The sequence below is a fragment of the Haliotis rubra genome, unplaced genomic scaffold, assembly GCF_003918875.1.
Source record: "Haliotis rubra isolate DU_JTF1 unplaced genomic scaffold, ASM391887v1 Scf199, whole genome shotgun sequence".
Classification (NCBI taxonomy): Eukaryota; Metazoa; Mollusca; class Gastropoda; order Lepetellida; family Haliotidae; genus Haliotis; species Haliotis rubra.
The window spans coordinates 150,842-295,020 of NW_025765991.1; the positions used below are offsets into that span (position 1 = coordinate 150,842).

Sequence of the window (144,179 nt, forward strand, 5' to 3'; positions counted from 1 at the left end):
CTGAGCGGGTTAGATGTCTGACTTTGTGTGCTGTCAGTTTGATACCCGGCTCTTGAGAGTGTGGGTTTGATTCCCGGATGGGACTACACCCAACAAACAGGACTAGAATCTGTACATCAATGACAAAGTGTAATCCCAAATATATCATATATAACTGGAAATGAATTTGGTGGTTCTTGCTATTTTAATATTACATATTTCCGGTTATTGGAGTAAGAAACTAGTAAGTTGGAAAGAAACTGTTTCAGTGTTTTCTGTGAAGTTATCGACAATGCACCAAAAGCATCAAGAACAGTTGCTGAACCATATCAGAGAATGCACTGATAACAGCTTCATGAAACTGTAGATTCTGCAGTGAAAGTTTGTCATGGATTGAGTTAGACTGTCTTCTGTTAGTGTCGATCATGTCTCTGTGTGCTTTCAAACCTCAGTGTTTGAGGAAATGCTGAAGAAAGCAGTTTTGTTGTTGATGAAGTGGGCTGGATGTTGAAACTTCTACAGTCACAAACTCATGTCTGCCTTATCTCAGTGAATATATGGCTTCCAGTTCACACGCCAGATACCATCTCCCTGGAGAATGTAATACTTTTCCTGTTTCCTATCTCACAACTATCTTAGAAAAATGAAAAATACAGTTCAACATTGATATCAAGCTTAACAGCACCAGTGCAAATATTTGCCTTAAAAAGGTACATATTCTTTCAATCATATCATAATTTAGTATTTTGTTTTATATTTAGTGCTTTTATTAAAAAATATTTCTTATGTTAAAAAGTAAAAAATCCTAAAATTTCATCTTACTTTACCTTGTGATAAGACATGGAGCAATTACCAAAATGATAACCAAGTATTTCCATCATAAGAAAATTGAATTCAAGATAGCAATAATTCTTTTCTTTACCAGTACATCATGAAGATGATGCTAGGCACAGACAACCAGGAACCAGTCTCTCTAGAAAGAAATGTTTCATGTGTTACTTCTCTATAATAAAATATAGGAGATGATACATCATTACCTGTGAGCACCTTTTGGTAGTCTTGTATACAAACTATTAATGTCATGATAATTATGGATCTGGGTTAATATGAGTGGGTGTGTCTCGTATCAGACAAAATGTACCTTGCATCTTAAAACTATATAAATGCATTCCAAATGTGAAGAAAGTTTCCAAATACGAAAAAAGCCTCGTAAAAAGCCAGCAGATCTTATCTAGCACCTTAATCAGCGAAGGTGAGTGAAAGATTACATGCATCACATAAAGTAAAGATGGTGCGTTATCTACAGATGCGGATGGGGATCAGTTGTGTGGGGGACTTGACTGTATCCAAGGAATGTTTCTGTGCTGTGTACGCAGAATTTCACGTCTTTTCATTTGACTCTTTTAAAGCACAGCAGTGCCGTGTAGACGAGGATCGGCTGGTAGAGATTGGTGGTTTGGGGTTTATACGAGCTGGACCACCGTGGGATGTTTGGGGCTGAAGGTGTCCTTTGGGCATCAGATGTATGTATTAAAGGCCACAAAATGGGGATTGGGTGGGAACAATGGATGCACGCTACATAGCATCCGAGACCACCAGGGAGGATCAAAGCTGAGGACCTTCTGATGTTAGGGATTTGGCCGCAGGTTTTCCAATAACTATTTTTTGTCAAAACTATTGTGTTCATTGTCCTAAAGCTGAAGTAACAAATGCATGTCTTGAGTAGTGACAGGTAGAACATTCTGTCTCTAACAACTTGCTATACCAATATTTCAGTTGAGTGAGTGAGTTAAGCTTTACACCGCTTTTAGCAATATTCCAGCAATATCCCAATGGGGGACACTGTTTGCCCTCAGTCTAGGTCACTCACTTACATTGATCGATACTGTGAGCCTTGATCCACAAAGATAATTACAATTTCCACTTTCTCAGTGATAAATAAGCAGACAGCATCATCAGGGCTAAATAGTTACACAGTTTAAATATGTAAAGGGAGTATGTCATTCCAAGGGGAATAGCGCCCATCCCACTCTGACATATCCGAGCATATTTAATGCCATGCAAGTATTTATACCATGTTCAATCAAAGAGGCAAATATGGAATCTGTTAAAATTCAGAGAGGCTGGCATTAAGGTGAAACTATACAGTGGAGCGTTTGAGGACCAGTCATGCAGTGCCATCTCCCCCCTCCACATCTGCAACCCTCCACCCACCCTACCCACCCACCACATCTCCCCCATCCACACCTCCCCAGTCCACATCTGCGAACACTTTAACCACTAGGCTACCCCACCACCCCGAGAGACAGAGAGAGAGAGAGAGATAGACAAAGAGAGACAGAGAGAGACAAAGAGAGACACAGAGAAAGACACAGAGAGAAAGCGAGAGAGAGTATTACCATTGTTAATCCTTATTGCTTGGGGTTGTATACTCCCTAGATTAACATCTACTCTCTAAAAAATAAACATTTCCAAAAACAGTTCCTAATTTATGTTAATACATTACTATAAAAGGGAGCCCAGACACATTCTGCTGTAATCTAGACTTGCATGGGCTGCATTGGGCTTATTTGTTTCAGGGTCTGTATGACAGACTATATATATGCCCAGAGTTGGGAATGAAAATTTTGAGTGCCCATTGACTTAGTTAATACGAATTCAGAACCATAAACATCTGGGACATTACAAATAGAGGTAGTGTTAATAGATTATTGAATGATATTGAACTGTCACGCAGTGTCAGTTAGTCATAGCATGACAGCTCTATCACTCTCCTACAGAACCTTCAGAAGTTTCAGCAGCCCTCGAGTCCATCCAGGAAGCTTACCAATCTCCATGTCCCCTTCACTGGCCCCATTGTGTGGCTGGTCAGCTGGTGGGTGAGAACTATGTGAGTTACAATGGTGTGTGGTGACTACCGTGAAACAAAAGTTTCTGTCTGGTGTACGTTCGCTCATCATGCCGAAGACCCGGGTTCTATTCCCCACACTGGCACAACTTGTGAAGCCCATTTCTGGTGTCCCTGCAAATGATATTTCTGGAATATTGCTAAAAGCGGCGCAAAACTAAACTCACTCACTCACTCAGTCTAATACTATAACATAGTAACGCTAGTCAGTGAATCAATGTACTTTGAAATGTCATTCCCAACTCCCTGTGGAGTATACACCGTATGCTGTGTATGTGGCACTAGAAGGTTAACAGTCACACTACCATCTTATCATGCCAGTTACCCATCCCCTGTGAACAGAGGCATTATTGAAATAGTCCTATTCCTGATTCTACATTTAACCCATGTTCCAGTATGAGGCCCTTGCACCTTGTCAGACTTGCACCCAGACACCCAGAGATAGTCTGTCTCACAGTCCTTGAACCACATTATTTTCTCTACTGCCTAGCCCTCCCTCAGTGCTAAAGCTCTAAATGAGGATCAAGATTTCTTATCTGACTGGGGCTCCTTTTCAATTTAAAAGGGTTTATTTGTTACTATCAAACTTATATATATTCAGAGACTAATTGTTAGTGTAACCCAGAGGCTTTCCCTGCTGACATTGTTTGTGATGTAGCTATAGGTCCTCCACAGGGTCACATGACTCCACATTACCATCAGTTGATGCCCATACACTCAGATCCCATACATTAATTTCCAAAACTTTTCTTACTTCATTTGAAATACCTTTAAGGTGTATTTCCACCATGGAGGAGGATTTTTCACGAAACACATTTGTATACAAAGAAATAAAAAACATATCTGACTTCCTAGATCATAGAGGAAATGGAGCTATCATGGGTGGCATCTCATCACAAGATTGCCTGTTGCTGGTCCATTTACAATTGTCCAAAAGACCAACAAAGATCCGGGTTAGAATTGGTCTTCAGCACACACACTTGTCATAAGAGGCAACTGATGGGATCGTGTGGTCAGGCTCGATGACTTGGTTGATGTTATATTGTCATCGTATCCCACCTCATGCTGTTGATGCTCATGCTGTTGATGCTCATGCTGTTGATGATGCTCATGCTGTTGATGCTCATGCTGTTAAGCTCATGCTGTTGATGCTCATGCTGTTCATGCTCATGCTGTTCATGCTCATGCTGTTCATGCTCGTGCTGTTCATGCTCATGCTGTTCATGCTCATGCTGTTAAGCTCATGTTGATGATGCTCATGCTGTTGATGATGCTCATGCTGTTATGCTCATGCTGTTGATGCTCATGCTCATGCACTTTTTTGTCAGGTCCAGACACAATTATTGACAGACAGACGTAGTATAGCTGGGTTATTGCTGAGTGTGGCACATTAAACTACAAACAAAACCAAAACATTAATACCAATCACTTTCAAGGTCCTCTTATATTTCCTCTTCTTTTTTCATTGACATGTGCGCAGTTTTGAACTCTGTATACAAGTTGGAAATCTGCAAAATAATAAATATTTGGTCTTATCATGTTTATGGTAGTAAGATTAGTTTAATCATGGAAGCCCAGTGTTGTATACGTGCCATGTTATAAAACATGCAGCGACGGAAGTATGTTTCCGTGGAATCCTTGATAAGAAGTTGATTCAGTTAATGATGCAACAATGAATATACTGTTTAAAGAAAATAGGATTGTTTGTATTAAAGATAATAAAATTTGTTGCCAAGAGACACCCATCATGCAAGATACGGAGCCTGGCTTGTTGCAACAACACAAAAACTACCAACTCTCGATGGCATCATGTAATGTGGAAAGGGGTTAAAACTGCACTTGTTTACCATTAATTGACTCAGTGAGTTACCCAACACCTCAAACACATATCTCAATAACAAAAAAATGAACATTTCTTTAGTTAAAACGCAATATGTTTGAATTCAAACAGTTTCATTCAAGCAAAAACTATATAAGCCAATCCTTATTTGTGTAAGCCAAGTGTGCTTCCTGCAGATAACAGTTTTAAATTTTTCTTTTTTACAACAATATATGAGCTGATTGTAAGCCTATTTGGGCATATACCTGTCACCATGTTGAGTGCCTAGAAGGGGCTAAACTAACCTTAGGCCTTGTTATCTGGGGATCCACTGGAAGTCTGTACTGAGATGATGTTCCCAGAATGCACTGGTTCCTTCATTTGTTACTGACAAACCCTGCGATAACAAAGTATCCGGTTGATTAAAAAGAAGGAATAAAGCTCACAGGTTTAAAAGCAAAAGAGGAACAAGATTTGGTTTAGTCTTTTCCTGGCTGGGAATTGCAGGATCTTGTGTTTAGATATTTTGTTAGGCTGACTGTGTTTTAGTTTTTGAAGTATGAAAAAATAATGGAATTCACTGGAGCTCATGGGGGCGTCTCTGTTTCACCAAGACTGTTATTCTGTGGTTGGTGTTAGTTTCTGTGGTCGGTGTCAGTTACCCATGACTACATCTCCGTCGTGTAAATCAAGATGTGGGGGATCTTATTATGGATTTTCACTTACCTGGAGATGATTTTACTGTTAAGGTGACTGATAGTCATGGTTTGAGTCATTGCCCAGGGCAATGAGCCAGCTGAATGGACAGAACTCATGTAGCAACAAGGCGTTGGTTATGTTTTGTGATGAGAATGGTTTGTGAGGGTTAAGGATAAGGGAAATTATGTTGGTTTGTTTTGTGTCGTTGTTTAACCCTGCACTCAGCAATTTTCAAGCTACCAGATAAGACTGACTGACTGAGTTTAGTTTTACGCCGCTTTTAGCAATATTCCAGCAATATCACGGCGGGGGACACCAGAAATGGGCTTCACACATTATGCCCATGTGGGGAATCGAACCTGGGTCTTCGGCGTGACGAGCCAACGCTTTAACCACTAGGCTACCCCAACGCCCCTATAAGATAAGATAAAATAAGACATTTATTGCATAGCGTTTCATGAAGGAATAGTGGCAATTATTCTATAAACTACAAATATTTACACAGTAGGTACAAGAAATATAGATACATTTCACACATAAATGATGCACATTATAACAATTTTTAGAAATCATGTGGTATAATGACATGGAAATAATATATGAGGAGACTATGGTAAGATATAAAATTCATTGAAAGTTGTAAAGATGGAAATTAATTCAGGACTTCTGTTCGTGAAAATTATTAGGAATTGTTCTTTTTTTGAGAGTGTAGTAAATTCTTGGTCATAATAAAGCATTGTGTGTATAATTGATTCCCTTTCTTCGTTATACTTGGAGATATAGAGATACAGATACATTTCACATATACATGATGTACAGTATAACAATTTCACAAATCATATGTAGTATAATGACAAACAAAATGAGGTATATGACAGCAGTTGTAAATAATCAAATCTGGACCAGACAATCCAGTGATCCACAGCATGAGCATCAGTCTACCCTATTGGGATACAGTGACATGTGTCAACCAAGTCAGCGAGCCTGACCACCCGATCCTGTTAGTCGCTTCTTATGACAAGCATGGGTTGCTGAAGATCAATTCCAACATGGGTAAATTATATTGGAAACATGGCCATCCCAAATAAGAGTGATCTACCATGGCATTTACATTAAACAGATATTTTGTTGTCTTTAATCACACTGGATATGCAAAGGAATTGATTACAGCTACTTGAAGAGGTCAAGGGAAAAGGGATGTGAAATGAGCTTCAGTATCAGCTCCTCCAATTGTCCAACTGCTACTGAGGCAGATTGATATGTTTCATATCAAAGACACTTGAGTGAGTACCGTATATGACCGTCTATAAGACGACCCCATGGATAAGACGACCCCCAAACTTGACCCTTAAAATCAGTCTCAAAATGGTATGTTTCGTGCATAAATCGATCCCCCGCGATGGGGTCCTAATCGCGGCAAACACAGACCACAGACAACTGGCAGTTACCAATAATTATAACTTTGGTCCACATTATTCAAAGAATTCACAGTCATATATATTGTGTCTACTCACGGTATATCAGTAGCACTTAGATCACAATGGGATATATATACCGTAGCACCACAACACTATATGACATTCAGGGTTACCAGGCAGATATATATGTATCTTTTATATGACCTCTTTTGAATGAAGTTTGTTGCTGATGCTGTTGGTATATGTTTAATGAATGCTACTTCCGCTGTTGATGCCGGTGTAATCTGTCGCTGTGCGGAACAGCAGGTAAGGTTGTTGTGTGGCAGCGCTGTTACAGCTTGTTTGATTGACATTCCACGGTTTATCTGCACCTTTTTTGTACTGTACTGAAATTAATGACAGTAACAAATGAGCATCGGTTACCGTCAATCTAAAGGGAAATAGGCGACTTTACAGGGAATTACCCAGATATTTACCATCGCTGTTGCGGTGTGGCCCTGAGACAGGTTGCAGGGAGAATGCTGGAAGTGTTAAAAACTCACTCATCAAATTGTGAAAAACTGACAAAAAATAACAAAAAATATTTCAACATTTATCTCTCAGAAAGCTGATGCTAAAAACAGAGTGTGTGTACAGAGTCTAAATTTAGGGAGTTATCTGGTAGAGGTGGGTAGTGGCGGCACCGAAGTGTGGCTGAAGGTCAGGAATGAGGCAAAAACTGTGAAGGACCTGGAATTACTGAACACCGGTGCATGTTGTGATGAATCAGAGGAGGACGCCAAAGGGGGGTTAGTAGTGCCGCCAAGCACACCAGCGAGTCTGTGAGGGAACGCTTCACATAGATGATCAGCGATCTGTGTTTTGATTCCGGTGTTGGTGTATGTGTTCAGGAAATAAGACTGTGTCATTACTCTGGATCAGGTGAATCAGGAAGGGTTATGAGCCGAGTCAAGGTTCCACCGTCTGCTTGTAGCTGGTGAAAGCAGTAAGTCTGTGTTTATTTTTCCTGTCACAGTTATGATCTGCATGTTTTGATATGATAGCAAGCTGTCTCATGTGGAGGCGGGTTTGTCAAACTTCACAAAAATAGCTCTGGTTTCTTTTAAGATGTATTCAGTTTGTTAGTTTAATGAGTTTCAGAATATTTGTATGAAAGGTCAGGAATTTTAATCCAAACCTGATTTGGGGAAGATTTTAGAGCACTTTATTTGTTCATTTGTTTAGATTAAGCATCCAGTAAATTGATCAATGTCATATAGAGTTGACAATTGTTTTCTTGTTTAACATTGAAACAAATTTCAAGGAAATGTTAAATAAAACTCAAGGAATTATTTAGAAATATTATTGGTAAATCAAATATATTCATTTATTGAAGTGTCAAATTAAAAGAATTTCCAGAAACCAAAAATGGATTGAGTTTTGAGAACTTTATCATGGTTTTCAAAAAATATGTTTCAATTCTGTTCAGTAACTTTAGGAAAGTAGCATCTCATCTTCAATTGAAATACAGACTAATTAGCAGACTATGATCAGTTTGAGTCAGACTTTGAAAATTAATTTCACATTTTGATGCAAGTTACAAAATATGACATACTACACAAAATACCAGATGATTCATAACAGATTCTTTTCTTCCCTCTCTGTTTAACAAATCCCGTCACCTCCTATTTTCAATAGCCGTGATTGCTCAAGAATGTCACCATGTCCTACAAGGCCGAACCAGACTGTCACTCCAAGTTTCTTCTCGCATATTTTGTTGTAATTAATTCCCGCCAATGTTAAACACAATGGATGACTCATTCCCATCATGTGCAAGGTAGGAAGTCGTGACATCATTCCAGCTAATTACTCGATTGTTATTGGCACATTTGGGGACTGTGATAATAAGGTTACCTCTCGAGGAGACGCTACGGGTGATTATTGCCTGAATTATTGATAAATGCTATGGGCTAACTTTTCTTATTTGATAATAGCTGGGTCCTTTTTTGACAGATAATGCTGTGTGGTTGAATTGGTGATTATTTTCTCCTAAATATTCTTTGATGAATAAGTAACATTTTGTGGGGAATTGAAGAGTTGGTGATGGAATAATGACTTTAATTTTTCTATGAACACCTGGTGTCATCACTGATTTTCAGTGTTTTAATATTCACCACTATTTAGCCTTTAGTATCCAGTGGAGTGTTCCAGCTGATAATCTGGCTTTGAATATTTTAACTTAGATAGTCGGTATGTTTTATTATAACCACTGCCTGGATAAAATTCATCAACAGCTCATTTGTATCAAAACTTCTAGGACTAATGTCACAGTTGTGAGGAATATAGTTCAGAGCATAGATGTTAAACCACTCACTCACTCACTCACTCACTCACTCACTCACTCTCACTCACTCACTCACTCACTCACTCACTAACTCACTCACTCACTTACTCACACAATCCTATCATCAAACTCAAAGCAGTTACAGTCAATATGGTCATTATTATAATCAAAGTTAGTCTTTATCAAATACTAATTATGACAATATATGATCAGTTGCAGCAAATGCTGATGTTAAGGCGTTAATTTCTCTCACCAAACAGGCATGTTTAGTTCCCAACATAGGTGCAATATATGGAGCACATTTATCATGATATTGAAAATATTTGTGGAAGTTGCAGAAAGCTGCAACTCACTAACTGATAAAGAATGACAAGTTCAAGTGGATGCTCCAGTCTATATATTTGGTTGTCAGTATTGTCAGGGTTTCAGTCTAATCTAATGTTACTGGACAAGAGCAAGAGAGTCCAGACCTGGCCCTCGTTTCACAAAGCTCTCGTAAGCCTAAGATCTCGTAACTTTTCTTGTAGCATTCGTACCTCCTATGTTACAGTTTTGGAAGTTCGAATGCTACGAGAAAAGTTACGAGATCTTAGGTGAAACCAGGCCCTGGACTAGAATTTCTGACTGACATAGATGCAGATCAAACAAGTTCTGATGATATGTAGTTTCTCTGACAGTAAATAACACAGCTGTGTAGTTTATAGCCGTTAACTTCCAGACAATGAGGTATACAAGTCATATAGCATGGCTTCATCAAAGTGAAAAATGGTGAAGGATTGTAAAACTTTGAAATGTTTGTAAATCTTCAGAAATTGTTCCCGAGCATTACTGCTTTCTTCCACTTTCTATTACTTGCAAGTTTTGACTTCCTGAAGTCTTTGAAAAACCTTTCGACACCTCTGAGTCTTGTCATACATTAGGTGTTCATGTGACGTGGAGACATTTCACTATCCGTTTCCTGTCCACATGTGTGATAACTGCTATAACAATGTCTGAAATGGTGACTCATTTCTTCAAGTAAACAGATCCTTCTTTAATTGGCCTTCTAGAAGTTGAGGAGATGAAGAATTGGGACAATTTTGTGGGTATACAACTTCTTTATTATGACTGACTGACTGAGTTTGGTTTTACGCCGCTTTTAGCAATATTCCAGCAACATCACGGCGGGGGACACCTGAAATGGGCTTCACACATTGTACCCATGTGGGGATTCGAACCCGGGTCTTCGTCGTGACGAGCAAACGCTTTAACCACTAGGCTACCCCACCGCCCCTCTTTATTATGTATAGGTGACGTTTCAACATAGATTCTAATGTCGTTGTCAAGCAAGTGGTAAATCTATGTCGATATGTCACCTATACAAAATAAGGAAGTTGTATATCCATAGAATTATTCTCATTCTTTAAGCAGATCTTGTGGGCAGAAGGGTAGACTAACGCTTAGTCTCTGAATATATATAATTTTGACAGAAACAGATAATTCCTTGAAAGTTGAAAAGGAGCACCAAAGAGTTGGTACTCTTAAAACCTGAGAAAATCTTGACTTGCTTCATTTAGGGCTTTAGCAATTTTAGAAAGGACAGAGTTAAAGGGAAAATAATGTGGTTAAGGGTCTCAGAAACAGACTTGGTGAAAGGGCTGTTATGTTTTGTGCAAGCTTGCATATTATTTTATACTATGAAGTAATTCAAAACACTTAAAGTGTCTGAATATTTCAACCCTATGGCAATTCCTTTAGACATCACAGGACCAGTGTTTCAGATTATGTTTCAGAAATGTAAATTTCCATGTAACTAATAAGAGTAGAAAAGTATTGCCTTCTTTCCGAACATGTGGTCACTCTTAAGAAATATACCTAATTAGCTGTGGACAAATGTGAAAAATATCAAAACTTAATCTACTTTAAAAAGAACATTTGAAGAATTATTCAATCTTATCTTTTGTTGAAGAAGTGTTTTCGGAAGATGCAGGATAAGCGGTGACTGGTTTTGTAGGGTTTCTGTCAGGTTCTTGCTGCCTATCAATCATAGCGTGTTTTTAAAGTGCTGCTGAACGTGTTAAACAGTATCGTTTTCTCCTTAATCTTCTGCCTCCCCAAACCAGCGGGAAAATTTTACCGTACCTGTCGAGAAAAAGTTGTCGTTAAGATGAAGAAGCTATCAAGTATGAGTTTCACATCATAAACTTCATGGTCCTTCCGTCCAATCAGCTGAAGGTTTAAAATGCGTGTTATGTAGGCTTACATAAGGTTTATGATTTCGTACGGACAATTGTTTTTTATAATATTGCGCGGTGTGGTAAATCAGTGTGTAACTTCTTTAGATTCTGGACAAGCTCAAGTTTCTCCACTCTTTCAACAGCTAACAGCACTCAGGGTTATTATTTTTATAATGTTCGGTGTCTATGTCGCAGTTTGTTGTTGTTGGTGGAGAACATGTTTGTTTGAAGTTTTTGTTAATAATGTCTGAAAACAACATGTTTACACAGTCATGCTTGTGGAAGATTCTGGTGACAAGGCTTAGATATCTTGTGGCTTTCTTCAGCCTCAGTTGGGGTCTTATCTCATTTACTTTGTTTATGTTTTATCATGTTGAGTTTAATGTTTGTGAAAGTTGCAATCAAATTCTAATTTGAAGGAGTCCTTATGTCTTGGATTTTTTACCTATAGCTCTGTCTCAGATTAAACAGGAGATGGGCTGATTCTTTGTATGTTCTAGTGAATTTACTATTTAGGTTTGACCTTCACCATGTCCTCTGTCAACCCAGGACCTGCTCTAGATCTAGATTTAGATCTAGATCGCTCGCTCACTCACTCACTCACTCACTCACTCACTCACTCACTCACTCACTCACTCACTCACTCACTCACTCACTCACTCACTCACCCACCCACTCACTCACTGCACAATAACCCACCCACCAACTTGCTCGCTCAGCACCACTCACTCACTCACTCACTCACTCACTCACTCACTCACTCGCACAATAACCCACCCACCAACTTGCTCGCTCACTCACTCACTCACTCACTCACTCACTCACTCACTCACTCACTCACTCACTCCCTCACTCACTCACTCACTCACTCACTCACTCACTCACCTGAAGTAGGCCCACAGCACCAGACTCAATCTTCCTTTGATAAAATAGATGCAGCCATGTGGGTGTACACTGTAAAGAGTTTTTACGACCTAAGCAGTTGAGATATTTGATGGGCCATGTTATTTATCTTCATGGAATAGTTCCTTTAATTGTTTTACGATGAGGCTGTTTATTGAGTTGCCAGTCATAGGCAGGAGTACGTCTTTTAACCCAAACATCATAATTGTTTAAATGGAAGTTTATTCATGTGTCCAGTGAGACCGTTATTTGGAGGAATATTGTTGTTTGTACTGTGTTATGGTTGAATCAAAATATAAACTCTTGTTGATTACTCTAATTAATCTGTCATGCCAGATTAACTGCAGCCATATGAAACAATTGTGTCCTTTATTTTTTTGGGTAGTATATTATTGAACAAGACGCAGTCATAACATTATATTGATACATAGATAAGAAAGGAATTACTTTGTAATGTAGTATTGCTCCAATATGACATCTTCATTTTTAGGAAAAATAGGAACCCTTATGTTAGCATCATGCAAAAAAACGTGTGGTCAAATTCCAGTGATAATTTGTGTGTACATTAAGACAACACTATATAACACAGCCCACATTCTTGTCACGGCAGTATGTTTTTAAAACAAACACAAAAAAGCAGATTTCTGCAGTTTTTAGTGACAAGTGCAGGTGGTATGTGAAGATTTATCAAGGGGGCATATTTGGGACTAATTTCTTGTCAGAAGCTGGAGTTGTTCCGACATGGATACTGGTGCTTGTATGCCTGGTGGGAATACCCCCACTTCCTGTACCCTGTGTGGAGCTTGCATGTTGTAGATCCATCACTGAGGAGGAAGTGCTACATGCAGGTAAAGGGCCGGTAATGAAGAGAGCTCCAGATGGGGGAAATATATCCCTGGGTTGTCCAGGATTTGCATGCTAGGACACACCAGGAAACGGGAAATGTTGGGAAACTATTCTAACACTTTCTGAAATAATGAATTTCCAAAGAAATCAACGCTTAAAAAAACTAAAGGTTTTGCAAAATGTGTAGTGACTGATCAAAAAGGGTCAATATAAGGGTAATGCTATTTTTGAGGGCATTATCATTTGCAGAAGCCCGAGGTCTTCCATTAACTGCCTGACGAAGGAGGGCAGTTGAAAAAGACCGAGGGCTTCTGCAAATGATAATGCCCTCAAAAATAGCATTACCGTTATTATTGCTAAAATACATGGAATTTGTGTTGAAAAGAAAAAGGAAACAATGAAGGAATTTGACTGTAAGTTTACCCAAATCAACTTCTGATGGGGTTGACTGCCCGAATGCAATTACGTCATCAAACAATTCAAGTGACGTCACAACAGAAAGTGACGATATTCGACCTTGGCCTTTGACAAGACCATAGCCTGCAACTTGTCAAACTATGTCAGTGTTCGGTTTTGGTCCATCAACAGCCTTAATAGGGCAATTGTTAAGGTTAGCACCAACAAGAAAGCCAATAATACCGCTATTTAAGGCGGGAATTCGGGTTGCTTTGACTTGTTTGACCCAGAATATATGCCCCGCCGTGATGTTGCTGGAATATTGCTAAAAGCGGCGTAAAACCAAACTCAGTCAGTCTGTCAGAATATATGCCAGTCGAAGCCAATTAATGTCGAATGAAACGTAAGCCCACACACCCACTATGACGTCACTTGACAACAGAACTGATAGTGGCCCGTGGTTAAGGTTGAGCGGTCCAATATCATATGCAGTGGCCCGCAAATTTCTGATAATGGGAGGGCCGTTTCATGATAATTCCATGTATTTTAGCTATCAGATTGCCTAATTCTTTAATATGATGATTGTTATCATGTGAGGTTAAATAAGGTAAGGACCAGAAGATTCTTTCATTTTACTATGGCATGGAAAAATAACCAGTCATGCTTAACTTTTTGTGAGAAGTATATATCTGATGATACTTGCAGAGAAGAGAATACATTTGCAAGAGATAAACTTGTATTGTAGGTAGGTTGCGGAGTTGCACGCTGTTGTTAACAGACCTCCTCTATCAGTCGTCATTGATTTCACACTGTCAGGGGACTGACTTACATACAGCTTGTTTGAGGTTCAACTTTACTTAAAACTAGGAATGGTTATCCTATAATTTATGTTCTATCAAAACCTGGTGTAGACATAGTCAGTTGGGGTACATGCTTCTGAAATATAATTTAAACAGGGTAGGTTCACTAAAAAGCAGTTAATCTCAGCTTAATCTAAATTCTCACAATTTCCGAAAAATACATGCATTTGAATTGATTAAAGAAAAATGTAAATTTAGTTATTCATGTATGATAATATTAAGTCACATTACCAAGACAGATCATACAAAATGTTACAAATTTTGCAAGTGTCGACATTAGATATACCCAACAACAAATGTGGCCTCTCTACTCATGACCAGGTGTTTAATCATGCGGTTCTAGGTGAGAGTTTATTGCTTGAGTGTGATAGTATTTAGCCCCTCCATTAAGTGCCCCCAGCCTACAGTGTGGTACTGATACAGTGTGGGGGAGCCAGAGGCGGACACACCATCGGTTATCAAGCAGCACCACATGATGGGGATTCACAGCTATAGATAACGGAATAATGACTTTCATCACAAGCTGAAGATTGAGGAGGCTCAAACAGATGTTACATTATAACCTAACAGGATTGTGTGTGTGTGTGTGTGTGTGTGTGTGTGTGTGTGTGTGTGTGTGTGTGTGTGTGTGTGTGTGTGTGTGTGTGTGTGTGTGTGTGTGTGTGTGTGTGTGTGTGTGTGTGTGCGCGCGTGCCCTGTGGCACCTAAACATCTGTGTAAGTGTCCTTTGGCACAAATAAAACATCTGTGTGAGTGGCCTGTGGCACACCTAAACATTTGTGTGAGTGGCCTGTTGACCTGTTACACCTAAACATCTGTGTGAAGTCTGTGTGATCTGTGTGAGTGGCCTGTGGCACACCTAAACACCTGTGGCACACCTAAACATCTGTGTGAGTGGCCTGTGGCTGTGGCACACCTAAACATCTGTGTGAGTTGCCCTGTGGGCACACCCTGGCACACCTAAACATCTGTATGAGTTGCCCTGTGGCACACCTAAACATCTGTGTGAGTGGCCTGTGGCACACCTAAACATCTGTGTGAGCCTGTGGCACACCTAAACATCTGTGCCCTGTGGCACACCTAAACATCTGTGTGAGTGGCCTGTGGCACACCTAAACATCTGTGTGAGTGGCCTGTGGCACACCTAAACATCTGTGTGAGTTGCCCTGTGGCACACTTAAACATCTGTGTGAGTGGCCTGTGGCACACCTAAACATCTGTGTGAGTGCGTGTGGTACACACCTAAACATCTGTGTGGAGTTGCCCTGTGGCACACCTAAACATCTGTGTGAGTGCCCTGTGGCACTAAACATCTAAACATCTGTGTGAGTTGCCCTGTGGCACACCTAAACATCTGTGTGAGTGGCCTAAACATCTGTGGCACACCTAAACATCTGTGTGTGCCCTGTGGCACCCTGTGTGACACCTGTGGCACACCTAAACATCTGTGAGTGCCCTGTGGCACACCTAAACATCTGTGTGAGTGGCCTGTGGCACACTTAAACATCTGTGTGAGTGGCCTGTGGCACACCTAAACATCTGTGTGAGTGGCCTGTGGCACACCTAAACATCTGTGTGAGTGGCCTGTGGCACACCTAAACATCTGTGTGAGTGCCCTGTGGCACACCTAAACATCTGTGTGAGTGCCCTGTGGCACACCTAAACATCTGTGTGAGTGCCCTGTGGCACACCTAAACATCTGTGTGAGTGTGGTGGCACTGTGGCACACCTAAACATCCGTGTGAGTTGCCCATCTGTGTGTGAGTGCCCTGTGGCACACCTAAAACATCTGTGTAAACATCTGCCCTGCACACACATATGTCATCTGTGTAAACATCTGTGTGAGTTGCCCTGTGGCACACCTAAACATCTGTGTGAGTGGCCTGTGTGTGAGTGCCCACCTAAACATCTGTGTGAGTGGCCTGTGGCACACCTAAACATCTGTGTGAGTGGCCTGTGGCACACCTAAACATCTGTGTGAGTGGCTGTGTGGCCTGTGGCACCTAAACATCTGTGTGATCACCTAAACATCTGTGTGAGTGCCCTGGCGCACCTAAACATCTGTGTGAGTGGCCACACACCTAAACATCTGTGTGAGGTAAACATCTGTGGCACACCTAAACATCTGTGTGAGTGGCCTGTGGCACACCTAAACATCTGTGTGAGTTGCCCTGTGGCATCTGTGTGAGTTGCTTAAACATCATGTGTGAGTGGCCTGTGGCACACCTAAACATCTGTGTGAGTGCCCTGTGGCACACCTAAACATCTGTGTGAGTTGCCCTGTGGCACACCTAAACATCTGTGTGAGTTGCCCTGTGGCACACCTAAACATCTGTGTGAGTGGCCTGTGGCACACCTAAACATCTGTGTGAGTGGCCTGTGGCACACCTAAACATGAGTGGCCTGTGGCACCTAAACATCTGTGTGTGTGGCACACCTAAACATCTGTGTGTGCCCTGTGGCACACCTAAACATCTGTGTGAGTTGCCTGTGGCACCTAAACCTGTGAGTGGCCTGTGGCACACTTAAACATCTGTGTGGGTAGCTTGTGGCACAGCTAAATATCTTTTATGGGTGTCCTGTGGCACACCTAAACACTTGCATGAGTGCCTGTTGTCACATCTAAAATCTGTGTAAGTGCATTAGTGCACACCTATTCATCTGTGTGAGTGGCCTTTTGCACATTGAACACAAGATTTCTATGTCTGCTACTTCCTGTTGCACAGTGTAGTGTTCGGCCGTCAGTGCTTGAATCTGTCATGACCTCAAAGGTCTAATCAAGATGAACACAGTAGTTCAAGCAGGAAGGTTAATTGGTAAGCTTTAATCAAGCAGGAAGAAATTGGTAGATTTGGTCAATTTGGAATGAATTCACTAACATCTGGTTATCACAAGGCAAAACATTTTAAGATCAACGTAGATTAAATACAAATCTTTCGACAGAAATCTGGTGAAATAGGTCATCTGTACTGAAATTTAGTCAGTATATCTGAAAATATTTAAATGGATACAATTCCAGAACAATTCTTAATTTCTTAGAATTGATGCAAATCATTCTAGTTTTGATTCAGACTGATTCTAAATTTCTTGTCTTCAGTCAGAGAAACAGACTAAGTGTTTTCAGACTAATACACTGGGATCTGGATATTTCAACAGTATCCTGAACACTCCGCTGTGTGTGTCATGCATGCTTATCATCTAGTTGACAGAGGCTCTTTCACTCATCTGCTCAGCCACTGAACCACTGAATACTTATCACTCACTCACTCACTCACTCACTCACTCACTCACTCACTCACTCACTCACTCACTCACTCACTCACTCACTCACTCACTCACTCACTCACTCACTCACAAACATGAGTCTTGGTCTGTTAACTCAAAGACCCCACGTAGTAGAACCTTGTTTTATATCTGTTAGTAGAAGACATTCCTTGTTTTGTAATTAAGCTTGACCGTGTTCAAATAAATGTCAGAGATATCATTAGCTCGTAGATGCCTGACTCTTATTTCAAAGCCTATTCACAGATCTAGCCCTTAACAGAGGAAATACAGGGATAGTCATACTATAGGCCTCCGACACCTGTAATAGTATACATACAGACTGGTCTTAGTAGGGGCTTAGGGGTAGTCTAGTCATTAAAGCGTTCTCTCGTCACACCGGAGACTCAGGTTTGATTCTGCTCATGGGTACAATGTGTGAAACCCATTTCTGGTGTCCCCCGCCGTGATGTTGCTGGAATATTGCTAAAAGCAGCGTAAAACCAAACTCAGTCAGTCAGTCAGTCTGGTGTGCCCTGCTGTGATATTGCTGGAATATTGCTAAAGACGGCATAAAACTTAAGTCTCTCATCACTCGCTTCTTAGCATGTGCAAGCAGTAAATATATATGTGATGTATGTATCTTCATTGTATTTCTAGGAAGCAGGTTATCAGTGATAACAATATGCATATCAGTCATTTGATATCAGTTGTCTAGCGTTCCTGTAATGATGAAACCCCCATGTAGTGCAGTGATATTCAGGTTGTTCCGCTTTGTGGCATGTTATGATAAATATGACAAAATGTCAGCTGTATTTATCTCACTGACCTTTAACTTACACCCCCCAGAGGATGTAAACCCATTTATACCATGGCCGGTGTTGAGAGAAAGTTCAGCATAGGGAGAGTGTCAAAACAGTTCAATGATATTTAGTGTCATTGGCACCTATCACATTTATGTTTGTGGTCAGCACCTTCAGTCAGTGTTAGTGAAGCTGTGTTTGAATACACTTACTTAGACTGATAACATTTTACAGTATGTCTTCTATGGGTTAATACAGTTAATTCACCAGCTGTAAAACTTATGAGACAGCCCCTTGTGTAGTCATTTTGTTTTTTGTTTGCCAAAATAAACAGTGTTAGTTTTTGAGAAGAACATATGTTTTATTTGCAGCTAAGTGTTACATTTGGGTGTTTTTATGTAAGGGGAGATGTATTTGACATTTTGCCAGTCGTGTTAAATAATTAATTGCTGAAGCAAATCTGTCCTATTGGAGGTAACAGGGACGAGGAGGCAGTCAGTTGGAGTTTTATAGTGCAGTATGGATCAAATTTCAAGCAAATGTTGTGTATTCATTAATACTGAGGCCAAACTAATTTAACTGCTTGTTCTACAGATCTACCTGTCAGTTTTTCACCTGTAACAGGAAATAATCCTATTAAATGTCTGTTTAACATTTACAGTTATGCTGACATTTTTATTGCAGCACCATGGAACTATTTTAAGCTTAAAACATTTATGAAGCTCAATCGAAGAATATGAAATGCTTTCCAAATTGATTTTGCGTAGTATTTATTACATTTGTGAACAATTTTGAACAAAATCGCTGTTTAATCTTTTGTGACACTGACATTTTTACCAAGAAACATTGGTGCATTAAAACGTTAAATCACTTGATCTACAATGCACAGCTGACACACCAATGAATATATAGATGTCCTGCATGAGTCGCTGTAGACTAAGGCTTAGTCTCTGAATATATATAATTTTGATAGTAACAAACAAGCCCATTTAAATTGAAAAGGAGCCCTAGGGAGACCAGAGATTCAGAACCTGAGGAAATCTAGACTTGCCTTATTTAGGGCTTTAGCACTACAGGGAAGGCTAGGCTGTAGGGAAAATAATGTGGTTCAGGGACTGTGAGACAGACTAGAGTGGCTGAAAAACTGTTCTGTCAATACTCTAGACTTGCACAAGTCTCTGAGGTAATAAAATGATAATTTCTAAAAGAAACATTAATAAAAAGAACACATTGTCCCACTTCCAGACTGGTGTCTGCTTATCTAGACTTGCTTCTTTAAGGTTAGAATTGGTATACAATGTAAATCCATGGGTTTAGCATTCAGCCTTGGAGCAAGGCTATCCCTACCCTCTGGCAATAAAAAGTGGTCCCTGAGAACAGCAACTGGGTTGCCTCCCCTTGATCCAGGCCGAGCAGTCAATCACACAATACAGACCCAGTCCAGGAACAGATGAGAGGAGAATGGCCTGCTGATGGCTGCGGTCAATTAGAGGCTTATCATGCAGCAGTGTTAAACAAATCTCACACTTCCGGACTGAACTGATAAAATCACTGCCCTTTTGTTTCTGGAGATCCGTAAAGTATCTGGTGAATGACCCGTTAACTTGATTCCTCTTGTATGTGGCTGTGTTGCCATTACAGTAGATGATAGTTAGTAGTGGTGGGTAGTAGTGGTGGTGGTAGTAGCAGTAGTAGTAGTAGTAATAGTAGGGGTGGTGGTAGTGGTAGTAGTAGTAGTGGTAGTAGTAGTAGTAGTGGTAGTAGTAGTAGTGGTGGTGGTGGTGGTAGTGGTAGTAGTAGTAGTGGTGGTGTTTAGTAGTAGTAGTAGTAGTAGTTGTAGAAGGAGTGAGTGAGTTTAGTTTTAAGCCACACTCAGCAATATTTCAGCTATATGGCAGTGGTCTGTAAATAATCGAGTCTAGACCAGACAGTCCAGTGATCAACAGCATGAGCATCGATCTGCATAATTGGGATACAATGACATGTGTCAACCAAGTCAGCGAGCCTGACCACCCGATCCCGTTAGCCGCCTCTTATGACAAGCATGGGTTGCTGAAGATCAATTCTAACCCAGGTTTTCATGAGTAGTAGTAGTGAGTGAGTGAGTTAGTTGAGTTTTAAACCACACTCAGCAATATTCCAGCTATATGGTGGCAAGTAGTAGTAGTAGTGGTAGTGGTAGTAGTAGTAGTTGTAGTAGTAGTAGTGGTAGTAGTAGTAGTAGTTGTTTTAGTAGTAGTAGTAGTAGTAGCAGCAGTAGTAGTAGTAGTTGTAGTAGTAGTTGTTGTAGTGAGTGAGTAGTAGTAGTTAGTAGCCACACTCAGCAATATTTCAGCCATATATGGCAGCAGTCTGTAAATAATCGAAGTCTAGACCAGACAGTCCAGTGATCAACAGCATGAGCAGTCGATCTGCAGTAATTGGGATACAATGACATGTGTCAACCAAGTCAGTAGCCTGACCAGTAGTAGTAGCAGTTTTATGACAAGCATGGGTTGCTGAAGATCAATTCTAACACAGGTCTTCATGAGTAGTAGTAGTGAGTGAGTGAGTTAGTTGAGTTTTAAACCACACTCAGCAATATTCCAGCTATATGGTGGCTAGTAGTAGTAGTAGTGGTAGTGGTAGTGGTAGTAGTAGTTGTAGTAGTAGTAGTGGTAGTGGTAGTAGTAGTAGTAGTTGTTTTAGTAGTAGTAGTAGTAGTAGTAGTAGTAGTAGTAGTAGTAGTAGTAGTAGTAGTTGTAGTAGTAGTAGTAGTTGTAGTAGTAGTGGTATGGTTAAGAATTCACCGTCTAAGTCATGTAGTTGTGAAAGGAAAGCAATAAATTAGAATTGTTTTTAATAAATTTTAATTTCAACCTCATAACAGTCTACTATCAGCCATCTTCAGATAACTTTATTAGACATAATGCACATTTTAATGCTGCACAATAAACAATAAGTAGAGGGCACGGAAATGAGAAGCAATCATGTTGTGATGCTTTAAGTATGTTATACATAAATTTCTGTCATTTTGACTCGCTTAAGCACTTAAAGAAGTACTTGTATCAGCCCGAAGCCATTAGAGTGAAGAGTTTCGGAACTCCTCACAAGTGCTCAGCAGTAAATCTGACGAATACCTCAGCATGACTTGAGATGACAGCATCCTGGTCTATGCCTTTGAAATGTAATTATGACAAATATTTTAATTATTTCAAACCAGTCACATGACTGTCAGTGGGTCAGTAGATTATGCGTTAGTTTGAATACAGCTGCACAGGTTTCATTCCTCTCAAGACTGTCATTTATTGGCCTAGTTTTGATGACACTTAGGGCCTGTTCGATTATTGCGAAACTGGTTTTGGTTTTTGACACTAGTTTCTACTGTTATTAACGAGTGTCTAGTTTCGGATTCATGGTTTCAAAGTGAAACTAGTTTCTAGTTTTATAAACGAGTGGATGGTTTCACCATCCGGTTTCAAAATGGATACCAGAAAAATGTCTCAGCTACTGTATATGTGGAACGAATTGGATGACAGCATATGTTTTTCATTTTATCAGTGAATTAACAAATAATAAAGAGATGAGATGCTTTTGGAGGTAAATATTTGCGTATATGTAATTATACTGTTACAAGTAATTATATATATACAAGTTACATAAAATAGTTATGTTCAATAGACTGGGGTTTTAAATAATATTTTCCTAGTTCTCAGTTGATTTTTATCATTATTTTGGTTCCAAAAACTGCTGCGGTTTTCCCGAAACCAAAACCGGTTTAGCATAATCGAATAGGCCCTTAGTTTACAAACAAAAATCTTAAATTTAGGTTTGTTGTCAAAGTATAAAAACCAACATTTTTTCTGTTTTTTTATGTCTAAAGAATTGTTAATCAGGTAAAGTAACGATCATGGGTACCCATATTTTCCAAGTTATTTCTTGATCCTTCATCCAGGAAATGTTTCCATCTAACCCACTCAGCCACCGACCTTCCACAAAAATGGAAGTCGGACAACTGGTTGTCTAGATGGTGGCTGAGCAGGTAAGGCGGTTGACTTTGTGTGCTGGCGATTAGGTGCCTGACTCTGAGGGTGTGGGTTTGAATCCCAGATGGGACTCAACCCAACAAAAGTACTAGAATCTGTACTTTACTGGGAAGTGTAATCCCAAATATATCCCAACACGAGCTGAATTCAACGTTCTGGTGATTTCGACGATTGCATTGCTCGTGCTATATCGGGTGAGAACATGTGCGATCGGAGTGCACAAACAGTTTCACTGGTAGGGCGGGTGCCCAGTCGCTGTTGTGAGAAGTTTTATTGACAATGGAAATCGGGAAGTAAAGTTATATAAAAAGCAAACAAACATCAATATTATTTACCCGAGATCGTTAATACCACTTCAGATGCAAAATCAGTTGCCTTTATAACAAAAAATAGCAAGTTTAAAAAATTCAGTAGGGTCAGTCGTCTGCTGGTGACAGGCAATATATAAATAGGAAGCCACGTGATCACAACACTCCCTCGCAGTGCGGAGCAAAAAGTATGGCTCATCGTCGTAAACCCATACAAAATACCCAGATGTTACGAGCGGCCACTGTTTCGTGGTTACGATGTCATCAACGCTATTTTTGTAGGAAACACTTGATATTTTTGTGTGAAATAGATGAATATATCCTTTATCACTCCATGTTAGTAAAATAAAACTTTAAATGATATTACAGATAAAAATTACGTTTTTGTCTTACATCGTCGAAAACCCCTGACACCGGGATACTGTATGTTACTTTTGACCATTTCCCATTTGGCACTGTGTATACATGTATGTTTGGATTGTATCCATGGAAACAATCAAGGCTTCTGAAGTGAATACAGACTTTGCCTGTATTGTTTAAAATATTGTTATGAGTAATAATTTCAGGAAAGGCAGTTGTCAATGAATACAGGAAGTTTTTGTCTCGTCGGTAATACACAGGAAGTACAGAGTTCTGTTGGCGTGCTATTTACACACGTTGTTTCATTGTTGCATAATTAGTTAATGACTCTTGAATTAATATTTGAAAAAGAGCTTGTTTGTTTAGTTAGGGGGTTGTATGACAAGTCGACCATCTGCTACCAGCAGTAGATGATCGTCCCCTGTCCTGTACGATTGTAATGGTAATGAGAGCATGATTAAATGCCTTTCTTTAATCATGTGTGTTTGAAACAACCAAATGCCAAAAGTCATGGGAAACTGTGACAGAATGGTGACAGCGTCAGGCAGTTGTTGGATGAATGGTGTGACACATTCATATGTCTGTCATGAAGTCGCTGTTTCAAACATCCGTCAAACTGTGTCATCTAATTCAGTAACAGAGACTAAACTGTCATAAACTGACCAGTGTGGGAAGTGGACGTGGATATCAAGGCAGTTTTTCAGTGGAGAGATTTCAAGGCATGTTCTTGGGTGGATTGGATTGGATTTTGACTGTGTTTTTAGGTGGTTTTTATGCTCATCTGCTACATACATGGCCACAGCTGCATGATGCCTAGGGACCATGGGATATTCAAACACTTTGCACCAGATACCAATTTTGTCTGTGAGGTTAAACTAACTCTAAAAATTTGATGGTGATGATGTTTTGCTTCAAATTCAAAATTATGCCAGGCCCCATCCCACTTAAATGGTTGATGAGTAAATATTTATGTTAAATTCATCAACATTTACGAGAGCAGGTAACCCATTGGAAATTAGATCTGTGGATATCATGTGTTGATATGGATGAATGAGTTAACTATTAATGTACATTTCCTCCATGTGATCGACAAGCACGTGTTCAGGACATCAGATAGGCTTTAATTACATCAAAATTACTAGGACTGAAAAGGTGATGTTTTCATGTAAATCATTAGATCCTGATGATAATTTTTTGTGTAAATTCACATATTTTTTGGGTGTATCACAGGTGTATATTTATATAGTTTAATGATGTTTGACTTTATCAATATCTGTCAGCTTCAAGTTGTTGATATCAATCAGTGCGAAAATAATGCTGAAAATGCATCTCTTTGGAAGTTTTTGATAAAAAAATTTTATGGCAAGTTGACATTTGTTTGGCGACAGGGACATGTCAGTGCATTGTCGATGTTTGCCTGGTGAATTTTGTTTAGACGTGTGTTTGTCTGCATTGTTGGGAGGGTGACATTGAAATGTACATGTGTGGATGTCGTTTTCAGCATACCTTGGCTCTCAGTCAGATCTTGAGCTGATGTGAAAAAGACAGTATATTACCTGAAGTGTGTGATACAACTTACTTATGTCACCTTGAGAGTATGCACTATGGGGATGTGTGCTACAGATGTTATCACATGGAGTCAGATCAGCTTTGAAATGGACAACCTGTGTGAAATGTTTTAAAGACTTGTTGGAAGCATTGGATGTGATTACAGTGTGGTTGATGTAGTGTGTGGTATTGGCATTAACCTTGACTCCATGGGAAATAAGTACCTTGGAGCCTGTGATGTACCTGATATAGACAGATCACTGTGACACACTGTAGAAATTGACAAGCGTGTGATACTGACCTATATTGACCAGCTATGGCCATGTGCAGGGTGGAAGATTCCTATCAGAATTTACTCAGGTATGTGTTGAAATGTGTTATGTCATACTTTAACAGTGTGCTGGAGTATTCAGTTAATACTCAAGGAAATTTCAGGCAATACTGTACATAACTCTTCCAGCATATCACATGCTAGACTAAAGTTTCTGAAATATTTCAAGTTTGATAGAATGGGAGGCCAATGAAGATGAGAGATTCAGAACCAGACAGAGATCTAGACTTGCTTCATTTAGTGTACATGTGTGGCGGTGGGGTAGCCTAGTGGTTAAAGCGTTGGCTCGTCACGCCAAGACCCGGGTTCGAATCCCCACATGGGTACAATGTGTGAAGCCCATTTCTGGTGTCCCCCGCCGTGATATTGCAGGAATATTGCTAAAAGCGCGTAAAACCAAACTCAGTCAGTCAGTAGTGTATATGTTACAGTCAGATTGTGAAATCAGTCATTTCGTGAAATGACTAAAAATTTCAGTCATGTCATGAAATAACTAAGAGGGTCAGCCATTCAGCTATTCCTACTGCTCGTTCTCATTCTTCCTGGGTTAACCTTGCCATTCTCTCTGTGTGACTTTATGTGCAGTGATATTTCAGTGTTGGACAGGCCATTTATACTGATTTTTTGCACAATCTTTCCCATGTATCCGACTAAGACATGTGTTTCGTGTTTCTGATAGTCGGGGCCTCAAAATGCGTTTTGGCGATTTGTTTCGTGCATCATGAACATTGGCAATCGTTATCAAGAACATTTACATCAAATTTGATGGAAACGTCCAAACCTATTTATATAGCCAATAACGAAATGGCTGATCCTCTTAGTCATTTCACGAAATGACTGAAATTTGTAGTCATTTCATGAAATGACTGATTTTACAATCTGACTGTAACATACATAGTATAGCAGTATGGGCTGGTTGGAGGGGAAAATAATGTGGTTCAGGGACACCCTCCAGTTGGTTCAGCATGCTTGCAGACTTACATGATGAAGTAAATTGAAACCTTTTGGATAATCTATCAATGACATGTTCACTGCATCTGATATCCCCAAAAGGACCCTGTGGTGATGAAAACATTGGGCCATGATGAAAGCATATTAACATCACTGTATGTTTATAATTTTGTCGAAGAGAGGATTGATGTCACCTGATAATGAAAAGTACTAAGATCTTCTAGTACAGAAGGATCTCATCGGACAGCCAGAATGTGTCAGTTGAATAACAGTATTTCATAGTATTTTATTGTGAAGCTTGAATGTGTGATATATGAAATGAATGCTGCAAGGAGCTTTGAATTTGGCTGGTGAAGAGATTTTGTTACTAGTATAATGCTACACTCAAGTACAGTACAACCAGAAATTATTGAGAATTTAAAGATTGTATTTTTTAAATATTTTTCACTCATTACTCACGTATTAAATGTGAATATTAGCAGAACATAACTCCAGATTCAAAGACAGGTGAACAGTTAGTATTTTGTCAAGTCACCATGGGCAGCAATGCAGGCTTCAATGCGGCGGGCATACTACTGATCAAAGAAGTTAGAAAGTCGTGGTCCATGCTGTCCCAATATCGGACCACCTCTTCTTTCATTTCAGCAATATTTGTCAGATTTTTCTTATTGACACTTTCCTTCATAAGTCCCCAAACATTTTCTATTGGATTTAGGTCAGGGCTATAGCTTGGCCAATCTAATAATGTCATATTTTGGGTCCGAAACCAGGCCTGTGAATGCTTTGAACGATGTTTTGTGTCGTTGTCCTGCTGGAAAATCCAAAAATTTCCATAGAACACGTGAGCAGATGGAAGTAAATGTCCCTCGAGAATATCTGTGTACCGCTCACTGTTCATATTCCCTTCAAATACACAGAGGGGCATTGCCCCTAACACAGATATGCCACCCCATACGTTAAATTTCGGACTGTTCTTTGGGCGCTGATACAAAGGTTTTTCAGTTTGTTTGGTCCAGAATTTCAGTGTATTAGGAAACAGCCACACAGAACTTTCATCTGAGAAAATCACATTGTCCCAGTTAAAAATTCTATGCTGTAAGCACCAGTTCAACCTTCGCTCCTTTTGTTCAGGTTTCATGATCGGTGATGGAATTCCTCGACTTTTCTGCCAACCCATTGCATGCAGCTCAGTTCTTATTGTCTCCTTACAGACAGCCACAGTTCCTCTATCAATCCTCTATCAGCCTTAAGTTTCTAAACTCCTTCGTTTGTTTTTAGAAACAAGAATACCAAGCCACCTCCTGTCACCGACATTCAATTTTCTGGGCCTACCTGTGCCTCCCTGGTGCGCAATGCCATATCCATTTGCAATATTTTTCAAAACACGATAAACAGTGGACAAAGGGATGCCTGTTCTACTTGAAATCACTTTAGCTGATCTGATGTCCTTGTTATAATACTCTAAAATCAACTTCCTCTTCTCTAAATCATCCATACTGAGGATCACTGAAAATGTCGTCTGCTAGCAAGTAAACAAAGGGGGATAACGCTTCACAAACTAATGAAAAAGGATTAATGGAGTTGTCTCTCTTGAATGAAACCAAGCACTTGATAGCTGGTCAAGGTTGTTTATACTAGAAATCCAATTTAAACATATTCCTAAAATTCTCAATAATTTCTGGTCATACTATATTCCATCTATGTAACTGCTGTCTGTAAATTCTCCAGTCTGGACCAGACACAAGCTATTGAAAGCATGACCATCGATCCATGCTTGTGGGTCAATGATGACTTGCAACAACATAGGTGACCAAGGCTGTCAGCTACATTGATGTAGTCGTTGTTGCAAGAAGCATAGGTCAGAGGGAACATATCTGCTTACCTTGAACACAAAAGGTTCAGTAGCCTTGATCACAGGGTTCCTGGGGTTTTAACTTCAGTGCACACAGCTATGAGCACATAATGGTTGTCAGGAACTTGGAGTTGTATCCAGTATGTATCATTGACCCATCCAGTCCCCTAAGTGTGTTATTACATGTTACAATTTTCCTGCTGCTCAGTGTGATCTGAAGTGTCCACTGTTGGTGTGTATATGTGTATACATGTGTGTACAGGTGTCTGCATGTGTGTACAGGTGTCTGCATGTGTGTACAGGTGTCTGCATGTGTGTACAGGTGTCTATTTGTGTTTCAGGCTGGTGTTAGAGAGGGAGTCGCGCCACCAGTCCCGAATGGCCCAGAAGCACATTGCCGTGTCCACATGGCTGGAGGCCCTAGGGATGCTGGAGTACCTTGCCACCTTCCACCAGTACGGAGGAGTCGAGGTGAGTTCACACAGTCACTATAAGAGGGTTCTATAAGAGTATTCAGGTTTGGGCTCCAGGGCCTCGTTCCACAAAGCGATCGTAGCGCTACAACGGTTGTAAGTCTATGTTAAAGTATGGGAGTTACGATCATCTTAGCTCTACGACTGTCGTGAGTCTATGGTAAAGTATGGGAGATACGATCATCTTAGCTCTACGACTGTCGTAAGTCTATGTTAAAGTATGGGAGTTACGATCATCTTAGCGCTATGATCGCTTTGTGGAATGGGGCCCTGGTTTGACATGGCTACCAGGATCTTCTGTAAGCTTGGTTGGTGAGATGGCCACTCTATTTAGCTCAAAGTTTGTTCAAGGAATCACGCGGTGGCTCGTCAAGGAATCACAATCTGTCCAGTATGGCAGCTGGGATGCAAGCAACATTTTATTCATTTTAACCTCAGGCCATTGAAGCTGAAAGAAAAGACGTTTTCCCATCGACGAAACACTATTTTCTTCCAGTGGCCAAGTGTTATGTTCAAAATGGCAGCAGATTTTAGGATTTGGGATGCTAACTACTTTGACAACTTGCTTGCCTGTTGCATGAATCCCATTTAGGAAGCCATTGTGGAATGGAGATACTGCTGTCACTGAGCATAAACACTCACTCACTCAACATGAATCCCATTCAGGAAGTCATTGTGGGATGGAGACACTGCTGTTGCTGAACATAAACACCACTCACTCACTCAGCATGAATCCCTGCAAGTAGCTGTAAAATAACACCTTGAGTTAGTCATCACTAACAGTCTCATATCATGAACAATTAAGTACCAAAGCTTCATCAGTAACCCAATGCGGTATACACCCATCAGCATTAAGCTTCAACATCAGCTTCTTGCCTCATCTTACTCAGCTTCCTTGGAAACACCCTGCTAAACACATCACTCGGCAATAACACACAGGTTAGTCGCAGAATGTACTGCTTGTAAAACTATTACCTTGGCAACTGTTTCCACTCTCCATGTCGGCTATTATGTCGGAACAGAGACAGACTGGCTGCCACATTGTCAGATATAGCTGATGGGTACTTTGATTTTGTGAGAACCATGGGATCCTGGGGTAGTGTAGGTATGACCAGTAGGTATAACCTGTAGGTATAACCAGCAGGTATAACCAGTAGGCATAACCAGCAGGTATAACCAGTAGGCATAATCTGTAGGTATAACCAGCAGGTATAACCAGTAGGTATAATCAGTAGGTATAACCAGCAGGTATAACCAGCAGGCATAACCAGCAGGTATAACCAGTAGGTATGACCAGCAGGTATAACCTGTAGGTATAACCAGTAGGCATAATCTGTAGGTATAACCAGCAGGTATAACCAGTATGTATAACTAGCAGGTATAACCAGTAGGCATAACCTGTAGGTATAACCAGGTAATACCAGTAGGTATAACCAGTAGGCATAATCAGTAGGTATAACTAGCAGGTATAACCAGTAGGCATAACCTGTAGGTATAACCAGGTAATACCAGTAGGTATAACCAGCAGGTATAATCAGTAGGTATAACCAGCAGGTATAACCAGTAGGTATAACCAGTAGGCATAACCAGTAACAGCAGGTATAACCAGTAGGCATAACCAGTAGGCATAACCAGCAGGTATAACTAGCAGGTATAACCAGCAGGTATAGCATCGACCTGTTGGCAGCCAGCATTTTTGCAGGATATGATTCTAATATTGTTGCCTCAAACATCATAACTTACTGACACATCACTTGTGATTATTACAACCATACTTGTCTAAGGTGAGCTACAGTGCCTGTGTCTGATGTCTTAATGTTCCTCATTACAGTTGGTTTAGTGTTGATGGTGACCAGATGGATCTTGGCAGCTTTGTGATAACATCCATTACAGGGGGACTGTTCCACATAACTCATATAAATTACATTTACAACTGTCATTTGTTTTGCCCCCTTCCCTCCATCTTTGTCAACTCCCCTGTTCATCACCTGCGCTCTCTCCTCCCATAATAATCTCACCATTGTGGCAAGCTGGCAGCTGATGATATATTCATGTTTTGGCAATATTGTTTATTTTTGTGTAGTGTTTTGTATACAATGAGCAGCGGGAGTGTTTGAGCTGCATGCTGAGTGTTCAGAATGTTTATCACTCCACAAGAACTGTCTCCAATGGCTTCTTGATTGTATCTTTATGACAAGGCCAAAAAATGGCGCTCTGGAACAACTCGGCACAACTTAAGCGGTTTGCTCCGATTCAGAACATATCTAATTGTTACTGCAGGGTGGAGAATGACAACATGGTGTGCTGCGGCCACAGATCAGCAATCTTTCAATTTCGGAACCAGATTAGTGGATGGGAATAACTGCAGTGGGAAACTTGGCAGCATTAGTGGAAGTTTTGTGACAAATGTGCAAAAACGTATTGCATGAATGTAGAGAACCCCCCGAGTCTGAAGGTTGTTGTTGTTCTTGTTGAGCGTCAGTGTCACCATTATGTCTGGGAGGTATGTACAGAAGGTGTTGAACACATTCTCAGTGGCGCCGGTCACCTCCTGAAGTTTATACATACCTAGCCTGGCTCCAAGACTGTCCTCAATTATTTACAATTTCAAGTGTAGATAACAACAACTTTTTATAATTTATTTATATAATTTGGGATTATAATTTAAACTTAATTATTTTCTATGAGACTTGGTTACGTCTAAGACATGTAAAGGCACTTACTGGAGTACAGTCAGGGTTATGTATGTGATTTTAAGCAAAGTGCCAGTGGCAGGCAAATTAGGGGAAAATAGTTATTTTCTTAAGTTCTTATCTCCTTTTGTTCAGAGTTGTTTTAACATTGTATTTTGAATATATATTCAATACAAGGCTTTATAACTGTTTTGAAAATATCTTTGGTCCTGTTATCAGTGAGATACAGGTTCTTTCCACAAAGCTCTTAGTTGATAGTTATATATAACCGTTAGTTATTTGTTTGTTTGTTTGGTGTTTATTTTCTTGTTAACTCCACACTCAGCAATATTCCAGCTATATGGCGGCAGTCTGTAAATAATTGAGTCTGGACCAGACAATCCAGTGATCAACAGCATGAGCATCAATCTACGTAACTGGGATACAATGACATGTAAACCATGTCAGCTTCTCACTACAAGCATGGATTACTAAAGACCAATTCTAACCCGGTCTTCACGTGTGGATTAGTTGTTAGGTTGTCGTTACTTTAGTCAACATAAGTTTGAAAATTGTTATGATAGTTTCATCTCTTGGAACCCATTTCAACAGTTACGATCATGATGATGAGAGCAGGTGGTCACTGTAAAGTGACTGTTCGCCCAGGACTTTATGATGAGTCATGTAATTCCAGAGGATAAGTAAGTGCTTCATCAGCAAAGAATGCATCCATCCAAAACAGGATCGCAGACTGAAGCGCGCTTAGAACCACAAGAAGCATCTTGTATAAACAGTATAAAATTATTAGCCTCATTTTCCTCGAAAACATGTAAGAAAATCATTTGATAAAAGAAGCAATGCAACATTTACATTGATCACAGATTAGATGCCAAACACTGGTGTTGGATTACCTGGCGGCTAGTGACGGAGATGGAAGGGAGGGAGATGTTAATCTTCCCTTGTGTAAACTTGTCTCTCTGGAACCTGCAGATGATGTTGTGAAAACAAATTACTGGGTTATCAGACTCGTGCATTTCACATGTAGATGTCAGCCTTGTATAAACACTGCCACAAACAGGGCTTGTATACCTGCCTACAGCAGGGGCTGCCACGTACATGTTGATGGAGTAAAGGGACAGGTGCAGCTTGTTTTAGGTACAGGATCTCTTCTTGTTGTTAAAAACTGTTTCAAATTTTGAATGATATCTTATGTTCCTAAATACCCCTTTTGTCAGTGATAATTTGACTCTTGGCCTTAAACTGTTGTGATTTTATGAGTGCTTCAAATAATTCATGACAACTAGTTAGCCAAGCTGAGTGGTAGGGATGGGGGTTGTTGTAGGGCTGGAGGGAAGTATCAGGGTACAGGATATGTGTTGTGTCTAGACCACTCTATATCTTCATCTCACATCCAGCATTTACTATGCGACTGGGGCGACCAATAGGAGTGGTGCTGATGTTGGGACACTTAGTACAGTTTTTAAAATGTTCAGGATGATGAAACAAATGTCAATTATTGTCCATGTGTGTGGTCTACTTTTAACTCATATATTGATCTCATTATGAAATAATATGACCTTAAAACTTTTTAAAATAGTTATGATACTGTTGACAAGTATTTGGTATGATATAGGATTGACAAGTTCTGAGGTATTCTGTTGACAAGTACTTGGTATGGTACTAGATATTGAGAAGTACTGAAGCATTCTGTTGACAAGTACTTGGTATGGTACTGGATATTGAGAAGTACTGAAGCATTCTGTTGACAAGTATTTGGCATGGTACTGGATATTTGAAGTACTAAAGCATTCTGTTGACAAGTACTTGGTATGGTACTGGATATTGAAAAGTAGTGAAGTATTCTGTTGACAAGTACTGAAGCATTTGTTGACAAGTACTTGGTATGGTACTGGACTGACAAGTACTGAAGTATTCTGTTGACGGTGCTGGCGAGTGGTATGGTACTTGATATTGACAAGTACTGAAGTATTCTGTTGACAAGCAGTATGGTACTGGTTTGACAAGTAGTGAAGCATTCTGTTGACAAAAACAAGAAACTTTGTCTCTTCAAACAAGCCATTGACCAATTGGTTGGTTATTCATAAAGGGCTGCTGATTCTGATGACTATGGTATTCAAGTGTGGTGTCAAGTTGTTTGTTTACTTTTTGGCTTGTTTGTTTATTGTTTAGTGGCGCAGTCCGCAATGAGCCTGCTATATGTGACAATGGCCTGAAAATAATTATGAGCAACAGTCGACACCATTTGGACACAATGACAAACAGTCAATGAACATAAGTTGCTGAGGAACCTTAACATAGCATGACAAGTATTATATCTTGTCTCTGTCTGCATCGATCTGATATTCCTTGAGGAAGTCTTTGACAGCTCAACATAAAGGATGACAAAATAACAGAATATTCATATTTTTTATCAATCTGAATTTTTTTAAGAATCTGTTTTGCATATTGTATAGACAGCTCAAAAATAATAGACAGAGTGTCTGCATTGATAAAAAGAAAAGTTGCAGACACACATAAAATGTATGAGGGTAATTAAATTAAGTTTTCAAGTCATTGACGACTGGCTTTGATTCAAATGAATTTTCCAAATTGTAAGGAACTGTTCTGGAAGTGTTGGTTTCCTGTGGGGGAGCGGAAGTTGATCTCCATGCTGTGTAAACTATTAAATATTTAATCACCCTCATGTGTGTCAGGCCTTGGTGAACTGTGGGGAGAGGCACCGGTAGATGTGTTTATTAAAGAGCCTGGCAGATGTCATTGATATTGCCCCAGTAGCCTATATACTGAAGGAGCACTGGCCCGGCCACCAGTAGGTGGTGCATTCAACTCATGCATGCTGAGTGTGGTACATGCCCTGAAACTTGATGTATTACAAATGTATAATTTCTTAAGAAGACTTGATGTATTACAAATGTATAATTTCTTAAGAAGACTTGATGTATTACAAATGTATAATTTCTTAAGAAGACTTGATGTATTACAAATGTATAATTTCTTAAGAAGACTTGATGTTTTACAAATGTATAATTTCTTAAGAAGACTTGATGTATTACAAGATGTATAATTTCTTAAGAAGACTTGATGTATTACAAATGTATAATTTCTTAAGAAGACTTAATGTATTACAAATGTATAATTTCTTAAGAAGACTTGATGTATTACAAATGTATAATTTCTTAAGAAGACTTGATGTATTACAAATGTATAATAAGAAGACTTGATGTATTACAAATGTATAATTTCTTAAGAAGACTTGATGTATTACAAATGTATAATTTCTTAAGAAGACTTGATGTATTACAGATGTATAATTTCTTAAGAAGACTTGATGTATTACAAATGTATAATTTCTTAAGAAGACTTGATGTATTACAAATGTATAATTTCTTTTAGACTTGATGTATTACAAATGTATAATTTCTTAAGAAGACTTGATGTATTACAAATGTATAATTTCTTTAGACTTGATGTATTACAAATGTATAATTTCTTTAGACTTGATGTATTACAAATGTATAATTTCTTTAGACTTGTTGTATTACAAATGTTTACAGATACAAATGTATAATTTCTTAAGAAGACTTGATGTGTATTACAAATGTATAATTTCTTAAGAAGACTTGATGTATTTGACTTGATGTATTACAAATGTATAATTTCTTTAGACTTGATGTATTACAAATGTATAATTTCTTTAGACTTGATGTATTACAAATGTATAATTTCTTTAGACTTGATGTATTACAAATGTATAATTTCTTTTAAGAAGACTTGATGTATTACAAATGTATAATTTCTTTAGACTTGATGTATTACAAATGTATAATTTCTTTAGACTTGATGTATTACAAATGTATAATTTCTTTAGACTTGATGTATTACAAATGTATAATTTTTTAAGACCTGACTGATTACAGGCTGTAGTCGTACAGCTGGAATGTTGATGAGTGTTGTGTTCAAGAAACTAATTAGACAAAACACGTTTAGATGGCGGCCTATTTAACAGGATATTTGGATACTTTAGTATCTAAAGTATTAAATTAAATGTTTCATTTCTAAGATGGGATGATAAATAACAGTTTGTTTAAGAAGCACCCCATATGTCAGCCTCACATCCCCTACCTCTATTCTACCCCACCTGTTTTACCCCATTCTACCCATCTTTTCCTACACGAACCTGTAATAACAGAAGCACGCCAACCCCACCCCAATCTCTCATACCCCAGTCTGTACCAACCGTGATCCCTCAGTTCTCATGTACACACCTTCGCCCCTCACTCTGCACACCGACTACTCCTCCCACCTTGCACATGCAGGCAGGCAGGCACTCACCCCTCTAGCCTGGACCCTCACACACCACCTCCCTGTGACACACACGCTCCTGCACGTCCTGGCAAGACTATTACGTAAATCTGTGATATTTTCTAACCACAGATTCCTGTTGTGACATTGTTCTTGAACTCCGTTGTTCCCCTACACACTGGGACATCTGAAGGAGACCTGCATGTACTCACAGGAATTCTGTTCTGCTACTTTTCTCTGTGAATAGTTGGGATGTGAAATCATCAAGAAACAGAAGTAAGTTGTGATGATGCACACGTAGCTGGTGATGTGACCTTCACTGGTCACTGTCCACATACTGGCAGCTGGTGATGTGACCTCACTGGTCACTGTCCACATACTGGCAGCTGGTGATGTGCCCCTCACTGGTCACCGTCCACATACTGGCAGCTGGTGATGTGACCCTCACTGGTCACTGTCCACATACTGGCAGCTGGTGATGTCCCCTCACTGGTCACTGTCCACATACTGGCAGCTGGTGATGTGCCCCTCACTGGTCACTGTCCACATACTGGCAGCTGGTGATGTGCCCCTCACTGGTCACTGTCCACATACTGGCAGCTGGTGATGTGACCCTCACTGGTCACTGTCCACATACTGGCAGCTGGTGATGTGACCCTCACCTGTCACCGTCCACATACTGGCAGCTGGTGATGTGACCCTTACCTGTCACCGTCCACATACTGGCAGCTGGTGATGTGACCCTCACCTGTCCCCGTCCACATACTGGCAGCTGGTGATGTGCCCCTCACTGGTCACCGTCCACATACTGGCAGCTGGTGATGTGCCCCTCACTGGTCTCTGTCCACATACTGGCAGCTGGTGATGTGCCCTCACTGGTCACTGTCCACATATTGGCAGATGGTGATGTGCCCCTCACTGGTCACTGTCCACATACTGGCAGCTGGTGATGTGACCTCACTGGTCCCTGTCCACATACTGGCAGCTGGTGATGTGACCCTCACTGGTCCCCGTCCACATACTGGCAGCTGGTGATGTGTCCCTCACTGGTCCCTGTCCACATACTGGCAGCTGGCGATGCCCCCTCACTGGTCCCTGTCCACATACTGGCAGCTGGTGATGTGATCCTCACTGGTCACTGTCCACATACTGGCAGCTGGCGATGTGACCCTCACTGGTCCCTGTCCACATACTGGCAGCTGGTGATGTGCCCCTCACTGGTCCCTGTCCACATACTGGCAGCTGGTGATGTGCCCTCACTGGTCCCTGTCCACATACTGGCAGCTGGTGATGTGCCCCTCACTGGTCACTGTCCACATACTGGCAGCTGGTGATGTGCCCTCACTGGTCCCTGTCCACATACTGGCAGCTGGTGATGTGACCCTCACTGGTCACTGTCCACATACTGGCAGCTGGTGATGTGACCCTCACTGGTCACTGTCCACATACTGGCAGCTGGTGATGTGCCCCTCACTGGTCCCTGTCCACATACTGGCAGCTGGTGATGTGCCCCTCACTGGTCACCTGTCCACATACTGGCAGCTGGTGATGTGTCCCTCACTGGTCACTGTCCACATACTGGCAGCTGGTGATGTGCCCCTCACTGGTCCCTGTCCACATACTGGCAGCTGGTGATGTGCCCCTCACTGGTCACTGTCCACATACTGGCAGCTGGTGATGTGACCCTCACTGGTCCCTGTCCACATACTGGCAGCTGGTGATGTGACCCTCACTGGTCACTGTCCACATACTGGCAGCTGGTGATGTGACCCTCACTGGTCACTGTCCACATACTGGCAGCTGGTGATGTGACCCTCACTGGTCCCTGTCCACATACTGGCAGCTGGTGATGTGCCCCTCACTGGTCACTGTCCACATACTGGCAGCTGGTGATGTGCCCCTCACTGGTCACTGTCCACATACTGGCAGCTGGTGATGTGCCCCTCACTGGTCCCTGTCCACATACTGGCAGCTGGTGATGTGCCCATCACTGGTCCCTGTCCACATACTGGCAGCTGGTGATGTGACCCTCACTGGTCACCGTCCACATACTGGCAGCTGGTGATGTGACCCTCACTGGTCCCTGTCCACATACTGGCAGCTGGTGATGTGCCCATCACTGGTCCCTGTCCACATACTGGCAGCTGGTGATGTGACCCTCACTGGTCCCTGTCCACATACTGGCAGCTGGTGATGTGCCCCTCACTGGTCACTGTCCACATACTGGCAGCTGGTGATGTGCCCCTCACTGGTCACTGTCCACACATACTGGCAGCTGGTGATGTGCCCTCACTAGTCCCTGTCCACATACTGGCAGCTGGTGATGTGCCCCTCACTGGTCACTGTCCACATACTGGCAGCTGGTGATGTGCCCTCACTGGTCACTGTCCACATACTGGCAGCTGGTGATGTGCCCTCACTAGTCCCTGTCCACATACTGGCAGCTGGTGATGTGCCCCTCACTGGTCCCTGTCCACATACTGGCAGCTGGTGATGTGCCCTCGCTGGTCCCTGTCCACATACTGGCAGCTGGTGATGTGCCCTCACTGGTCCCTGTCCACATACTGGCAGCTGGTGATGTGTTCCCTCACTGGTCCCTGTCCACATACTGGCAGCTGGTGATGTGCCCCTCACTGGTCCCTGTCCACATACTGGCAGCTGGTGATGTGCCCTCACTTGTCACTGTCCACATACTGGCAGCTGGTGATGTGACCTCACTGGTCCCTGTCCACATACTGGCAGCTGGTGATGTGACATTCACTGGTCACTGTCCACATACTGGCAGCTGGTGATGTGCCCCTCACTGGTCCCTGTCCACATACTGGCAGCTGGTGATGTGCCCCTCACATGTCACTGTCCACATACTGGCAGCTGGTGATGTGCCCCTCACTGGTCCCTGTCCACATACTGACAGCTGGTGATGTGCCCCTCACTGGTCCCTGTCCACATACTGGCAGCTGGTGATGTGCCCATCACTGGTCCCTGTCCACATGCTGGCAGCTGGTGATGTGCCCCTCACTTGTCACTGTCCACATACTGGCAGCTGGTGATGTGACCCTCACTTGTCACTGTCCACATACTGGCAGCTGGTGATGTGCCCCTCACTGGTCCCTGTCCACATACTGGCAGCTGGTGATGTGCCCATCACTGGTCCCTGTCCACATACTGGCAGCTGGTGATGTGACCATCACTTGTCACTGTCCACATACTGACAGCTGGTGATGTGCCCCTCACTGGTCCCTGTCCACATACTGGCAGCTGGTGATGTGCCCCTCACTGGTCCCTGTCCACATACTGGCAGCTGGTGATGTGCCCCTCACTGGTCACTGTCCACATACTGGCAGCTGGTGATGTGACCATCACTTGTCACTGTCCACATAACGACAGCTGGTGATGTGCCCCTCACTGGTCACTGTCCACATACTGGCAGCTGGTGATGTGCCCCTCACTGGTCCCTGTCCACATACTGGCAGCTGGTGATGTGCCCTCACTGGTCCCTGTCCACATACTGGCAGCTGGTGATGTGCCCCTCACTGGTCCCTGTCCACATACTGGCAGCTGGTGATGTTCCCCTCACTTGTCACTGTCCACATACTGGCAGCTGGTGATGTGCCCCTCACTGGTCACTGTCCACATACTGGCAGCCACTGTCCACATACTGGCAGCTGGTGATGTGCCCCTCACTGGTCACTGTCCACATACTGGCAGCTGGTGATGTGCCCCTCACTGGTCACTGTCCACATACTGGCAGGTGGTGATGTGCCCTCACTGGTCACTGTCCACATACTGGCAGCTGGTGATGTGCCCCTCACTGGTCACTGTCCACATACTGGCAGCTGGTGATGTGCCCCTCACTGGTCCCTGTCCACATACTGGCAGCTGGTGATGTGACCCTCACTGGTCCCTGTCCACATACTGGCAGCTGGTGATGTGCCCCTCACTGGTCCCTGTCCACATACTGGCAGCTGGTGATGTGCCCCTCACTGGTCACTGTCCACATACTGGCAGCTGGTGATGTGCCCGTCACCTGTCACATATTGGCAGCTGGTGATGTGACCGTCACTTGTCACTTTTCACATATTGACAGCGTGTAATTATCAGTTCAGTTACCATTAAGCAGAAACCTTTGAAAAGTTGGCTTGTGTTCCAAGCCAAAACCCCAAACCCAAGACATGCCAAACAAACCCAACAACAAGACATATTGAATGTTCTCAGTTCATAAATATTACACATGGTCAGGGCTGTTGATCGCAAACAGTGACACTGGCCAAGTGAATATGACATGTTAAGGAGGTCACATGCAGTCATAACACTTGGAGTGATTGGAATGTAAGACAGCAATATCTGTACACAGTGAAGAGCTTATGTTGGAATGCCCTTAACAGTAATCCCATTGTGCCATGTGCATGTTAGACACGAGGACATCATCTCCCTCACATGCTGGGGTACTTCAGCTGCATCCCATAAACTAGACTAAGGCTTAGTCTCTGAATATATATAATTTTGATAGTAACAAACACACCCATTTAAATTGAAAGGAGCCCCAGGGAGACCAGAGATTCAGAACCTGAGGAAATCTAGACTTGCTTTATTTAGGGCTTTAGCACTGCAGAGAGAGCTTAGCAGTGGGGAAAATAATGTGGTTCAGGGACTGTGAGACAGACTACATTGCAGGGAGGGCTAGGTAGTAGGGAAAATAGTGTGGTTCAGGGACTGTGAGACAGACTGCCCATAAACAACCCTACTCACAAACACCAACTGACTGCCATTGCTCCCAAGCTCCCTACATATTCTGATTAATGATTTTAACAATGTCTATTTTATTGTGCTTTTTCATTCCATCAACCAATGATGATGTTTCACAAGCAGTATTAAAGGTCATTTTAAGGGTTTTGAAAATGTTTATCTTTATTGACTTCTAGGCGGTACAGGTTCTATCTTGGCCCTAGGTACTCTGTGAACAGGAACAACAGGCTGATCTCTCCTCCCACCCATTGTGTGTATGTCTACACAACACTTGGATCCTTACATTTATAGTGAAAACAAGTATTTGTCTGATATATATTCCTGGAAAACATCTTACTGACAAGACAGAAATTTCCCTCATAAAGATACTCCTCATGGAGCTGAGAATACTGGTTGTACTACACACAGATCATGGACAGTAATGTTCTCTTTGAACAGACTCATGTGGAGTCTGAGGCTTCCTGTATAAGTGGGCATGGCGGTGTGGTTGTTATTGTTGGTAAGATTGTTAGTGACACTCCTGACTGTAATTATCAAGAACCTTGAAACTATCACATTTTATGGCCGTTATTAGCTTGATGTGGAACAAAGTGAGTCTTCATGGAGTTTTTATGACTCCCATATAGTGGTTGACGTGAGGCAGGATCGGCACAGCGCCAACAGGCACGGAACTACATCGCCAACAGGCACGGGACTGCATGGTGTTGAAACTCACTGGCAATACAGGAAGTGCATATGATGATTACTGGTTCAGGGTTCTGGTATTGTGTCAACATCAACGACCCGTCCTTTAATACATCCACACTCCTCTCAGACGATACATCCACACTCCTCTCAGACGACGGGTCACGCTGACACGAAATGTCGTATACATCAGTGGTGATTAGGACATGTCCTATTTCGTCTTGGAACCCCACTCTGATGTCAGGGTTGATGTTGAAGGATGTGATGTGATGTTGTTTCTGTGTGTTAAGGTCACGCTATGGTGACACACAGGAAGTCACTACTGAGCTGCTTCCTGTGACGATATGGTAGGAAACAGTCAGTTCCGTGTTGTCTTAGATCCTTGTAGATATATTCAACTCTGACACAGTTGTAGGGAAAGATAACAGCAACACAGACCGTGTATTGTTCTCGCATGTTTATAAGGTAAGATACAAAGTGGACATTTAGCAGCATAAGCGCTCAATGTGGTACAAACAGTCTGACACTTCTAACTGCACATGGAGGTCGTATCACTTTCTTATAAACATGACCTTACAATGATGAGGTTCTTCAAATCAGAGGTGTGCTGTCATTATTTGAAACCTGTAATTTATTTATGAGATTCTTAGCATTCGAAATAGCTACTGGCCCACTAGCCAAATGCTACCTGATTGTGAATCGGGCCAGTAATATATTGTTAAAGCTATCCCAACTGGCTAGCTGCAAATCTCAGACAATTTGTTCTTTATATAATGCAGATGAATATGATGAAGTCAATTATTAAGGTGTTAAAAGTCCATCAGCAAATGTTGCATGACATTTTCACAACAATTTTGACCGATGTGCATTTTGGTATTGATATTTTGAAGGGCCAGTGAAGTATGGTGTGGGCTAGCAACACTTTCACTTACCTAGCCCTTTTGGCCAATGACTTTTCAAAATTAATTCATGTACTGGAGATTCTGGAGGTCTCCAAATTAAGCCTTATTTGCTTAATTGCACTCAGTAATACAAACTAAACATTTGTTAAAAAGTATATTTTGTATTTGATTTTATTTTTCAAGTTCATGATGTAATTTACGACAGTGTTTAATCTATCCTAGGTTTTGATTAATGACAAGCTGAAATCATGTCAATGTTTCCTTGCAGTGTTCCTAGTAAGATGGAAGTGCTTGGACTCATAACATCAAACTGCTTCAGTCAGAAAAGGAGAATTATAGGGAAATAGAAACACAATGTTAAACTGAATTACAATTAAAGATAGTATTTTGTCAGTGTATTTGTCATGTAATTCAGAAACCACATGATCAGTAGATCTTTAACTTTATGGAGGAGTATGGTTATCATGTAACTTTGATCTGGTTATGTGGAGAGCTTATTTCCAAGAATGTAAGACAGTGAGAGAGTCAGATACTTGATGTATATTGCATAGTTCCAATGATTATGGCAGACATTTATGGTTTCCAAAGTTCAATGTTTGCCTGATTTTTCTTTCAATTTATTCAGAGGCTGAACATTAGATAACTTGATGATGGATACACAACTTTTTTATTCTCTGAAATGCAGCGTTTTGACATAGATTCTAATGTCATTGTCAAGCAAGTGATATTAGAATCTGTGTTGAAACGTCGCCTTTCACAGAATAAAGAAGTTGTATATTAATAAAATTATCATCATTCTTCATCACCTCAACTTCTACAATGCCCATGAAGGAAGGCATGGTATAACATATATAACAGTTAATTATATATCCTGCCTTACATTAATTTATTCATAATAAATGATAATCATATTTCTGTATGATGTACTAAGATAATGTAATGACATGATAATCCTGTCATTAACCTGTGTTTGCACTTACATTGATGTCTGATTGGTGAGCTCGGGACTGTGAACAGCCTTCATTACCTTATTACCCCACGGCGCTAACCATCTGTCCCTCCTGCTTCCAGGAACTGCTGTACATACAGGAGGCTGAGATACGAGACCTCGGCATCAAGAACAGTGCTCATCGAGCCAAACTTGTCTCCAGTCTGAGAATCCTACGGGACAAGTACCAGAAAGGTTGGTTGCAACACATTGTTATGTGTTATTTCCGTTGTTGTGATTTTGGTGTTGTTTTAGTTTTTAGTCAATGTTTTGTTTGCCATCAAATCCTTTCTGAATTGATTAATGGGTATTAAATCTGGGTTCTGCTACATAAGAATTCTGTACTGTACATGGGTGATATGGGTAGAACAAGCACTTGTTCCAGTTGGTTCAGATGCTGCTGGTAGGCTGCATACCTCTTGGCAGACACCTTACATATCAACATGCTGAAGTCCCTCACATGTGCTCTATTTACGTCATGACTGGTAGTGTGCATCCCTCTTTTTAACCCGTAAAGAGGGACGAGACATCTTACTGAGCTACTACAGGCTGACATAGCCTCAACGGCAAACCAGGATGTTAAGCCTCATTTCAATTCATCTCCTTAGCCAGGGTGCTAAAGTTATATTGCAGTGCTCAGGAATGTATGTCTGATGGACAGGGGTGTCTGTGGGGCAGGGCTGGGCTGGGCTTGTGATGTGGTTGTCTGTGATTTGGGGTGGGTGGCAGGGTGATTGTGATGTGGGGGTGGCTGTGTGTGTGGGGCAGGGCTGGGTTTGTGATGTGGGGTGGCTGGGTGTGATTTGGGGTGGCTGTGGGTGTGTCAGCAGGGCTGGGTTTGTGATGTGGGGGTCACTGTGGATGGGTGTGTGGCAGGACTGGGCTTGTAATGTGGGGTGGGGTGGATTTGGGGTATGTGGCTGGTCTTGTGGTGTGGGGGGTGGTTGTCTGTGATTTGGGGGTGGATGGGTGTTGGGCAGGGCTGGGATTGTGATGTAGGGGGGCTGGGTATGATTTGGGGGTGTGGGTGTGGCAGGGCTGGGTTTGTGATGGTAGGGGTGGGGCAGGGGATTTATGTGGCTGATCTTGTGGTGTGGGTGTGGGTGTGGTTGAGTAGGGTTTGTGTGTGGCTGTTTGTGTGCAGAGTCTCCAAGGTGTGGCTGGTCTTGTGGTGCGGGTGGATGTGTGGTAGATTAGGGTTTGTGTGTGGTGAGAGTCTCCAAGGTATGACTGCAGAACAACTGCCATCTTTATTTCTTGATGTATTGTACATGGAACACTGAATGGATGTGATCAGTGTATTTTCAGAATATTTTGTCTTGACATACTGGAGAAATAAGTGGGCACATTGTAGGGCAGCCATGATTCATGTAAAGACTTTGTATTTGGGGGTTAATTGAGTTACAAATTGAAAAAACAACCACCAAAGTGTCTGAAGACGACATATTTTTTTATTCAAGAGTAATGAACAGAAGGTTTTTTGCTCTCAAGCCAATCAAATTGCTGGAAATTATGTAGCACTTGAAAATGCTGCTTTCCTCGTTGCTCCTTGACTGCAAGCAGCTGTGAAGTGCTTTGTATGCATCAGTTCAAACAGCAGGGAATAAACCGTTTGATCCCACAAGACGCTGGCTGTCGTGGGAGCAGGGGACTCCCTTGACATAGTCTCATGTGATCCACCAGAACATCATATGACCCACTTTACTGTCATGTGACCTACCACACTGTCATGTCACTCATCATACTGTCATGTGACCTACCACACTGTCATGTGACTCACCATACTGTCATGTGACCCACCACACTGTCATGTGACCCACCATACTGTCATGTGACCTACCACACTGTCATGTGACTCACCATACTGTCAAGTGAACCACCACACTGTCATGTGACCTACCATACTGTGACCTACCACACTGTCATGTGACCCACCATACTGTCATGTGACCTACCACACTATCATGTGACCCACCATACTGTCATGTGACCCACTATGCTGGCATTGGACCTGATATATTGTCTTGTGACCCACTCTACCATATTTCCCATTCATGTGCAACTTCAGCAATTTCTTCAGCATGTGACCCGACATGAAATATTACTTGTACCTTCACCAAGGTCTGAAATTCAGCGACCATGAACTCACATTCAAACTCATATATTCCACACGAACATACACCACTTCACCTAGTCTGATTGATTCCTATTACAAAGAAGGAGAAGCCCAATACTGTAGCTGATATGGGATATGAGAACACACTCCATCTTGAAGAGTCTGCGATCACCCAACATACCTGAAGGTTTAACGTAACACGTTCTCTTAATGCTTATACAAACATATCACATGCACTCTCCACCCCAGGCCCTGGAGACCGAGCCACTGGGATTTATTATAATACACTAACGATGGCCTCTGATGTATGACTAAGCCCAGCTGGAGTCTATTATTCAGTTCAGGAGAACATTCTTTCATCATGGAGGTAACACAACCACAAAACATCTGGAGAGGAATGTGAACTCAACACATCTCATATCCAGTTTTCATCTTCATTGATGAGGCTGAAGAAAACGAACAAATTTTTGATTATTATTTTTTCTCATCAGTTAATGGTGAAATCATGTTGAAGATTCTGTTTTTTGCTTTTGGAACAGGAAGCTGCACATCTGTCAAAATATGGAAGCTAGGTTTTCTTAAACTGACACAGAGTTACTGTCGCAAAAAGTGAACTCACTGATCTTGTCTGACCGTAGATCGTCAACTGGAAAGAACTTGTGCCTTAAATATTGATTGAATGATTTAACATATTTTGATAACATTCTATGTGAACGAGTAAAAATATTATGATGATCTGGAAAAATGTTTACATCAACACTGAGCAGACGCTAGATTGTGGCAGCTGTCATTATAGATGTGGAAAAGTCATCCATGGCATTGAATCTTTGACTGCATTGAAATCAAAATATAGTCATATGTTCAAATTGCATTTAGATCAACTCTGATGATGGCAACTGTCTTTATAACACTGGAATGTCATGCATTGAATCATTGACTTGACTTAAAACAATGCGTAGTAACAAGAAATAGTCGAGAATAGTTAGCTACAGTTGAACTAGGCATGAGTGGGTATCAATGTATGTACAGTTGAACTGCAGGCTGATACTAGCCCAGACTGACAGTTGGTTTTGCAGGCTGATGGGTGATAAATGTATATACAGTTGAACTGCAGGCTGATGGGTGATAAATGTATGTACAGTTGAACTGCAGGCTGATGAGTGATAAATGTATATACAGTTGAACTGCAGGCTGATGGGTGATAAATATATGTACAGTTGAACTGCAGGCTGATGGGTGATAAATGTATGTACAGTTGAACTGCAGGCTGATGGGTGAAAAATGTATATACAGTTGAACTGCAGGCTGATGGGTGATAAATGTATGTACAGTTGAACTGCAGGCTGATGGGTGATAAATGTATGTACAGTTGAACTGCAGGCTGATGGGTGATAAATGTATATACAGTTGAACTGCAGGCTGATGGGTGATAAATGTATGTACAGTTGAACTGCAGGCTGATGGGTGATAAATGTGGTTGAATTGGAAATGAAGATCAATTTGAGGTATGAGTATGTTTATACTAAATATCATCTCATTCAAGTTGCAATTGTGAAAACCATGAAAGCACCCCAGCAACATTATTGCAACCAATTTTTTATTAACTATCATATTAGGACAGTAATTAAATAATTACAACAGTAATAATAATTAAATCATTATAAATAATTAAAAACAACTTTGCGTTTGTGTGAATGGTGAGCGAATGGTTTGTCTTGTTTCGGTAAAATTTACACCTGTATCCATGAGATTTCTGCATATATTCTGTCTGAGCAGTTCCTGGTTGGGTAGTCTTTACTGTAACAGGGATTCAGAAATAAAATTTAAATTACAAAAAAAACTTATCATATTAGGCAGAAGCTTGTTGCACAACAAGGAAGGGAGAACCGAGGGGTTGGTATAGAATATGTCTGCAAATATGTCAGTGGGCCTTAGCTCTGGGAGTGAGTGAGTTTAGTTTTACGCTGCACTGATCAATATTCCAGCTATATGGCGGTGGTTTGTAAATAATTGAGTCTGGACTAGACAATCCAGTGATCAACAGCATGAGCATCGATCTGCGCAATTGGGAACCAGTGACATGTGTCAACCAAGTCAGCGAGCCTGACCACCCGACCCCGTTAGTCGCCTCTTACGACAAGCATGGGTTACTGAAGGCTCATTCTAACCCGGACCTTCACGGGTTCTAACCCGGACCTTCACGGGTGCACAACAAGGAAGGAAGAACTAAGAGGTGGTGTAGAATATGTCTGTAAAACTGTCAGTGGGCCTTAGTACTGGGAACACATTCACTTTCACATTGAAAACAAATTTGAATCACACCATGATGCAGTCCCTTTGCTTAAATTATTGGTTGAATCCAACTTTGACTTGACTTTGCCTTATACTCCTGACATAGACTGACTGACTGAGTTTGGTTTTACGCCGCTTTTAGCAATATTCCAGCAACATCACAGCGGGGGACACCAGAAATGGGCTTCACACATTGTGCCCATGTGGGGATTCGAACCCGGGTCTTCGGCGTGACGAGCCAACGCTTTAACCACTAGGCTACCCCACCGCCCCTCCTGACATAGACCATTTCTGGTGTCCCCCGCCGTGATGTTGCTGGAATATTGCGGCTTAAAACCAAAACTCAGTCAGTCAGTCCTGACATAGAACTCAAGGGTAGAGGATACACTGAACTGTTCAAGTTGTTGTTAACTTTTGTGCATCCTATCATCCTCATTATCTTAGTGGCCGCCTCCCTGGTGTAGTGGTTAAAGTGGCCGCCTGGAGTGCGGAAGGTTGCGGGTTCGATCCCCAACCGCGTCATACCAAAAGACGTTAAAATATGGTACTTGTTGGTCCCTGCCTGGCGCTCGGCATTAATGGGTACAACAAGGACTGGTCGGCTTGGAGTCAGTATAATGTGTCTGAGTGGTGTATTCATGCTTCACTGCGGCATGGTATCTCAGTGGTCTAGCACTATAAAACCAGCTTCAGTCTGGGCTAGTACAAGCAGCCGCACATACACATACATACGCATGCACGTCGTCATATGAGCGAAATATTCTCAAGCACGACGTTAAACCCAATTTCACCTCACCTCACCTTTATCTTAGTGCCATTCTGGTATAAAAGTACCCTCAGTCATTCTCTACCTTAGCTTTGTTGTCCAGTTTCACAATGCAATGCTGATACTGTCCAATCAAATTACCCCGGTTGTGCAAGAGGTATTTTGTGGGAAGTTGCTGATAGAAGTGATGAGGATCGTGACCTCTCAGTGAAGCTGTTGCAGGAAGTACTGGTATGTTTAGGTATTCAAATGCTGTCAATCACCTGATTGTGTGATCCAGCATCCTTCCAGCATTAAACAACTAACTGAAAAAAACACAGACATGCTTAGAAACAAACAAAGTTCAAATCTTGCCAAATGTAAGTTCGCAATTGCCACTTTGATTTTGCACCAGACACAGTCAGGGTCACAAAGGTCAAGGTCACGTCCCCAGGGATTGCATATGCTTGTTACAAGCTGCTAGACCTTTTCCCAGAGCTAAGCACCAGCCTACTGCTGCTGACCTCCACATTACCTGGTGCCATGGTCTCCTTCAATGTGTATTGTACTGGACAGCATGTCAGCTAATTGCAACATTGAAACAAAATTGTTCAATGAATCGTAATTCCCCAAGACAAGCACAGAGCTTAGCACATGTTCAATTTGGAAGGGAGCTACAAACTTGCTGCATTAGCATCAATACATGACACAAATTAGTTCCTGATTTTGTTCTTCAAGATTGGACATTTTAACTGTAGCAGGTTTCTAGAGCGTAGGGGGTAGTTCCTGTCAGCTGAAGGCAGGCCTGCTCACATATGCTGGAAGACATGTATGTGAACAGCTCTGTTTTAAGCATTCCAGGTGAAAAGTCAGTGTGGGCGTAAGGCTATCAGCTGAGCTTGTCATGTTGCACAATAGCACGCATACTTCACTGTGGTAGCACCTGGTCTTCCAACACATCTGGCGGCCTTCTACCTCACCGCAGAGGTTCCTGGTGTTAAACCTCACCGCAGAGGTTCCTGGTGTTAAACCTCACCGCAGAGGTTCCTGGTGTTAAACCTCACCGTAGAGGTTCCTGGTGTTAAACCTCACCGCAGAGGTTCCTGGTGTTAAACCTCACCGTAGAGGTTCCTGGTGTTAAACCTCACCGTAGAGGTTCCTGGTGTTAAACCTCACCGTTAAACCTCAGAGAGGTTCCTGGTGTTAAACCCATTGGAGCACCTGGTGTTAAACCTCAGGTTCCTGGTGTTAAACTTCACCTCCCGCAGAGGTTCCTGGTGTTAAACCTCACCGTCACCAGAGGTTCCTGGTGTTAAACCTCACCATAGAGGTTCCTGGTGTTAAACCTCACCGTAGAGGTTCCTGGTGTTAAACCTCACCATAGAGGTTCTTGGTGTTAAACCTCACCGTAGAGGTTCCTGGTGTTAAACCTCACCGTAGAGGTTCCTGGTGTTAAACCTCACCGTAGAGGTTCCTGGTGTTAAACCTCACCATAGAGGTTCCTGGTGTTAAACTCACCATTGACCACGTGATTGTTAAACCTCAGAGGTTCCTGGTGTTAAACCTCACCGTAGAGGTTCCTGGTGTTAAACCTCACCAGAGTGTAAACCTCACCGTGAGAGGTTCCTGGTTAAACCCTTAAAAAACCTCACCATTGAGGTTCCTGGTGTTAAACCTCACCATTGTAGAGGTTCCTGGTGTTAAGTTCCTGGTGTTAAACTCACCATTGAGCACCTGGGTTAAACCTCACCATTGTAGCACCTTCCTGGTGTTAAACTTCACCATTGGAGCACCTGGGTGTGGTGTTAAACCTCACCCACCTGGTGCAGCAGTGTTAAACTTCACCAAGCACCTGGTGTTAAACCTTCACCATTGGAGCACCTGGTGTTAAAACTTCACCTCACCATTGGAGCACCCTGGTGTTAAACCCTTCACCACCATTGAGTTGTTAAACTTCACCATTGGAGCACCTGGTGTTAACCTCACCATTGAGCACCTGGTGCACCTGGTGTTAAACTTCACCATTGGAGCACCTGGTGTTAAACTTCACCATTGGAGCACCTGGTGTTAAACTTCACCATTGGAGCACCTGGTGTTAAACTTCACCATTGGAGCACCTGGTGTTAAACTTCACCATTGGAGCACCTGGTGTTAAACTTCACCATTGGAGCACCTGGTGTTAAACTTCACCATTGGAGCACCTCACCATTAAACGGTGTTCTTCACCATTGTAGCGCATGGAGACGGGTTATAAACCTCACTATTCCAGCACCAGGTGATCTATCTTCTCTGCAGCAGCACCTGGTGGTGTGCCCTGCCAAGAACCTGGCACCATGTGGTCTACCTCTTGTGAAACCTAACACTAGGTGTTCCTTCTTGTTGTGAAAACCAACACCGAATGGTCTACGTAGACATGAAACCCAGCACCAGGTAGTCTCCCGAGTTGTAAAACTCACCACCAGGTGGTCTCTCCACTTGTGAAAACCAGCTCCAGGTTGTCTCCCCACTTGTGAAACCCAGCTCCAGGTGGTCTGCCCACTTGTGAAACCCAACACCAGGTTGTCTCCCCACTTGTGAAACTCAGCTCCAGGTGGTCTGCCCACTTGGAAAACCCAACACCAGGTGGTCTGCCCACTTGGAAAACCTGACACCAGGTGGTCTCCCACTTGTAAAACCCAACACCAGGTGCTCTACCAAGCTGTATAACACAGCACCAGTTGGCCGTCCTACTCTTGCACCCAACCATCCTGGAACACACGATCCACACCCATCCAATTATGGCACAAGAAATTAAAAATGTTATTTCTCACCAATCCACCAGCCAAAAATTTTTAAAAACAGTCACAAGTAATTAGTGGTCTTTTTGTCTGGGTTTTTAATTAGCTCTTTAATGTAAATATTTTAATGAAAGATGTAATAAAAATCACCCAAATCAACTGACTTGCCAGACACATGCAATGAATCAGCATCTGCCAGAGGTACACCATGTGTAAGTTTTCAAGAACACGTTGAAGCACGCCAGCTCTTTATCTCTACATGTTTACAGTATTTCATCAGCAAGATACAGAGCCTTCCCCCACACACAGAGGACAGGGGAGGAGCCTGATACCTGATAACTTTTTCTACCAGCCTGACCTTTTTGTCTAATTTACTTTATAAACACAAAATGGAGAGAAACTGTGCTAGCAGTGGTAGTGCTGCATCCAGGGAATTACTGATTATAACAGACAATCTTGCAGTATAAGCTATCGCTACTGCCAGACTTCCGCTGGCCTCACTTCTATTCTAATTACATATACCTGGTCTAGCACTGGAACCCTCCATACTGACGGTCTCAGCCTGTAGATATCTACAACCACAGAAACAGGTGATGTGTACGTGGTTAAAGGTGCCCAGGCTGGAGTAAATTCTCAGTAGTCTTTGCAGGAGATACTGAGTACTTAGTGCGTGTGCCACATCGGGATTCACGGTCAGAGAAGATCCTCAGTACCTAGTATGTGTCCCACATCGGGATTCACTGTCAGAGAAGATCCTCAGTACCCAGTGTGTCCCACATCGGGATTCATGGTCAGAGAAGATCCTCATTACCTAGTGTGTGTCCCACATCGGGATTCACGGTCAGAGAAGATCCTCAGTACCTAGTGTGTGTCTCACATCGGGATTCACGGTCAGAGAAGATCCTCAGTACCCAGTGTGTCCCACATCGGGATTCACGGTCAGAGAAGATCCTCATTACCTAGTGTGTGTCCCACATCGGGATTCACGGTCAGAGAAGATCCTAGTACCTAATGTGTGTGTTCCACATCGATTCATGTGTGTACATCGGGATTCACGGTCAGAGAAGTGTGTGTCCCACATCGGGATTCACGGTCAGAGAAGATCAGTACCTAATGTGTGTCCCACATCGGGATTCACGGTCAGAGAAGATCCTCAGTACCTGTGTGTCCCACATCGGGATTCACGGTCAGAGAAGATCCTCAGTACCTAGTGTGTGTCTCACATCGGGATTCACGGTCAGAGAAGATCCTCAGTACCTAATGTGTGTCTCACATCGGGATTCACGGTCAGAGAAGGTCAGTGTGTGAAGATCCTCAGAGAAGTACCTAGTGTGTGTCACATCGGGATTCACGGTCAGAGAAGATCCTCATTCACATCGGGATTCACGGTCAGAGAAGATCCTCAGTACCTAGTGTGTGTCCCACATCGGGATTCACGGTCAGAGAAGATCCTCATTACCTAGTGTGTGTCCCACATCGGGATTCACGGTCAGAGAAGATCCTCAGTACCTAGTGTGTGTCTCACATCGGGATTCACGGTCAGAGAAGATCCTCATTACCTAGTGTGTGTCCCACATCGGGATTCATGGTCAGAGAAGATCCTTAGTACCTAATGTGTGTCTCACATCGGGATTCACGGTCAGAGAAGATCTTCAGTACCCAGTGTGTCCCACATCAGGATTCACGGTCAGAGAAGATCCTCATTACCTAGTGTGTGTCCCACATCGGGATTCACGGTCAGAGAAGATCCTCAGTACCTAATGTGTGTCTCACATCGGGATTCACGGTCAGAGAAGATCCTCTTACATCGGGATTCACGGTCAGAGAAGATCCTTAGTACCTAATGTGTGTCTCACATCAGGGATTCACGGTCAGAGAAGATCCTCAGTACCTAATGTGTGTCCATCGGGATTCATGGTCAGGAAGATCTCAGTACCTAGTGTGTGTCATCGGTCATGGTCAGAGAAGATCCTTCAGTACCTAGTGTGTGTCCCACATCGGGATTCACGGTCAGAGAAGATCCTTAGTACCTAATGTGTGTCTCACATCGATTCATGGTCAGAGAAGATCCTCAGTTAGTGTGTGTGTCCCCTCGGGATTCACGGTCAGAGAAGTACCTAAGTGTGTCTACATCGGGATTCATGGTCAGAGAAGATCCTCATTACCTAGTGTGTGTCCCACATCGGGATTCACGGTCAGAGAAGATCCTCAGTACCTAGTGTGTGTCCCACATCGGGATTCACGGTCAGAGAAGATCCTCAGTACCTACATCGGGAGTGTGTCCCACATCGGGATTCACGGTCAGAGAAGATCCTCAGTACCTAGTGTGTGTCCCACATCGGGATTCACGGTCAGAGAAGATCCTCAGTACCTAGTGTGTGTCCCACATCGGGATTCACGGTCAGAGAAGATCCTCAGTACCTAGTGTGTGTCCCACATCGGGATTCACGGTCAGAGAAGATCTTCAGTACCTAGTGTGTCCCACATCGGGATTGACGTTTGGAAGTATGCATATGCCTTTTGTACACATACTGTAATTACCAAATGGACAGGATGTCCTCTCAAAGGTTTGGAGCAGAATACCACCCACTCCAACATGCAGGCTCATACCCTGCAGAACAACAGTATGGTGGTACATTGGATGTAGAACAGAAACTCCTCAATATTTTTTCACATCGTTAGAACAGGGTGCTGTTGTACAAAGCGATCTTAACACTAAGGTGACCGTAACTCCTATACTTGAACATCGACTTAAGGTAGTCTTAGCACTAAGGTGACCGTAACTCCCATATTTTAACATCGACTTAAGGTAGTCTTAGCACTAAGGTGACCGTAACTCCCATACTTTAACATAGACTTAAGGTAGTCTTAGCACTAAGGTGACCGTAACTCCCATACTTTAACATACTTAAGGTAGTCTTAACAGGTGACCGACTTTAACAGGTAAGTCTTAGCACTAAGGTGACCGTGAACTCCCATACTTTAACATTTGACTTAAGGTAGTCTTAGCACTAAGGTGACCGTAACTCCCATACTTTAACATAGACTTAAGGTAGTCTTAGCACTAAGGTGACCGTAACTCCCATACTTTTAACAGGTAGACTTAAGGTAGTCTTAGCACTAAGGTGACCGTAACTCCCATACTTTAACATCGACTTAAGGTAGTCTTAGCACTAAGGTGACCGTAACTCCCATACTTTAACATAGACTTAAGGTAGTCTTAGCACTAAGGTGACCGTAACTCCCATACTTTAACATAGACTTAAGGTAGTCTTAGCACTAAGGTGACCGTAACTCCCATACTTTAACATAGACTTAAGGTAGTCCTTAGCGCTAAGATTGTTTTGTGCAACGCACCCTGGTCTCCAAATCCTCCAACATAATTGTTGACTTGAGGGTAGAATAGGTCTCCTGAATGTCCTCAGTATGTGTGGGTTCAGGGTAGAACCAGTTTCTGGGGAACATGCAGACCCAGACATGCCAGAATCCCACCTGTTAGTTGATTCAGAGTAGAACATCCATTAGACAACGATACACTCTTGAGCTGAACTTTAATCTGTTGGTTTGCTTGTATATCCTGGCTTTCTTTAACAACAAACATGTCAGTGTGACAGTAATCCAGGTTTACTCAGGTGTTTCATTAATTTGTAAATGTTAACCTGTCTAACACAGATGTATTTATTTCCCAACAATTCGCAGTAATCCTGTGTTTGCTGGTGACAAACACTTTGTGTTCTAGTATACAGGGACAGAGAGGGTATATAAGGTTGTACCACAGATGCTGTTTCCCTCAATACTGATTCTAGATACAACAGTGTCTATACTGTTCACCTCAGTACTGATCCTACATTCCTTAATTCTCAGAAATTACAAACTTCAGACATAATATTTTTTTCTGAAAAAAATGAAATTACATCCTATAGATTTAGATACACTAAAAAAAATATTGTTTTATTTTTAAAGTTTTAAATGCTTCTTTTGCCCTATGTACACTTTCCACTAAAATACTTTTCAAATCATAATTTCACTTTTTGTTCAAGTGGAGTTGTGTCTGTTTTTCTTATCCTACAGCAAATATTCCGGTACAGTTTCATAGTATAACATACAGTGATATATACATGCCAAGATACAGCCAAGTCAATTGGTACAATGTCCCTCTGATTCCACCAACCCTTGGGGCATACTTTCAATAACCCCTCTCAGTTCCCCTACTCAATTCACATATAAACCTATTGGCTTGATCTTGCCTTTGTACTATTCCCAGACACAAAGGCCACACCATACACATTGTGGCACTTTAATCAGACATTGTGGCAACTCCACAATAGGCTACTATGCTTTGATAATACGTGTTGCACTTAGCAAAACATTATTGTCTGTTAATAAATTTGCTTACCCTTTATGCATTTTCTAATAATAACATTGTTGGAGTGATCTAGAGAGCCTGGTCCACTCAGTTCCCTCCTGATAAGGCTAGGGTGTGTGTTGTGCCAGCGTTGTGCTGTTGTGCCCTAGCGTTGTAGTGGGGAATACTTCACAGTCTTCCCACTTGTAGGACATCTGTATCCTGTGCAAGTACTGGTCGGTTTCTCTAGCGCCTGGCATCGTAATCAACCTCTCTCCTTCTTTCATTCCAGGCAGGCTACACTGCAGTGTCAGTGGACGAACGTCTCCATCATCTGCGTTGCAACAGCATCTACAGTAAGTTGTTTACCTGCCCTTTAATGAAGTTATACTTTCGTTGGGTATATGATATACATGTCTCTCTTCACATACACAAAAAGTGGGAAATTTGTTACATATTTAGGTTTTTGGACGCATGCTTGAAATGTAGAGTGATGTTTCCAGGGGTTCTTTTATGTGATGATTTATGATGACGTGATGATGTATGTTGATGTTTTATTTGATGCGTTGATTTAAGCAGCAGTGGAATTTGTTTGATCAGAATTATCCCAAAATTGATACCTCGTGTACCAGAAAGTTTCTGACTAAAATTTTTCATTAATATGGAAAGGATTCATTTTATGCTATGGAATACTTTTTAAGATATTTATTTAAGAAATATTACTTAAATAGTTTTAGTTTTAAGTCTTTTTAATTGTACATGTACATCTAGTCTTGTTTTCTTTGGGATAAAGATTTGTTTTCCCTTTCTAACCTTTTTCAAAATTGGAAGTGTTACATTTTACAACTGTGCGGAGGTGTCACAGTTGACCCAGAACTTGCTATGCCTGTCAGGGAAGTTTGAAGAAACAAGGAAATATAGGAACGACAGTCACACTCCAGTGCTAGACTTGTGCGTACACGACAGTTTGTAGACAGTTTGTAAACATGCTCTCCTTGTGAGTAATAATAGTCCTCCCTGCTTCAAACACTTATTACAACTATACGCTCCTTTTTTATTGTTTTGTTCTATTTTTATTTATTTTTAAAAGGAAAGACTAACCTTGGAGGGGCGGTGGGGTAGCCTAGTGGTTAAGGCATTTGCTCGTCATGCCGAAGACTCGGGTTCGATTCCCCACATGCGCACAATGTGTGAAGCCTTTTTGGTGTCCCCTGCCGTGATATTGCTGAAATATAGCTAAAAGCGGCGCAAAACTAAACTCACTCACTCACTCACCTAGGCTTGACTTATCAAAATCAAAATATATTTTTTGGGGTCCATACGCTTTTCCCACATAGGTTGTGTGTCGATCAGTCAGTTTAATAGGAATAAATGATGAATAATAAATATGAAATCTATTGAAGGTACAGAATGAGTAATATTTCAGCAAGACTGACTGACTGAGTTTGGTTTTACGCCGCTTTTAGCAATATTCCAGCAACATCACGGCGGGGGACACTAGAAATGGGCTTCACACATTTTCAGCAAGACAATGTGGAAGTTGTCAGTTAGGACTTTTTCCTCGTTGTGAAGTGTTTAACACTAAATACAGTGCATTTCATCAATCATTATTCATGTCAACAGTTCATATTGCTTTATGATATATGTGTATAATTTTTATATTTTTAGTATCCATCCAAATAAGATAAAATTTGTGATATCCTTTGTTGAGCAAATATCTAAACAAACAAAAATATGTGAGGTGTGTCTCCTTATATGACAAGAAGAGACTGTGAGTGTATACACCCTGACTGCAGGGTAGGTGTTCATGATATCAATCACAGGATTGTCTTGTCCAGAAGAACATTCACTCTCGAGTGCCTGCCTGTCTGTCTGTGTAGTAAGGCGGAGACAGATTGGGTATATTTACCAAGACTTTATCACACCAGGTCTAAACATATCACAGCCATGCCGGAAGCTTCGTCAGGGTCAGGCAGGTCACCACAGAGTGTAATCAGTCCATTCTCAACTCTTAGTTTAAAAACAAAAAACATAACAGCATTTCTGATGTGGCTTAAAGGCTACGGCATTTATTCCATGTTATATACACATGATAATACATACACAAGCCTTGACCGTAATGACACACCAAGGTCTGGTCACTATTGACAGTGTCGGTGTTTACGTAATATATATCCTGTGTGAAACTGGCACATTGTCTGTGAGTAGTTAGGGCTATCGCTGACTGACAGACTGACATGCGTCACAACACTACAGTGAGAGAACTGTGTGATGCTAGTGCACTTTGACCTAGTGTCCTCTAGATGGGGCCAGTAGGATAGCCTATCAGTGCAAGTGTTAGCCTGCCACACTGAAGACCTGGGTTCAATTACCAACATGGCTACAATGTGTGAAGGCCATTTCTGTTGTTCCTCACAATTGGTGGAATATTGCTTAAAGAGACATAACATATAACCTGCCCCTACGCTCTCTGTCTTTGTAACCTGAGAAGATCCGGGTTCGTATTGGTCTTCAGTAACCCATGCTTGTCGTAAGAGACAACTAACAGGATCGGGTGGTCAGACTCGCTGACTTGGTTGACACATGTCATCGGTTCCCAATTGTGTGGATTGATGCTCATGCTGTTGATCACAGGATTATCTGGTCCAGACTCAACCATTTACAGACCGCCGCCATATAGCTGCAATATTGCTGAGTGTGGCGTTGAACAACAACCAACAACTATTAGGTGTAGTCTGAATGTAACCACTTTCCTATTGGCTAGTTGACTTAACAGGATCAACAGAAACAGGACCAGGATGTGGTTTGGCTTAACATGTGTAAACAGATGACAATATCACTGAGCAGACCAACAATGGGTCTCCTGTGTTTGACCAGTTTGGGAAATCAAACTCATGTCTTCGTAATGTCAGAAGTGTTATACTGCTAGGCTACCCTTAACTGTCTAACTGCCCTGAACAGGTCTATGATAGGTGTAACGTTGGATCACACTGCAGGTGCATTGCAGATATTAATAGTTAACATCAAGGCCATGCTTCACTATCAATAGTTAACATCAAGGCACATGCTTCACTATCAATAGTTAACATCAAGCACAGGCTTCACTATCAATAGTTAACATCAAGGACAGGCTTCACTATCAATAGTTAACATCAAGGACAGGCTTCACTATCAATAGTTAACATCAAGGACAGGCTTCACTATCAATAGTTAACATCAAGGACAGGCTTCACTATCAATAGTTAACATCAAGGACAGGCTTCACTATCAATAGTTAACATCAAGGACAGGCTTCACTATCAATAGTTTAACATCAAGTTAACATCCACAGGCTTCACTATCAATAGTTAACATCAAGGACAGGCTTCACTATCAATAGTTAACATCAAGGACAGGCTTCACTATCAATAGTTAACATCAAGGCCATGCTTCACTATCAATAGTTAACATCAAGGACAGGCTTCACTATCAATAGTTAACATCAAGGCCAGGCTTCACTATCTGTTAACATCAGGACAGGTTAACATCAATCAAGGACAGGCTTCACTATCAATAGTTAACATCAAGGACATCAAGGCTTTACTATCAATAGTTAACATCAAGGACAGGCTTCACTATCAATAGTTAACATCAAGGCCATACTTCACTATCAATATCAATAGTTAACATCAAGGACAGGCTTCACTATCAATAGTTAACATCAAGGACAGGCTTCTCTATCAATAGTTAACATCAAGGACAGGCTTCACTATCAATAGTTAACATCAAGGACAGGCTTCACTATCAATAGTTAACATCAAGGACAGGCTTCACTATCAATAGTTAACATCAAGGCCATGCTTCACTATCAATAGTTAACATCAAGGCCATGCTTCACTATCAATAGTTAACATCAAGGCCAGGCTTCACTATCAATAGTTAACATCAAGGACAGGCTTCACTATCAATAGTTAACATCAAGGCCATGCTTCACTATCAATAGTTAACATCAAGGCCATGCTTCACTATCAATAGTTAACATCAAGGACAGGCTTCACTATCAATAGTTAACATCAAGGACATGCTTCACTATCAATATAGTTAACATCAAGGCCATGCTTCACTATCATAGTTAACATCAAGGACAGGCTTCACTATCAATAGTTAACATCAAGGCCAGGCTTCACTATCAATAGTTAACATCAAGGACAGGCTTCACTATCAATAGTTAACATCAAGGACAGTCTTCACTATCAATAGTTAACATCAAGGACAGGCTTCACTATCAATAGTTAACATCAAGGACAGGCTTCACTATCAATAGTTAACATCAAAGTTAACATCAAGGACAGGCTTCACTATCAATAGTTAACATCAAGGACAGGCTTCACTATCAATAGTTAACATCAAGGACAGGCTTCACTATCAATAGTTAACATCAAGGCCAGGCTTCACTATCAATAGTTAACATCAAGGACAGGCTTCACTATCAATAGTTACATGCTTCATCAAGTTAACATCAGGCTTCACTATCAATAGTTAACATCAAGGACAGGCTTCACTATCAATAGTTAATCAATCAAGGACAGTCTTCACTATCAATAGTTAACATCAAGGACAGGCTTCACTATCAATAGTTAACATCAAGGCCAGGCTTCACTATCAATAGTTAACATCAAGGACAGGCTTCACTATCAATAGTTTACATCAAGGACAGGCTTCACTATCAATAGTTAACATCAAGGCCAGGCTTCACTATCAATAGTATGACATTTATACAAAACTGTTCAAGAACATATTTGATATGCAGAATAGCATTGCTAGAACAGACAAGTTGGGATCTGTTTTGAACATGTTAATGCAAACCATGCCTGTAGGCTGTTCGTGTGTAATAACTTTGGAATGTTTGCATTTGTGTAGTTTATGATTCTTACTACCACTGGTCACCATGCACCATTGTTGAGTTATTTGTACCGTATATTACCGTCTATAAGCCGAATTTTGAGGACAAAATATATATAATCAACACTAAGGTTATACGGACCCTCATGAACGTGGTAAGCAGAAGTTGTACGCACATGGAATGGGGTAAAATACGGAGCCATTTAAATTCACACATTTTTACCGATGTTACTGTAAACTAGCAGTCCATGGAAATGAGGCAGTAATCAGTTCGAGATTGTTGAATGGGGTAAAATAAGCAAGCCAGTTTGTTGTTACAATAAATATGATATTTAGAGAAACAAAATATATTATGCATTTTCTGTCAACTACACTTCGTTTCGATCCGTGAGTAGACGCAATATATATGATTGTGAATTCTTTGAATAATGTGGACCAAACTTATAATTATTGGTAACTGTCAGTTGTCTGTGTTTGCGGCAATTAGGACTCCATCGCGGGGGATCGACTTATGCATGAAACATACCATTTTGACACTGATTTTAAGGGTCAAGTTGGGGGTCGTCTTATCCATGGGGTCGTCTTATAGACGGTAATATACGGTAATAACATCATCATTGTTTGTGTCATCATAAATTGATCATCATCTCAACAGTAGGCTCCTTTAATGTAGCATCTCTCAGTTGTTGACGTTTTATGTAGTTTTTCTTTATTTTCCCTTTAAATGTCTATGAGCAATGTACAGAATAACCTACTGGCAACTCTGAATTACGGATAATCTGTTGATTGTGAATGAATGCAATAAGTCCCTCGCCTAAGGCTTGGCATTAATGCCATGGATTCAGTGAGCTCAGATTATCAGTAATTCCTTGTTGGTTATTCTCTGAATGTTCATATTACAAACGTAACATGCCCTTGTTAGTCGCCATTAGCCGAGATTTCTTCAACAGAACTGAATACTCCTTCCTGTATGCATAGAAGACATTCCACTCTTTAAACACAGCATATATTCATCAATAAACCGACCAGCTCAAAACTATCAAGTCAAATTAAATTTGAAAAATGTGCAAATAATATGATATATCTTGTTTTTATCCCCACAAGTTTATTTGTCCCTGGTTGAACACAAAGCTGAAGACAGCATAAATGTAGTCTCCATGTTGACTGAAATATCAGGGAAATCGCTCACTCTGTGATTTATTGCCGAGGAATGTCTGCATGTGTTGGGGCACATGTTCTAGTTCAGCTTTGAGTGTGGTTAGATGTGTCAGATACTTCTACAGTCAACACTCACAGTCAGCTCACAGTCAACTCAGGGGAAAATACCAAAACACTTTTCTTGAATTCCTGTTATCAGCTGATCCCAAACTGTTCTGTTCTGGTTTTCTTCTTCCCCTTCTTGACACTTTCCCCAAACCATATTGATTATGATGGCACACCACCATGAGCTGACGTATTGATTCATGATTAGTTAATAGTAACTAGTGAGTGAGTATTGGTTTTACTCCGCTTTTAGCCTTTCAGCAATATCATGGCGGCGGGGGACGCCAGAAATGGGCTTCACACATTGTACCCATGAGGGGAATCGAACCCAGGTCTTCGGTGTGATGAACCAACACTTTAACCACTAGACTATCCCACCACCCCTATTAATAACTAGTAACATTATCAATTATTAATAACTAATAATATTATCAATTATTTATTTATTTATCATTAAATATTAATAGCTGTGTTTGTTTCATGTCATAAATGTCGTATAGTGTTTGTGTTCACTATATATACTCATGGAAATCAAATAAGGGAACACATGAAAGTACAAGTGTTCCTTTATTCTTTTCCAAGTTTCTACACAAGGTATGTATTCCACTGTGGGTGAAATTCTGGAAATAGATAAAGGAACACTTGTACTTTCATGTGTTCACTTATTTGTTTCCATGAGTATATAATAATTATCATTTGAAAATACAAGAAATATTCTTTAGATATAATAATATCAGTTTAAAATATATAAGATAAGATAAGATAAGATATTTATTGCATAGCATTCCATGAAGAAACAGTGGCAATATTCTATAAGCTACAAATATTTACACCGTAGGTACAAGAAATATAGATACATTTCACACATAAATGATGTACATTATAACAATTTTTTAGAAATCATGTGGTATAATGACATGGAAATAATATATAAGGAGACTATGGTAAGATATAACATTCATTTAAAGTTGTAAAGATGGTGACATATTTTGGAAATTAATTCAGGACTTCTGTTCGTGAAAATTATTAAGAATTGTTCTTTTTTTGAGAGTGTAGTAAATATATAATCATCTATAATGTAATGTTTTAGATGTATTTTCATAACCTTAGAAACTGCATATAAATGTATATAGTAAAACGCCTCATTTGTCAAATAGTGCCATATGATTCCCAGCCATGTTTGTCTAACAACCCCCACACTGAGAGAAACCCCTACTAAAATGTAGGTCTACAGTTTATGGGACAAACATGTAGCGTAATCACAGTTCCTGGTAGGTGACCTAATTGTGCACGTTAACCAGATGATTATACCAACTGTATGAGATACTTCAGTATCACAATCCATCATGTGATAAATTGAAATAGATATCAGAGTGAGAGGGGAGGGGTGAAGAAGGGGGGAGGGGTGGATGTGAGTGTTGATCAGTGGATCTCCAACAGCCAGTTTGTGGCGGTCCATCACTGGATTGTTTACAGAACAATGCTCTTATCTTGTCTAGATAACAGATAACTAAATACTCAACTTTGGTGGGTGTTGATGGAGTCTTTCTTCATTTACCGTAATGTGATTCCTGATAACTAGAATCTTTCAAGTAGAATTTATCTGATACGTGAGTCACAGCCCTAGTTTGTGAGATTTGATTTCACTGCCAAATGATGTAGCTATCAGCAAAGTAGATGGATGCTCTACCAGAAAAACGTTCTGTATCACAAGAAATCTTTACTTAAATGCAGGGTCGGTTGTACGATTCCAATATACCACAAGCATGTGTTAATGAATTAGTTATCTAATAGCGATGACACCAGGTGTTCACAATAAGGTGTTATCCTGCGCAACTGGTGGCACCAGTCACAAACACTGACACTGGTGTTGTAGGTAGTGGTTAGTCTGTCTCACAGTCCCTGAACCATAGTTTTGTCCCTACACCCCAGCCCTCCCTGCTGATGCTAAAGCCCTAAATGAAGCAAGTCTAGATTTCCCCAGGTTCAGGGCATCACTTAGACTAATGCTTAGTCTCTGAATATATATAATTTTGATGGTAACAAACAAGCCCATTTAAATTGAAAAGGAGCCCCAGGGAGACCAGAGATTCAGAACCTGAGGAAATCTAGACTTGCTTTATTTAGGGCTTTAGCACTGCAGAGTGGGCTTGGCAGTAGGGAAAATAATGTGGTTCAGGGACTGTGAGACAGACTAGGAATCTCTGGTCTCCCTGTGGCTCCTTTTTAATTTACATGGGTTTACAGGGATCGAAATACCCCATATATTAGTGTGCCATGGCACGGTAAATACAGAAATGGCAAGACTAAAAAATGTTCTCAGTGCCCTTTAGACACGCCTAATTTTTTAAGAGACATAACTCACATTTAGTCATTTTATCCCCAAAACAATTATTTTTTTCCATATTGAATACTACCATAGATATCTGAACGCTCAAAAACCCATTTCTTTATTTAACAATAAATTTCAAATGATCATCATCATTGTCATTTATTCTAAAAACATGTGGGCATACTCAATTTCTGAAAGGCACACCTAAAATATTTGTCTGGTGCCCTAAGGCACACTTAGAAAAAGAAGTATTTCTATCCCTGGTTTATTTCTTACAATCAAAATTATATATATTCAGAGACTATGCATTAGTCTAAGTAGTGGTTTGGGTCTATATCCTTGCTGCGTTGATATAATAATGATGAAGACTGGAAATATAATATCAGACCATTATAAGCCAATTTCTGTTAATTAGATGTATTTGATGAAAATAAGACCATATTATATACAATTTTAGGTTTTCGTCTAGATATATCTAAAACAGTTGAAAAGATATTTCAAAGTAAAAGTGGTAAAGAAATTAAGCTGAATCATTTTAGATAAACTGAAATCTGATCCTTCATTTAGAGTGGGAGTCAAAGTTCACTCAGTACCATGCCTGATGCACCTGGGGGTGTCTTGATACAGAGATGTATCATACAGGTGTCAAAGATCTTTTTATTCAGATAAGATTGAATTAATGAACAAAGTACCACCCATGTCCACACTCTGAAAGGAGGAATTCTGACATTCAATATTGGCACTAGTATAGAATTATTGGGTACCTTAAACATGAGCATGGGTTAAACTACAGATCAAACTTGTGACTATTTCGCCAAAGGCCTGGAGCAGATGTTAGTAAAAGGTTCTAACTTAGCACTAGTACTGTCCAAGTTCATGTTGAGTGAGTAAGTTTTACGCCGCTTAGCAATATTATGATAATAATAATAGGCCATTTATATAGCGCCTTCCAGCAATATCACAGCAGGGGACACCATAAATGGGTTCACACATTTTGCCCATGTGGGGAATTAAACCTACCCCACCGCCCCTCATGTTGTATCTAATGGTGTTGGTCTGTAGAGCTAGCTTGTACGTCGCTGACTGGACCAATGGAAAGGAAGTTGCTTTAATGCTTTTGTTTACCTGATTGCAGTGTTGAAATACATTTGAAAAATATACAAACTCTTTGAAAACTCCCAGTTTTCAACAAAAGGATTTTTTTTCCCCAAATTGCCTGCCTGATAAATGCTTGTATGTGTTGTGGTTCTCCAAGAGAGATCATCCAACAGCAGTGACATGGAATGATAGAACACCCCAGCCATTGAAGGCAGAACAACACCGAGTGATAAATCACAGACCTGTCACACCCACCAGTGTATGTATGTACAACAATGAAGGATAAAGGCTAATGAACACCAGTGTGCTAATCAGTGTCAGACAACACCAGCATGTGTGACCTCGTTTGATCCTACCAACCAATAGAAGTCTCCACAATGGCCAATGTCTGGCGCCATCCATCACCACGGTGATGAGCTACGGTCTGTCAGCACGTTCTGTGATTCTAGTTCAAGGTGGAAAACATCTCTGACCTGCCTCATTTTACATTTTTCTTCCACCTGGAAACTAATCAGGGTGCTATTGCGCATGTTCCCTGCCAGGATATTCCTGGAATATTGCTTAAAGATGTGAAAATTCATGCTCACTCACTTAGACAATTATTGGACTTGGGCGGGTGGGGTATCCCAGTGGTTAAAGCATTCGCTTGTCACGCCAAAGACCTGCGTTCGATTCCCCACATTGTCCCCATGTGTGTAGCCCATTTCTGGTGCCCTTGCTGGAATATTGCTAAAAGCAGCGTAAAACCCAACTCACTCACTCACTCACTGGACAGTACTATCTTCTACAGAAGATGATTTGGGAGTTTGAATCCCACTGGTGCTTGGTAGAGACTTTGGATTTGAACAAATTTGTGTGTCTCTTCAATCTGATCACTTTTCTGTTGTCAGTTCTAAGCTCACTAACTCACTCACTTACTCACTCACTCACTTGTGTAAATGTTCATATATAAAATAGATCTTCTGTATTCTAAGGACCATGAAAGTTCCTTCTGTGAAGAAATCCCTCCCATTTAAAATACCCTTATTTTCTATTTCCAACCACATAATCAAAAACATGTAAATCCACACACTTTTCAGTTTTCTTGTGCACTCAAAACATTGGCTTACACAAGTAACCGAGACAAATAGGAAACTCTGTGGTAGAGGGAACCATTAACAGATGGTGCCCAAACACAGGTCTGGTCATGAGTCTGTGAGTGGCCACTGGGTCCATTAAGGTCAAGGCTACATGTGGTGTAACTGTGTTTACAATTTGATAAGTCAGTAGTTTGGAATCCTCAGCATCAGACCTAACAGGCCCCACCACCCACAGGTAATCATTGGCTTGTCGTAAACACGTAGATCTTTTTTCAGAAAACACTCTCTTGGGTTTTGTTAGTTTTTAGTTTATCGTGTACAGATCAGTGATATGTTTTCTTTTGTTATATCATATTTCGTGCTAAACAAATGTATTAGTTCTTGTGTGGTGTGACCTTTTCCAGCCACAAAACACTGTCAGAAGTCCAAGTTTGCAAGTTTCAGATAAAAGGTACTAATTAACAGAATCCTAATGATAATTTCAATGTGAATATTTCCAATTTTGACGTTGTGGCTAACCATTTTTTTCCTTCACCCCAGTGTTTGGTGACGGCATCTTACAACATCTGAGGGATAATGTGAAGGATAATATACACTTCACATCGCGATTTCAAAAAGGATTTTACTGCTCCAAGTAGTTTGATCAGGGTTTTATCATTCATGGAGTCAAGAAGTTTTCAAAACGTTTTGTGTTGAATGGACTATGGAAGACAAGGATGTTTCCAAATTTGACTCAAATCACAAAAGATGACCTATACAGTTCCGTATTTGACCTGTACTGTATGTCTCCATGTTTGCTTAGATGAACACTTCCCTTGCCCTTGCATGTATTTATGATGGCACCTCTAGTGGGGCAGGATGCTCTCACCTTTCCATGACACCTGGTATAGTCACTCAGTTGCCCAGATAAGCTGCGTATCCGGGTAAAATATGCATAGAAAATTTCCAATTACGCATTGAAAAATAATTGTTGCGTACCAATTATGCATTTAGAATATTAGATACGAAAAAAGTTTAAAACAAATGCATACAGAATATATTTATAAAACTTGCTTGTGTAATGAAAAAGACATCGATTGCTATCAAGTTGTACTGTTAGTATAGGACAAGTGTTGTACTGTCAGTATAGGATGAGTGATTTTTTATGAAATCATTTCTATTATATTTAAGTTGGTTTTGATTAGGTATGACATAAGGCAGAACATACCTGCTTAGTAAACTTACTCAATGACATAATACTTAGGTGAGTAAAATGACTGAAACACGCACATATTTGAAAGCAGTGGGTGACGGAAAATGAAATACCCACTCAACATTCATAATACCCACTCTAAAAATACAGTGGGTACAGTACCCACATGAGCTAAATCTTATCTGGAGCTCTGGTCACTCATGAAAACGGCTTATGACATAGAGGCTTATGACATAGAGGCTTATGACACAGGCTTATGACATAGAGGCTTATGACATGGCATTTTAGAATTTGGGAGGTACAATACTATGATTACACAATGCCATTTAGAAAGTGGTCAAATGTAACTTGTCATATTTGGGATTACACTTTGTTAGTGAAGTACAGATTCTTGTACTTTTGTTGGGTTGAATGGTCAAATGTCGAGTCCCAGATTGGACTCAACCCACTATTGTAGAGATAATGTATTTTAATGTAAGTTACAGGAAATTGTTTAAATGTAGTGCGCCCGATGAAAACCAATACCTAAAAGGCTTGTGAAATACACAATGCCCTTTTAGAAAGTGGTCAAATGTAACATATGTTATATTTGGGATTACACTTTCTTAGTAAAGTACAGATTCTAGTACTTTTTGGGTTGAGTCCCAACCGGGATTCGAATTAACACTTATCAGAGGGTACACAAATTCCGCAGTCTAGACTATCAGTTGTCCGACTTCCATTTTTGTGGAAGTAGCGGTGGCTGAGCGGGTTAGGCTGCTGACTTTGTGTGCTGGTGATTAGGTGCCAGACTTTGAGGGTGTGGGTTCATAGAATCTGGTGGGACTGGATGGACTCAACCCAAAAGTATAAACTTTACTAACTGAAATTGGTGAAGTGTAATCCCAAATATAACATATGTTACAGGTACAATACTGACAAATTTTTGGATATAAACTTTTATATTTGTGAGTGCAGTATTTCGGTACAGATTCTTCTACCATTGTTGCACTCAGACATAAAAGCTGATTTTATCCATAAATTTGTCACTATTGCTTATGATATAGCTGAATTAGACCATGAAGTTCTTATGAGTTTGGAAGTGGTTATATTTTATGTTTATTACCTACGTCATGGTGACGTGACGTCATGAACAATGCTTTGACATCACGTTTCTTCTGTGACGTTGCCTTCTACTTGCAGCGGCAACGGCTAGCCAGCCTATGTTTGAAAGTAGATTTAGGTTCATGTTCATCAATTTGACGACTTCGGTAATAAACAGAATATTATATCTGTGCCCATAATCAAATCAAATCAAATCAAATCAAATCAAATATTTATTGTGCAAACGTTCCATACAGAAACAGTGACAATATTCTATAAACTACATAAACAAGATATATAATGAATCACATATATATGATGAGCAACAAAACATATAATAATACAGATGTGTATAATAATAATAATGGCCTAGGACAATCAGATCTTCTATATCATACTATGTTGATGACTCGTGCCTAAATATAGGTATATCACTCGCTCTTGTTCAGGAAATACCAACATTTAGGCACTCGTGTGATAAACATAGTATGACATGGGCACTCATATAATATCCTCCATGTCTGTACTGTACTGTCAGCAGTGATATGTGTACCATCAGAGACCATACAATAGATTATATTATATGGTCTCTGGTACCATACAGTAGTGGTAATGACGATAGCTATGGAGCATCTTTGTCATAGAGGTATGACAGCGTATTTGATTCAAAGTCATGATAAAAGCTACCACTATGGTTGCACCGCAAAATCCATGTTTCAACTTTCTCCCAAAACCCACAAATTATTTAACTTAAAATGAAGGAAGTGGAATCAGTCACTAACAGACTTTCATGGGAAACAGGTGTGTGGGCTATCAGACTGGCGGCTGGCTTTAATGGAAGTGACATGTTTCTTGGCGGTTCTCAACAGAAATTGCATGCTCAAATTTTGGCATGGAAACAAAAGTTCCTGTTCCCAGGAATGTCACCCTCTCCTCCACAGACCAGTTCCCCCCAATATCTTGCAGGTTCCTGGTTTCTATCTAATCATGTATGAATCACGATGTGTTAAAATAAACTTTATACTGCAGCAAGAGCAGACGTGCAACAAGGGGGCATCTCAGAGCAGGACGAGGATATGGCCATTTTGGGGGAACACTTGCATTTATGGAAATAACAGAAACATTCAAGTTGTGAAAACTCTGAAACATTGGTATTAAATGTATTGTGCTCAGTGCAATGTTAGGTAATAACCTTATTCCACCAGACAAATACAGGTTGCACCTGCTTCACAATATAGAAATATATATGATGCTTCAGGTTTGATGTAGAACATTATCACAAAGTTATTCATTGCTTGATCAGATCATTTAATCATACTTCATAAAACTATATGACATAAACAGTATCTATCGTTCAACACTCTCCACGTAGTCATCAGTCACTGCTCAAAGTTAGTTCCTCATCATTCTGTTTTCCAGTCGAAGTGTGTGTTCTTTGAGCAGCAAAACATTAACATACACTGGATGCAAGTTGATATTTTGCAGTTTTATTTTCCACTATTGGAAATTCTAATTGTTTAAATCCGTGAAGATACGTCTTAGAATTGGTAATTCAGTGTTGCAGTAAGGGGCGACTAAAGGGATCGGGTGGTCAGGCTCGCTGACTTGGTTGTATCCTAATTGCGTAGATCGATGTTCATGCCATTGATCACTGGATTGTCTGGTCCAGATGTGATTATTTACAAACCGCTGCCATATAGCTGGAATATTGCTGAGTGTGGCGTAAAACTTAACTCACTCACTCACTTTAATTGTTTTAATCAAGCCCAGATTATTCATAAAGTTAGTATAGTGCTGAGTGAGACATTAAACAAAACAAACTAAAACTAAATAACTTACCCATTAAAGAATGTGTGCAGACTCTTTCAGTGTTGTCACAACCCCTAGTGTACAGTACACAACCCTGTGCCCACGAATCCGTTAGCATATGACCAGATGGTGGCCACATGAATACGTGCAAACACCTAGTTGCGGGTACAGCAACGTGCAGTGAACTTGAACAGAGTACTGTGACTATATGTCCCAGTCCACCCAGCTGTGAATGAGTACCTTGTTAGGATGAGAAACCACAATAACTCGGTGCACCTAGTGGCTGCAAGGAGTTGTATACTCCCCAGGGAGTTGAGATTGATAATATGATGTGCCATTGAGATTGACATCCAATGATCGAGGGAAATAATACCAGCGCCTTGAGCATGCACTAGTGGCTGGGATATTGTGCGCTATATAAATATCCTATAATAATGCTTTATTCATGTAGAAATATGGGTAGAATTCTGTCTAAACAGCTCCATTACTTTTGACACAGTCCCCCCATGTCGTGCAACTGCCACAGTGAGCATCAAGTACAATTGGACAACCTAACACAGAATTCCTGTTCTAACACATCTCAGAGTTATCTTCCTGAGTCTATCTCGAGATAAGGATGATGGCATCATGTCCATAGTCACCTGAGAAATTTGTTTATCTGTTACATATACAGAACTCACCTGTTCCGTACAAGACACACGGAACATCAGCTCCGTGTCTGTTTACATGTGCGGAGATATCGCACATACAGAACCGTATGTCTCAGGTTCCGCGGAATCGTGTAGATTTTGGAGTTGCACACATTTCATCTTGTTGATAGAGTGCAGCTAATGCAGTTTGGATTTCTTTAAAAAGTCTGTCAAGGTTAAAGAAAAACTGCTAAATAAGACAGCGGATTTGGGGAGTTTCTCATCATCTGTTTACGTTTGAAGAGAACCAGTTGAAGATGTAGGTTGAGTGTTTACAATTAGTCCAACTTTGTTGCTCTGGCAATGGATAAAAGAGTTAGAAGAGCCTCTAGCAGTTCCTGGTATTCCCTCCTATACAGGAACCACCGTAGGAGTGCCAGAACACAGAGGATGTTGAGTGGCACTCCAGAGTGCCGGCCTGTCTTACATCCAGTTTGATGAAGTATTTTTCTTAGTGTAATTAACACATCAAAGATGGAGGATGTTGCTGGATGTGATGACTGTCGTGGAGATGAGCATCTGGAGTACATTTCTTGGTGTAGTTAGCCGTGGTTTATTGACCTGGAATTACTCCTGTGACTGATGTTCCTGTCAGTGTTATTTGTTCTGTGGTTTATGGCTGTGTCAGGAATGTTGGGATATTGGGTGGCTCTGTGGTGGAAGTGTGCGCCTGTCAGACCTGGTTTGATTCTCATCACATGGGTTTGGTATCGTAAACTGTTCCATGTGAATTTAGCTGGGATATATCTAATTGTGGCATGAGTCACTCACTCACTCATTTAACCATTCATATCTCACACACTCACCCATCCACCAACTCACTCATATCTCACCCAGTGTTCTTTAGAATGTCTTTAAAAAAAACACTTGAACAAGTGGTTGGATTTTTGCACATGGGAAATGGTCAAATGCTATTGACATGTCATATGACATGTTACATAAGCTAAGTCATCATCATGTTGTCTGAAAAAAAAAGTGTGTATCATTCATAAAATCTTTGAAGGTCATTTAGAAGTGGAATGCATAAGAAAAGCAACATTTATGGATGTCAACTTCTTTATTGTGAATAACATGTTTCAGAGTGTATCATCAGGTGAAGGAGCAAGCATACACTCAAAAACGTCATGTTATTCACAATAAAGAAGTTGACGTCCATAAATCTTGCTTTTCTTATGAATCATTCATAATCATGAAAAATCGGCAACAGAGTTTATTTGTTATAATCAGTTGTGTAGCACAGGATTATGTTTATGGGGGTGTTACCAGCTGTTGACTTGGAATCGTGCGTGGGTGGGACACACTGGCAGCGTTCATACTGCGCCCCAGGAAAGTCAACCCTCCTGTTTCACTGCTTCTTGTATCCTTAGTCTGGCTCACAGTCCCTGGAACACAATATTGTCCCTGCCACCCAACCCTGTCTACAAAAAGGTCTAGATGTCCCTGAGCTCACTGGGGGTCCTTTTTAATTTATATGGAGTTATTTGTTTGTAACAGAATTATATATATTTAGATATTTGTATCCTGTGCGTATACCTTTAACATTAGACTGACTTCAGAGTAGTGGGACACTACAAAGTAGGATCCCTGCATTGTCATGGAAACGGTGATTTCTTAATGTGTTGCTGTATGTTGGGAGTACAGGCCCCAACAATGACACCTATCACAAACACATGCAAAGGCTGGTCAATTATTCATCTTAAAAAATACCATTGATTATATGGCATTAGTCAAGATAGGAACTTTATATTTATGTCACTGGTATGTCAAATATTATATTGTCTTACATAATTCTGAAAATGTTTTGTAAGCTTAATTGAGGTCTTGAATGTTACTTTGGTCAAACAACATTTGAGCATGAGTTGTTGAGCAACATGAAACCTCTCACTCACTCACTCACTCACTCACTCACTCACTCACTCACTCACTCACTCACTCACTCACTCTCACTCACTCACTCACTCACTCAGGTATTGTTCTGACAATACAGGGATTGTTCTGACAATATTGTCATCTGTTTCAGGACCAGCCCTCCATCTCCTCTGTCTCACCCCGACTACCACAGCCTTCAGGTGTCGCCAGAGAAGCTCCGACAAGATCTTCAGAGGGAGCTCAATGCAGATCCATCTGAGCTAAAGAGCAGGTCCTGGTACCATGGTAACATCTCCCGGCAGCGAGCTGAAACCCTGGTTACCGAGGATGGTGATTTCCTTGTGAGAGACTGTATATCTCGACCAGGAGACTTTGTGTTAACATGTTGCTGGAAGGCTGTCCCACTCCACTTCATGATAAACGCTTTAGTTGGAGATTCTCTTCTCGGTGCCCTACCAAAGATCTATTATCAATTTGAAGATGAGTCTTTCAATAGTATTCAGGTCCTAATTCATTACTACCAATCCAAAGGTAAGCCCGTGACAAATGCATCATCCGCTGTGCTCAGATCACCCATTGCACGTTCTATGCCTCTGAGTTACTATGACTCCAAGTACGGAGCACTGACAAGCCTTGCTGCTGTGAACATTTACTCATCGAGACAAAGCCCCAGAGGAAGCCCACTATCCACTCCTACAGGTAGCCCTTTTGGAAGCCCTGGAATGAACCGAAAAGGTCCCAAACGAACCGGCAGTCAACCCTTGTTGTCTATGGATGACATGGGGGATGACAGAAGCCGGTCGCCCTCAATGGACCGATGTGACAGCCTACCTATGATCAACACGCCAACAGCAAGCCCTCAGCTGTCCGGTAGGAAAGAGTTCCAGCCTGTTTACCACCAACGGGCAGGGAGTGAACCAGTGCTGACCCCGAATGGTGGCCTGGCTCCTTGTCCACAGAACGGGACTGAGAAGGGAGGGTCTGACAGTGACCTCTCCAAACCACCACCACCCAAACCCAGCCGCATACCTTCAGTGAAATACAAGCAGCGGCCTGTGGTGGAGGTTCGCAACAAGTTTCTGTATGAAGACGACGGCCGGGATTACTCCGACTATTGTCAGGTGAAAGAGAGTCCGAGCTGGCTGACTGATAATCAGAACAATGTGATGAACAGAGTAAAACAACTGAACAGCAGGAGGCTAGACAATGACCCCCATGGGGACAAAGACATTTATGATAATAATTTCAACAATCTTAAAAAAACACTTACAAGCACACCCAATATGAAAAAAGATCCGGCATCAAGAATGAGACTTTTCTCAGACACAAGGTTTTCCGTGATTGATACAAGTGAGCCAGACTCACCTAACGACATTGTGATGGACAACCAAGGTCCAGAGAGCTGTGTTTACGATGTCAAATACCTTAGGCAAAGGAAAATTACAACACCTAAGGTCAAATCTCATATGAGTTACTCAGCGTATGACTTTAAAACAAGTTTATTACAAAGCGATAATAAGCCTCTGGATGCTTCTTCGATGATCTCAGTCAAGACGATTCTGTTGGACGGAAGTCCTAAAGTTATTGCTCAACATATGACCAAAGTGGACTTACAATCGCTCAATATTCTGAAGGAACATGACTTTGGTGTTGGAGTGCAGTCTGGGCTGGAACTGCTGACCTTGCCTCAGGGGAAGCAACTGCGGCAGGACTTGATTGAAAGGTATGTTCTACTTATATGTATCTTTAGCAATATGATTTACAAGACTACATAAGTTTCAAGGTATCTGCTATAAATGAATATTTAGATGACAAGCATAAAGTCTGCCTTGTCAAGACATTATTATTTATGGTGTCATATGATGGAGCTTTTTATTAGGAAAGTACTACATTGGTTTCCAGTTTGCCAAGTTTTGTTTCAATCATTTATTATGTCAAAAATTAAGTTTATATTGTTGTAGATGTCATTGTATGAAGCTGCTGGTGATGGTGTCCACACTGACCTGCGCGACAACGACGGAGCGGGCTCGGATGGCCAACCAGTGGATCCAGATTGCAAGTGAACTCAAGACCACCATGGGGAACTTGTTTGGTTTTGTCAGCGTCATGGATGCCCTGGTGTCACAACAGGTGAGTCTCATGGATTAAACAGATGGCAACTGTCAACTATCATGTTGGACCAAAGTCTTTGAAGACAACAGGGTTGGTTTGTGAGAGCTAAATAGGGTAACAGTAATAGTACATGCAGATCTATTTTCTGCTTACTGTAAAAGTAGACAACCTCAGCATAGTTAATCACTTCCACTTGGTAGTCATGGATACAGGAGGTAACAATGTAACTTTTTGTGTTTTGTCAATGAATTTGTGAAAGAATATCTGTGTATATTTTAAGTCAAACAATACAAATAATAACAAAACGTGTTTAATTCCCTTTCTACACAGTATTCCATAACACAGAACAATAACTGCTGTACTTATCCTTTTAAAAACGTCTTACAGTATGTCGGTATATACTGGTAATACGGAATAGGCCTTAAGATTATGTTGTTCAATAGTTTGACTGAGACTGTTACAGACAAGCCTGATAAACTGTTTAATCTCTTTCAGATTCAAAGGCTAAGGGACATGTGGCTGGTTCTCCGACAGAATCACACAGGAAGCGCATACCTGTTCGACACGAAGCTCAAAACAGCATACAGTGCCCTTAATGATGGGAGCAGTTCTCTCCCCCTTGCAAAATGTGTGTATTCCTCATATAAGCCCGGTGGTACATTTGTTGGAGCGAGACCTGGACTCTGTCATGAGCAATCTTCCATGGGAGAATATGGACAAGGCTCTGTTTGGTACAGAAATATTTCTCGCTCATTTGGACACTGCACGTATCATTGCATCCCAGTTTGCTCTCTACCACATTGTCGGGAGCTCTGTGGTCAGTGAAATGAAAGAAAATAATGAAATGACAGACGTGTTCAAAACTGAAACGCAGTTGAGGTTGTTTTGGGGACTGAAAGGTTGTGGTGTCAATCGTTCCGATCGCCACAGCAAGTTTGATCAACTGTTGACAGTATTGTCCGATCGAGCGGAACCCCCAGGAGATGATGGAACGGCAGTGTAAAGGATTCTGGGAACTTGTGAACTTCGTGCTTGTTGCGTGTAAAGACAGCTTGTGTATTGATGGTGCTAATTGGTGTCATATGATGGAGCTTTTTATTAGGAAAGTACTACATCGGTTTCCAGTTTGCCAAGTTTTGTTTCAATCATTTTATTATGTTAAAAATTAAGTTTATATTATCAGCCCATTTAGTACAGACAGTTATTTTGCTTGTTGCCATGTAGGTTTCGATGTATGTTACAATTCAGTTTGCAAACAATTTGATGCTACGATTCATTTTTTTGTTTAGTGTAACTTTCATCAAAGATGAGAACTAAGAATGCCAGGTTCTGAAGAAGGTTAATGGACTGTTGTGTGCTGCAGCTTTCCTGATTGTGTCACACCATAAGCCACCTACAAGGTGTGAACGCTTGTTATTAAATGGCACAATACTTTACCTATCAAGGTGGTCAGCAAATGATGGAATCTGGACAAGACAATCTAGTTTCGGATGATGTGTACAATGATCTACATGTTCCAAATCACCAAACCTGACCACCCAATCCACATGGTCCAGGAATCCCGACAGCGCTCACCCTCATGGCCAATTTCCTGTTTTTTGTGACACAGCTGAAATATCAGGTAGTTGTATGACACCTCCACGACCCTTGGACCAAGGCAGTTGGGTTTTTAGCACATCAAATTTACTAGTTATTTTAATGAAATTTTAAAGGTTGTATCTCTTCTTGGGCTTCTTTGTATTACATCTCTTGAGTTTCGTGTATTGAAAAAATTTTATTTTGACAAAAATCTCATTGGGAATTTAATAACAACTTATACTGAAGAGTTTTATGTAAGTGCTGTTGACAGCTTCATAGGTTTTCAGACAGTGTCAAAATGTCTTACCAAGAGCTTCCCACTGTTGGATACAGTGTGGGGTTGCAAAGTCCCCATATTTTCCCACATTTGACATTTTAACTGTGGCCTTGGCGAAGTCACCAAGTGGCACATGACAAGGGTATTACTATAATCCATCAACTTTCTAAATCCTGATCCTCCTTCAGTAATAAGAAGTCATTTGGGCAAATTTTATGGAAGCTTTAATTGAATTAAATAATTTTAAGATTTCATCTTATTAGGTATTCAATTATTGGAAGGGTGGCGCAGTCATTTAAAGCTAAGGTTCAAATATTGGTTCGTCACCCAGATTATGGTTCTATGTATATCAACACCATACCTGTGCTCATGAGTTTTGCCACACTGGTACACCATGGAGACATGCATCACTTTTTGTTTTCCCTGCTGGAATACGGCTCAACGCTGTTCAGTAAACCCAGCACGAACTACTCAAAACTCGCCTCTTTTCTTAAGTACAGTAAGTTTTCTGGTGGTTGTATGAAACCATATTCATCAGTCAGTGGTGACTCAGAGGTCGAACGGAGACAATGTCAAGTCAGCGAAGGAAGATTTGTATGATTATTTCAGTTTGAGCATATATTTTTTAGGCATACTCAATTTTGGTGTATGTAGATTATCTGAGTTTCCTCATACAAGCAGAACAAAGATTTGATCATTCCTACAGCATACATCAACGTCCTTCACGATATCTCATTTCTACTTATCAGGTCCTGTGATTATTTACATATTATCCATTCAAATGGCTAGGATTACATCTCTTTTCAACCTTTTTTTTTTTCATTGTCTCAATTGTGTATTGACAAGTTTTACATTATCAGTAATGTATCAGGTTATGAGGGAAATGTCTTGGTATATGGAGGATAAGATAAATTGATCAATTGGCAAGAATACAAACTTTTCATTTTAAAATGTTCTCTTGACCATATAATATAGGAGTTGACATTTTACAGTAACACAAAAAACACCCATATTACCATAAAAGCATAAGGATTTAAATGGTTGTTTAATGAAATGCCAATATGTTATTTACAAATGTGAATAAATAATTCATAATAATTTGTATTATTGTTTTGTTTCGCGTTGACAATGTCAACATTGATAGCATCAAGATCAAATGAAGAAACATGATGTGTAGATTCTACAGCTTCATCAAGTATCTCCTGGCCTCAGTATGCTTTGTTATCCCCCACAACAACGAAGTTGCGGGGAATATAGAAACGAGTTCTGTCCGTCCGTGCGTCCATCACACTTTGTCCGAGGCATATCTCCTAAACTATTCGCGATAGCTTAACCAACCTTGGTACAGATGTCAAACATGATCCCTAGATGTGCCTTTTGGGATATAGACCCAGATATGAATCTTATTTTTTGTGGTTTCCGTGGAAACGTGACTTAACCTGTGACTATGAGGATGTCATCTTCTTGCATTTCCATGGCAACAAGTTAGGCTTCAACTGGATTTGGTGGTAGTGCTCCTTTCTGGAGCAGATCTTAAAAACCTTTCAATACTCTCCTTCCACTTTGCTGTATACATTCCAAAACATTTGACATAATCATAACTAGTAGACATATTCATCAAGAATATTTTGCCGTTGAGGGGGATATTGATGACTTTGTCTTCTTGTTTGTTTAGCATCACATGCAGCATTATTCCAGCTATATTATAGAGGTCTGAAGCAGACAATCCTGTGATTGACATCATCTGTACCGATCCACACTACTGGGGTACGATGACATGGATCAACCAGTTCACCGAGAGAATACATTGTTTAGCTTCCACCTGTACAACATGAGATTGTAAATAGTGTAGACACTAGACACGACAGTGATTGTTATTGTGAGGACGGGTGTGGCTTGTCCCGGTGAAACATGATTAACCAAGGCCCAGAGTGGGACCACCTGATTGATTTGGTCTGACCTTGTTTTGTACCATGGCTATGTACATATTGTAATCAACGGAACAGGCATCCTGGTCATGAAACCCAGTCTGCAGGTTTAGAAGGCAGTAGGTAACATCTCACAATACTAACACGCTTCACTTCAGATGGGTTGACGGGACAGTGGGCTAGCCTTGTGGTTAAAGTGTTTGCTCGTCACGCTGAAGACCCAGGTTCAACTCCCCACATGGGTACAATGTGTGAAGCCCATTTCTGGTGTCCCCCGCCGTGTTATTGCTGGAATATTGCTAAAATCTGCGTAAAACCCAACTCACTCACTCACTCACTCACTCACTCATGGGTTGACAGACACCACATGGATATAGTGGGAATAGCCTTGTGATTTTATGTGGGCTTCAGGCAGCAGATGAGATGTTTATACAACACAAACGCTTTGTCTCTTGTTGAACTTCCTCTCAGCAATATTCTAACTACATGACAGTGGCATGTGAATCATTTAGTCTGGGCCAGATAATCATGTGATCAAGTGACGATCAAACTCCACTCTCCAAGTTTGATCAGTCAATCCATTTGATGACCACCTCCACAGGATGCTGTGGACCCATGCTAGTCCGTGTCCCCTGGGTGATATCACAGACTGATGTATTGACACAAATAGTACATACTTATTGTTATGTTACCTACATCATCATCATGTTTCAGTATAATGATATGTACCATTATGGTGCCATGACTTTGTATACTGTCCCAGGACCAGCTGTTTAAACATCTATGTGAGCGCCTATGAAACAGTTCTACCTCTGCCAGCAGGTTTTCCATGGAAAATATGATTTTACTTGGCCTTTGTTTCGCGTTATGTAATCGTTACTATAACGCGGGTGTCTAATAACGTGGGGGGGTCATCCATGGACCCCAAGACCCGTGTTATGGCGAGGGATGCCTGTATTATGTAATGCATGAATAAAGCCAACAAGAATAGCTTATGGTCATTATTATTCAGATATTTTACACCATCACAAATGTCACCAGTCATATGCTGTTGAGGGAGACATGAATCGTTCTGCAGTGGATGGTTTGAGCTAGTATCTGTATGTCACTCACAGAGGACAATGTCCTAGCGACCACCGAGTCAGGAAGAAACTGGATGACACTATCCTTTCAGTCCTAGAGACAAGTCCTAGAAGACTAGTCTTAAGATTATTTCAGTTGTTTGTTCAGTTTTATTCAGTTCCAGCTTGCAGCAAAACGGTAGAACTCAGAACTTATTCAGAAACATAGTTCTCAAAATCTGTCAGTCAATGAGAAACTTCCTCAGTTGCGTTACACTATTCCTCAGCATACTTTAGTGTCCCAGGCTAGCAGACTAGCTTGAATTTGGAAGGCACACAGATGGAAGTCATCTCACATCCTATCCGGAACTGCAGGGGTAGGTGCAGGTACACTCATGAGAGGGGAGTCCAGCTTCTCGGGCTGGGCTACTGGACTTGGGCTGTATGTGTTGATCTTCTCACTCAGTTGCTGGTACGTTGTCCTCACAGCTTCACTCAGCTGGAAACATACAAACCAATATGTCAAATCTATGGCAACAACATTAGACTATAAAGTTCAACAGGTACTTGTATAACATATCTACCCTTATGTCATCGTTTGGTTGTACAACATCGCATCATTGTTGGGGTGTACAACATCACTTCATTGTTGGGGTGTACAATATTCCCTCATTGTTTGTCAGTACAACATTGTTGGGGTGTACAACGCTACCTCATTGTTGGGGTGTACAACATCACTTCATCGTTGGGGTGTACAATATTCCCTCATTGTTTGGCAGTACAACATTGTTCGGGTGTACAATATTCCCTCATTGTTTGGCAGTACAACATTGTTGGGATGTACAATATTCCCTCACTGTTTGGCAGTACAACATTGTGGGGATGTACAACGCTACCTCATTGTTGGGATGCACTGTTTCCATCAGGTTCTCCAGTCTGGTCTGCGATAGTCGATGATGTATGTGCCACAACAGACGAAGCATGTGACGGAGCACATTCTCCTTCGACAGACCAACCTGCAGAAAACAAACCAAACTAGAATATGTCATGATATACAAGTACAATACACATCACAATACCTCATTAGTGCATTCTTTCTATATGTATATTATATATAAGTTGGTGTTTAACTAAAGGGACTGTTGACCCAACACAGGTCATGGAACAAGATTTATGACGTCATTATTGAGCGTGACGTCATTAGGTTCACAGAAGAAGACAATACTGCTGTGATGTCTTGCTGTGACTGATAATCGTCCATCGTTAAGGAATCAGCGGGCCATTATCATTTGCAGCGGCCTGCTCATTTCTGATAACTAGATAGCAGTTTCATAATTCCATCCATTTTAGCTATAAGACTTTATAAGGACTTTTTAATTTTCAATTGTGCTTAAGTTTAAAAATTTACATACCAGGAGGAAGTCATCAAAGACAGCTGAACAGAACTCCTCGCTCATCGCAAAGTCGTCGACCATGTGTATAAGATGGGAAATGAGTGAGTGAAGGAATATGTCATCGTACGCCCGGTCATTCTCACAGTGTATGAGTGTAGGAAGTATCTGTGTGACGGCGACCCGGTCCTTGTATCGAGCCACGTGGAGGGCGTAGTACATGGCAAACAGGCTGGCGATGGGGCTCAGCTTGATACAGATGGAGTACAGCTCAGACGGAGGCCGAATCCCACACGACCCCTCCTCCAGCTTGGTGCTGACTGCCCGGATCTGATCGTCTACCACCATCCCCACAATACAGGGGATGAACTTGGTGAACAGCTGAGATTCCTGCAACAAACACACACTAATGTGTAACAGCCTACGTTTTGAAAATTATGTCATGGGTAAATTAGAGGCCATTTTCAAAATAAGCTGAATTCCATGAACACTTTGAAATATTTTCTATGCAAAACACTCCATCGACTTCTCCGACTTGTTTGTAGTTTAACACCACATTCTGCAACATTTATGTTGCATGCATTAGCCTGTAAATAATATAGCAAAACCACTGATGATCAACACCATTTGAGCAGCATGACTCAAAATCTGACAGATTCTGACCAATTAATAATTATGTCTGAAACAGACTCAAAATCAGACAGGTAACAGATTCTGACCAATTAATAATTATGTCTGAAACAGACTCAAAATCAGACAGGTAACAGATTCTGACCAATTAATAATTAAGTCTGAAACAGACTTAAAATCAGACAAGTAACAGATTCTGACCAATTAATAATTAAGTCTGAAACAGACTCAAAATCAGACAGGTAACAGATTCTGACCAATTAATAATTAAGTCTGAAACAGACTCAAAATCTGACAGGTAACAGATTCTGACCAATTAATGATTATGTCTGAAACAGACTCAAAATCTGACAGGTAACAGATTCTGACCAATTAATCATTATGTCTGAAACAGAATAAGTAGTGGTCACTATAATGAAGGACTTCCAGTGCAGCTGGACTATATAACCAAATCACCACACATTTAGCCAACTAATACAATAGTTTCTGGTGTCCCGGACTGTGACAGTCCTGAAATATTTATAAATATGGCATGAAACCCTCCTCACTCACTCTAATGAGTGACACGAGAAAGGAAATATTTATTGAGTATCCTGCTCCCTATAAAACAGTTTGGAGTGTCACCTGTTTTGGTTCTCTGAAGACCTGGTTGTCGATCATATTCCAAGCTCCCAGACCGAGTGCGATCATCCGTACAAGCAGCTGCAGATCGTGGTTCTCCTAGAAACACAGAACATCAAACCATTTTCAAAAGATGAGGTGAGGTGACATTGGGTTTAACGACGTGCTTGAGAATATTTCGCTCATATGACGACGTGCATGCGTGTGTATGTGTATGTCCGGCTGCTTGTACTAGCCCAGACTGAAGCTGGTTTTATAGTGCTAGCCCACTGAGATACCATGCCGCAGTGAAGCATGAATACCCCACTCAGACACATTATACTGACTCCGAGCCGACCAGTCCTTGTTGTACCCATTAATGCCAAGCGCCAGGCAGGGACCAACAAGTACCATATTTTCACGTCTTTTGGTATGACGTGGTCGGGGATCGAACCCGCGACCTTCCGCTCTCCGGGTGGACACTCTACCCACTACACCACGGAGGCGGTCTTTTCAAAAGAGATTTCATCACATATCACACTACTGATATATCCATAAATCTGTAATGTTTAGACTATTCTTGCTGGTGGAACCCACAGACATTTTTGTAATATGAAGAATAATATTGGTTTTTAACCCATGATGAAGATGATCATAGATTTCAGGTTCAACTATCAAGTCTGGGGCACCAGGTCCATTCAACGATTCACTGAACATTGAACAATAAACTTCCTACTGACCCGCGGTAGTGTTTCCGAGCTGACACAGTACAGGAGCACCTTCATGGCCGACTGAGCGATGGTGTTGAGGGCGTATGGATCACATAAGATCATGGACAGGTCACTGTTCAATGATAAAACAAAAACTGTAAACATCACATCACAGTTTTAACACCATCACATCCATCACATCAGGTTGTAGAAAAGTCCTAATGTATCATAACAATCTTGTATCAGGTGAATGTCAAAATACTCTCAGTGCTTACTACATGCACAAACTTAGAGCAACAACTAAGTAATGCTTCAATCACTTAAATCAATGTTACATCACAGTGCTTCATCATTGATATGTCATCCACTGGTTATGATGCAGGAGACAAATTACCAAGAATATGCCATATGAACTAATATTTTTTTTCACATTTGTTTGTAGGGTCACAGTGTTCATGAATAGCGTCTGACCCTCTGACAAATCCGGCAGATTCGCCAACAGTCAGACAGAAGTCTACAACCCGCCGGCCCCAGTGTCTGACTGTATATTTCACAATGACTTTGACTGAGGTTGTTTTATGTGACATGTGACACTTGTTTGCTGTTTATAAATCTTATGTTTGTTAATAATTTCAATGTCAATTATAAGAAATATTAAATCTGAAATGTGTGTTTAATTTTATTCCATGGGTCCTGTGCATTTTCAATGGGTCAGACAGACATCTGAAACTTACAGGAACCAATGTCCTGTTACTTTGAAACACCATTTGTGAAAACTGGGGTCACATTTCAAACATTCTTCTTCACTTATCTTTCCTGAAATGTCAGAGTAGTGTAGAACAACTCAGAATGACAGATTATTTCCCCTGGATGTATTCTGTAAATCCTACAACAATGGAATAGGACGTACACCATGTACTCATGTTTAATTTTGTTTTTATCTAATCCGATGTTCCAGTTTCATCTGGTAGAAAGGCATGTGTCTGAAAACAACTCCCCTAAAATTCCAGCTAGTACTAGTGGTAGCATCATTACACACTTATACTAGGAAGAAAGAGAAGGTTAATAAAGAAACCCAAAACCAACCCTGCAGAACTGACTTACCCCAGTACAAATTCTTGCCCCTTCTTTATCCCATCCAAGAAACCCTGCAGCTCTCGGGACCTGTTTGTGTTGACAATCCTCTCCCTAATACAGGCATCCACACACCAGGTGAACTTGTGGCACGGATCCACCGAACAGATCTCATTCACCTCCAGGTCATGAATAGCCATCAACAACTCGGCCCGTAATGTGCAGTAGTGTGTGTTTCGTGTCCTCAAAAACAAGGTCCGTAAAAACTGCAACACCATATCATAAAGTTTCACATTTTTACCAATCATATGGACAAGTTTTTGAACAACCTCTGACTGACGTCTAACTTTGGGCATAGGTAGGAAGAAGGATAATGCACTGTTTTCGTGACTCAATAAAGAGTTCTCTTTTTCAGCAATATACTGCTGCAACAGAGGTGAGACTTCGTCTCCGAAGAGAGCCTGGTTGTCCTGCCATATCTGTCGCTTGACCTCAGTGGCAGCCTCTGTGTACAGCTCCTTGTCGTCCAGGATCTGAGTCAGGTATTCCTCTTTGATCTGAGGCAGATGTTTGAGGATGTTCATCACAACAGGTCTGACAGTCTTCACCTTGATAACAGGAAAACTCTTTACCAAGAGCTCCTCAAGCTTCTTGATCTTGTCCTCCCTGTTACTGTTTGCTAAATCAGATATCCCATTGACAAGTTTCTCACGAAGCTCCTCCAAGATGGATTCATGAAATTCCAGACGTCTGACTCCATGAAGATCCAAGAATGGAAGAGCTGGTCTTAGAGATGGAAGGAGGACACCATTTTCACTCTGAAACTCCTCAATGGCGCCAAGAGGGTCAGAACAGTTGGTCAGTGCCTCTCTCAGAGCCTCGCCACCCGGGATACCTAGAGCATCCAGCCCAGACATCTTTACACGTAAAGCTGAAAACAAAATCACATTTTACTGTGCATATCAGGATTAATATTCACTTAACATGTTAAAATTGTGACTATCACTCAGTATGAGTTAACCAGAGCATGATGGTTCATATTGTCATATGCAAGTCCGAGTTTTGGAATGTTGTTGGCTCTTTTCCTATTTCATAGATTTGATTTTTATAACATGTCTTATCAAATCTTTGACTACTGTTATAGTGAGTGAGTAAGTGAGTGAGTGAGTGAGTGAGACACAGAGAGAGAGAGATTGGTTGGTTGATCGACTGATCGACCGATTGGGTTTTCCTTTAAGCCGCACCAGCAATTTTAGTATTTTACAGCTCCTCATGGCTTAACAGATAACATCAATAAAACAGCAGTCTAGTAGTAATTCTTACTACATAGAGTAATTTACTACATAGAGTGATAAGAAACTCTACATATGTCATAATTAGTGTTGGGAATTGGTTGAAATCTCACAATTGATGATTGCTTCATTACCGACGAACAATCATTGTTTAGCATCATTTTTCAGATTTTCCTATCCAGGCTGTTATTACAGATGTGTATATCATGATGCAACCGCTCCTTTAAATTGATGACTAACATATTATGAACATAAACCCCCCAGAGTCCTCAAGAAATATTCAGTCATGACTTTTCAGTTAGTGAAGTGAGTTTTCTAAGAAATAAACGTGTTCCGGGCCCTGACAACTTCTAAGATATGTTCCAACTTCCATCAAGTGTTTCAAAGACTAAAACAGTAGTTCCAAAATCATTTGTGTTTGATTATGAGAAGATGTGATCGATTGCTTGGTCGTTGGGTCACTGCGACGAATCTTCAATTATTTCAATTAATCGGGAACACCACTAGTCATAATACATTCAAAATTGCCATGAGAATGACACTGTAAACAGTATACCACTAGAGGACAATTGGTACAACTGCTTCTTCAGTACTCATGGCACAGATGTCATCAATTAGATCCGGCTGTCATTTGTTGCTTTCATTTCACAGATCCTACATGCCTCTTAGATCCTTAGAGCTAGTTGTGTTAAGGTTAGGATGCCTTACCACAAACAAGCCTTTGCATCACATTTCTGATAAATCAAACACCAGTTTACAATCCTTATGACTGGACAGCTATTCACTATTCTTGAGGTTTATTCAACTTACCAGTCACTTAGAGTCTGGATACAGTAATCCAACAAAACTGAGGGTAACTCTAACACAATCATTACTAAATTGCAGCACAAAATGACTGTTACACATGTTCATCATGGTAAACAATCAGGTGCTGATCAAAAGGTAAACAAGCACCAACTATTTGTGATAGCGCCTGTGGACCAATGGTAAACTATTTGGCATCAAGCTTTAGTCTCAACTGTAGGCTACATACTAAGGGAATGGTTTCATCTGCTTACATCCAAATATGACGGACAAACCAACTGGAATTGACACCACGCTAATACATTTGCAACAACAACGCATATTTTCATTTGTGAATACGGGATATTACAAGATTTCTTTGCAAAACGATTTCATAACACAACAATTTCAGATTCATTCATCGATCATCCACACAATTAGTTAACCGTTTCTCTCCACAACCTCAGATGAAATACAAATTTCTAAATTTGCCAAAAAAATAAAAAGGCACAATTATTCATTCAGATTTTATATGTTTTCAAGTATTTTAGAAGTCCAACACACGATGATTAATGCATAATCATTTTTATCTAAAGCCAATACTATACAAAATTCATCAAAAAGGATATTTTCTATAATACCATTACACATATTAGACAAATTAAGAAAAACCCATGTACGCACCGTGCAATTTTTCAAACCGGAAAGGGGCTAAAATTGATGTTTCGGATGAAGAGGAATAAAGGGAAGTAACTCTATGTTGTTAACTAATGTTTCTTTTGACACGGTTCTTTTCATTGTTGTATTAACAATATTCTACTGCAGAAGCGTTAGAACACAGTATGTCATCATAAGAAAGAGAACGGGACATGGATTCTTATATATCTTAGTGAAATCCGCACACTACGACAGTGCGAAAAGAGATGCGCCCGTAAAATCTGATGATCCTAACGAAAATATGAGCAAAAGAATAGATCAAAATATTTCACTTAATTTTACAGAAATAAAGGACTTACTAATTGTTTTCAAAGCTAATTGGGGAAACAGTTACAATGAAATTCGGTATACAACATTTTTCATCGTTATGATTTCCAATAAACAAATTCTTTTAAATCATTTTTTTCACATAAAACCTCAAATATATACCAGATCTACTGGTTATATCAACTTCAGTGATTTCATTAGGAAGCTCGATTTATTCGAAAAGGTGAACAAAGATAAACTAAGAATTATGTGATAAAATACACTATTCAAGACACGACTATTGGACTTTTGCGCTTTTGTCGCCTTTTTCAATGCACAATGCCATGAGCTTTTGTCGCCTTTTTCAATGCACAATGCCATGAGATTCATTACTTTTTTCTAATACAATACAGGGCGACACATTCCTGTAATTAAACATCCTTATTTTAATCTCCTACATCACTTAAAGGGATACTTTGCACAGCGTTTATACCAAACCTACCTGTCTAAATTACGGAACATTTTTTTCTAGTCCTGACCCGATTATTTATCTGCCGCCGTGATGCAAATGCAAACAACACTCCCACAATGAATGAACATGCAGAAATTACCGAAACCAAGGATAGGGCATCAATATCACGTTTGTTATAATAATCCCACAGCCGTAGTCCCAGTGGTATTCCGGGCGACTGTTGGTCCCCAACAACCTGTGATACGGCGACGATGAGGTGTAAGGTTACTTGTGACTGTATGTCATCCGTGCCCAGTAAATCGTTGCTGATAATAGTAATCACTGGATTGTCTGGTCCAGAAGTGATAAGGTACAGTCCGTTTGAGTCAGAAACGGACCGCTGAATTGCAAATTTTATCATTGTACAAAATTGCCACATAAATATAAATAGTAAACATGTTTTATCATTTACTAATACCCAACAGCTTTCGGATATTTGAAAATTTTCCGGACTTCACCCAAAAAGTTGTTGATGAAACTATCATCATTGAAAACGCAAAAGTTGTTTTCTGTCGCGGCGGGGTGAAACCGCAGAAACGGAACAGCCAGTCATGGCTGGGGACATCTCAAAATCTATTTCGGGAGACCTGTCGGTTCCTCGTCCGTCGTAGTGTCATAGTCACGACTTAAAGGGATGACAAGTGGTGCCACAGTTGCCTGTTGTAAGCCATCCCGAGACCAGTAACCTTGTTCAATGACGTTAGCTACCTTGTTGGCACAGTTGTGCCAAGTTTCAGTCGTGGTTTTGTCAAGTGATTCCTTAACCAAAACCTCTACGTCACGTAATCTAAAAGTTGTGTTTGATCTGGCAACATCTCCTTTGACAATACCCCATATCATTTCAATGGGGTTAAGGTCACAGTGATAGGGTGGAAGTCGCAGAATATCGTGACCCTTACTTTTTATGTAACTGTCAACTTTGTAGAAAGGTTCACCTTTGTGGGTTTTTATGATCTTATATAGCTGAGACTTCGTTGAAGGCCGTGCGATCTGAAAATTGTCGAGCCATGATATCATATCACCTTTTCGACTGTTCGATGTCGGGGCTTTACTGTCGGGGTCCTGCACGCTGTGGTATGGGGCATTGTCCATTACGATAAAAGACATCTCTGGTAGAGCTGGTACCAACTTGTTTTTAACCCAATCGAGGAAAACCGCACCATTCATCTCAGAATGGTAGTCTCTGTTATCTGTGGACTTTGCCCTGAATACCAAGTCGCAGCCTGGGAGAAAGCCTTTGCTGGAGCAACCAGCATGGAGAATGATTAGTCTCTCTCCTTTCCCTAGAGGCAGCTTTCTACGTGACCCCTTATCACCCCCATCGGGTACCCACTGACTGCTGGCAGTGTGCGAGGCATTGACCCAGGTCTCGTCCAAGTACACTGGCTCGAACCCTTCCTCGCGCTTCTTCTTTATAACCCTGAGAAAATTATTTCTCAAGCGAACGATATCAGGGCGTTCACAGAGTACTGACCTATTCTCCCCCGAAATTTTCTTATAACGATACCCGAAAGAGTGTAAGAGTCGCCAGAGTGTGTACTTTGATACTCTGAGGTTGTGTTCTTGCTTCAAATGCTTTTTAAAATTTTCAGCGACATGTATTTGTTTTCAGAATAGAGCTTGTTGATAGACTGCCTTACAAGGTTCTTTTGAAAGTTGTCCAAATGTTTTAATTTGTGTGATTTTGACACGACCCCTACCTGCTTCGCATCACCCTCACAATGTTTGTGTTCCAGAACATTTGTCAGTACCCTTGCTGATACTCCTAAAGCTTTTGCTGCCCGCTTACGGAATTTATTAATGGCATAAAATGGTTTGCCCCTTTCGGCTTCAGCACGGAACATATCGTACACTTTAATCATCAACTGTTTCACGTCAGCATTCAACTTCATTTTTCATCAGGCATGTGTATCCCGTGCACGACGAGATAGTGGCTGTTCCTTTTCTGCGGTTTCACCCCGCCGCGACAGATAACAACTTTTGCGTATTCAATGATGATAGTTTCATCAACAACTTTTATGGTGGAGTCCGGAAAATTTTCAAATATCCGAAAGCTGTTGGGTATTAGTAAATGATAAAACATGTGTACTGTTTATATTTATGTGGCAATTTTGTACAATGATAAAATTTGCAATTCATCGGTCCGTTTCTGACTCAAACCAGAGACCATATTATATGGTCTCTGCTCAAACGGACTGACATGTCGCTTCATACGCTGGCATACTGCTGATTGTGGCGTTAAACAACATTGAGTGAGTGAGTTTAGCTTTACGCCGCTTTTAGCAATATTACAGGAATTTCACGGCGGGGAACGCCAGAAATTCACATATTGTACTCACGTGGGGAATCGATCAAGGGTCTTCAGCGGTACGAGCGAACGTTTTAACCACTAGGCTACCCCACCGCCCCTGTTAAACAACAGATAAACAGAACCTGAGCTAGTGATACTATTATACAATCCTGTCATTAGGCTCGAGATGGATGGGCACGTTGTTATTGTATTGTTTTAAGCGTTCAGAAATACACATTGAGATAAAATGTAGAATTGTCAGGTTATACATGGGTGATTGTTCATCCTAGTGTTTAATCGTATCTTATAATATAATATAATATGTTAATTTGTTAATATGTTATTTCCTTAAGAGGACAAAGACCAATTATTGGATGGACTGTAATAAATATTTGCAGGGTATCTAAACGTTAAAACACGTATCGGGTGGAAACTGAAAAAGTTGCAAAGCTAATGTCATCATAGTAGAAAACCAACAAGCCTGTATCAGCTTTTACATAAGGAACAGAGAATTAGTTTTTCACCATGATGTATGAAATTGTTTTGGGGCGGGAATGAGAAAACAATGCGTCTAGTTAATTTGTAATCATATGCAACGCATGTATGCGAATGTCTGCCATAACGTTTTCTGAAAAAAAGTGTTGCAGACGTGAGTGCTCTGTGTTAATTAATGTAGGACCAATAAGACTACATTGCATGTTATGTTGACCTACGTGAGTGTAACAGCATTGTATTACAGAACAGTCAAGTGCAAATATACACCCCCTCTTTTGTCACGCCGGATGCCGATCCATGTCTAGTGGTCTTATGTTACTGCAGATGCCCACAGAACGCTAAATGCCATGAAATGACAATAATTCAGCGTTGAAATGTATTTTTCGCCTTTTCTTATTGCAATATGTCACAAATCTGTAAATTATTTAGTACCTTGTCATGCATCCTTCGCAAAATGTCCATCAGCCGAATTTATCATTGCTATCATTGTGCACTGACTCAAAAGACTATATATCGTACGTAACTGCCAAGGAGGAGGAACATGGATTTTATCCAAGTTTTGTATAGGCCCGAAACGATCCATCGGCTTCTACGACGTCATTGTTCATGAGTGAGTGAGTGAGTTAACGTTTACGTCGCATCGGCATTATTTCAGCCATAGCGACGAGCGAAGTCTTCACGCACACACATTTTATGTACAAATTCTAAATGAGTTTCTTATAGGAAATGGGTTCTGACTTGAGTTTTCTTTGTTTTGGAACAGATGGATGTCTGACGAATCCCGACCAGGAGAATAATTTAGCAAGGTGTGTCATAATAATAATATAATAATAGTGGATATTTGTAAAGCGACAGTGTCCACCCACTCATACATGCTCATGGCGCATTAAAACTATTTACAAAAGAAGGGAAAATGTCAATTATAGACTTTAGTTAAAAGGAATGTCTTTAGGTCCTTCTTAAAAGAGTGCAGGGTCGGGGCAAGTTTGATTTGGAGTGGTAGAGAGTTCCATAAGAGAGGCGCGACATGCTGAAAACTCCTCTTTCCAAAAGAGGTGTGCCGAGCTTGAGGTACTTTGAGGAGCTGTTTATCCTGGGAACGTAGAGTTCTGGAAGGCACATACTGGGTTAGGAGAGATGAGAGATATGTAGGGGGCAAGGTTGTTGAGACACTTAAAGACTGTACACAGAACTTTGAAGTCAACTCGGTATTGAACAGGAAGCCAGTGCAAAGACTTTATTACAGGGGTTATATGATCATATTTAGAACTCAAAGATATAATTCTAGCGGCTGTATTCTGCACTTTCTGGATTTTTTTTCATGTGTTTGGATATTCCAGTGAGAAGGCTATTGCAGTAGTCTAGGCGGGAAGACACAAGACATCTGACCAGGATATGTGCACTCTCTTTAGTGATGAATTTTCGGATGGTACCAATGGAACGAATGTGAAAGTAGCATGTCTTACACAGATGATCCACTTGTACAGACATGGAAAGGTCCGACTGTAGCTGTACTCCAAGATCTTTAACTTGTCGTGATGGGGAGATACAGGCAGAAGCAATCATCACTCGCTCAACATCTACCTTGTCGATGTGCTGTTGTCTTCCGACCAATATTACCTCTGTTTTGTCGTCATTTAACTTTAGTTTTCTTTCGGCCATCCATGACTTAATTTCAGAAAAATGAGGAGTCCCAAACTTGTCAGTTATGGTTTTGAGACAGTTTACGTATAAGAGAAACAACACAGGTCCCAACACTGAACCTTGTGGGACTCCACACGAGAGCACTGTCTTATCCGAAAACTGTCCCAAGACATATACAGACTGCCGCCTGTCATGGAGATAAGATGCAAACCAAGAGAGCACTGTTACACTGATACCAACTTGATGCTGTAAAATATCCAGAAGCTTGTAAACGCTGCACTGAGATCTAAAAGCGTTGCCATGTCACCAGAATCCACTAGACACCTGGGATCATTAACAACTCTCAGGAGCAAGGTCTCTGTTGAATGCTGCGGACGATAAGCAGACTGATAGTCATCAACGATGTCATGGAGGTTGATATGCTTCATCAGTTGTCTGGTAACAGCTTTCTCCACAAGTTTTGAAACGGGCCGATATGTTCTTGAGTATGTTGGTATCAAGTTTGGAATTCTTTAACAGTGTCATGAAGGAGTTCAAAGCCAAACGCGTGAACTGTACCCACGACAATGACTGATTTGTGAACTGGTTCATTGTCTTCACGGTAGAGCACTCTTGAGAAAGATTGTTCCGCTTCCAAATTCTCTTAAGTGTTAATTTCATGCCGTAATTTCCTCAGAAGAGCAGTATATGTTGTGTTTATTTTCTGGTTCTGGACGATGATGGCACCACAACCATCCGCCTCCCAAGGCCATAACCCATCCAGGTGAGGGGACAATAACCCATCCAGGTGAGGGGACAATAACCCATCCAGGTGAGGGGACAGCCTTTGCCCTCTTTGTTGGTGGTGATGTAAAATGATTCACCGTTTTTATTGTTGTTGGACTCAGGCTGGAAGTAGTGTCATCCATATTTACAAATCGTTGAAAGAACCTTTCTGGATCAGCTTCAAACAGAGCTTGATTATCACAGACGTGATTCGGAAGTAAAGACCTACATTGCAAGTCATGAAACATATTTTGTAAAGTACTGAATAAAAATATAACATGGGATAAACAACAATATAATATGAGCTTGAAAAGCCTCCTGTCTCACAAATCAACTGTTTGGGATTATTTGGTTGTATCACAGCTTCAGAACAGTTCATAAGGAAGCACACCAGTCTGTCAACAGGTTTTCAAGTTACTCTGACCAGGGGCCTCACTCAGGGTAAAAAGTCTTACCTTTGTTCTGGCCTACAGAGATGAATATCTGTTTGTTACCTGGGCCCCGTTCCTCAAAGCAGCGATCGTAGGGCTATGACAGTCGACAGTAGTAAGTCTACGTTAAGGTATGGGAGTTACGATCACCTTAGCGCTACGATCCGTTTGAGGAACGGGGCTCTGTGCATCAAGTTATGTATCATTCCTGACATTCTACCCCAACCAACAGAGTTTCAAGTCATTGATTGAGCAGTAGCATTCACAGATAACTTTCTGGACAGTATTGGAAGCAACTCAAAATCAGGGTTCATATTGCTGGTGGACCTCTGGAAAGATACAAGTCACTCCAGTATATCCTCTACAACTCCAAGGCTCGCACCTACAACCTATACCAAAATGTGTGTTGGTTTACCATATGCAAGCCAAGAAAATATAGAGAATTTTCCCAAGCAAAATAGATCCACAAAACCAACAGTCTGATGACATTGTTTTCCGTCTTCCAAGACTGATGGTTTGAAGTATTGCTCTTGATATCAACCACTGATTGCTGTCCAAAATCTGATTCTTTGTGACAACTCTGAAATATTACTCGCTCTGATGTAAAACACTCACTCTACAATGAAAACAACTCAAGAAGATGTTTCATGTTTTAATGTTCCGGTATATATTCTAAAGTCTAAAGTGGTTCCAGCACAAACAGATTGTAATAATGTCATGTACATAATATACAAATATATTTTCCACAAACAGGACTGTTTGAACATCTCAGATCTATAACAGAAATTCCATTGTTCTATTAGCTATTTGTAATGCACAAAATATAGCTTCATTTCATATGTTTGCCTGTCATAAAGTTATGTACTGCCAGCTAACAACTAGTTCTCATTAAACAAAGGTCTGAAACGATACATTAAAAATTCAAAACAACAAGTATCAAAAGAGCTAGCAGTACAAAATGCATGAACAGATTTCAGTAGCTATTTAAACTTGGTTCAAAATTTTTAGCAAAATATGCTCTGCGTAAACAATAAACAATGCGGTGACACACAGCAATCCCCATGTTCTCACAAAGTACTCAACTACAAATATCCAAACATGGCAGGGTTGAATTGGGACTAATAAAAGTACACATTAAAGAAATATTTTCAGGAAATTTCAATCTTTGAATTCTCTAACATAACATAAATCAACAAACATACATATATATACTACTACAAAATCAGCTAAGGACTTTATTTTTTACTTATTATTTACAGCAATCTGAAACATTTGGGTGACCCTTACCTTCTTTAGAATAGCATATAATCAACTTACAAAACTGTAAAACAATATTTCAAGGAAATAATAGCGATGGCTAAAACTGAGTGAGCCTTTAAACAAGTCATATCTTCAATGGTTGATGTTGAAATCCATCCCCCTGTTGTGGCCTTTATATAAATGTCTTAAAGCAAAGCAATATTTGGATAAGAGTTTAGACTAGCCTACAGTACATTCTAACAAATACTAGATTGAAAAACATGTTTTCATGCTCTAACTCTTAACTTGAAAACATTTTTACCAATAAATTATATTTTTATATGGCTCATGCATTTTGACCAACAAAAAAAAAGATGTAAAAATGAATCAAATTTGTCAATCTAAAAAGGGATGTCATGAAGTGTTCTGCTCTAACACAGACCCCATCACAAACCGTTGAGTGTGACCAGCTTTAGGTTCCCCATAGTCCAACCCAGACAAGATGATGGTGTAGAACGTGTGTCTTTTTTGTTTAATTAATTTCCTACAATGCCAATAAATGATACATGTTTAGGACAAATCATGGGCAAGAAAAATAGCTCTTGGGGATATGTCGGAACTAGTTTACAAAAACATATTCAAGATACCAAGGTCTCAGAAAGAAAATGAAAACAAACAGTAAACACATTTTTTTACAGGATCACTTTAACATAAGCAGAGTGAGTGAGTTTAGTTTTACGCCGCACTCAGCAATATCCCGGCTATATGGCGGCGGTCTGTAAATAATCGAGTCCAGACCAGACAATCCAGTGATCAACAGCAAGAGCATTTATATGCGTAATTGGGAACCGATGACTTGTCAACCAAGTCAGCGAGCCTGACCACCCGATCCCGTTAGTCGCCTCTTACAACAAGCAAGGGTTACTGAAGATCAATATTCTAACCCGGATCTTCACGGGTATCATAAGCAGAGTGACAGCATCCATAACATTTTAATTTTGTTCTGATTCTAAGAAATTAAGGACTGGTGGATCTATAGACATAAAATATAACACAAAAAGCCCAACAAGATTGAAATGTGTTACACAAAACTCAATAAGCAAATAGCGTTGCCACGTCAAGAAACACCACTGTAGATTACCAGCTAATGAACAAACATAAGTTAAGCATGCACTGAGTAAACAAGATGAAAACAATGGATATGTACAAACACTGAGATATGTAGCTTCAGAATAAATTAAGACAAATGTATGTACAGAATTCTATGGACTAGACGTAAGCAGAAAAGCTGGTTTAAAAGAAATGTTCAGTTGTCACCTGATATCTGGTACTGGTGACCATGTTACATCAATGAAACATTCCAGAATCTTACTCTCACACTTCCATAACAAGCATCAGGACAAACACACGTACGGTAATCCTTCCAGATTGCTACTGATCTAAGAGATATTGACAGCCTTTCTCATAATGCTTGCTTGTTGATGTAATACATTTACTTGTACACTACCCTCTGAAAGTCATGACACATCTACACTTTATTACATACAGGCCATGATCATGCAACTGGAATATTGTGGAGTGCAGCATGAAACAAAACACGAGCTCTCAGTCTGAGGGAGTCAAGGAGGGAGCTTGTATGATGCTTCATCAATTTGGCTACGATAATGTGCAAATATGTTTTTATTAACTGTAGCTGCCACACTTGGACAAGTAAAGTTTTGTTTAAGGGATTGGTTTTATCTGGGCACAAGAAATCATGCTGTGGTACCATACTACTCAATATTTGTTAGGGACCAAAATACTATATTGTGATTGGTTAATTGAAGTCATTTAGGGGTATATAATCACGTAATATATCTCTGATTTTCGGTTATGGTAGAATTAGGAGATAAACATACTGTGTTAGAAAATCAGAGGTATATAATAGCGTTCAGTTTTAAATCAAATTTAGAGCTATTATAATTTTTGTTTATCTCCTCGTAAAGTGCAAAACATCCAGTCATTTATAGTGTGCTGAAACTCACGTTTTAAACTCTGCATTGATTTTCGCAACAAAATGATAACAATCCCCCAAATATTTGTGCTGACTACATGTAGATATCGATTAAAAAAATATGTAAACATGAAGAATTGCATTACAATATCATCGTAAAAATATGTAAACATAAAAAATTGTGTGAAATGTATAAACTTGATCATTTTATGTACAGTGTAAACTAATGCACTGAGTTTTTGATTTGTGATTTTTTCAACTTTTCTCCCACCAACTTAATATATCAACTCCAGTTAACACAAAACGACGTCACTGGACGATAGAACATTTTTAATCACGTGGTTGTTAGTATTTTGGCTGGCAACTACAAAAACGTACACCCAAACATACCATATTTCTCAAATAACCACCAATTTGTCAATATCAATATTTACATTTGGAAATTACTAATAAGTAACTGTCATGAATCATATTTTGATAAAAAGAGTTTATTAGTCACAATTAAAGACATTTTAAGAAACGACTAAATACAGACACATTTGTTTATATTTCAAGTCGTTATAATAATGCTTTTATATTTCTTAAGTTTAAAATATAGTGAGAGAAATCTATGAATCTTTGATGTTGGCTTCACTTAAAAATTATGTTATGTATTTTGATGATTAGGAGCCAGCTGGCGCTACTCCATTCTCTCTGCTAGTGTGACCAATAGCGTAATACCTTTCCCTAATGGACAGTGCATGCATTACCACAAATACGCATCTTCATTCTTGTTACGTAGTGATATGAACTCTGTTTAAATAATCACATCCATTTAGTAGATATGAAAAAGTGATTTTGAGCGGGACAGTTATTCTAAAACACACAGAAATCCGTAACATACAGGAGTTGTCTCCCTTACTCCACTGAACACATTCATGGCCATGAACACAACAAAATATGAAGATATTGAAAGTTTCTGGTGTCACTGTTATCATTATGTACAAGTTCTTGTATTGCAAACCTTCCTCTGCAGCTCTTGTACATTTCTGGAATAAGCTGACAATTCTGCATTAGGTTGTATCTGGTACAGGAATTTCCACTTAAAAAAGGACATGCTAAACGGACAAAAAGGTACTGTCAAATAGGGGTGAAACGGTACACTCGTACCACGGTATGGTACGTATTGCGGTACAAGACCTTTGGTTAGTTCGGTATATATGAGATATAATCATAATGCAAAAAACTGTCAACAATGGTGAAACCTCACATTGTTTAATGACCTGGAAAAAAATAACCATCATCTTTGTTTTTTAATGATCAAAACTGTCATTTTATGACAAGACAAATGATGGTACAAATCCCGAAAATACTGAGTTTTTGGATTGGATTACGGTATACCAAAGGCAAAATACTGCGGTTCTACTATTACCGCAGCATACCGTTTCACCCATACTGTCAAACTCATCCTTGTACACATAACAGTGACATATTAAGTGTACAAGTCTACCTTCTCCAATTACCAGGTGGTTACGGATAGACAATGGAGTCAAGTAGTGTTCAGATCAACTCTGATGTCTCTGGCTGGATCTTCTTGCGTCTGCTACACGATGTCGGCCATTTGTAATGATAGTGTGTCCTGTATCAGTAACACTGAGAATTGTGGGAGGTCACGGACTGGAACATGGACTATTCCACTCCTGACTCATGAGGTATACAAACATCAGTAGTTAATAGCCACACTCGTAAACAGAATTACATATACAACACAGCTGCCTAATATATCCGCTTAGGCCATGGTATATCATTAATTTGGAACAATATGACAGATTTACATCAAATTCATTACTTGAAACATTTGGATTGAATGCAACTTTGCATTGAAAACTCATGGTGGTTGAATATATAATGGATTGAACGGGTCTTCTGTTGTATAACCTTAGGTTAGCTTTGTGTAGCTTTGTGTAGACTGCATCCTCCACCAGAATTATACCTAATCACTTTCACTCCCAAGAAAGTTTCCATATCTCTGCCCAGTAAGGGACCATTCATAATTAATGGCTAAGGGGGGTGATGATGATTTTAAGGGTGGGTGGGGCGGAGGGTGTTGTCACCCATTTTGTTCTGGGGAGCTAGGGTCAGCAATTTTGTACACACGTACGAGGGGTGTCGGCAATTTTGTACATAAAATTGTTTAAAATTATGCTTGGAAATTATGGGAAGGGGAGGGGGGTGTCATTGATTTTGTACATGACATGCAGGAGGGGTCACTTACTTTGTACATACATTTTAGGGGGGTCATTCACATTGTACATGCTTCTCCATAAAAATCATCATCACACACACACACACACACACCCCAAGCCATAAATTATGAACGGTCCCTAATATTCAAACATCTCACTAGCACAGGCTGTGATCTCATATCATCACATCCTCTCACATTGTCAGGAAGAATCCCACCAGCTAATCCTGTTGAACTCTGTCACAACTGATTCCAGTACACAGACACATCGGCCAAAAACAGCCACACACTCAGGCATTTCAAGGCAATATACACAATACAGTGGTTATGGTCCAATAACTGAAGAAATGAACTCTTGTTTATCACAGGCATAGGTTGGACAAGTGGTCAGATATATTTGAAGCCATTGCCCAGTTGCAAGGGACATCAGTCTCCAATCAAAATTAATTTTTCCATTGGAAAATCATTTTTTGCTTACTGCATTGACTAGCTAGGCAGTAAGAGAAGATGGAGCAGTTATCAGAGGCTACCATCTAATGGAACACATTTGTTCAAGGTAACGTGCTACGCGCTTGTACATGTGGTTCTGTACTGAGGATGGTATAGAGTGTCCATCAGAGTTGTCCTCCTCATCAAGACAGGTCGTACTTCTCGAAGTGTTTCTTTAAGGCTTCAGCATACTCCTGATTGGTTCCTTGAGGGAGAGAGACAGAACGCTTCTTGCGGAGTTTGCTCCCTTTTCTCTTTAACATCGTCTTTATGCTCTTGAATGGATTTGATTCACTCGGGGAGCTCGTGTGATGCTGTTGATGATGTTGCTGTTGATGTGGTTTGTGATTCTGCTGCTTGTGACCAGGGGATTTAGACATTTTGTCCAATGCATACATATCGACACTTGACATGGAATGTGGCCTTTCCTTCACCTCCGAATGGTTGCCGTTGGCGATGCGAGACAGATCCTGAGGCAGCGAATATGACTTGGGAATATCTGCTGGCTCATCACAGCCGTTTTGTAAAAATGTCGTCATCGTCAATCTTATCATAAACTTCATCCTCATAATCATGAGTCAAGTCAAATTCTTGTGGAAACTCCAACAATGGATATTCGTTGGTTCTTGGCGACATTTCAATCATACTGCGAGGTCGTTCTTTTCCTGGAACACTCATCCTCCGCTCCACCTTTGCGTCCTTGTTCTCGTCGGCAAGGTTCTCCTGGCTACAGGACCTGACGGTGGTCTCCTCTAGAGTCTCCAGTGGCTCAGGATGATGCAGTTCAAAACTGCTACGATGTCGACGTAGTCTGTCACGCATACCACTGAATCGAAGCTTGTGCAATTTGTCCTTATCTCGAGGAGTTTTGACAGGGTTTTGTCCCTCTCCATCAGACTTTACGTAATGTTTTTCAGGGGTGATACCATTGGTGCCTTGGGGCATGTGAAGTTCTTTCAAGGCTGCAACCAATTTGTTATTTTTATCCCTTAAATCATCGATTTCTGCCTTTTGTGATTTAATTTTTTTGTCTTTCTCAAGCAACACATTTACCACATTTTTCTGATCTTTTCTTATCTGTCCTTCAAGAAATAACAGATGGGACACAATCTTCTCCACCTGGCGCTCCTGTTTCAGTGCCAGTCGACGAAGTTCCTGGTCTTTGTGCCGAAGCTGTGCCTGCAATGATGTGGTGAGAAAATTAGCTTTCGCTTGGTGCTGATGAAAGCAGGCCTGAGTCCGATGCATGGCGTCACGGCTCGTGGTAACCTCTTTCTGCAGAGCTTCTATTTCAAGCTGCATCTGTAATGACAAGAACCATCATTAGATATGAAATCATATAATAAAATGCACTACACTAATATAGCGTCATGATTTATTATTGATTTTAACAGCACTTCAGTTGTACGACAGAGTCAGCAGGACAACTTCAGATAACATGGATTATAGATGCTTTGCCTTCTACTGTGTTACTTAGGCTGCGCAGAGTTGCATCCCTTGAGTACACCAGAAACTTCTGCACCTGGATTTGAAGCATGGTTCATGTCCATTCAAGATCTGTTAGCACTATACCATGCTTGTGTTTGATGAAGGACCTGAATCACTTTGTGTTTTCTTCCACCCACATTAAGCTGGCACCCGATATAACTGGAACACTTATGGAACAGAGGCTGCAAGCCTAACTCACCCAAAAGCCAGTGACTCTGTTTAAGACTAATAACTCTTCAAGTCTGTATGAATACACATCTCAGTTTAACTTCCCAATTACAAGCACTGTCCTGCAGTGTCCCTTCATCCACTTTGTGTGATTTCCAGGTTAAAATCAGTCCAAGCAAACTTTGCTGGACAGAGGTGACTTTATACATCAGACTAACAGGTTCTGTGCCTTGGTTGATATCATTGTACCCCTGTGGTCATTGCTAAAAATATACACGCTGTCAAAGCTGTTGTATGTCAGTTACATTTCCATTGGTCCCAAGAATTAACACTCATACAAAGCCAGAAATCTACTATGCATTATAGGTCGTATCACCCTACTGGTCTCAGATCATCTCAATGACAAGATTGACCAGAATGGCCCTCTAAATCGTCTGACCTTTATGCTTGCCACAATCTGTTTTATGCCCAAATAAGTGACAGTCATGGACTAATTCATGCTTGAAAAGACATGAAACCCTTGGAGGATCAAAATCTGACATGGTCATTCACTAGTGACAGATTAGCATAGTGATAAAATTAGGGTACATTATGTGGGCAAACCAAGCTGCGGTCAGTCACTTGAGGGCATTTGTAAGGTTATATATGTATATAAAGTTGTAAGGTGAAGTATACAGACCTTTAGAAATACTCAGTGGAAATGTTGACTCATGCCTGAGGCATGTCAGAACTGGAGCAATAAAAAGCAGTTTCAGCAAGTTGAGTGACATAATGGACCTTCCAAGTGTGAACCAGAAACTGGCCGTGTTTGTGTGTCAGCTGCACTTACTCTGACCTCCCATACCCTTTGCGTGCTGGGGACCTGTTCTGACCTCCCATACCCTGTTGGTGCTGGGGACCTGTTCTAACCTCCAATACCCTTTGGGTGCTGGGGACCTGTTCTGACCTCCAATACCCTTTGGGTGCTGGGGACCTGTTCTGACCTGCAATACCCTTTGGGAGCTGGGGACCTGTTCTGACCTCCAATACCCTTTGGGTGCTGGGGACCTGTTCTGACCTCCAATACCCTTTGGGTGCTGGGGACCTGTTCTGACCTCCCATACCCTTTGGGTGCTGGGGACCTGTTCTGACCTCCAATACCCTTTGGGTGCTGGGGACCTGTTCTGACCTCCAATACCCTTTGGGTGCTGGGGACCTGTTCTGACCTCCCATACCCTTTGGGTGCTGGGGACCTGTTCTAACCTCCAATACCCTTTGGGTGCTGGGACCTGTTCTGACCTCCAATACCCTCTGGGTGCTGGGAACCTGTTCTGACCTCCCATACCCTTTGGGTGCTGGGGACCTGTTCTAACCTCCAATACCCTTTGGGTGCTGGGGACCTGTTCTGACCTCCAATACCCTTTGGGTGCTGGGGACCTGTTCTGACCTTCCATACCCTTTGGGTGCTGGGAACCTGTTCTGACCTCCCATACCCTTTGGGTGCTGGGGACCTGTTCTAACCTCCAATACCCTTTGGGTGCTGGGGACCTGTTCTGACCTCCAATACCCTTTGGGTGCTGGGGACCTGTTCTGACCTCCTATACCCTTTGGGTGCTGGGGACCTGTTCTGACCTCCCATACCCTTTGGGTGCTGGGGACCTGTTCTAACCTACAATACCCTTTGGGTGCTAGGAATCTCAAGTGAATAACCGTATGGTGACCTTGCAGTATCGTCCCCTACTTTCTACCCACTAATCCTGCCCACCCCTGAGAACACAGTCTCCTAGTAGATAAGACACCACGTGAAACTGCACACATGTCTACGTTCAATATCTCTCTCACTCACTACCTACCACCACTCTTCACTAATCCACGCCAGGCGTTACTGTAATGTTATAGCCCTAAATGAAGCAATTCCAGATTTTCCACAGATTTTCCTATCTCACTGATGCTCCTCTTGAATGTATATGCTTTTGATTCACTCTATCAATATACTATCATTTCAGAGAATCTACTCTCTATTGTGAGTCAGTGAGAGGGCTTAGTTTTACGCCGCTTTTAGCAATATCCCAGCAATATCATGGCGTAGGACACCAGAAATGGGCTTCACACATTAATTGTACCCATGTGGGGAATCGAACCCGGGTCTTCGGCATGACGAGTGAACGCTTTAACCACTAGGCTACCCCACCACCCTCTCTCTAGTGTGAGTCCACTACCCTTCTGTTCAGCCAGTCAGTCTTTATAATATCCAAAATACAGAGAATGGTATAAAAAGGCAAGAATGGGGTAGAACACTCCTGTTTGTGAACATGTTACATTCAACTATTCTGTTGACCTGTGTTGTGAGTCTTCTTAATGCAAAACAATTTGCACCAAACTGTTGCAGGTTGGTATGAAGAAAATTTTGTTGATTTGGTCATGAATGCATTGAAAATAAACACCTCACAGCTCGCGTGTTGTCACATTAAAACAGATTTGTGAGTCAATGAGTAATGTCAATATTTAATAGGAAAATTGATATTGATATTTGCATCAGCTTGACATCAGGTGCATTTGGTCAATACAGCTGCAAAGAAAATCATACCCTCCACAGGATGACGACATACCTAGTTCTCTGTTTAACCTAATCGCTTGAGCAAACCTCCCATATGTCCTATATCAATATATGATTGTCTTCATAGGACATCCAAACACTACATCAAGAACGGAGCTGTCAACATGAAGATGTGCTTTTGTATCAGTGTAAGTGTATATTAAGATGTATTTTTCCTGCCCCATAGAATAGCTGTATGGGACTGTCTAAGGTGAGGTGAGGTGAAAATGGGTTTAACGTCGTGCTTGAGAATATTTCGCTCATATGACGACGTGCATGAGTGTGTATGTGTATGTGCGGCTGCTTGTACTAGCCCAGACTGAAGCTGGTTTTATAGTGCTAGTCCACTTAGATACTATGCCGCAGTGAAGCAGAAATACCCAACTCAGACACATTATACTGACTCCGAGCCAACCAGTCCTTGGTGTACCCATTAATGCCGAGCGCCAGGCAGGGACCAACAAGTACCATATTTTAACGTCTTTTGGTATGACGCGGTCGGGGATCGAACCCGCGACCTTCCGCTCTCCCGGCGGACGCTCTAACCACTACACCACGGAGGCGGTCGGGACTGTCTAAAATATCCATATATCCATAGATAATGCAAGGCAGATACCAAGACAATTTTTAACAAGGGCTGTGATTTGCAGAAATTAGTTGTAATCTGATGACTGTATATCATACGTTCACATTGGAAACTAATATTTATTTACTTTCATCATCTCAACTAACAACCCTTTACAGACTCTTGTTTGGAGTAGATCTCCAACAGTGAGTGAGTATGGTTTTATGCCGCTTTTGCAATATTCCAGCAAAATCACCGTGTCTAACACCAGGTATGGGCTTCACACATTGTCCCCATGTTTGGTAACCGAACTCGGGCCTTCGGCGTGACATCGAACGCTTTAACCACAAGGCTACCCCACCGCACCAGATCTCCAACAACAAATTATGGCATCGACACAGATTGGGTGAACAGTCGCAACGCATGTATTGTACCAAGATGGTTGCTGACAATATCAATCACTGGATCGTCCAGTTCAGTGTGGATTATTTACAGTGCTCTCATACAGCTGGTTTTTCGTTGCCCACAGTATAAGCCCTAACAATGACCATAGTGTCATGAACAATCAATATGTGGCTTCCATTTACTAAATGACCATCATCTCTGGAAAGCTGTACGGAAAGAGATGCCATATAGCTGGAATATTGCTGAGTGCAGCGTAAAACTAAACTCACTCACTCACTGTTCTGAAATATGTACAGGAGATAATGTCTGCAAACCTAAAGGAGAAACCTTGACACTAGACAACTTGTCATCCATCTCACTAATGCAATATGACGTCTGAAAACTGTTTAATTCAACCTCAGTATTATAACTAAACCAACCACATTTGTACAAATGTGCAAGTGTCAAATTGACCTTGTATTTATGGATGCAACTTTCAAAGAAATTCCGATTATCAAAAAAGAATTAGTATTAAAGACTCAACATACCATCACAAACAAATGTCATAGTGAGCTATAGTAACCTATCTATCTTCCTACACATTAACACAGATATTTATTACCAGTTATGACTGACAAAGAAGGTTCCTAGCCATTAAGTACACACTAAAAGCAATCATAACTATTCATCAACTATACATTAACATGAAATTATATTCAATGATTACTGAGGTCGTCATTATATGTCAAGTCAGGATACTTAGATTCCACCAACATTAAGTCAACACAGGCCTGGGCGATATAAAGCCATAAAACCATGTCTGGGACATTTATTACACAGGCAGGGGTTGATATCAAGATAGGAGACTTTATTACCTAGGCCTCCAGTCTAAGTTTATTGGGGCGTGCCGTCTTACACTGTCAATCAAGGTGAGCATGCACAGCAGACACAAGGTTCATGCTGCATTTAATATGCATGAAAACAGGACAGGTGCTGGCTGTATGTCAGATGACTGTATCCAAACACTTTCTTTACATTTAATCTGGGTTTTTTAATGGAATGCTTTGAAGATTTTCACTCAACTTTGCTAGTCAGGCTTGTAAGGGATTGCAGGGTTTTGTTCACACCTCCTAGTCAACATCAGGAATTACACTGAAAGTCATTTTCTTTTCAGATGAAATAGTAATGAAGTTGAAACTGAATTTTTGGGGGGAGACATACCCCCCACAGGTGCCCATACAGACTTGGAAATACTTTCTTCAGAAAATGAAGCAATCTTTTTTTCAGTTCTTAAAACAAGTTTTAGCTCCACTCACCCATGACAAAATTTGAAAATGCTCAAAGAGAGTGAATTCAGGAATGAAAAGCAGACAAATAATAACACTACTGTATGAGGCTGATCATTATATAACAGAAGATGTTTACAAAGGATGGTATTCCCAGTGTAAGATCAGTCTGGCCCACACAAACCAGTAGCCAGCAGCATCAATCTCTGTCATTAGGATGCTATGAGCCTGCTGACCACACAGTTTAACCACCCAATTAGGGATGTCACGATACACGAGTTTCATGAATCGATACGTATCACGATACCCATGTCACGATTCGATACATATCACAATACCTATTTTCGCGGCATTATTGTGTAAATTTAGTTACATTTTGAACATTAATAGTTCATATATGATAATTGTCCATGAAAAGATCAACATTTTTTATTTTCAGATATTAAAAAGTTCTGATTTCCCATCTGTGTGCATGAAAAATAATCATTTATAACTCTCATAACATCAAAAAACATGACACAATTGCAAAATGTAAACGATACAGATACATATTTAAACCGGGATGTATTGATAATTGTATCGTCTTAGAAAAAGTATCGATGCATCAATATATCGTGGCATCCCTGCACCCAATCCCACATGGAGTCTATAAACTAAAACTGCCCTGTGGAGGGAAACTACAACCAGTTCTAGTGATAAGCATGGATAGAAGACAAGATGACAGACTCAAGCCTTCACCATCTCATGGACACAGGGAGGAAACTAACTTGAAGGAAGTCAAAATTGTGATGATTCGCCCTTAATCACTGTCTAAGCATTTCATGTTTTCCTTGTTTAGGATGTGTTGTCAGGTCCAGGCCCAGCTTGTGGGGTTTTGAATACACTCCAAGCTGTCCAGACAACCGGCACTGTGATGCTGTTCAACGTGTTGAGTTGAGTTTTACATCGAATCGGCATTATTTCAGCCATACAGCGACGAGACCAAGTCTGCATAACATGGACATTCTGTTCAACGTGCCCCTTGAGTGAGTGAGTTGAGTTTTATGCCGCACTCAGCAATATTCCAGCTATATGGCGGCAGTCTGTAAATAATCAAGTCTGGACCAGACAATCCAGTAATCAACACCATGAGCATCAATCTGCGCAAATGGGAACCGATGACATGTGTCAACTAGTGTTGGGAACTGGTTGAAATCCCATAACTGATGATTGGTTCATTACCACCAATCAATCATCGAAAATAATTGGCTAGCGTCATTTATGAAATTTGGTAATGCACAAACAAATAGGGAAAAAACATGTAGTTATTTTGGGGTTTCTGGCAAAATTTCACATCTTTAAAGGATGACTAGTATGTTAGGAACATAAATTTCTTGGTGTCTTTAAGATAAATTCAATCATGACTTGGAATGAGCTTGTAGTGCTTATGAAATTTAACAGACAAAACCAACCTTGTGAAAAATATTGTTGATGAAAACAAGTGTTCCAGAATTGTTTGTGTTCGATTATGAGAAAACATGATCGATTGCTTGGTCATTTAGTCACTGCGACCAATCTTCGATTATTTCAATTAATCGGATCACCACTAGTGTCAACCAAACCACCAAGCCTGACCACCTGCTCCGTTAGTTGCCTCTTACGACAAGCATGGGATGCTGAAGGTACATTCTAACCCGGACCATCACGGGTGGTGCCCCTTGAGGGTTTCACTGCTGAATACAACCTTATATGTTTATGAACTGATGGATAGAGCTGTATCTTCAGCCCCTGTTGCAGTATATTTTAGCTGAAATGCTTGTAACAAAAGCCAGTTCTAACAAACTCAAGTTAGTGGTCCCATTGAGTTCATTATTACCATAGTTCACAGTAGAAAGGCAATGTCTATCATCAAATTTCAATCTGATGAAATAGCTTAAAAGAGAGTAAAATTGTCCACTGGACATGCTGGGTGTCATGAACAAAATGTGTTGTCAAAATAGAAATTGTTTGGGTCTTTCTTTCAGAGAAAAACATCTTTGCACAAAGCAGTACACTGTATGTCTAACAGGCTTTATCAAACAATTCGAACAAGCTCAATTAGAAAAACTTACACTGCTCATTGGCTACACTGTTTGAATTGATCAGTTTCATGTACAATCAAAATCAATGATGATAACTGTAAACATCTAAAACAGAAATATCAAAACTCAACAATTTACCATACCCTAACTGAACAAATGTCAACTTTAATAACAAACATAACCTAAGATTTTAAGTTTGATTCCACTGTCATTGAATAAATGGAACAATACCACTTTATGCATCAATCAGATAGAAAAGAAAACGATTATTCCTTAAAGATGGCAGCAATTATTCATACATATTTCTTGAAAATATCATTGGATGCTATTCTTCTCCATTATAACCTATTATCCCACACAGTGAATACACATAAATACAGTACATCCCACACAGTGAATATGATCCACATGTCACAATTATCAATGCAACAGACCTTCCATAACAATAACATCTGTTTTAAAGCAACACATAAATACACTTGTCAGACAGCTATGATTTAGTTATATTGATTACCAATGTACATCATTATCAACCACGCAGTCCATATTCAAGTCTGCAAATGTGCAGAAAAAGGCAATTATAGATATTAAAAAACATGTAATTTTTTACAGACAAATATTTTCGGAGTGTCTAACACTGATAGTAGGAGCTGTTCTGATACTCACCAGAAACTGGCGATAATAACTCAACCCCAGTGCGTCATACCTCTACATGCCACTCGGAAACTCTGCCATGCTGCTTATATAGAGTACAACCTGACATAGGTGGCAGCCTTTGTCCCTAAATCCCTTGTCAGTGAAGTCAGGGTCCCTGCTGTTACAGCTGGGCTTCCATAGTGGTCCCTTCTATTTAGCCCCTACAGCCATCTTACCTCATCATGCTTATGTCACACGTGGCCAGTAACCTTTCCGCCTTAGCAGTGTTAAAACACATGCAGGTTGCTCTCAGGTACACGGAAATTAATCTAGGGCGCCCGCAAATTCTTTATCTGATTGGGCGGGTATTTCTTCAAGGGTGGAGCCTGCCTTGTGACAAGTCACTGTTATTTATAACACGATTCAATAGGTCTTTTAAGTGGCGTTGTTACTATCCTGGGAACTGTGACATATTTGATGACAGTTTTTAGTAAGTGTAACAAAATTGGTTGAAAGGATGTGGGCTATATTTGTTATACACCAGGAAATGGCAAGCTTGAGCAATATGAGCTATGTCAGTTTGGTCCTGATGCAACAATACAACAATGCAGGGTGGGTGGCTTTAATGAAATGACACTACAAAACCCAACCAGTACAGGACACAAAACTGATACTACTCATCAATTACACAACCAGGAAAAAGAAACAACTACATCCTCCTGAGATATTTCAAGCCTCCTTCTCCACACAGCTGTTCCGCTACATGCTTCAGATTGCCAGGCACCAAGGACATCAACACTTGACAAAAAACAAATGACAACAATAGTGGTCTAAGACCTCAACAGCATATTTCTGGCTCATCAGTTTCCAAGGTAATGGGACACCTGACCCCTAAGTATTCAAATCAATCAAAAGCTCCATCTGCGACACCCAACTGATTTTTTGTGAGTCATGGGTGTTAGGGGATCCTTGGGTCACTGAGATTAGTTGCTGTAATATTTGAATCCAGGCGTTATGACATATATCTACCACTAGACATTCATGAGTTATTTCAAACACTGCTTATACAATGTACACAAACATACAGAGTTTTAATAGCACCAAATGGCTAAAACACATACAAAATATTTACCAGTTGGTCCAGTGATTTGTTTATAGCACTTCATCCTCCTCAGTGTGGAAAGCTGCTTATGACATCAAATACATCACTGGATTGTCTGATCAAGACACAATTATACTATTCACACTTTGCTAAGGATCAAATCATGGATTCAACAGAAAACTATGATGTGGGGTCAAATTTGGTTTAAATATTTAAGCATATTGTAAGCATGCATCCTAGGTTTCAGTATGTCACTGCATCTTGTGGAACCCATACCTGCTATTGACAGGTGTTGTGTACTTGTCAATGACTCATTCCATGATTTGCAAAATGGTTGCCATGGAACCATTTCTATGGTTACTCATGTATCAAGACCATAAGGTTAGATTAAAGTGACTGTTTGCCTAAAGAGGGGTTACCATATTATTATTTACCCAATTTCAAATGGATACAATTTCAAATTATAAATCTACATTTAAGTAAAGTTGTGGATTTTTGTGATCCTTAGCAAAGTGTGAGTAGTATATTTTCAGGTTGCTGTCCTCCAGGAAAAATATTGCTGTTTATGCTAACCGACAGCTTTATGACTGTGTCCTGTAATTAATCAAACAAGGACCAGACAATCAAGTGATTGATACTGAGAGCAACAATGCCACTGATAAGTTAATGAAGACATGCAGCTCAAAGAAGTAACCGAGTGTGCAGCCAGTCTGTTTAGTCACCTCTTATGACCAGCTTATGTTGCTGGGGGCCTCTTATAACCTGAAAACTGCAAATTCCATGGGGTTCTGTACACAGGTAACTCATGTGTAGCTATATGACCCAAAGGTTCAAAGACAATATTCAATGAGTTGTGTTTTACACTGCTTGTACCAATATTCCAGCAATATCATGACAGGGGACACCAGAAATGGGCTTCACACATTCTACCCATGTGACGAGTGAAAGCTTTAACCACTAGGCTACCCCACCACCCCTCAAAGATAATAAGGTCAAATACAAATTCATTATGTGTGTGAAGGAAGGACTGCTTTAAAAACTGATTACAAAATCTATCTCCTTACCACTAGATTACAAAAAATGGAGGGACTCAAAACACATCCTGTTACAATCAGTGAAACGAAAAACTGAATTATACATATCAATTATTTTGCATATTTTGTCAGAAGCAGATATCAAGAAATAACAATCTTTCTTCAAATAAAATCATATCATCCCATGTTTCTTATCAAACTACAAATAATGTGTCATATGTAGTACAGCGAGTATTTAGGAAAATACTGGTATCAGCTGAATCAGTGTATTATTAATCCATTCCTAAGCTGACCTGATCAATGTTACTAGGCACACCATTAATTCATGTGAGCTAAAACATTGTGAGTACTCTGAAATCAGGGTTAACAGAGCAAAACTGGAATCATCCATGCAGTCATTATTACACAACAATAACATTGTACAACAGCTCTCAGGGAATAAAACATGTTTATCACCCTACTGAATTATACATGGCTGTGATTGGCTGCAAGAATCCATATGATGCCATACATCTGTGATTGGCTGCAAGAATCCATATGATGCCATACACCTAGCCCAGTCTCCACAGTGAACTTCTTGTCACGGGAGAATGGATATTCAGTAATACAAACATGGCGATAGCTGAAACAGTCAATGCTGAAAATACATTGATTCTAAAGGTTGTTACCTGACCCAATTACAGGTATTTCCTGCGTAACTAATCACTTATTAATCTCTATCGGCCAATAAGTAGAACAGTTAATAAATTCCCGAGCCACATCAATCATTTACCTGTCAAAACACATGAGCTAATAATCCCAGTAGTGTGGCTTTATATCACGGCTGACACCAAAGTGAGACAGCTGACACAAGGATGGTAATGGGTTAGAATCCACTAGGGCTCGGCCTGTCACCACAAAGATTGTCATGAGGTAACCATGATAACCACTATGGTTACTGTCATGCACACAGGAAAGAGAATATTACCACTTCAACCACCGCCAGGAACTAGTTTCTCATCAAATGTGATCATACACAGTACCCTAGACACGTCACTAATGACTAGCTTCACTCTAGCATCGTTATTACCAAATGTGGCATAATCCTGTTGACAACATGGCTGACTGTAAAGATTTTAAGTCACATCACAAATATTATAGCCATAGTGTGACTGGGCATTTTGTTCTTTCTAAAACTGTTATCAAAGGGCAGTAACTTACAGGGTAACATCACATATAATACTTATTTGAAAAGAATATTCAGAAAAGATAATAATCACCAGCAATTAAAATCTTTAAGTCAAAAAGTCACAATTTAAATGAACAAATTTCCTATATTTAAATAAGTGGTAGATATAAAAAGGAAATTAACATGAGATGGCCTTAAGGTACACTCGCATACAAAACAAGATCTGATATTACATTTATTTGAAAAACTACTGCATTTGAAAAAAATTATTAACCTGAATCATGATAGAGACAGAACAAGACTAACTGTTAAATATTGTTTATTGCAGCCAATGTAGAGACTAACATTCATCTAAAGCACAAACATACCTTGACTGATTTCATTGGTTTTCCTTCAGCAAATATGTATTTTGAATGATTATGTTGAACACAAATGATGAACACTAGTGTATAATGATATTTATAACTGATACTTCAGGGAATACCAGAAGTATAGCAATGACCATTTCCTACCTATCTGCTTAGTCACATCAACAGTGTGACACATAGTGGACAGTCAGTGTCAATACCAGCAGTAATGGTTAGTGAGGAGGCTTTGTCATGCAGGGCGTTATTATCAATACACACACAGCCCTATTGTAGTTTCTGCTTGGGCAGTCAAGCAGCTACTTAAGTTCCACAATGATGGACACTTTGTTGACATTGTCAAGGAATACTCACTGGTGGATCATTTAGTTCACTCTAATATATTACATACAGATCATGCCGGGAATAACATATGTCCCTATTTGGGGGCACAATGAATACCTACAAGGACATTATCAGAGGAATGTTGATTCTATATAGTGGGAGGGGGGCACAACGAACCGTATCATCTATGCATAGAATACATTACTGATAGGGCTGGGGTTTGCAATCTGTCATTCAGTATCATATTCAGAGGAGTGAGAGAGTTTGGTTTTATGCTGCTTTTAGCAATACTCCAGCAATATCACGGCAGGGTACAGCAGAAATGGGTTTCACACATTGTGCCCATGTGGAAATCGAACCTGGGTCTTCGGAGTGACAAGTGAATGCTTTAACCACTAGGCTACCTCACCGCCCCCATATTGAGAGAAAAGCACTGTGATAGACTGTGTTCATGTCCGTATTCTATTAAGGCTGGGGCATGAGGAAAGTGAGTAATTGAAAGTGATTCATTCATGAATAAGTATTGATGTGTTCAGTTGATTTTAATTCTGGTACTGTCAGTTTTAGCAGGATTTCCTGTCTCTTCCTGAATTCAGGGAAGTTTGTCATTTATTATTGTCAGCAGAAGAATCCTAACAGTAACATCTGTAAAATGGTCATATAAGGCTTTTATCAACTTCCCTTTGGCTGAACCATTATTGTGTCTGTCTGGCGCATTTATACTCATCCAATCCTGTGTTCTCTGTTTTGAGCCCCTCCCCACTGCCTCTCTCTTTCCCTCATCTACCCTTTCAATTACTATCCACCCTTAACAATCACCCTCTTTTCAAGCATCACCCCCATCCACCCATTACTCCACACTACCTGTATGAACCTGAAGTTCACATAACACGCAAACATGTTCAATAGGAAGTTGAACCCATCTGGAGCTCTTTAAATGTTTTTTATAAATATCTGATGTCTGTTTGGAATGTTTACTGTGACAGTCCCAATCTTCAGTCATGTTCAGACAAGACAATGACATATAGGGCAAAAGTCATGTTTTATTTATACTGAGGTACGTTAAGCAAACCTCACTTTCAGGGCCGAGGCAGCATCATGCTGGACAAGTATTCAATGATTTTATGTGTGTTTTCCTAAAATGGATCCTAAAGCTTTCACAAAGATCATTCCAAACAAATTGAAGGCTTGATGGATTCTATCGTGTAATCAGATATATTACTTGTTTCGAAATGATTGGCAGATTGAACAAACTGGCCATCTTGACTGTGACTGTTTCCATCATGTCCGCGTCTACCTGTGCTGACAAAACAGAGGTAAACCTACACAAATGCCTCACAAAAGAGACAAGGGGTTTAAGTGGAAGCTAGAACTGGTAGTCCTTTGACAAATAAGGTCAAACCTCACTGACAAGGGTGTGTGTGTGTGTTTTTTCTTTGGTAGATCAAACCAAATATTGACCAGGTAGACTTTGTCCATCGACCTCAAACTGTGGCCTTTTATCTGCAACAATTAAGTTACTCGTCAGGTGAATCCAATCTTTGTCCCTACGTCATTGCCTGTTACCAGTGTACCAGCAGCAAGCGATTCCCTGTCAACACCTTCTGGTCACTCGGCTGTCATTACCGGCCGGATACGGCCATCACCTTGTGTACTGTGTCGGAAACCTTAGGCCTAATAAATAAAATGTGTGTTTCCTACATAGCCCATCAGTGAATAGCGTATCAGTGAATAGCGTATGTAGGATGGGTTCTCATTCATTTACTGTGTTTTCTTTGAAACAAATAGTAACTTGCAGCATGCTAGTGAAATATACACATTCCAATGCTAGAGAGTAAATAGTTTCATAATCAATCAAAACAGATTGATTGGCACAAAAGGGAAACTAGCAGTAAAAATAACATAAATAGATAAAAAAAAACCCAGTGACGACACCAGATGTTTGTAAAAGCCTTCTTTCAAATGAAGACAACAATCGCCTATGGCGTTACATGTAGATATTGCCAAGGTGGTGATACGAGCTATAGTGCAATAGGAGACAAGGTAAAAGCTTTAAGGTCATTGGCTTCTGATCAGGAGATGGACGTGAAACCTGAAACACATAGTTCTGTTTTTATTTTGCCTTAAGTATAATATTAGTTTGGTCACTTTGACGAAAGAGTTCACAAGTGGACTTGACGCACCTGTCCCTACTAAGAGTAAATATTAGCTTTAAAGATTTATAGCACCTTGCTTGATTGTCTAACGACAACAATTTCACTGACTGATCAATAATTCTATGTTTCCTATTTTGTGAGAAACTTACCCTTGAAACAAAGCACCCGGGATAACGAACCCAGTCAGAGCGGGTGGGCTATGTGCTTTGCGCTATGTGCACAGCACAGCACAGATGTTAAAACCACTTTTCATCCCAGCTGGGTTGAATTTAGTGAATCGTTTAAACTCCAATTTCGCAGGGGGGGTTTTCATCACATTATTTTTCAACTTTATAAGCTGAATGCATTTTTGATAATTTGGTATCAGAATCTGCAAAGTTGTGTTTTACGTTGCATGTAAGCTTAATCTAACCTTGAATGGAATGGTTACATAAAAAGTGACCCAGTACACGTGAAAATTATGGAGATATTGCAATGTAGACTGAAAGCTGCACACTTTTCCTGTCACGATTCACAAGCATATTACATTAATTGAACTTCATCCCTTCATTAATTCAATTAGTTATTCATGGTCACTAGAATGAAATATTACAAAAAATATCGTTTGGGATAAAAGTATCATTTATACTTATCGTGACTCATACGCTATAGAATTATTTCTTTGAAGTGAGTTTTTCACTGGGAACTAGTCAGATATTTATCTAAGTGTGATAGACAAAATGCAATATAGACAAGCCATACAACAGCGTAACTTGTGTTATTTCAGTAAGGCCCCTTATGGTACTGTCATTTACTGAGGCTATAAGCAGCATTGTAGTGACATATTGCTTTTCACCTTACAAAAAAAATCATTGAAATGTTACAAGGTAAGCAAATACACTCTTAATCTATTATTCATAAAGTATCATAAATACATATTCATATTTGTTACCCTATATTCCTGAAATCTATCATATTTGTCTCAAAGAGTATTCACTGCAGCCGTAGAGGCGGTGGGTAGCCTAGTGGTTAAAGTGTTTGCTCGTCACCCCAAAGACCTTGGTTTGATTCCCCATATGGGTACAATGTGTAAAGCTTATTTCTGGTGTCCACTGCTGTGATATTACTGGAATATTGCTAAAATCAGCATAAAACTAAACTCCCTCATCAAACAAATGTATCAGTCATATGAAGGTAAAAGCATAAGATTTTACAGGTGCCTATATCTACTATCACATGTGGAATAAAACTCATATCATCAGCATACTGAGAGTTCACTTTAATCCCTACACCACAGCCACCCACAGCTCATGTCTTCCATGGAAGGATTATTTAAACATTGTTTATTTTACATGGCCATTTGATCCATACACCATTTGAATGTGAACATACAGGTATACTTAACATTGCTACTTGCCCTTCAGCAGTTTGTACAGGTATTCACTCTCCTGAGACATGTACACCTGTCTGACGATACTATATTGCACTAACCTCTGAGGACATCTTTCCAGACACAATTAACAACAAACATACCTGTACAGTTCAAATCAGTGTAAAAAACGCCCACTTTCTTTCCTTGCGACCAGTTAAACAAGTTGTGAATGTGATCTACCTGTATTTCTATCCCTTGCAAGTCCTGTTACTCATGATTATCCTGTCAAACATTGCCCAAATGTATTCACAAAGCATTAACACTGATAGCTTCACGGGTGGTTATAAACGCTTGAGAATAATAAACACTAAAGGGTTTTCATTAAGAAAACAGAAATCATATTTCGGATTATATGCTTTTTTAATTATTCCCTACTGGCAGGAGTGGAGGTTGTATTGTTGTGTCGCAGCTGTACACATGTATAGGAGGAAGGTTTCCTGGGACAAACGGGAGTGGAATATGTGATCCAGATGTACCCTGCTCAAAGTCCACCATTCAACAAGCTGTAAGCCTTGTGTTTTGGACATTAAAGGGTGGCTGGGTTTGGAGTAAATTAGTAGCAGGAGTTAAAAATCCATTCCTTTGGTCATGATCTATTCAATATGCTGACCCCTTCTCTTGTATTCCACATACATAGATTATGAACCCATACCTTACTTGAAAAGCATACATTTTCAGCTTACTCCTCATTTCTATGCATACTACAACTTGGGAATAACATCACAATAGTCCCTATATAACTGGGAATAACATCACAATTGTCCCTGTACAACAAGGGAATTACATCACCATAATCCCTGTACAACAAGGGAATAACATCACAATATTCCCTATACAACTGAGAAATACATCACCATAGTCCCTGTACAAGAAGGGAATTACATCACCATAGTCCCTGTCACCATAGAGAAGGGAATAACATCACAATAGTCCCTGTACAAGGGAATTACATCACATAGTCCCTGTACAAGAAGGGAATAACATCACAATAGTCCCTGTACAAGGGAATTACATCACCATAGACCCTGTACAAGAAGGGAATAACATCACCATAGTCCCTGTACAAGAAGGGAATCACATCACAATAGTCCCTGTACAAGAAGGGAACAGCCTCACAATAGTCCCTGTACAAGGGAATAACACATTGGTGTCTGTACAGTCTTTTGAACTGTCCCTGTACTACACATAATATACAACTATAAGCATCAACAAAATTAGACTAATGCTTAGTCTTTGAACATACATTGTATAAAATTTTGATAGAAAGAAATAATTCCATTTAAATTGAAAAGTAGCCCCAGAAGATGTAAGTTCACAACCTACTTCCATGAATATCTGACAAGGCATTGACATTGACATCACATTACGGTATAACTCATCAACAAAATCCAATCCATTTTGCACCAAATAGATATTGGCCACTTCATACATAGATTCTGTATCCTGTAAAAGGTCTACCTTCTACTCCTAATGTGAAAATATAAACATGAGAACACTGTATCATTTAGACTCTGTTCCACAAAGCAATTGTAGCACTAACATCCTAACACCCACACAGTTACACATATGACAATCATAGCGCAAAGCTCACCTATAGGACCAGGCCCAGATCAGATGCCGTAATATGTGTCAGGCAACCAACAAATCGGTTCTGCGATGAAATGTTGTGTATGGTTTAATTAGAAACAAACATATTTCCCCACACATACCGGTCGTCCACCTATTTACACATACTGATTACTAATCTGAACACAGGAAGTCTGTCCTCATCCAACACTGGAATGTCTGGGTTTACACCATTACAATTAAGTGTTACCTTGTAACAAACTGCTAAATCTTCTACTGTGGTCAGTGATTATAGGCAGTGTTAAACAATGTAAATATTCCCCAAACACTGGGTGTTACCTTGTAACAAACTGTCACATTTCTTTCCCATTCTATTTTGGTCAGTAATTACTGATAAAGTTACACAATGTGAGTATTCTTCACCACTGTCATAGGGATATATGTGTTATCACCTTCCTTACACCTCTGCTTGTTAGTTACAGTCACAATCAGGAAACATGGCCATGTTTTGTCAATTTGTTTTTTTAATTAAGTTCAATTGAGTAATTGTTAATTTGCTTTTGTAATTAAGTTCAATTGAGTAATTGTTAACAGAAAACCTGATAACACCAGTAATCTTAGGCATGTGATCTTGATAACAACAATGACTGTTCAAAGGCAACTCAATGAAGTAGAAATTTCTTAACATACCAACGACAAAGCAGGAAATACTGCAATACAGCCTCCGTCCATGCACACTTAATGGAAAGTTTATACCACTGAACTGAAGTGTGAAACTGGGTTCTCCCTGACATCTAAAAATTTGTTCTGTTCAACGTCAAAAGAACAATTTCAATACAGTTTTTTACAAGGCATACATGTATTTCTACCAGACCAATTATCATTTCAAGAAAATGACATTTACCTACAAATTAAGAATACAGGTGGTGACAGCCGTACCAAGACACTTTCATGTTGACTATGTCCATGTGTGAACAACATCATTCTGTGGACAAGTGTCACTTGAGTGCCAAAGTGCCATAACTATATCGCTATGGTTCAGCAGGGAAAAGGAGGGACAACTGCTTATCTTATAAAACATTCAGGATAAATTCAAGCAGCTATGTAAACACTTTCCTGGACTATGTAAACAGTCTTGTACATATATTAGACCCTACTTAGACCTGTTGTCTCTATACGATATGTTCCAGCAAGGCTATTTATCCCTTATCTTGCTATACACAGGAACACAATTTTGGAAACATCACTGACATGACTCAGCCCATATTCATTTATTCACTTATGCCATGGTGAGACTTCACTACACAGTCCTAGCAAAAGCTTTTAGACTAACGCTTAGTCTCTGAGTACATATAACTTTGATAATAACAAATAAGCCCATTTAAATTGAAAAAGAGACCCAGTGAGAAGGGATACTCAGAACTTGAGGAAATCCAGACTTGCTTCATTCAGGGCTTTAGCATTGCAGGAAGGGCTGAGCAGTAGGGAAAATAATGCAGTTCAGGACTGTGAGACTGACTAAAAATCTCTGTGTATTCTTTCTAAAGTTGCAGCCTACCATAGGCTAGACATTATTCAGAATAGCTTGTACATTTTTAATCATAACTACACTTCCCACCAAGTTCTGGGTTCCAATTACACAGAATAATTTGATTTATGAAATATTCCAAAGAACCAGACGGGAATATATGCCCCTTCTGTATTTGTGTTACTGGTATTCATCCAGAGGGCATGATTTCAAGGTGAGGTGAGGTGAAATTGGGTTTAATGTAGGACGCTCTAACCACTACACCACGGAGGCAGTCTCATGATTTCAAGGTTCACAAAGTGCAATAATAATGGATTGGAAAAACCAGTCACTTTTCTCATCTGATGGTATTAAAGTGCTCTGTGTGTGATACAGACTGCAATGTATGTGAAGGGTTTGCTCTGTATGTGATACGGATTGCCCTGTATGTGATGCGAACTGCAATGTATGCAATACGGATTGCCCTGTATGTGATACGAACTGCAATGTATGCAATATGGATTGCTCTGTATGTGAAAAGGATTGGTCTGCATGTGATACGGCTTGCTCTGAGTGTGATACAAATCAAATCAAATATATTTATTGTGCAAACGTTCCATACAGGAACAGTGACAATATCTATAAACTACATGAACAAGATATATAATGAATCACATATATATGATGAACAACAAAGCATATAATAATACAAATGAGTATAATAATAATAATGGCTTAGCACAATCAGATCTTCTATATTTGTTTAAAATTGTACATGTGGTAGCAAATAATTTCTATAGTATTTGGATCATTATTTCTAAAAAGAAGGTGAAATTTTTCAGTGGGAGTAAGTCTGAGAAAGTTATTAATTTTAGAGGAAAGGGAGTTAAATAAGGACTTTCTTGCATCTGAGTATTTAGTGCAACACATGAAATGGTGTTGTTCATCCTCAAGGACAGAGCATTTATCACACAGACGGTCCTCCAAAGGTGTAGGTGGTCTTGTTCTCCTACCCAGTTCAATTTTTAGTCTGTGATTACTCAGTCTTAGTTTTGTGAAGTGGATACGGTGTTTTTTTATTTTGCAGTGTTGCAGGTATGGTTCAAAGTTGATTTCAGATTTAAATTTTCTATATGTTCTAAGTTTGTTCCTTGAATTTAATGTGTTTGGATTATCTTGAAGAGATGAGTGGAACATGTCTGTAAATTTCAATTGGAGGTCCTTCAGTATAGAGGAGGAAGTAAGATTACTTTCCTTGATGTTAAACTTATCTAAGAGGCAACCGAGTTTATAGTACCATCCAATTTTGTGTTTGGCAATCTTTATTGATTCATTAAAGGCATGTTTTAAAATGGTATTTGGAGATTGTAAAATATGATTGTAGAATTGAACAATTGATTTAATTACTCTGAATAATAGGGGAAACAAACCAAGTTCTGCTCTGCATGCCCAGTTATGCGTTTGCTGAGAAACTCCCAGGGTACGTTTACAGAATTTCGTTTGTAATTTTTCAGGTGGGAAGGAATCTATATGTCTCAGCAGAACAAAATCAGTTCCCCATACTTCACTGTTATACAGAACAACAGGTTCGACAATTGCCTTGAAAATTTTGCAGCAGACTGTTGGATCTAAATCATCTCCAAACAAGTTAGAAGAGAGAACATAATATGCTCTTTGACCCTTTTTAACAAGGGATTCCACACAATGTTTAAATTTAGAATTTTGATGAAACGTAACACCTAAGTAATTGTATTTGTCTGAGACATTAATATTCTGCCCTGCCACTGACCATCTGAATATTGGATAGTGGGTTTTTGTGCCAAATACAACTACATTAGTTTTTTCTATGTTGATAGTTAATTTATTGTCACTACAGTAATTTGCGAGATTATTGAGAAGCTCTTGGAGTTTGGCTGGTGAATCAGACAGAAGGACCAGATCATCGGCAAACAGTAAATGGCATATATTGAGACCAGCTAGTGTTAGGCCATTTTTCTCTTTATCAAAATAGGATTCAAGATCATTAATAAATAGATTGAACAAGGTTGGGGATAGTATACATCCTTGCCTTACCCCTATATTTGATTTAAATGGGCTTGACATTCCCTCGCTTGTTTTAACTTTATAAAGGACATTGTTATATAAGGATGTTATAAACGAAGTATGTTGCCAGATATACCCAATGCATGAAGTTTTGAGGTAAGTATACTTCTATCAACAGTGTCAAAGGCCTTTTTGAAGTCGACAAAGCAAGCATAAAGCTTCTTTTTCTTTGATTTAGAGCTGTCAATAATAGTTTTCAGTGTGAAAATGTTGTCAGATGTTCTGAATCCCTTTCTAAATCCTGCTTGACAATGATCAAATATTTTATTGTTTTCACAGTATTTAGTTATTCGTTCATTAAGTATTTTACAGAAAAGTTTACCTAAGCAGCTGCTTATGGCAATACCTCTATAGTTGTTGGGGTCGGTTTTATTGCCTTTCTTATGTAATGGGTGAATAACAGATGTTGCCCATTCTTGTGGGAAGTGACCACAGTTAAGCAGATCTATGGATTGCACTGTACATGATACAAACTGCAATATGTGTAAAGTGTTACTGTCCAGGGTGGACAGCCAGAGGTCAAATGTCTTGAACGTCTGTATCTTTTCTTATTCTATTAACCTTTTTAATGATTCCATGATCAACAGGTCAACAAGGTACAGCTGAACCGTCAGCAAAATTCACCAACCTGAACTCTGCACATTTATATCTGGGTTTTATGGTGTTTTTTACAATTTCTATCCTGCAATGGTTTTGATGCATTTCTACATCAACCTGCAAAATGCAATCTTAAAGGTAGATATTCATCATCCTCATGCAAGACATAACATGACCTCCCGAGAAGGGAATCCTCATTTAAACAGTAACAATGGAGTTGTGTCATTGCTGCCACCTGAGGACCCTAACGCTGATAGTCAACATCCAACTTCAACTGAGGCCTGCCTAAACACCCAAAACATGTTGGCAGAAGCGTACACTGTGTACTCAAACTCTATCCCTCCTCTCACACTGAAACAATAGGCAATAGCATATCACCTTGCTACTTACCAACTCTCTCCCTCCTCTAACACGGAAACGATTGGCAATAGCATATCACCCTGCGACTATAGTCTCACTGACTCTAACGCTCATCTAACTCAAAACAATATGGAATAGCATATCCTCCTGCTTAAGTCTTACCAACTCTCGGGGCGGTTGGGTAGTCTAGTGGTTAAAGCTTTCACTCGTCACGCCAAAGACCCGGGTTTGATTCCCCACATGAGTACAATGTGTGAAGCCCACTTCTGGTGCCCCCTGCCATATTACTGGAATATTGCTAAATATTGGTGTAAAGCCATACTCACTCTCTCACTTAACAACTCTCCCCCTCGGACACAACAGAGAATAGCACAGAATATCACTCTGCTTCTAGTCTTAATTACTCTCTCCCTATGGAATATCATATCACCTAGCCTTGCTCCAAGGCTAAACTGAATGCTAAGCCCATGGGTGTTTAGTAATTCTATCTTTTAAAGGATCAAGTCCAGATAAGTGGACAGTACTGTACATCTAAGGACACCAGTCCTTGTGCAAGTCTACATATCACCCTGCTACTAGTCTTGTGGACTCTCTCCCTCCTCTATTACAGAAACAATCATTCAGGTAATAGCATATCACCCTGCTTACTAGTCTGAAGACTCACTCCCCTCCAGTAGCTCTGAACAGTATTGTAGCCATATTATTGTATATTAGCTTAATGTGCGATGAAAGCCAGGTCATAGCTTCTACATTTGAAGGACATGGTGTAGAAGGTCCAAGAGCTCACCTTTTGTTGCAAACTACCACACACTTATTGCTGCTCTATGAAGTAAGTGCCCACCTTTCTCCTCCAGCTACCACTCACACTTATTGCTGCTCTATGAAGTAAGTGCCCACCTTTCTCCTCCAGCTACCACTCACACTTACCACTGGCCCAGACCACATTCTCTGACATACAAGGGATATATATTTACTCTATCAAGCTCCGACTGCCAAAGGGGATAATTAGATCAGTGACAAGACAGAAATTTAACATTTGCACCTCAGTACTCATATCATACCACATACAGTGCTATTTCTATATTTAACTACAAGGTCAAATACTCGTATTTAAAGGGTCGCATCTCGACTCCGGGGCAAGTCCTTGTGACAACCTTAATGTTTACAAAGCGAGAGTTCTCAAGGGACGGAGCGTACCATGTTCACATACCCTCTCTTGAGAGGTTACTCAACCTTATAGAGCAAAGAAATCTATCGGTCAGATGGACACTTGTAATTAGTGGCACAGGTGTCACTTTAATACAAGCAGAATCCAGCAGCCTTGGTGCGATTCCTACATCTTAAACATGATAAAAACCTTACTCTAGTGATTCATGTACAATATAACTAAGGACCAAATTACAAATCATATTTAAGTAATAAGTCACATGGATTCTAAACATAATACGTGAAAAACATAATAAATGTTCATAATCATATTGCCATATATTTTGCTTGGAAAGTTTGAAAGGGCAAACAGGTTCATTAACACTTCAACCTCTTACAGCTGGTGTATACATAATCCTTATTACTAGCAAAGAAACTTTATGGGTACAATGTTTTCCAAACTTCCTGGTGCCAACCTCTTTGAGTTTCTCGCACTTTCATGACAAATAGTAATACCATGCTGAATGTTAAGGAAGATAAAATACAGGCTGGCTCAGTGGGCTAAACATCCACATAATCAGAACAGTAATAGATAAAAGAAAGAGAGGAATTTCCTGAAATCCAATGGTGATTATATTTGTGCATTCATAATGAACTACAAATGAATATGAGGCAAAGAAGGTACATTTCTCACACTTGAAGACAGTCTAACAAAATTGCCTATACGTTTAGCCTAACTAGTAAACAGATATACTGAGAGAAAAAAATAAAGGATCACAGGAAAATTCAAGCGTTCCTTCAATGCTTTCCTGTTTTCATCACCAGCTCTGAATAGCGCTGTGGCGATGAAAACTGGAAAATTATAAAGGAACGCTTGCATTTTCCCCTGATCCTTTATTTGTTTCTCTCAGTATATTACACTATTCATGCTACTATTAGTCATTATAGATTATAGTCTTTTGCTGTAGATTACATATCCAGCTCATAGAAATTGCAATCCAGATATCAATTGATGGAACTTAAACACCCAGACAGATCCATGACCCTAGACAAATATTTGACAATAGACATGTGTAGGCCCACTGTTTGTTTACATTAATAACATACTGATCAAACTTATATTTGTCTGAGAAACAAATATTTGCCGACATGAATAAGGTCTGAGCTGTCGCCATTGATTGTGTAACAGCCACCACCCACTTTGTACTCTGATGATTTTTCCCCATTTGCTATTCACATTGTTCATTATTTAGTACAGACATGGAGAATCACAGCTTCACAAAGCAAGAAACTATACTTTAACAAAAACTTGTCATGGTTGTAGCACTAAAATTGCCATGAGAAATGGGCCCCGGACCAAAGCAGTTTTAGCTGCAATCAGTTTTAAGGACTTACTAGTCTGTCTTACTGTCCCTGAACCACAATATCTTCCCATCTACCCAGCTCTCTCTGCAATGTTAAAGCCGTAAATGAAGCAAATCTGAATCTTCCAACTCTGCTTTTCAATGTACGGTAATTAGAAGTATTTGTTTCTATCAAAATTATATATTCAGAGTCTATGCTTTAGGGACTCGCTAGCTTGTCTCACAGTCCCTGAACCACATTATTTTCCCTTCTGCAATGTTACAGCCCCAATTTGTCTCTATGAAAAGCATCAATATTCAGAGTCTAAGTATTAGTTTAGAACTTACCACAAAACTAAGACAGCCACAGCTTGTGTGAATCTTCAGTCATGAAGATATGAAAGTTTGCCGCAGAGAGTGACCTTCACTGGTTATGTTTATCAAGTTGGCCTGGAGCAACTTGGCACTTTACGAACTTCTAAATGTCAAAGTTAAGCTAGCTTTGTACTGCTGATGATAATAAAGTGTTAAGATCAAGGATTTCTATCAACTTAGCCCTAACACATCTTATAATACTGTGACTTTATTCAGGCTATGTTGGTCATAAAAGGTGACTAACAAAATCAGGTGGTCAGGCTCACTGACTTAACTGACACATGTCATCATATACCAATGGTGTAGACCGATGCTCATGCTGTTGATCACTGGATTGTCTGGTCCAGACTCAATTATTTACTGACCGATACATATAGCTGGAATATTGCTCAGTGTGGCGTTAAACAACATACAAACAACCAATCAGGCCATGCCAGAGGTGGGTGTGGCAACTGTAGTTCCATGTGGTGATTCTGGGTTTCTGATTGGGGACTGTATTACCAGACACAACAACTTGGCTGATTATGGAAAGTTGTCCAGGATGTCTAGTGGATTATAGTGGATTTTTATTGATGATGTGGGGCAGTCAAGTGGTTAAAGCGTTCGTCATGATCACACATATCGATATATAGAGAAGACCCGGTTGAATCCCCACATGGGTACATTGTGTGAAGCTCATTTCTGGTGTCCCGCGCCGTGATATTGCTGGAATATTGCTAAAAGCGGCATGAAACCAAACTCACTCACTCACTATTGATGATGTCTATAGAGTTTTGTCTGGTCAAAGACCATAGATATAACATAGCTGGAATATCACTGTGAACAGCGGTAATAATGATCACACACATCGATATACTAAATTATGCCTTTTTTAGCAAGAAATCTCCATATTACATTGGTCTTGACCCTTCAAGGTTGAGTCTAGAACACATATTCTGTCACAAAACAGTTTAAAAACAGCATGAGCAATAGATGCAAACACTATATTGGTATAATCATAATGCTGAATCAGCAAATTTGTAAATCACTATTGTTCCAACCTTAAACATGGTATTTCACAATAATTTCTGATAATCACAACAAAAACATCCTAGATATCATCAAACCCTACACTGAGTCCCACAACAATGATGGGGTGTGACATGCAACCCCCCTGTGGACAGCCTCACACATTAATATGACTTTACAGGGAATAAACCACTCATGATTCATATCCATGACATTTTCCTATCCAACCCTAGCACACTATTAGCCGTATTACCCACACTAAGTCCAATTGGTCTCACAATGATCATGTTGACCTCTGTAAACAGTTCACCTTGAGATTTACGCTCTATAGTAAGGCAATACCAAGGTTGTTGGATGTCATGTTGATCCTTATGACAAACTGAACTATTTATATTTCTAACATGAAAAAATTGTGTGCTGAAAACTCTAACAATTGCAGCTTCTAAGAACAAGTTTTATGACAGATTAGAGTAGTCATATGAACCTGTTTCCTGTAGCTGTTCTTTTGTTCTTTGGAGAAATATTGTTGTAATTTCCTTTATTTGAATATTGCAGTGAAACAATGCAATGCATAATGCTCAACAAATAAAAATTATTTGATATGAAGATTTCAATTTGTTGCATTTTCAAATAAAACATATTTTTTCACTTATTCCCTGTCACTGGTAATTATTCAAAACAGGTAATTTTTTCAAAATGCTGATAAAATTCTTAGGAATTGACCATCAACCATGCTATGAATAAAATGGAGTCAATCAAGTCCCCCATTCCTACCCTAGGTCACTGTGCACCTTTGAATTAAAAGAACAAGAACCAGAGTTCATTTCCTAGTTTCAACCCTGCTGAAACTAAACAATCCAATTGACACTGTCGAAGGTGGCGTTTACCTGTCTCTCAGACAGTGTTTGTTGGACAAACATCTCACATTCCCCCTCCCCCCAACTTACTGAAATGTTACAAAACCTGTCTTAAAATTGTCAGTTTTTGTGAGGACAAAATTGTATCATTTTCTAAATATTTCTTTTTTAAATTTATTTAAATACCCTCCACATTTCTGGCTATCATTGTCACATGTTTACTGACACAAGAACCTGGTTACAAAGGACAGCTCTTATTTCATCAACTGATTTGTTTTGTAAACTTAGTTGATCCAAGTACGTTTATAAACTATATAAACTTATCACTAATACACCTCAAAACATAATACCCATGAAGATCCTGGTTAAAATTGGTCTTCAGCAACCCATGCTTGTCATAAAAGGTGACTAACAGGATCGGGTGGTCAGGCTCACTGACTTGGTTGCCACGTCATCGTATCCCAATGGTGCAGATTGATCATCATGCTGTTGATCACTGGAATGTCTGGTCCAGACTCGATTATTTTCACACCACCGCCGCATGCTGCAATATTGCTCAGTGCAGCATTAAACGACAAACCAATCAATCATGACCAATGTGAAGTATAACTGTATGTATCCTGGCAAAGATACCCAATGTGTGAAGCCAATTTCTGGTGTCCCCCGCCATGATATTGCTGGAATATTGCTAAAAATAGTGTAAAACACAACTCACTCACTCACTGGAAAAGATACCAAACAAACTAATTTTTTGTCTCATATGAGGATTTCAAAACATGTCAAATGTAAGCTTTAATAAGACCACAGGGATTAAAGGTGTCTTGTCCTATGTTCAGAGGGAGTTAACTGATGAAAAAGAGAATTCTCCTAGGAAAATGTCATACTTTGATGGTGTAGACAAGAATGTAGGGAATTCTTAGTTGGCAGCTCTGAGTCCCTACTACCTGCACTAACGAGCTATGCCTCCAGGTAAGTCTACTGAAATCAGTGAAATAAGGCGTGAATACTGGGCTTAGGTTTGAGTATATCATCATTGTGTGCTGCTTGTACTTATTTGTCAGGTAAATGTCAACAAAATATTTTCAACCTGCCTTGTGTCTGTGTGACATGAGCCAATCAACACTTTGATTAAGGTACAATGATAAATATTAGAATATATATATAATTTATGTGTTATTTATTTCCCAGGCAATTCAAACCAAAATCCTGCATCAGTACACTGGAATCATCAAACCCAAATGTAACATAAGTTATTTTTATTTTTCTCGTTCAGAGCTTGCCTTGCACTAAATGAAGGGAAAAAACAACGCTTTGAGCTCTCTATACAAACTGAGCACAAGGTAAACGTAAGCCTGTTAGCTGCAGTCACTAATGGTTAGAACATCACAGAGAGTTCTGGCGCAGTGTTCATAGCGATATAGATCAGAATATCAGCAGTGTGTACAGACCCCACCTGACAAGGCAGTTTGCCAGGAGGCCCATGTGAAAAAGACAATACTGATAATCTTCAGGGATTTATAAAACAATTTTTCTGCCCTTGAGCTAATGACAGTGAAAATATCCTAAGCCCACAACTAGATGGCCTTGATCAGTATGATATTGTTTTCAGCCTAGACATCAAGGCCTGATGGGAGATGTTTCGTCCATACATTTACATAGTGATCTAACATAAGTCTGTTGATATAATAAAGTCACAAAGCATATAAATGTCATTAAACTCCATGCATACATGTTCTATCATTGTCTGGTTCTGTATACGTGTACTCTAGAATTTGGAAAATGCTCAGATCAAACATAGGAGCAAGTAGGTTGTTTGAATAACTTGTTAGAAATCTTTACATAATTAGCTACATGGGATGAAATATTTGAAGTTGAAGATGGATAAGGAAAGGATATCTTAGCTGGTTCCAAACAAGGAAATAGTGTTGCCAGCTTATTGTGTAGGAAGTAAGTATCTTGTGTTGTGGCTCAGTGAGGGATTAAGCATTAGGATGTGTGAGATGTGAGTGAGTGAGTGAGTGTTAGGATGTGTGAGATGTGAGTGAGTGAGCATTAGGATGCGTGAGATGTGAGTGGGTGAGCATTAGGATGCGTGAGATGTGAGTGAGTGAGTGAGCATTAGGATGCGTGAGATGTGAGTGAGTGAGTGAGCTTTAGGATGCGTGAGATGTGAGTGAGTGAGTGAGTGTTAGGATGTGTGAGATGTGAGTGAGTATTAGGACGTGTGAGATGTGAGTGAGTCACTGGGTGTCTGAAGGTGGGTGGGTTTGAGTGAGTGAGTGAGTGAGTGAGTGAGTGAGTGAGTGAGTGAGTGAGTGATTCACATGATTGGCCTTGACAACACACGATCAGCCAGATTACATTTTAGACACTGTTTTGCATCACTCCTTCATTTGGTAAATACTGGTATCAGCTATTTTTTATTAGTCTAAGACAGACAAATAAGTATCCTCATCAAAACTTGACTTTCAATACAAAAAAGCTATTTTGTCCATCTATCAACTTAAGTTTACTTAAAAACTCAGCAATGTGACCTTGATTTGTAATTCCAGCAAGGTAAGAGTTCAATAAGGTTTGAACCATGAGATTAATTGGTCTTCTGAGGCAACTGGGTGAATCAGGTGCAAACAAGACACGTCCTCATCGAGGACAAATGCCTGTCAGATTAACAAGACAGTTGAATTCTCCCTGTCTGCTTGAAATATGTCTCCATGTGGGACAATGACTCTGCTCCTGTTCTGAGAATGATGTGTAACTGACCTACTTGTAGTAACCATCACCTGTTTCCTAGGACAGAAATCTTTATAAGAAGGTTAGAGAGCTTGCAAGTTACATTCAAACTTCCTGAAAAGTTTGTCTGAGGAAATGTCAGCAATTTCATCCAGTACAGTGATTGAGGAGGCAGGATGATTCAGCCAAGATACTGCTTTCATCACAACTTATCACAGACTGATTATTTTTGGGAGTCACCTTTGAAGGTGAGACTGACTGACTCATAGCCATGAAACATATGTTTAATCCTTAGTGGGCTGGTCCGAATTCGTCTACAATACTGGTCCATCACCTTCGCAATTTGTGAAGCAGAACCATTACTTCATTTCTTTCTCATACTAGATCAGCAGGCTCTTTAAAACAGTCTTCAAACACAGCTGCAAATGAGTTGTGAGACAATATTACAGTTATTTCATGAGGTGAGGTGCAATATTACAGTAATATCATGAGTTGTGAGACAATATTACAGTTATTTCATGAGGTGAGGTGCAATACTACAGTAATATCATGAGTTGTGAGATGATGTTACAGTAATATCATGAGTTGTGAGATGATATTACAGTTATTTCATGAGGTGAGGTGAGGTGCAATATTACAGTTATATCATGAGTTGTGAGATGATATTACAGTTATTTCATGAGGTAGGTGCTGTATTTCAGTCATATCATGTGAGGTTCTCTATTATAGCGATATTACAAGTTGAAGTGTAATATTACAGTTTGTCATGAGGTGTGGCACGATATCACACTTATACCATGAGGGGTGGCGCAATAGTACAGTTATATCATCATGTTATGTGCTTTATTACAGTGATATTACGAGGTGAGTCGCAATATTGGTTATATCATGAGGTGTGGCACAAAATTGCAGTTATATCATGAGGTGAAGTGCTTTATAACAGCAATATTACAAGGAAAGTTGCAATATCATTTGGATAATCATTCTCTTCCCACAGAGGTTACTTGTCATATCTTCCTACGAACCTCTGTTCTAATACGGCCTTATTTCCCGGTTCTCGTAAAATCCCCTAGCGGCAAAAGATCGCAACACGAATTATCTCCCTTCTTTCTATCCAATCAGAACACGTGTTACATCGACTTAGATTCAAATTGACTAACACAAGCAAATGTGGGGCCACAAATATCCCCCATCTGCCGGGGACTTGTGTTGATGTTACACACAAGACGTTTAATGGCTAGCTTGTCCGTTGTCAACGAGGGCGATGGAGACGCCACTGATCCGCCATAACATGACTGAGTTCTGTCTAGAAGAAACGTTTGCGCATCGCGCAGGGGTAGAGGTTTAGTTTTCTCGAAGCATACGGAAATTACCGAGGCCTTGCGAATGATCACTTTTGAAACAACGTCGCTGATTGCACAACTAAATCTGATTGCCTCCAATCACGAGTCTTGAACGCTCACACCATGAAAGGGCCGTATTAGAACAGAGGTTACGTTACGTAGGAAGATATGACAGGAGTAACCTCTGTGGGAAGAGAATGTTGGATAATGAGTCGTGGCACAATATTATTGTGATACACGTACTATGAGATGATGTGCAAAATAACAGTCATATCATGAGGTGTGACACAACATCAGTGTAATATCATGAGGTGAGGTGCTTTATTACAGCTACATTACGAGGTGACATGCAATATCATAGTTATATCATGAGGTGAGCTGTGGTTGGGATGACATTATTGCACTTTTATAACAGTGTGCATGTTTGTGCATGTTTGTACATGTTTGCATGTGCAGGTGTTAAAAACAGTTATACCAGTTCTGTTGTGGTACAATGATAGTTTAACATTGATACACACTAACAATCTTTTCATATTAGTGAAGAGCAGTGTAGACAATGCCGGAAATCCCAAGGCCATTGGACAAGCTATCAAAGCCCTTTTGGTAAATTGACTTACACCCTCATCTCCAGTTCCATTTGTCACGACGGGTGATTGAAAACAGCAGTCATTAAGCTAATTGGATGCTAATCCTCATCAGCCACACAGGCGTTATAGTTACAACCAATCAAAGGAGACGATAATCTAGAGATAAAGCTGGGGAGGCTTCCTCCCTACAGTGTGAACAAACATGTCCGACCCTCTGCCAACCATCAACTTATCATAATTAATTGCCACCTGTCTTGAACAATCAATATCAGGTACAAACAGGTATGAACAGGTAGACACTACCTGGACCAGTCTCACCTGTCCTGAACTGACACGGGAGACCTAACATTACTGTAGTATACCAGTAACTCCAAGGCCACCACTTGGGATGAAATATTTATTATTCCCCTCCAGAACAGTCCTCGATCATCCTATTTAATACATGTGTAGGCGTGAATGCATGGAAGAAATCTATTTGTCACAACACGGCACAATTGGGATGGTAACGAATATTTAAGCCACGTTGAGTTTACTTTGATTTAAGCTTGTATCAAAATAACATTTAGCATGTTGTGTGTCAACAAGAGATAAAATGTGGCCCATTCTACACAGTAATCGTAATCTTTCATGCATGTAAATGTACAGCAGAGGAGATTTTGTCCACAATTGCAAACTGAATACACCACAATCATGGAAATATCATGGCCAGTCATCATGAAGTGAGCAAAACCCATGCATGAAAATGGAAAAGGTGAGGTGAGGTGAGGTGAAATTGGGTTTAACGTTGTGCTTGAGAATATTTCGCCATATGACGACGTGCATGCATGTGTATGTGAGGCTGCTTGTACTAGCCCAGACTTAAGCTGGTTTTATAGTGCTAGTCCACTGAGATACCATGCCGCAGTCAAGCATGAATACCCCACTCAGACACATTATACTGACTCGAGCCGACCAGTCCTTGGTGTACCCATTAATGCCGAGCGCAAGGCAGGAACCAACAAGTACCATATTTTAACGTCTTTTTGGTATGACGCTGTCGGGATCGAACTCCAGCGACCTTCCGCTTCCAGGCGGACGCTCTTAACCACTACACCAATGGAGGCGGTCAAATGGAAAAGGCAATGTAGTAGTAGTGAGCTTTGTTTTAGGCCACACTCAGCAATATTCCAGCTATATGGCAGTGGTCCTTAAATAATCGAGCCTTGACCAGACAATCTAGTGAGTGTTGTTAACAAGGACATTAACCTGCCAAAACTGAGTGAGTGAGTGAGTGAGTGAGTGAGTGATATTGCTGGAATATTGCTAAAAAATAGTGTAAGACCACACTCACTCATTCACTCACATGAATACTGAAGCCTCACAGGTAAGAAAAGTTTTTACCATTACAGATCATAGGATGTAATCTAGCCATCAGCAAACATGGTCGATAGAGCATCGGTCCAAAAAGAAGAAGTGAGTAAATATGGTTTTATGCCGCTTTTAGCAATATTCCAGCAATATCACGGTGAGGGACACCAGAAATGGGCTCCACACATTGTACCCATGTGGGGAATCAAACCCGGGTCAAACTTTGGCGTGACAAACACTTTAACCACAAGGCTATCCCACCGCCCCATTAAAGAACATTGGTGGTTCAAACCCCAAACATGTCATACTTGCCTGGCATAATGAGATAAAACAAGGACAGGTCACACATACCTCCTTTTTCCCCACCCCCTTCTCCCCACCCCCCTTCCCCCACCAACTCCTCACACATATGCATGCACACTGCTAATTACAATGATCTTGAATAGGACATTTAGCATGTTTAATGTCAGACCATATTTATCCTCAGAGCCGCAAACAAGGAAAGCTGTGTAGCTGCTATCTAATCAGCTTCACAGGCCATGAAGTGCTCATTACCAATTGATGCAAGTACACAAAACAAGTGAATGTTTTTCCTTTCTCTTTATAGAAACAGTCGCTGTGAAACCATCTGGTAGGACTCACACTAACAGGTTGAATAACCGCTTCCCTCTACACCATCGATCTCCTCTACAATCTGACCGCTGCTGATGTCAACATAGACAGTGCAAACACAAAGAAGTAGGTCGAATAGCTTTGAGGAAATAATATACAGAATTCTGTCCTTATAATAGCTAAAAGTGGAAATAAATAAGATGTTCTGAGAAATATTCGTTCACACAAAACGACTTATGTTTTTTGTGATATGAAACTTTATTGATTAAATTTTGAATAGATATAATTCTTCTTCTTCTTTGGGACGAACTAATCAACTAAAAAGACATATATAGATCATTTAGGCATATAAGGTATTCTAAACAGGATTCAAACACACCATCATAGAATACTGAGCCTATGGAATGGAACTATACACAGGGTTTGTTTGGTGTTTAACATCACATTCTGCAACATTACAACTTTATGGGGGTGGTGGGGTAGCCTAATGGTTAAAGCGTTGGCTCGTCACGCCGAAGACCCGGGTTTGAATCCCCACATGTGAAGCCCATTTCTGGTGTCCCCCGCCGTGATGTTGCTGGAATATTGCTAAAAGCGGCGTAAAACCAAACTGTTTCTTGCCACAAGTATGGTGAAGACCAATTCTACCCTGGATCATTATGGGCACTTTACAAGTAAATCATGGCTCCTTAAGGCGACTGTGTCACCAGTACACCAGTACATAAAACTACCTCCTATCCCTATATATCTTGGGACAACGATCTTTTCAAAATCCTCTGATATGAACTCTTATAACAGTGATATATTCTACATGAAATGTCAGGTGATATGAACTCTTATAACAGTGATATATTCTACATGAAATGTCAGGTGATATGAACTCTTATAACAGTGATATATTCTACATGAAATGTCAGGTGATATGAACTCTTATAACAGTGATATATTCTACATGAAATGTCAGGTGATATGAACTCTTATAACAGTGATATATTCTACATGAAATGTCAGGTGAGATTATGCAGCATTGACAGCCTCAGACAGAATATATCTGCAGCATAAACTTGAATTATGCTTGATAATCTTTCTGAACCTGCTAAGAATTGCCCCATATTTTAAATAGTTAACTATGCATCAAACACTCTTGTCATATTAATTAGATGGTGACTTCTGCCTAAATGAACCTTAACTTCTCTGTCAGGGTCATGACCTTGACCTTTCTTCAGTTCTGTTGGCACTGCTGAATTGACCTCCTGTACTTAAGGTTAATTCCTGTTCAGATCTGAAGATTTATTAAACATGTGACTATAAATTACCTTCTTGTCTTGCAGGATGATTTATATGAAAACCTTTGAACTAATCTGTCCTATTGGCAGGTCTTCAAATTTGCCATCAATGTAATTCAAATACTGTATGCAGGAAGACTGTCAGTCTCTCATGAATCTCTGCTTCTCATCAGTTCATATTCAAGCACTTTCAAGTCAGTCACTCAAACAGTACTGAGTGATTTTTTCCCCAGATTTCTGTCATTTGTCTCTAGCAATTCATTTAATTGCTTCACACACTTTTTGATAATATGAACTATTATTACCACAAAGCAATTATTAAGAAGTACCGTCATGTGTAGCTCTTTGTCCGAGTATGTAACATGCATACAGATTATTACACTGGCATGAGTGTCTTATTTTATAGAACAAGTAAGAATATTCTTATATTTCCCCGGTGAGTGTGACAGTAATGGATTTGAACACGGGTAATTGTCGAGTCAGTATGACCCACATACAAGTTTACCAATTTTCATTTTTACCCAATATTTTTTATCTTTTAGGGTTTCCTTTTACAAATATACACTGATCAAAACCATCTTTTTAGAAAATCACAATTGTGGGAAGACTTCAACAATCTTCAACTATGATGTCATTTCTAGTGTCACATCATACCAGCCTTACATCACAATCAGCTTCAAGTGACATCGACAATGCTGTCCTGTGATGTTATCAATGCAATGGTGAGTATGAAGTGATATTTCCACTTGTGCAATAACTCATTTATTTCTCACCCTATGTGTAGTAACAAATATGTCCGTGAGGCATCAACTTTCTTGACACAAACCACAAGATACCAACCAACACAAGGAGAGGTACAATGCATATTAGGAGAAAAATACAATCACACATTTTCACATGTAAGTATAAACCCACGTAAACAGACAAAGGAGGTACATAGTTATCAAAAGGAGTGACACTGCCTTCCTTGTTGGCAAAGTCACCCAAACAGACAGGTTTACTACCGGGGGGATATGTCCGCTATTTGCTCGCCAGAATTAGCCTCTTTATAGTTTTGAGTGTCACCGGCATTTCTCTTCTTCGTTACACTGCCATCTTTATCAGTTCCCACTGTGATAGGTTTATGTCTGTTTCTGAGTACCGATCACCAGACATCCTTAACTGGTATAATTATCAAGTGTCACACAGGTAAAAGGGAATGTCAGTTGTTACGAAAGTGTAGCCTTGAGTTCTGTTTCTTGTGTATCACACGACACTAGTGTTTATTAAGACCCCTGTGACCCTTGTTTATCAAAAGTGGCTCACAAAAGCATGAACTTATTGGGTACAAAGTATGATTTGGCGGCTTGTTCATCACTGTACCCAACGTTGGGGTGAAGACCAGTTGTTTTGTGTGTGGATCACAGCTTATGCTATCAAACCACTGGTTTGTGTGATTCACTGTTATCTTAAGTCTGCAGAGATGCATGGTGACAGGAGATTGCAAATAACATTTTAGCACTATAACAACAACACATTCAACATTTAGTTTGGTTTATAACATTATTCACCTGAACATTGTAAAAGCCTGCAGAAAAATACTGATCATATTTACTAATCTTGATTTTAACTGTTTACTCAAATAAATTTCATCATGCATCATGCAAAGATTTTATATGACATAAAACATACCTTCTCTGCCTGTTATTTAAGGCTTCAGTAGTGACTAACATATTTTAAAGTAAATTGCTATTATTATTTTCATAATCTAAAGGCAATATACATTTGATAATTGACTCGAGTAAGAGCACACATAATTCAAAACATCTGTATCTCATGAATTTTCTGTACATCATGATGCACAGCCTTCCTCTCTGGCTTGGTGACTTTGTAAATGGTGTGTCATTCTACCAGAAAGGCATCTGGGTCACTGGATTGTCTGGTACAGATTCAATAGAGCCAGGCACCATATAATCAGAATCATGATGAGTGTGACATCAAACAAGAAACAAACAAATATATATATTAGATGTGTCACTGAAAGGCAGGCCATTCTCACAAGAGGAACAATACTTCCTCTAATAAAAGCAAGATATTTTACACATGACAACTTCTTTGTCATACATAATGCAACATTTCATTATAGATTCTTATATATACCGGTACCACTATTGCCTGACAATGGTATAAGAATCAATATTGAAATGTTACATCATACACAATGAAGAAGTTGTCATCCCCAAAGTACCCTGCCTTATTATTTCAAATCAATTTGTATAAAGCAGTCACAGAGGTTATGCTTCCTCTATTGCAAAGGCAACAAACATTGTGCTGTTGAGCTGAATGAGTGAGTGAGTATGGTTTTATGCCGCTTTTAGTAATACTCCAGCAATATCACAGCAGGGGACACCAGAAATGGGCTTTACACATTATACCCATGTGGGTGAGTGAGTTTAGTGAGTTTAGTTTAACGCCGCACTCAGCAATATTCCAGTTATATGGCGGCGGTCTGTAAATAATCGAGTCTGGACCAGACAATCCAGTGATCAACAGCATGAGCATCGATCTGCGCAATTGGGAACCGAAGACATGTGTCAACCAAGTCACCGAGCCTGACCACCCGATCCTGACAGTCGCCTCTTACGACAAGCATAGTCGCCTTTTGTGGCAAGCATGGGTTGCTGAAGACCTAGTCTACCCTGGATCTTCACGGGTCTGTACCCATGTGGAGAATCAAACCCGGATCGGTGGCATGACAAGCCACTAGGCTACCCCACCACCCCTCTGATGATGATCTAAAGTCCATGGACCTAACTGTCACTTAATCTTTCAACTGAGGAAGCTGTGCCTGATACATTACATGGATCCCCACATAAAGCTACCTGTGTTTGAGGCTATCAATATGTCCCTGTGACAAACAATTATCAAGTATATATTGCTTACAAAACTCTATCGACTTGTACAAACCAAATCAGGATACATAATTTCATCAGTCTCATCAGAAAAAGTTATTTTTCTCCATATCATCACATAATACTGTAATTCAATCTCTCTCACTATCCACTATAACACACATATGAGACATGCTTCACTGGGCTATATTCACCACAGAGTGATCACATGACAAAACTTTATCCTCAATTATGTCCCGCCCAGGGCGATATACAATAATATGCTCTGAGCTCTGGGAATAGGAAGATAGTGGGAAAAAATATCAGTTAATGAGGAAAGGCCTATACTGGTGATATATCAAACAGCAATCATCCTCTTGAAACAAAACTGATTAATGTAACTTATTCAAATACTAAAATGAGACAGAACCTTTAAAGAAACTTATGAATCTAAATGAAGATCAAAAGAACCTTTAGCTACAAACATAACTAAAGCAACATTTATAAATAGCAATTTTTATTTCTTTTTATTATCAATTAAAAACAACAGAAAATGTATGTCATTATAATATGATCCATATTGACCAACCACCTGCATACACCACTGTATGCATGTCATATACAGGTTGTGTACAAGCCTAATGCTCTTACCAGTAAGATGTGGTCTATGCCTCGTAATTCCCCACTAAGATCAGATTAATACACTGCAGTATGCTGCCCTTGTGGGACGCTAAACAGATTAGGACTAGTTCTACTTCAGTGAGTTTCAAAGCCGAAGATTTTAACTACTTGGAGGTACACATTCCATATTGTGCATATGACCTCCTAGATACAACTGGCACAAATGCACACAGAACATTTGCTGCGTGAGAAAAACTTGCCATGCTATAAGTTCATTATTCCATATAAGTATTTCTATTCATATAATCATAACATCTCTGTCACACGTTTTGAAGCACAATTCTTGTAGTACTTACAGTATTGGGGCGGCAGGTAGCCTAGTGGTTAAAGCATTCACTTGTCACGCCGAAGACCCAGGTTCTATTCCCCACATGGGTACAATGTGTGAACCATAATTCTGGTGTCCCCCATCATTATGCTGCTGGAATATTGCTAAAAGCATCTTAAAACTAAACTCACTCACTCACTTACAGTAGTATATATAAAGCCATCCAGGGCAAATTTTTCGCTATTTATCCAATTGATACATTTTAATGATTACACAATGCCATTTAGAAAGTGGTCAAATGCAACATATGTTATATTTGGGATTACACTTTCTTAGTAAATTACAAATTCTAGTACTTTTTGATTGAGTCCCATCCGGGATTGAACCCACACCCTCAGAGTTAAAAGTCAGCTGCCTAATTTGACTTCCACAAAATGGAAGTCGGACAACTGGTAGTCTAGACTGCGGACCCCTCTGATAAGTGTAAATTGGCGCGGCTCCGACTTCCATTTTTGTGGAAGTTGCGGTGGCTGAGCGGGTTAGGCGGCTGACTTTGTGTGCTGGCGATTTGGTGCCTGACTCTGAGGGTGTGGGTTTGAATCCCGGATGGGACTCAATCCAAAAAGTACTAGAATTTGTACTTTACTAAGAAAGTGTAATCCCAAACATAACATGATACATTTTAAGTTCCTGAAACTGCAAACAGTTATTGAGGTTTCCTCAAGTGGTACTGTCATAAACCAGTAAAATTTATAAATACAGGTATAGCGAGTGGTGGTCGGGTGCGGTTGTTAATATTTCCTGATCAAGTATAGCAATAAACACGACAAGGGCGAGCAGTTATTGAGGTTTCTTGCGTTAGTATTGCTATAAACCTGTAAACTCTACCCATACAGTTATGACAAGAGTATGGCAAGAGTCTTAGTTGCTGTTGTACAAAGCGGTAAAGTGACGATAACTCCCATACCAGTACATATATTTATGATGTTGTTTTGTACCTTATAGCACAGAGCAGTTTTATTTCTGTAAATAGAATTCTGTTTTGTTGTATCATTTCATTGTGTACATCTCCTCCACAAAACCCTGGACAACACACATCAGTAAACATTTCCACATCACTAGCTCCTCTAAGTCTCTCAACATCCCAGATGTAGGCAAATTAACCCCGAGCAAAACTCCACACATTCAGTGGCTTGACCTAATAATTTACCTTGGTACTTGCTTTTGTCTGAACTGAAAGCATCACAGCATATAGTGTAATCCTCATATCACCTTCTTCATGGGGGTCCTCTTCCCAATATTGTAAGTCCAATGGTCAAATAGGAAAGATCCAATCTAATGTACAGGTGATATCACCATGATATCTAGGCATGTAGTATAAACCTCATATCACCTTCCTCATGAACTGGCTTCGATATAATGAAAGACTAATGGCCAGATAGAACCCACCAACTCTAAACTATAGGTTAGTGACACCATGTGATTGCTTCGCTTTGTCAAAGCCCTACTAATTTCATGGACATGTCAAAAATACATTAAGAGTCTGGTGAATTGATTATAGACTTGAAGACGATACACTTGTTCCCAAACGTGAGAAATAGCCTTGGTCAGTGAGTGGAACATTGCCCTCGGCCTCGCTGAGGTCATCCTCCACTGGCACTGGACAATGGTGATTTGAGTGTTGATACATTTTCAAATGAGACCCTGGTTCTACACCCTTGTCTCCCTTAAATGCCCTAAAGCTTTAATGTAATACCACATGCCCCATTCCACTCTCAATCCATGGTCAGCTTTATCAGCCTATACCCATTTCCTTTCCAGGATTGTTTGTTGTTTAACACCACACTCAGCAAATTCCAGCTATAGAGCAGCGAGTCTGGAAGCAATCGAGTCTGGACCAGACAATCTAGTGATCAGAAGCATGAGCATCGATCTAAAACAATTGGGATACGATGACATGTGTCAACCAAGTCTGAGCACCTTACCCTGTTAGTTGCCTCTTACAAGATGGATTGCTGAAGATCAAATCTAACCCGGATCTTCATGGGGTTCCAGCTGAAGGTGGTGGTGGTGGAATTGTGTTTAACATCGTGCTTGAGAATATTTCGCTCATATGAAGACGTGCATGCATGTGTATGTGTATGTGCGGCTGCTTGTACTAGCCCAGACTTAAGCTGGTTTTATAGCGCTAGCTCACTGAGATACCATGCCGCAGTGAAGCATGAATACCCCACTCAGACACATTATACTGACTCCGAGCCGACCAGTCCTTGTTGTACCCATTAATGCCGAGCGCCAGGCAGGGGACCAACAAGTACCATATTTTAACGTCTTTTGGTATGACGCGGTCGGGGATCGAACCCGCGACCTTCCGCACTCCGGGCGGACGCTCTAACCACTACACCACGGAGGCGGTCTCCAGCTGAAGGAGGCTTAAAGAGTACATAATGCTCAAGAGTCCCTTTACAAAACTGTTTATCTTCAGCTGAATACTTTACTTTGGAGGCTATAGGTGAGTCTACTGGTGAGAGTGAGTGAGTGAGTGAGTTTAGTTTTACGCCGCTTTTAGCAATATTCCAACAACAACATGGCGGGGGACACCAGAAATGGGCTTCACACATTGTACCCATGTGGGGAATCGAACCCGGGTCTTCGGCGTGACGAGCCAACACTTTAACCACTAGGCTACCCCACCGCCCCCTACTGGTGAGAAGTGCAATGGAATAGTGAAATATTACCCACAATATTTTGTGTTGACTGTTTACATTTTCAGGAAAAAACAGTACTTGATTACATGTATTTGAAAATGGTGAAGATTACAAACAATATCTCGTATAGTCATGCATTGTGTTTAGGGATGAAAGTCTAGACTAGGACGTGTGGGACGGACAGAAACAGAAGGTGACATATAATTATCGACTAAATCATGGTAAATATAGGTCACCAGACTTCTGTCTGACCAAACAATACAATACAGTACACCTAACAACTAATAATAACATAATACAGACATCTGCTGAACACTATATCCTGTGCAATGTACAAGCTGTTTGACAACTTGACAAACTTCTAGGAATGTCCTAAATTTCAAGAAAGCACGCCCCAGGTTATTGCTCATAACTTCAAACTGATTCAATGACACCAGAACATTCCAGTATCAACCAAGGCATACACCCATAATGATTAGTGCCGAGTCGACAGGTAAGGCCAGTTTCTTTGATGGTAGTGGTCATTTGTTGACCTGCTTGACCTGATCAATAATAAACCTGCCAAGAGGAAACCCCGGACAGGCCCTGGACAGGCCATGGATCGACCAGGCACAACAAATACACTTACTACAAAAGTATCCCTTTCCGCCCCAACGAAACATTGCCTGTTGGCCTGAACACACCTCTCTGTTTGGCAAGGTTTGTCAAACTGGGAAGAAGTGGAAAGTGCTTACCTGTAAAGAAATCTCACACATACCTGTTATTGAAACAATTTTTTTAATGTTTGGTTTTGTAGTGTAACACAAGGAAAAAGCTTTAGGTGATTTTTTTTTCTTTCAATGGGCATTGTTTGTGTTGTTGAAACGTAATGTCTGTGTGTTGGAAAAACTGCTTTTAAATAAACAAGGAGGAACATATAGAATCTAAGCAAATTTTTCAACCTTTTTCCGTCTACTTTTAAGCACCTCCACTTCTTGCATCTGTTCATGCATCATATTGGTTTGTTGTGTTTGTTTGTTGTATAACGCAGCACTCAACAATGTTCCAGCTATATGACGGTGGTCTGTAAATGATCAAGTCTGGACCAGACAATCCAGTGATTGACATCATGAACATTGATCTACACAATATGAGATACCATATTGGTTTGATATTAACACTGTAACAAATGCTTACAAACCAAGATACCCTAATTTTACGAATAATGTTGAAAAAATATATATTCTCAGAGATATCAAATCAATGTAGGGGTGTCCAAGTTGATGTTAGCACCCCTGTATAAAACTGTCAGATAAGGCAACCAAGACATACTTGTGTAACCAGTCACCTGACAACACTCATCATTTCACCTTTGACCCTGAAATCCCCCCATACCTGGAATTAGCTGCAATCAGGACTTAACTTCAGCTTTGATTTCTTCTACCCTTCCTGCCAACCTATATCCTTCATGGACATAAAACCTGAAACACACTTGTATTGTAATCTAAGCAGTATTCTACCATGACTTCAGTAAATATTGGATTGTGATTGGTTAATCAAAGTCATTTAGAGGTATATAATAACGTTATATACCTCTGATTTTCCAACACAGTATGTGTATTTTTTTTAAATCTTGATAACGCGGTTATGGTAGAATGGAGATAAACGTACTGTGTTGGAAAATAAGAGGCATATAACGAAATTATAATAGCTCTAAATTTTCTATTTAAACTTCACGCTACAAGTTTGGTTTTAAATCAAATTTAGAGCTATTATAATTTCGTTATATACCTCTGATTTTCCAATACAGTATGTTTATCTCCTAAGCATTCAATTTTAAAATACTGATGTGTTTTTTATTTCACAAATTGTTCTTGTCACTACTACGACTGAAACAACAGTTTTGATGTTACAATTTAACACTTTGGGCCTAAAATGGTTTGTCCATTAGATCCAATATCAACTCCTGAGTGTGTAAAACCTGAATATGAAAGGAATACTGGCATTAGAAAACAGATTTACCACCTTCATCAATGTAGGGACTGTCTTCTTTTGTACAGCACAAAACATATAACTTGTTCACATGTAAATATAGCCTGTGTTAATCTTGAGTGTTATGACTGACGGCAAATATCATATTCGCATGTGGACGCCAAACATCAAAGTGTCATACAAAAATAACTGCCCTTAGGCTGTGTTAGGTCAGTACTTCATAACTTCCTCTAACATTTTTGAGGTGGCGATATTATCCATATTTCCTAAGGTGATAATAATACCCGTATTTCCCTACTGAACATTTTCCCACACCCTATTACAAGAGGGACACCTCAGGCTATGTATTCATTTAGAATGTTATCTATATTAATGACTACCTAAACCACTTCACATTCTTTAGCTTATATATTAGCAACTTATCTTCAGAAATTAATATGACAAACATATTCTTCAACTTATCTTAATAGCCATGCACACAAAGTATAAACTATCTTAAGGATAAAAGTCTACCTCATGTGTTGTTCGTTTACCCAATGTCCACAGATGAGATCAATACAGGGTAAAGCTAAGTATCTTATGGGAGATAAAGGTTATGAGTTGAACACTTTCCCACAATGTAACATTACCTCCAGTGTGTATATCCCTCTATTGCATGGCATAGCCGATGGGCTTCATTTCAAGTATTCATAGTCTGTGCATGTTAGATGGACCATGAGGTGTGCGATTAAGCCAAGTCCTCAGGCATATACAACAGTTAATCACCCTGACCCACTATAGAATATTCCCCTGATGATACATAAACATCTATACGTCGTCGTCTTGGTCTATAGATAAACCTTACCTGTTTGACCTATTTAATACCTACCAAAAGGCATGATTGTCAGTAATTGACCAAAACACTTGTCATCTCACAAACTAAAGCACTGCTCAAATCGTGGTAGTCAGTTGCAAAGTGTGCATCTAAATGAATTTGTAACATTATATTATCTGATGATATTATGGTCCACAGCCGCTAAAAATAACAAAAAATAACCTCAGTTTCCTCTGCAAAAACATTTACACTGTCTACCTCTATATATTACCAGATAACAGACCACTTATCTAAAAAGAATGTACCATATACCCTAGGGATGTAATTATATGATATTTAGCTTTGTGAATCGTTAAAATAAATTCACTGTAGTTTTGCAAGAAATTGTATTTTACCATGGAATAAAAACTATTAAAACATTCTGAATATGTGGCCTCATATTTCAAATAACATATGGTATATCTCATTCTAGACAATACTGTATTTCAGACAAATCTGAGTACAAGCATCAGATAGAGAAAAACACTACACAAAGAAGATATAACAAAAATGAATAACAATAAAATTTATCATTAAAATGTAGGTTGGACCCATGTTGCCAGCAAATTCACTGAATGTTTTAAATGTTCCATGAGTGTAACAAAACAGGATCATAATATGAACTGATAGTGGTATAAGTGTCGTATCATCTGAAGGTATCAATGATGCACTGGTGTATCAGTACTTCACCATTT

The 144,179-nt window shown here is 40.2% G+C and overlaps 3 protein-coding genes across 4 annotated transcripts in view; 1 reads left to right on the forward strand and 2 right to left on the reverse strand.

Moving 5' to 3' along the window:
* Positions 1 to 24,973: 24,973 nt before the first annotated feature.
* LOC124275137 (SH2 domain-containing protein 3C-like) lies at positions 24,974 to 77,227 on the forward strand. Its single transcript, XM_046710627.1, is given in 8 exon segments — positions 24,974 to 25,032; positions 28,148 to 28,277; positions 42,678 to 42,789; positions 55,162 to 55,225; positions 72,316 to 73,887; positions 74,126 to 74,294; positions 74,772 to 74,979; positions 74,981 to 77,227. Coding segments are annotated over 8 exon segments (2,598 nt in total). The 5' UTR covers positions 24,974 to 24,988; the 3' UTR covers positions 75,280 to 77,227.
* A 1,818-nt stretch (positions 77,228 to 79,045) lies between these two features.
* On the reverse strand, positions 79,046 to 86,323 carry LOC124275139 (negative elongation factor B-like). Its single transcript, XM_046710628.1, has 7 exons — positions 86,285 to 86,323; positions 83,556 to 84,456; positions 82,482 to 82,584; positions 81,766 to 81,861; positions 80,533 to 80,901; positions 80,017 to 80,136; positions 79,046 to 79,619 (listed from the first exon to the last, which is right to left on the reverse strand). Exons 2-7 carry the CDS (start codon positions 84,440 to 84,442, stop codon positions 79,473 to 79,475), a joined length of 1,722 nt encoding a protein of 573 aa, XP_046566584.1. The 5' UTR covers positions 84,443 to 84,456; positions 86,285 to 86,323; the 3' UTR covers positions 79,046 to 79,472.
* Positions 86,324 to 98,184: 11,861 nt separating this feature from the next.
* The window catches only part of LOC124275140, a 51,893-nt gene continuing 5,898 nt past the window's right edge, over positions 98,185 to 144,179 (reverse strand). For both annotated transcript variants that reach the window (XM_046710630.1, XM_046710631.1), the window contains exon 2: positions 98,185 to 99,946. In XM_046710630.1, coding sequence (XP_046566586.1) covers positions 99,155 to 99,946 — 792 coding nt within the window. In that variant the 3' untranslated portion in view covers positions 98,185 to 99,154. The remainder of the gene's footprint in view (positions 99,947 to 144,179) is intronic.

Excerpts from the sequence above, each read along its gene's own strand:
- LOC124275139 (XM_046710628.1), bottom strand. The coding sequence starts at position 84,442 with ATGTCTGGGCTGGATGCTCTAGGTATCCCGGGTGGCGAGGCTCTGAGA. Across the intron at positions 82,585-83,555 it reads GGGCAAGAATTTGTACTGGG|TGACCTGTCCATGATCTTAT; the intron begins GTAAGTCAGTTC and ends ATCATTGAACAG. Across the intron at positions 80,902-81,765 it reads TCTTCAGAGAACCAAAACAG|GAATCTCAGCTGTTCACCAA; the intron begins GTGACACTCCAA and ends TGTTTGTTGCAG.